Source organism: Enoplosus armatus, chromosome 18, assembly GCF_043641665.1.
Source record: "Enoplosus armatus isolate fEnoArm2 chromosome 18, fEnoArm2.hap1, whole genome shotgun sequence".
Taxonomy (NCBI): domain Eukaryota; kingdom Metazoa; phylum Chordata; class Actinopteri; order Centrarchiformes; family Enoplosidae; genus Enoplosus; species Enoplosus armatus.
This window is the reverse complement of record NC_092197.1, coordinates 11,313,845-11,455,196: the sequence shown is the minus strand read 5'-3', so window position 1 is coordinate 11,455,196 and position 141,352 is coordinate 11,313,845. Positions and strand designations below refer to the sequence as shown.

The following is a 141,352-nucleotide window of genomic DNA, read 5'->3' as shown; positions in this document are numbered from 1 at the left end:
TAGCTAATTAAAAACCATTAGACAAACCTGAGATTAAAAGTGCGTATGCAGCGATACGTCTAACAACAGATCAAGACAAATTTGCACTCATATATACAGTAACCCTGAGAGTGCTTTGCTTTGAATCCTACAAACATACTTCATTTATGGGCTTACATTGCATGGCATAGCAATTCATATCCACTAGGTGGTGCAATAAGTTAGTTTTTTGTAAAGGAGGCACGTCATGGCTGCAACAAACCCTTTATACAAGCACAGGTACAAACAGTCCTCTTCATCACATTAGAAGACTCTTTATCTGTTCTTCTGTCTTCAGCTGTCTTCAGCTCTGCAAGACAGAGGAATGTTAATAAACTATTAACAGAAATCAGCACAGATCAAGTAAAAGTTTAATGCTCCATCACAATGATAATAACCTCAGTTTATGTTCATCTTGACAATGTTGTTGGAGAGGGTGAGCTCCGATGAATCAAAGTTGGCCGAGTGTTGAGCCACTGCCTCATGGGGCATCTGAAAGAGTTCAGGAGTGGCATGAATGTCACGAGAAACAGGTGCAGGTGTATGTGTGGGCGAGGGAGAGGGGACTGACCAGGACTGGAGGAGCCATGAAGAGGTAATTGAAGGGGTAGTGCAGCAGGTTGATGCAGGTGGAGGAGTAGAGATCTGCATAACGCATCAGCTGACTGGCAAACAGCGTCTGTCTGGAGCCGCTGCGCAGCAGGCTGCCCATCTGGCCGTAGGACATGTCCATCCTGTAGGTCAGCACCTGCAAACACAAACAACAACCACGTCAGCAAAAAAGTGAAATACATCATGAAAAACAACTGCTTGGCTTAATAGCAGACATCCTGTTTTTCTGGCCTTAAAAAGAAAACCAAAGAATCCTGCACACTGTCCATCACTTCAGCTCACTTTATAATAATAATAATAATAATAATAATACTTTATAATACATGAACAGTGTGCAGGATTAGTTGGTTTTCTTTTCAAGTCAAGAGTTTTTGATCCTACACACTTGTAACTAAGACTGAGTACAAATTTGGCATCATACCAACAACTTCCTAGCAGGAAACAAATGTCTCATTATTATTTATGTATTGTTAATGATCTAATTTATTGCTATAAACAAAGTTCTCATTGCACTCACTTCTAATGACAGTGAAGCTGTGTGATAAACTCCTGGGGGGTCTAAATGTTTCCAGCAACAAGAAAGAAAAACAGCTTAAAAACCTCCAATTTAGTCAAAAACAGCAACCTCTTTAGCAAGTGGTGCATTCCCTGAACCCGACTGTGTACAATTACCTGAAAAAAGTGAATGAAGTTGTGTTTTAAATGTGCAGCTCACCTTCATTCTCGTCTGAATGGTGGTGATATCGGGACACTCTTGACTGCCGCTGTCCAGGTGCCTTCAGATGACAAACGCAGAAAACAATTAATGTAACTGCGTTCTTGTAAAAGTGAATGATGAAATGCTGTTGTCATGGCAACAATGTTATGACTGATAAATGTAAATGTAAAGACTTTGATAAATGTCAGTTGTTGCATCTTAAAAGATCAACAAACCTTTCATTGATTTTTTTAATATTCCAACAATTATTCTAGAATTCATTAGTTAGTTAAACTTATTTGTTAATCATTAATACATGATACACATGATGGTTTGTTAGCAGTATGCATTTTTATATGCACTACAACAGATATTGATTTACAAATCATGAATTACTAAAAGTATACTTGACAGATTAGCTCAACCTTTATTAATAATGTTATAGAGCAATAGACAATTCATCCTTGAGGTATAAATGATAAATCATAGATTATAATGTATTCCTCAATTCCACATGAACTCATGATTAATACATCATAAAGCGTTAATTATGCAACAAAACTAAACAAAACAAAAATGACACAAACTCACTTGTAAAGCTCAGCTAAGAAGATGTCGAGACGTTTCAGCTCCTCAAACAGATCTGCAAAACAAAAACATGAAGTCATCAAGATTTTGAAAACCACCAAAATGATCACAATAATTATAAAACAGCCTGGTGTTGTCGATCACAATAATTACAAAACAGCCTGGTGTTGTCTCCTTCTTCTTACTTTTCTTCTCCTCCCACACTTGCAGCTCCTTGGTGAGCTCCGGTACTACCAGGAAAGTCTTCCAGCCCTGACGTTTCTTAGATTTGAGGATGTCACCAAAGATGTGGTCGCCAACGTAAAGGATGTCCTTCCCTTTGACATCCAGCAGATCGCAGACGACGTCCGAAGAGCCTGCAAGCAGACGTTTATTTAAAATATTACATAAACTAACATGGATGAGGGATTAAATTATAACAATGTGCAAATGCATCCACATCACAAGCACACATAAAAACACATTAATATGGAAGCAAAGAAAGGCCGTAATAATTACAATTTATAAGCAACTGAAAAGTTAATTGTGAAATGTAACCACTACTGAATAATTGATACTGAACCACTGAATCTTTGGTTTGAATTCCACTTTCCATTTCCATTTCCAGAAGGTAATTTAAAATTTTGCACTTTAAACAACAAAAGCATTTTCGTTTTAGGGTTCACAAATTTAGACTGAAAAAAATTATAATAATTTAAGTTGCTCACATTTATTTGGTCATTTTGTAATCTAAAAATTCAGGACAAACAAATCAATACCTTGGAAACTCTAATCTTATATTTGAATTTATGAACCTGAAAACAAAAAATAATTTAATAACAATTAATTATATTTTGAAATAGAAATATAAAAGAAATAAAAAAGAAATAAAATATCAAAACAATGTTAAAGTGCTTTACAAAGGAAAAACTAAATTAAAATAAATCTGCACAACAATTAAATAAAACCGAGCAAATAAAAGTACAGTGAATTAAATAGAATAAAATGCCCAAAATACAATAAAATAAGAAAATAAAGTAAAACCTTGGGCTAATATTAATAAAAGCATTCAGTAAGTATTCAGTTGCTTAAAGTCAAATTATTAAGGATGTAATTTGTTGCTTCCATACATACAGATTTATTTCTCTATCCTTGTGAGGATTTGTTTTGTCTGATTATATTTCCTCATCCATAAACTTAATTTACAGCTCCAAATATTCACCCACATTACAACCAAACCATAATAATAAGCCTGCAGGAGTCAAATCCCTGTTGTTGCACGGTTGTCTGTACAGAAACCCACTGACCCAAAATTGGACATCAATAATCAATCAATAATAACCTGGTGTGTAAAAAACTGCACTAAGGTAAATATTCTCCTTTTCCACTCTGTGTTGGATTTACACAGTTTAAACTCTTAAAGTGTACACAGACACAGCAGAAAGAGGAATCCTTCTCCTCTTGGCTTAATCAGAGTAAAAGTGATGATGAATGTCACGGCTTCTACATCTCTAACATCCTTGACTGATAAATTAAAAACACATGAATGAATCTCACCTCCGGAGTAAACAGTTCCATGTTGGAGGTCGCCTGTGTAAGTCCCGATCCGAAGCTTTCCTGTGTCCTGTGTCCAAAACACAACAAATCACTGAAACCTGTTGCCGTTCAAACATTAACATGTAAATCTTCAGCGTGAGAGACCTTTTCATACCGTGTCCACTTGTCTCAGCACTGTACCCTCTGCGAAGAACAGCGGCTTCCTGGTGTCCACGACGACCAGGTCGAAGAAGGAGCGCCAGGACTGTTTCGGACTTCCAGACTAGAATGAAAATAAATATAAATAATTTCAATTAAATGGATATAATGAAGAATATTCAAACAGAATTGTCTTACCTTAGCATTACTTTCAAGCAGGTATTTCATAATGGCCTTGATGAAGAAGGAGAAAAAACAAGTTCATTGGTCACTTTGAAGCTCTCCACTTTGTTTTCATATAATTTGTTGTCGAGTGTTTAGTCGAGCTAGATGCTCACCTCAGTGTAGCTGTAGTCGCTGTTGGTGGCGAGGAAGACCTTGGCCACCACTTTGATCCTGGTCAAGAGTACGGGGAGATTTGGCTGTAAAGAACACAACTCATTTGTTTAATATTTCAACTGTTCACTTGTCAAAAAGCTAAAAGACATTTTGGTGCATAATATGTAAGTTTTTCTCACATCTTTGACAACGTATTTCTCCAAATTCTTGATGGTTCGCTCCTTCAGGATTCCCTACACAGACAGTGTCACAGTCACTATACAGTAGAGACAAAGCGCGATGTCGCATGCCAACAATGGGACACAACTCTATATCTTTTAATCTTGTTAATTCACCGTATCGTGAATGAAGTCCATCGCGTCTCGAACATCCTGGAACATGCTTCTGTAGGACATGAACAAGTCGCCGTGCTGGTAACCTTTCAGGAGGCTGGAGGAAATGTAACAGCAGAGAAAGAGTGGTGAAGTTTGACAAATAACTCACTGGTTAATTTATAATAGTTCATGGCGGTGACGTGGTGAGGAACAGTCAAACGTCCACTCACTTTGTGTATCTGGTGCATCTGGTGAAGAAGTCCACAAGGCAGGTGTAGAGATAAGTCTCTGCAGGGAGCATGGAAACACAGTCAACACGTTTAAGTTGCTGATTTCATATATAAACTTGTATACTTTGCTTTTTTAAATTAGTTTTAAATTCAGAGAAATTAAATATTGTTAATATAACTGTCAAATTCAACACATTTAATGACTCTAAAGGTAAATTTTATACCTGAAAGATTGAAGAGAGTGTTGAGAATGTAGAAACGGTCGGTGTCGTCTCTTTGAATGAACTTGTTGGGGTAGTAGTTGTGAATGTCTTCCCTGTGGAGCACAAACACAACACAGGTCAATATCACAGATGCACAAACACAACCTAATGACACCAAGATGCGAACGAATGTGCATGAATTTACATTTCAGGGCTGTAAAAAGAAGTCTGAGTAAAATCTTGTGATAATCTATTTGCAAGCAAAACCACACTGAGCGTGCTCAGCTCAGCTGACCGTCATGCTGCAGTCATTATTGGCTGCTTGTGTTTCATTAAACAACTATTAAAAATGCAGAAACATCTCCCCTTTTGCTTTTGGATTCAAGTTTCACCTGCATGTTAAACTTCATGTTCAAAATCAAAACTGAGTATATTTAAGTATGAGTATCATTTACTCATATAAAAGTAAAAAAATGTAAAAGTAAAGTAAAATGTTACTTTAAAAAAAAGTGTTTTTTTCGATAATTAAATAAGTTGTATTCTTATCTGTCTCTAAATGTATCTGTCTCTCTTCCTTCTTCCCTCTTGTCTGACCTTACCTGAGCTCACAGGTAGAGATGTCCATCATAAAACAGAATATGTGGCAACACTTGTGTACTGTGTTCTGTGGAGACTTTGACTTTACCCTTTGAGGAAGCAGAAGCCGTGACTGCAGATTAAAATATTCCCATTTGAGTCCACCTTCAGGAGGTTCCCGTATGTGGTGTCGATCACTAAACCGCTGAGGGTGGAAAGCAAAAAGAAAAGTAGTTTATCAAGACATGAACTGAGAATTGAAGCAGATATAAAGTTTATTTCAGGGCTGCAACTAGTGAATTTAATTATTTTAATCCTTTGATCTATGAAATGTCAGAAATAGTCCCTCACAATTTCCTGAAGCCCAGGGTGATGTCATCCAATTTTCATGGAATCGGAAATGTTTGGCAATTATTTAACAATTCAGAAATTATCAAAATAGTTGGTGAACGACTAATCAATTAATTGACTTGTTTCAGCTGTAGTTTATCTTATTTTATACAAACATTTGTAATCTAATTGTGAACCAATTTTTTTATTTGTTTTTTCCTTGTTTTTATTTTGATTTAACTGTTTGTTGCTGAATGTGTCTATAGACCTCAACTGAAAACAAGATTGTTCATTTCAAGTTTTTAGATCAAATAGTTGTATTTGGGGAAAAGTCCATATAATATAATAACGTATGTCTTTCCCAAGTTGTGCTCCCCAGGCAGGAGAGAAAAAGAAAATTGAAAATCTAAAAGCACTAAACCTGTAGAAATGTCTTTTTTTGTCTTTGCTTGAACTGAAGACATTATTATGTTGTTATCATTGTTGCATGAATCCTCAGTTACAGAGGCTACAGAGTTAAAACACACCGTGTGGGGAAGCTGGGGTCGTATGTGTAGCGCAGAAGCTCATGAGGGTATCCAACAGACACCATCCTGTCTCTTATCAGCTCAAAGCCCAGGCTCTCGTAGTCCGGAGACTTATAAACTACAAAACAAACACACACAGCAAAACCATTAACATACAGCCAGTACAAAAGTCTGCAGCTGACATCACATTTATTCAAACAAAGGTCCTTCTGCAGCTGCGGCGCCTTTACGTACTTGCCATGGTGTAGTCCATGTCGAAGCCATAGCATTTGATGTTTTCCAGAGTCAGACTTCTGTTGACGAACACCCTGTGATCAAACACAACAACACAGCTGAAACCTGCAGACACATGACCAGGAAAAGATGTTTGACCACAAGACCTCAGAGATGGCGCTGGGTTCATTGCACAATCCATGACTGCGTGAGGTTTCTTGAGGGTCAGTATGTTGCGGTGCACGCTCAGGTCTTTGTTTATCAGCTTGTTTGCAACAATTCTACCCAGAGGTTCATGTAGCCCTGAGGGGAAGAAGTAACAAGGTTGCTTTTCTGTGACATTATGTATCCTTGTGGTTGCTTTAATGGCTCTTTTCCATCACAGGAACTTTTTTAGAAATTGAGGAACTTCATCACTTTGTTGTAGCTTCAGCTCCTGGGCCCTGCAGCAGGGGTGGAGCTGGGTGGAGGGTAGCGATGTTATCATTACCCTCAACTATCTCCGCCACTGTTTCACATGGCTGCCAATTAACAACAGAGTATGTTTTAAAAAGAAGGATCCATGATGTGTTTCTAACAGACTGCTCAGCGGTGTAACTGTACATGGTCTCCTGTGTCACTTGCTACCAGATGCTCCTCTTTATCAGTGACAGAGAGGCCCATCTGCAGCCCCCCCCCCCCCCCCCCCCCCCCAACAGTTCATACTTACAGAGTTGCTCTAAATAATTTACCTGCACGCTCTTGTTTTGTAAGTGTGTTGCTGCTGAGCATTGAGGATCGTTCTCCTGAGATCAATCCAGCAAAAACTAAACTAAAAAGCTGGCAGGAGGGAGCTGAGTGTTTCTGATGCAGGAGGAGTGGCTACTGGTTTCACTATCCGCTGATTAAAATATTGAGTGACAGGATGCAACGCTTCAGAGGATAGAGGCAGGTTGTCAGAAAGCATTCGTGATTTGTGGAAAATGGCCGGTGTAGACGATTATTTTAAATTGTAATAGGCTAATTATTACATCACTGAAAAGAATGACTTGCTAATAATGAAATAAACACTGATACTGGAACTTCTCCTGACCTGGTGACCAATCAAACACAGAAATTACTTAAAGGATGAACTTTCTTTTTTTTTGTAGGAATAAAAGTACAAAACGTCAAAACTCGTATCTCAGTGTTGAGCATGTAAAGTCCCACTAAGTTCAGAGGATATCTGAAGCACTAGTGCTGCTGTTAACTTCAGAATATGTCTGTGTATATCTGTGTATGAATCAAATGGACTCACTTTTGGTCAAAGCCTCTCTTCGCCCTGGGCACACCAGAGGAGATGCTGGGATCTGTGTCCATCGAGTCCCCTGTCGGCGCAGCTGCAAACTCTAGAAGCCTGTTGAAGCCAATGAACTCCTTATATTCACGTGCAACTGTTCTGCGGTCTGCTACTCAGCACATTTTTTGCTGTTAGTCATCGGAGAGACATTTAAATGACCAAATTTACCCAAATTCTGTAGGCGTGTAGTGTTTTTGCTCTATTCCGTGCGCAGGCTGAAACTCCTCCCTGCGCCTGTTTGCCTGTTGGTGATGTAAACGGCTGCGGGACACGCGCATCCAGCCTCTCCTCTTTTGCGTTTGTCACACATTCGTCCTGCAAGACATTTGGCTTTCAGCGTGGAGATTGTGTTATCAGAGGCGCACACATGTGCCGGGCCTGCACGCCTGCGTAATTTGTAGGAGTTTCCCGATGACTGCTGGTCCCGCTGTGACTCGAGCAGCCAAAACTACATTCATCAAAAGCCAAACATTTCACCTGCTACAAGCTGCACTGCAGTACGGACATGTTGTCTGCAACGTGTACTTAAAGTATCAAAAGTTAAACTTATAAATTGTCTCATGAAAAACACCTGCAGTGTAGAAACACGTGTGAAGCAGAGTGAAACCAAAAAGTCGAAGATCTCGTGCAGGTTGCATGGAGGAAACGCTTTGTTATGTGATTTATGTGAGATTGAAGACTATTTCATGTTGTATTGCTCATTGTGTGATTATTTAAAGGCTTCACTTTCTACACAATGATGTACGACTGCTTCTTGTTGGATGATAAAAAACTTGAGTTGTGTTTTAGGAGGGAAACCTTTTCCGTGACAGATTTTATTCATAAAGCTTTGGAGAGGACACAGTTCTTTGTTTGCCATGTGATGTTTTATGTAAGAAGTTCTGACAAGTTTCACCGCTGCAACAGAATATTTGGTGTCTTATATTGCAAGTTCTTGTCGGCTGGGACTTGTATTTGCATGATACAAGAAATTACATTACTAACCAACTACATTACATGCAGTATTACATAGACAAAACACACATTTCTTGTAGATAAACACACACACACACACACACACACACACACACACACACACACACACACGAGGCCATTTGTCCTGCGAGTTGATGCAGCTGGACACTGGATGTTCTGATGCCTATCTGTTTAGCCAGAGGTTAAACATGCAGACCCCACTGATAACCTCAAGGACCAAACCTTGTTTTAGGCTACAAGGGAAAAGAGAAACCCAATAATAAGAGTTCACCACTGAAATTAGAACACACAAAAATCAATGTCAGTGAAAACAAACTAAGATTTGTTTGTAGGAGGAAAAACACAAGACAAGTCATAAAAGACAATAAATCTACTTTTATTGATGTCATGGTACTGTGCTGTTCGACACATCATAGACCTTAGTGAATGTAATCAGAATTTGGTCTCGCATGTTTTGAGTGTCCGTACAGTGGATCTTTTCGTCTGCAAAACTCCAGATTTGCAGTGCATCCTCTGAAACTCTGCAGCAATCTCCAGCGGCGTCCGATTCTTGGTCTCGGGGACGTTGAACCTCACATATAGCCCACAGCTGGCGCAGAAGAACAGGAATATGAGAAAACAAAGGTAGTCCAGATTCTCCTGGAAAGGAAGCATTTTGGAGGACATTTGTAAGTCGGCGTGAGTGATGCCTGAATTATCTGAGCCAAATTGTACCAAGATAGTAATATGCTTACCACTAAGATGGGGAAGAGCATCCCCAGCACAAACAGGCCTGCCCAGTTGAAAGTGCAGGCGATGGTGTATCCAGCTGATTTCAATGACTGAGTTAATATTTCCCCTGGAAGAGGAGCCGTGGCTCCAGCTGAGGTTCAAGAACAAAGGACGGGTTGCAGCGATGGAATGTAAATAAGTACATTTACTGTTACTTACTCGAGGACGCAGGACTTTAACTTGTACTGAGTATTTTCACTGTTTTATGAAAGTAAAGGATCGGAGTACTTCTTCCACCACTGAAGGATTGTTTACACTGCAGTAAAATGTAATTACCGTTAATTCAAACGGGAATACTGAAATTGAAATCCCTGATAAACAGCTAAGATCTGGAGTGCTAAACGTACCTGGTCCACTGGCAAAAAAGAAGATGAAGATGAAAATGAGGACCATGCTGCAGTATGGCATCCAGGAGACGTGACCCTGAGGGAAATAAAAAGAGCTGTTGGGTTGCTTTGTCATGTTTTTAAGCATCAGAATATGCAGAAATATTCTCCAAACTGTGACTGGTTTTGTGGTGACTCACTTGAAGGTAGAGAGTGACGGTGAGGAGGATCAGTGTTGCAGACATTCCTATGTATCCTCTTACCAACAGGACTTTTTTGCCTGTATTCTCAATAATCATGAACTGCAACATCAAAACGCAATTTTCAGCAGAAAACCACAGGGGGAGCTCTAGTTATACATTAGGACAGGCATCACAGATCATATGAGAGAACATTTTGAGACTGTGAGAGAAGGAGGAAGGTTTTTCTCCATAATTGTTTTCCTAAATCATAAAAAGTAGTAATAGAAAAAAACAAACATCTAGGATGGTAAATGGCTATAAAACAGATATAAAACATGATGGGATATTAATGAAAAAGGGACTTACACAAGCTACAGAGGTGGACAACTCACACAGCCCTGTTCCCAAGGCGGCATAACGTAACTGGTGTTCTTGGATTCCTGCCGCACGAAACACATCAAAAGAATAAAAGTACACCTGGAGAGAAGTATTTGAATAAGAACCAGATTACACATCTATTTGTAAAGCCCCCAAAGTAAAAGAAGCAGTACAGTGAGGGTTTGTTATTTCACTCTCTTTTTACTTTTTGAAAGTAGACGTGCCCATTTTTGTTTGCGGTATGATTTAAATGTCTGATGTGCTTTGATATGGAAAATCTCTTGAGCTTAGTATTCCATTTGTTTTGGTTTGACTGTTATCAAATGTCACTGATCGAAACTCATCACATACACATAGGAGGAGCAATTCAGGTCTTCGTCAGGACTCAAAGTTTTCCTGATGAAGACTGAGAAGTTGAAAGGTTGTTTTTGTTTTCAGGCTTTGTTTGTCTTATGAAAAGAGTGACTGAAGTTTGCTTTTTAGTACATGTTTGAAGATTATAACCTCTTTTCCTTAAAGCTCACCAGCATTTTTTTTTCTTGAGTGCATCCCAAGACTTTCACCTCAAAAGAATAGTTTGACATTTTTGGAAATGGGCTTATTTGCTTTCTGGCGGAGAGTTAGGTGAGAAGATTGATACCACTCTCATACCTGTACTGTAAATATGAAGTTACAGCTTAGCTTCGCACAAAGATTAGAAACATGGGAAAACAGCTAGCAGGGCTCTGTCCAAAGGTAATAATATCAGCTTACCAGCACCTCTAAAGCTCAATAACTAACTAATATGTTCATCTTGTTTGTTTAATCTGTACACAAACCAAAAAAAGGACAACTCGCTATGTGTCTTGGCTGGGACCAGTAACTTCTTGGAGTCTCTGCTGGTTGCCGGGCAACTGCTCAGAGCCAAGAAACAGTCCAGCACATGACCCTCAGTAAAATGGCATATAGTCCATTTTAGATTTTGTTTTTTGTTCATTAGTGAGCTTTAAAGGTGCTGATAGGCAGTTTTTGTCACGTTGAGGTAGAGCCAGGCTAGCCGTTTCCCCTTGTTTCCAGTCTTTGTGCTAAGCTGACCTGCTCCTGGCCGTAGCCTCATATTCAGCAGAATCAATAAGTCAATTTCCTAAAATGTCAACCTTCCTGTAGAATCTTTTTGGGCTTATCCATTTGACTTTACAAATGTAAATACTGTAATAGAAGCATTTACATCTACAGCCTCAACATTCACATTCAGTCCCTTCATGTAAATTCTCTCACAACTTTCTATCTACAGTTCTGTCCAGTTAAACCCTGCTAACATATTAGCACATCAGACTGATAGCCTCAATATTTCTCAACAAATAAATAGTCAATAGTCCTCATTTTTGGGACATACAGGCCTAATGCTGATCATTAACCCTGCACACTATATTACCTAAAAACAGGTGAAATGTCAGAGTATGCAAAGGAATGTACTGCATCCCAGAGTGCAGTTAACATTTGATTACTCTTGTGCAAAAGAGTGTTCAGTGTTTCACATATCACTCACGGCGTTGATGCCACAGAGCTGCAGGGTGGTGAAGGTAACGATGATGGTGAGGAGCTGCCAGCGGACTGTTTGGTTCTTAATCAGCTCCATCACCGAGTGGCTGCGGACGCTCTGCAAGGCAGCTTTCTCCTCCAACATCTCCTCCACCTCCCTGCTGTAGTCCTGGTTGCCCCATAGCCTCCTTAAAGCTAGGGGAGTGTGGTAAAGCAGCAGATTAAAGTGGTGAGAACACCACAGACCATTAAAACAAACTTGTAAAAAAGGATTTATTTGTAGAAAGGCTTTCACACACCTTTCTCACAGGCCTGGCGGTCTCCTCTGTCCAGCAGCAGGAAGCGGGGAGACTCTGGCAGGAAGGGCAGGATGGAGAGCTGGAGTATCGCAGTGAAACCATTGAAACCAAGCAGCCAAGGCCACCTCTCCTGAGTCCCAAGTAACTCACTGCAAGGGTAACATCATTTTCAACATCATGCAACAATGGAGCAATCACAGTGCAATGTAAAGGCATGCATGCAAACACTACCTGGAAAAGTGTTTTCTCTTGTTTAAAAAGGGACCCATGTTGTTAACGTTTATTGCATCTTATTTTTTGCAGTTTCAGCCATCATTCCTGTCAATAACATTGACATTGTAATCACCAAATTAATTGCAGAGACTGTTGTCAGGTCTTAGCAGTTACTTTGGTGATTACAATGTTATCATTTTAATCATAACTAATTAAAATGATGGCCAAAATCATTGAAAGAATTGGATCTCCAAAGTCAATTTTGAGGAATAAATACTGATTTCCTCTATGACACTTTGCAGTGATTCTCATATAAACTTGGCTTGTTCCTACATAAGTGTGGTTTTTTTATATGAAGAAATTTGGGCAATTATTTACAGAGTTAGAGTTAGAGTTTTCAGAAAATGCACTGTATCACAATATACATCACATACAGTCTCATGATACAGTATATATCGATATTTTATATATTTAAGGTTTTGTCCATATTGACCCCCCACCCTACGGAGAGGAAACCATGGACCACATGTGACCTGTCATTTGAACCTTCACCCGACTCTCCACAGTATCGATGACGCCGGCCACCTCACCTGATCCCCAGCAGCTGACCACAGAACTTCCCCAAGGAGATGAAGGTAGCGATTGTCACACCCACCATCCCTCGCAGCCTCTTGGGGGCGCATTCAACAAGGTACATGGTGTGAGCTACAAGACTGACTCCTGGAGGCGTACACAAGGGAATCATACATTTTCAGAAGAGTCGATAATGATCAATAACTGGGTGACAAATGACCTAGGGAACTTAAATATAATAGCGACAGGTATAAATAGAAATCGATTGCCTGTAGCCAAGAGTGATGGAGCCGCCATCTATGAAGAAATTAAAGAAAAAAGAGATGTAATGGCTTTCCTCATACTGTAGGTTCACCTGAATTGATGCCATAGAGAAGTCGTCCCACCATAATCATCTCAAAGGACATGGCCGTTTGGCTCAGGAGCATCAACACAGCTCCAATTATAGCCACAAAATTGTTTAACAAAAGGCATTTCTTTCTGTGGGACAGAGAGACAGAGACTTCTGTGTTAAAGCCCAAAGCCATCTTTTAAAAAACAGGAAACAAAAGCTGAAAGTTTAATTTTGTTTGTCTTTGATGGTGATGGTGCTGCATTAATTGAAGTTGTGCGTCTTTTCTGCTCATGTACACTGTACCTGCCATATTTTGAGATCAGTGGAGCAACCCCCAGCGAGCCCAGTAACCCCCCGATGCAGAAGATGGACACAGTGAAGGACCAGATGAGAGAAACCTGCCACTGCACCAAGGAGACACTGTATCTCTGCAGACATGTTCTGTTCACCAGCTCCTTTATAAACTGCAAATGTAGAGTTAGTCTCATTTTCATTTTAGTTATGCCAGCATGATGTAAGCTTTATCATGTTTTCCTTTAATAGAAGTACCGTACAGTTGTCTTTATAGCTGATGTGGAAAAATAAACTTGTATATGACTAAATTTCTAGACATTGTACCATGATTTTTTGTAGTTCTACTTACAGCAGATGGAGAAGTCATCACAGATACACTGAATCCATACTGAAATGTCCCACCAATGCCAGAGACAAAAATGGCAGCAATCACAACAGGACAGTCTAGCTGCAGAAATTGAGCATGTGAACAGTTAAAATGACAAATGTAAGTACATTTTGTTTCATATCAAACATGTTAGATCATTAAATTCTACTTTTCCCTTAATACATTTCCCAAAGCTTATGTTTGTCAGCGTCTGTGTTGAATTATTTATGTTGCTTCTGCAAGCTACAGCAATCACTCATCACTCAGAGCATTTAATGAAATGTAGTATTTGGGTTATTTTTCCAAACCTTCATTCTTAAAGAAAAGAAATGTGAGGTGGACACACAAAATTATTTTGAATATTACCTACCAGCAGTGTTAAGTACTGTAGCATAGCTGGAGTCTGGTCGTTGTCATGTCTGGTCTGCTTTCAAATCATTCACACGTTAAACTGGTGCGGTCGGAGACATATCTCTGCACTGAAATGATTAACTTTCTATTGAGGCCAAAGAGAAAATGTAACGGAAGGCAACTACCGTATTTGGCTAAGTGTGTGTGTGCGTGTGCGTGTGCGTGTGTGTGTGTGTGTGTGCGTGTGCGTGTGCGTGTGTGTGTGTGCAGGTAGATGAGCTGTGTGTATTTGTGTTTGCTGAAGGATTTTGCCCAATGATGATGAAAGACTTTGGACAGACAACTAAAAAAAAAGGTATTCATTGTCTTGCAATCTATTTAAAACCATGGGAAACTTACACTGAGTAACAAAAGACACAGATTGTAAACTTGGCCTGAAACCCAGAACCTTTAAGTATCTGCATTGAAATATTTTAGGTTACAGGGATTCTTAAAAAGTCATCACAAATTTAAAAGAAATCTCCCTTAAAATGAAACAGCCTTTGACTTGTTAACATTTGGTTTACAGTCCAGAGTCAGAAAATGACATCACATTAAGATATTGTTGTCATTTCATGGAGCCTCACAACAGACAGGAGTTGATACACAAAAAAGAGTTAAACGAGAAGATCAATAACCCTCTCGTCTATACGGTGAATATGAAGCCACAGCTAGCAGTCAGTTAGCTTACCTTAGCATTACCTTAGCAAGACTGGAAACAGGGTATGGTGTAAAAATAACTTGTTGGGGGGTTATGTGTCGGACGATTTGTTGGTTGAACACAGACTGTCTGAAGTCTTGACCTCAACATGAGGTTGCCAGGCAACCTGCCGAGACTCCAGGAAGTTACTGTGACTAACCAAGAAATAGGCCGAGAACACCGTGTGATTTTTACACTTTGCTTTGAGTTCGTATTAAACAAAGAAGATAACCTGTTAATTGATTAGCATCAGGGACACTGTTTTTTTTTAACCTTTGGACAGAGCCAGGCTAGCCGTTTCCCACCCACTTTGTGCTAAGCTAAGCTAAGCTAAGCTAACCAACTGCTGGCAGTCAGAGTGGTATCAAGCTTCTCATCTAATTCTCTGCAAGAAAGTGAATAAGTGTATTTCTCAAAACTATTCCTTTAAGATGAATTCCTCTGATAACCCTGCACATCACTGGCTGGAAACCATCAGAGGATTAGTCCTTACACCAAAATGATGCAATCAGGTGTGTCCTCTCATCTGAGGCTTGTGATAGCTGAATAGCAAAACCTGATGAAGCCTACACAGAACTAAGAACAGAAACCTCCTACGGTATCACTCTGTGTCAGGCAGACTATCCTGCCAGATGTCACACAGCTGACCTCCAGGAAGGAGCTGATGACGGCTGTCCTGCATCGTCTGTGGGAGGTGGCAGCTTCGGATGACAACACACTCCAGACAGACCACTGAGAGACTGAAACCTCTAAAAAGCTGCCAGGAGGACTGTTTTCTTGAGATGAGAGGCTCTATTTACAGCTTGACACAAGAAGCGATGGCTGACACTGCGTGAAAACAGAGGCATTGTAAGCCATTGTGATATCTCATCTGTATCAATTTATACACAAAAGTAACCCATACTCAAATGAAAACGCATCAGTGATTACTCATTAGTCCAATGAGTTTGTACAGTGACACATCCAGGGACTGAAACAGATATGACAATAATAAATTGATTTGACAATGATAAAAGGTAAATACAACACTACAATCACATAGTCCTGACATACAATTAAAACTATTAAGGATAAAAAACGAGGGTAAGAAGACGGATCATCAAGTCAGGCCAGACATGCTAAACATGCTGGTCCCTAAAGCCATGATGCTAGAACAAGTATGTTTTATACATTTTAAATTATCCTTACACATTTTAATTGCAAGGAGTCAAACAATTAAGTTATCGCATTACTGTAAATATTAACTGTAAATACATCAGCCTGTAAATACTCAATGCTCCCACAAAATGCTCCCACTTCCTTTCAATTCTGTGTACAACAAGCTGTAGGTTATAAAACACTCCCTTTCATAATTAATGATTTTTGTTAAGGAGTCAACACTGTTAAGAATCACAGGAAGAACCGTTGTGTATTGTCTTTTACTTTGGAAACATACAAATGTGTTCTAAGTCAATTAAACTCTTGACTGACTGTGTAAACTATGTGCTAAGTGCTACCTTGGTTGAACTCCCAAAGGCGTCTGATAAGACACATGAAAGACATCCTGGTGAACGAGCTAAAAACTGCCTCCCTGTTCCTTCAGAGCCACAGCGAGAGAAACAACAGAGAAGGAAGAGAAGAAATTAGGGCACTGAGATATATACAGATGCGCTTCATTGTGTTTGAGGAGGGAAAAGCGAGACCAGATACTGATTATAAATGGGAACTGGGGGATATGCTGCACCTGACAAAAGGCAGGCCGGGAGAAGGATGACTGGTTTTATAGCCACTGAGAACAGAGAGAGGAAATGGAAAAAGCCTGAAATTGGATCACAAAAGTGCCAAGCTAAATCCTCAGTTGTGAAATTGTAACAACATATAAAAACCTCAACCACCACATCCTAGTTTTTTTTTAACAAAAACAGTCTCTAGATGAGGTAGATAATGCAGGACAAAATTACAACAACGTACACAAAGCCCAGATGTTCAAATCAGCAAACATCGCCAAGTTTAGTGTTGGATAGAAGTTATTTTGAGCAGCTGGGAGTCTATTTGTCAGATCACCCACTGTGAGCAAAACACAGAGATGTGTCCGCTCTTCTTTTTAAAGCTAACCAGTGACTGCAGCTCCAGTGTGTGGAGGACTCACTGGTCTAAGAACTGTGACGATCACGGACACTGTCACAGCCTCACTTGGTCTGGTATGACCAGTATCTGATGGTGGCTAATGTTTCTTGAAGTTAGCAAACACTATTGCAGTGTAACTGACATTACTGAGTCATTTACTGTACAGGCTGTACTCTACCTGTGCTGCTGTTACACATTTACTATGTACCGTTTTTTTAATAGTGGTGGGGATACTCGCACCAAGCTGAGGTAGACCCTGTCTTGTTTTAATCTCTGTGGCGAGCCTCTGAGCTTAATGGATGTGCGATATTAATCACTGGAGTTCACATTTATTGAAGTCAGCCTGCTAAACTGTTTCATTCTTCCTGGAGACAGACAAGACAAATACTAAATGTCACTTCAGCATTTTCATGGGAGCTGCTATTCATTTTTCCATTACAATTATCAAAATGGCATCTACTCTTATCCAAGCACATAGTGTCTGCAAACTTTTTATCCACGGCAGTGACTATATTCATATGAACACAGCCTAATAAAAATGTAGAGAAAGTTAACAGCTTGGAAAAGTGTAACTTTCACCTTTTTGTCATATCAAGCCATGTTTGATATTTCAACATGTGATGAAATTGCTTGTATTATTTGTTTTTGTCTTTCATTGAAAAAGAGTACTCAGTCAAGTATGACAAAGTTCTGCATGAAAAAAAACAAAGTTGTTGCTGTGACTAATCAGTGAAACATATTATCAATGAAGCTTGACAAAAAACATCATCCCTCGGTCACTCTCAGAGTCTCTTACATTGACTGTTTGCCATGAGGGGGCAGCAGCACAGCTGATATTCTCAGCATGCGTCTCAAAAACAAACACTATGTATCTGAGTCTGGCCTCTGTCTTTTTTTAGGCCGTCAGAAAAACACTTGGCAACAGAAACAGATACTCAAGGAGTCGTGCCAAACTTGTAAGGTCCTCCCAAGTAGACAGAGAGTCATGGCAACGCTTGATCACAATGAATAATGAATGGCTCACAGGTTCACTTTACAAGGAGCTTTTCAGGTTCAGATATACACTCACTATATTCTCATTATCAGAGTGTGAACCGCAGTCAGGGCAGGGTGACGTATACCAACTGATGCTTTTACAACTTCTCTACCTCTGCTGAATATTTCCAGAAACAGTGAGAGTTTTATCAAAAGATAAACGAAAGCCACACAAACACAGCAACTCTTGATATCTTCAACTCTTTCATTATGACCAGCATGGCAATCAGACTCCAGAAATGCTGTTTTTAACTCTTATACAGAGGATGACTCCTCAAGCACCACCATGGAGTTACTATTTGTAGTTTTGAGTGGAATATTTCAACTATTTAATGTGTTGCTATGAAATTTGGAACAGAGATTCATGTTCCTCTCATGATGAATTGTAATTGGTTCGTACCATCATCATATCAACATTTCAACTTGTCCAATACTTTGTATTGATGACCAAATACCTGCAAAGCTAATGATATTCCCTTCAGCCTCAGATGTACTGAAAGATGTGGTTGATGTCTGACTTTGGTCTGATAAACCCTCATCAGTGTAGCCGTCCTAAAAGCAGCAAGCTAATACACAGTACCTGAGCAATGCTGTCTAACTATATAATTTGTATTTATACAAAATGACAAAGACTGTCAGACGCACACACACACACAACTCAAGATTAAACATGCTGGACTTGTCAAATTTGTCCTCAAAGCGCCAGTCACGATGGATGAATTTTCTAATCTCCAGTGGCAGGAAACAGACTGGTACAGCTGAAAACAAAGCAAGTTTAATAAAAGAATTTCACAAGTATTGATATTAATAATAACGTTCAGATATGTCAAATGTGTAACAAGTCAATCTTGTCAGCGTGACACCAGTCAGAAAACCCACTTCCTCACTTTGTTTGATGCATTCATCTTCAGTCGGGCCACAGTTATCTGGCCATAAAACACACTTGTGTATGAAGTAACAAGACAGACCAATTAGGATGAATTCGTGCCCTTGTATTCAGGTTTGTTGTCCATTCTCCATATTGCAAATGACACATTTGCAAACAAACCAGCACAGCAGCAGTATATCACTTTGCTCATGGAACTTGAAACCTGAGAGTCAAAATCCCATGTTGTATATATCGTGCCATCATGCCCTTGAGTGTGGCACTTAAAACCAGATTGCCAGTAAATCTCCAACTCAACACAAATGGCTCTTCTGTCAGGTGTGACGCACCTTAAAGCCCTCTGGATTCAGGTATCAGAGACATAAGGGGAGGAATTGGAGTGAAAACAGGTGCAGAATGCTGCCGGCGGGCAAGTTTCTCACTCAAGTCAGGTATCCAGTGTCCTTATGACTCAAAGATAAATAAATCATGTTCAATTAATTTCCAGCACAATGGAGGCGGGTGACATTGGATTTTTGGTGAAACGCAGGGGAAAGGATGGATCTCAAAATGCAACTTAAAATTACACTTATTAAACTTTGGTCTTTTTTTTATGCAACTCTTTTTGTGTATGTGTGTGTGTGTGTGTGTGTTTTCTTTTCCATTGCTATGCTTGCTGCCTTGTCTATTTATTTAATTAAATATTTCCAGGGTGAATTTATTTTACCTCTGTGATGCTTCCATTTGAGTAATCTGTCCTTCATTTGTCTTTTTATGTCTTGATTGTGAAGCAGATTGTGGTTTTTTCTTTGAAAACTCCAGGAAAAATAAAGCAGTTGATTTAACGTAAACACACACTGACATGAAAATGTAATGTTGATGATGTAAACAGTGTCCAGAGTGAGGAGACTTTTAATAAAGACTGCACCCACCTCAAAGAGAAGCAAACGCTCTGCACAAACTCTACTAGTTCTACCACTACAACACATATTAAAGGCAGGTTCACTTCTAATTTAAGTAATCGTAGTTTTATACATACTTTTGAACATACTTTGTAGGCTATACATTATTTGGAATAATGTAGGATACAAAAATAAAGTGACATTAGATTTGTGGATGGTTTGGAGTACAGAGAGAGTTAAGACACCAGACAGTGTTTGTAGTTTTTCTCTATTTCTAACACAGTTAACATATAAACATTTCAACTAATGATAGGACAGTCTTTTGTTGTTAGACCGAACACACTTGCTACCCTGTCGCACAGTTTGTTTGCTTATTTGAGTGCACATGTTTTAACATTCTGTCATTAGCTGTTATATTTGCTTAAATTAATTTATGTTGTACCTCTTTTACGGATTCTCGGTGAGTCTTGCCTTGTCCAAAACATGGGGCACCATTTAAAATGGCCTCTTATACTGAGACAGCAGGAAATGGAAGATGTCAACTGGGTGTGCCAGGGAGCTGGGGGGGGGGGGGGGGGGTATTTAGGATCCATGTTAGATCTAACTATTTTGGGACTTTGGGAAGTTTTGTTGTTTTTGTTTGACAGTGAGATTAGTTTGTAAATACGGATTTTATTTCAGCCTTTTATTGTTTTAAGATTAATTTGTAATATAGAGTTAATTTTTTATTCATGCCCCCCTGTGTGGCTGTGTGGGCTATCCTCTGTCTATATAAACCTTTCCTTCATCCCGTTTGTTTGGTCAGTTCTGTTTATTGCAGTCTTAAGTTGCTGGTTGTTTGAATTGAATCAATTTAAATGGCCCTAGTTTTTGCTAATTATTCTCTGTAATCTTCTTTTTTGTATTCAATCATATCATAATTCCAGTTGAAGTTTTAGATAAATTACTAGTTTTGCTTTTCAACACCTGGCGTCCTTGAGCCTTACTGCTTGGTCCGTGACAGTCAAACTAAAATTAGTAGTTTGTATGAGTTTATATTGTAGCATCACAGGGTAGGCGTGAAGGAAAACTCCCAGCACCGGGACAACAGACTCAATGGATGTAAGTCTCATTTCATGTGTGCTCCCACATTGTTATTGGTGTTTTATGTTGTTTTCCATCGTTGATACTTAATTAGTTAAGAGTTAAGATCTAATGCGGTTACATCATGATGTTGTGTGCGTGATTAGTGACATTTTCTCTAATAGAGGTGCAAAAGTTAGGCTGATACAGAATCAGTAACATCTATCAAGTACAGCTGAACAGTTGCTAGTGGTAAGAAACTAGCCAGGACACTGAACTTTAACACAGTCTTACTTTACAGGCCAGAATTGACAAAGCATGGCAATGTTACAATACAATACAGTACCTTTATACTTTATGTGGTCACATCTAGAATAAGGAAATGGTCGATTACAATTTATGTAGTTTGGCCGACAATGGTAAAATGGTCCTAGACTTTTTAAAAATGTGTTTCAGATCGTAGATTAATTTAACTTGACAATTTTTGTTGGAATCATTAATTCAATTTTTTAAAGTTGAGTAAAGATTAAGTGTAGTTGGAGCTGCAAGGACGCCTGTAAAATAATTAGTATATCCTCAGACAACTCACAGTTGGGACCACTTGATATCACTCTACATAATCATAATGAGCACTATAGGCTCCATTTGAATCTGAAAGCAGAATAAAACAGTATTCAATTATTTTTGAAAGTAGTTATGCAAACAGAGTTATATTTGCATAAATACTGAGGTGGATGACCACTTGACTACTAAAGTTTATTTACAGGCTTTGCCTTTTGTTATCACCATTTTGATCTATAGAACCTTGAAAGTCGACTGCTGTGTTGTCTGACAACAGCAGTCAAGATGGTGTCTTAATTTGAGGTCAAACTCTAGAAAGGTCAGAAAGGTCTACACCTAAACAAAGATAAGAATCTGTCAAGTCTTGAGATCACATAAGTCAACTGACAGATTTTTATAAAGACAAACGCTAATTGATGCTTTATTCCTCGTGATCAACTTGTATCGCATCAGAGTTGCTTCCAGGCACACTTCCAAATGGATCAAAAAGATAACAACGATTCAACTCTATTGGCAGTAATAAACAATAAAGCCATTGCTTAAAGCCCAAACATGATGATAAAAGAACAGCTGTAGAGTTACATCATTCATTACAACAACTGTGATGGTTTTAAAATGCTGTAAACACACACAAATGGAGAAATGAAGTGCATTTAGACAAGGCACACCTGTAATTTGTTGCAGACGTTTACTGACATTTACAGCCATCTCATTACATCACATGTTCTTCAGACATAAAGTCCTGGTGATCATTTAGGGGTCCAGAGATCACCTTTAAGTCCTGTTGACTAAACATTAAAACCACATGCATTGTCATCTGTGGAGTCATCTGAGGCTTTCAAGTTATTAAAAAGAAGTCCTGAAGCAAAATCAAATATCTGCTCATAACAATAACATAACAAAACAAAACCAATTCATCACCTCATCATCACGGGAATTTAAGGGCAATCAATGTTCTTCCAACAAAGTTTCTTGTAATAATAAATGTACAGGAACTGGTCACAGTAACATTGGTGCAAAGACATATTCATAACCTTCAGAGCTGCATGCATCTGAGGCACAGGTGCAAGACTGCAAAGGGATGGAGCAACCCATGGACTATATATAAGACTATTAAAAGAGTATCACACGCTATAGCTGTGTAGATTCAAACAGGGGAGATATAGCTGTGACTAAAAAAGTTGCACTAAATGAGATGTTGTAAAATTATTTGTTAGTTTAGATTGCCTATATTTGGATTATTATTATTGTGTTGTGTTAAGTGTGATGTTCCTGCTCCCAGTATACATGAATGTGCAGACTCTGTAGGAAAATACAGGTGGTAACAAAAACAAATGTATGTCTCTGAAGTGCTTTTTATAGAGGAGACTCACAGTAACACGGTGGGTAAAGAAGGGCCACAACTCTCAGGAAGAAGCTATTGAGGTCGAGGGTGTTCTTGATGCTCTTGGTGTGATGGGCCAGTACCTTCACCTAAAGGAAACTGGGGGAAATGTCTGCTGAGCATCTGACTTTCTGTTTCTGTCAACCTAAGTCGGCTGCTCACTTTCCTCCTCGCCTCACTCACATTTTTTTCCTACCAACTTGTCAGGATGATCAAAACACAGTCCAGTGGGTAAACACATGGAGTTGGGGAAGTAAAGTGGTGCTGACTCTGTAATTGTGCGAGGCAGCATTATGTTTCCCTTTCAAGGTACATCAGAAGGAGAACAGGAGAGAGCTGCACAAAGCAGGAAACGGCTGTTCACTCCATAACTCTGAACTTTTTATTCATGAACCTAACAACTGACGGCTCAGTACACTTGGCCTTCTGCAGGATAAAAACCACACTTGATCTGAATGACATTTGTAGACTTTAGTATCAAAATATTTTTGTATTTCATCTCAGCAATTCTCCATGTTATACATATGTTTATACGTTTACATTTAATTGTATGATGGATTTGGGTTTATAATCTTGATTGTGATGCATTATTGAATTCTACAATAGACTTAGCACAGTATATTTAAATGCATATTGATTTTTAATTCCTAGAACGGCTAATGTTAGAGGCCTCTCTCCACCTATTTACACTTTGTCTACAGTATATATTTCATCTGGATGAACTGAGGTTTCATCCTAAAAAGGGCAAAATGTAACAAAATGTCTATTTGTAGATTCATTATTAAATTCTCCCATCTGCCTTTTGTGAAAAAGCACCTCACTAGATTATGTTTCTCTTCACTTCACAGTCATTTCCACCACTAGGGGGAGCAATAACCAGTTCAAGAGGCAATAACACAGAACATGAATGAATAATATGTGTATGACTAATATGAATGCACTTCTTCTAATTATAGTGCCTCGATCATAAATCTCTAACTGAATGATTAACCGGCCTTTAGGACTCTCGTGGGGCTCCATGAGCAACTATGCAGGCTCATCACAGATCCATCTGAGCTGGACCATAGTGTGTATAGATGATTATATAATTCTATTTTATGTTCTCCTTTTTAATACATTGCTCCTGTGTTCCACTGTATATCATTGTTCTTCAGTATCCTGTATTGTGTTTTTACATGTAATCAAGCATCTCTTTAAAATGAGATCTCAATCCCAATGGGACTTAAATAAAGGTAACATGAGAAACTTTAAAACATTTAATTAAGCCTAAGCAGTAGCAGTAATAATAGTTATTAATAGGATATTTAATAAATAAGGTTAGCTATAGATCATAAAACAAAATTCATAACTGTTGGGGGTAAAACTGGTGAGGTAGTGATTAGGAGGCTTCTGATTAAATCACTGGCAAAACCACAGGGCAGGGGGAAACTCAATAGATAAATAAGAGAAAATACAGACTACACGTGTGGGATGTATGCTTACAGGTAACACCGTGCATAAAGACAACCATTCAGATTAAATGAACCACTCTCCCACGTGCTTTCCTCTGACACGGATAGGTTACCGTGTCCACCCTGCTGCTGATATGTGGCTTGAATTCATGCAGACTGTCTTCATTCACTGAAATACACACACAGACACACACACACACACACACACACACACACACACACACACACACACACACAGAGGGAAAAAAACACTTCCGCCTCGAGAAGGTGGGAGGTGTCACGTGGTATGTGCCCCCAGCCAATCAGGAGTAAGTGCGCATTGCGATCCTGTGCAGAAGGATTGTTTTATTAAAGGGTTGGTTGTGATCAATGAGCGAGTGGAGCTGTCCACGGTGCTGAAAGTTACTTCATGATGGACTGACTTTCAGCACCACGGGCAGCTCCTCTTTCATAGTCCCTGTTCAAAAACAACACATATGAGCATTTATACAGAATATAACACTCCATTTATACATTTTAAACGGGTCCTTTCCAACTTTACGAGTGTTTAGATTCATTATTGTTGTTTGCTGGTTCTATAGATGATGTTCAGATGGTGTATACATATAGAGACAACTTTATGACTCCAATGCAACTGAAGCAAGGAAAGCTCGGACTAAAATCCCACTACAAATACAAAAACATAACTTCGATATAGCCTAGCAACCCTACGACTAAATTTGTTGCTGCTGCAAAGCCAGGACGTGTGGATGATTGGGTTTCAGCCTTTGGTTTATGCCTCCACGGCTGCTCAATCTCGGGCAGTTGGCTGTATTTCCTCGGGGTGATATAACTCTTCTACTCCATTAATAACGCAGCCACCAGCGGTCACATCAATCTGTGGCTGCAGACACGAGCCCTGGCCATATAGGTGCCACAGGCCCGCACGGTCACATGGTCAGCGGCCAATGAGCTGAATGGAACCAGCACCGTGTAAATCAGCCGTGACAGCGAGCTACGTGTGTTTCCTATGAAGTCAATAAATGGGAAATCGGCCGGGAATTTATGAATAGGTCTGGCCGATGGGTGCGCAAAAGCTAAATTACACCTCTGAGAATGGTGGTATTTCAAAATGCAAGTGTTCATGAAGTGACATTTAAAACCAGTAAAATGCTTTCATTTATACTTTTAAAAACATCCTCTTTAACTCTCTCTTTGGTGCACTTTCAGGAGGAAGTTCAGTATCTTTGTTAACAGCTCAGTTCTTTGTAAAGGTGTAAAGGTGCAGTTAGATATAAAAAAAAAGAAAGAAAAGCAATAATTCTGTTTCTTCTTCTGTTGATCCTGATGAAACAAGGGTGGGCTTCACATCCCATGGTTGCAACCTGTTCATGACGTCGAGCCAGTTGTTTTGGTCCCCTCTGCCCAATCGGAGGCTCCGCTCACATTCTACCGGAGCCGAAATGGATCTATTCATGCAGCGGCTCTGTCCTCCCGTAAGTACCATAACGCCCTTCGTCGGGTGCTCTGTGGTACCCGGCTGCTGCTTTAAACGGCAGCACTGACATGGAAACCCCATTGCAGCTGCAGAACGATTTCTTTCCAGAGCAGCAGTTCCAGCACTGTAAGTACCAGCACTACTGCGGGCGGGAGGATCGGCTCGGCAAGCAGCACGACCAATGCTGCACCTGCAATAACTGCACCTGTGATGCGAGAAAAAGCCTCGTCTTTCGCGGGACGTCGCCGACCACTGTGGGAACTTTAAGGACACCTTCGGAAACGTCTTCGAGGCAAGGTTGCCAGTACAGCGTCTGCGAGTTCACACCCTCTAGTCATGGTAGTTCAACCAGGCATCATCATCCTCACCATCAGCAGCAGCATTGCCGCGATCGGCAGCGGGGCAGCCTGGGCAGTAGCCACAAAGACAGTAACTCCTACAATGAAATAGCCATGAGCAGCTGCAGATACAACGGCGGCGTAATGCGGCCGCTGAGCAACTTGAGCTCGTCCCGCAGAAACATACACGAGTTTGATTCCGAGTCCCAGCCTTTGCAGCCCATCTCAGCCGCAGATGCGTCGGACACTTTAGTATCCAAGCCGGAGAATAATTCCACCACCCTGATGCCTTACGCATCGGGAGACGGAGGGGGAGGCTGCGGCCACAGCGGCGGCAAATCGGGTAAAAAGAAGAACCAGAACATTGGGGAAAAGCTCGGGCACAGGAGGGCCTTGTTTGAGAAAAGGAAGCGGCTCAGCGACTATGCTTTAATCTTTGGGATGTTTGGGATCGTTGTTATGGTTATAGAGACTGAACTCTCATGGGGAGCCTATGGAAAGGTGCGTATTTTCTCAAAGCCCGAGTTAATTTAGTGGCAGGTGACTGGCGGAGCAAGCCCCTCTAGATTAAATAACAAACTTATTCCAAAAGAGTTATAGAAAAGCAGCCACTTTAAATAACAGGCAACAGAAGTCTGCGCTCACTGCAAAGTGTCCCCTGTAGTCACATTGTCACATGCAGGCCAAAAGGCCCGCTGCTGTCCAGCCATGAAGGGGAACCCCAATATTACAGAAAGATGCCACATGTCAGCATTTGTTGCTCCTTAAGAAGCTGAATTATTACTTACATGTATTTTTCCAGATTTCGGTCAACAGCTGGTTTAGTGAGGATGTTTTTGTGTCATCATGTTGTGTCTTGTTTGGCTTTAGTGTTGTTGCTCTTTTCCAGGAGTCCCTGTATTCATTAGCTCTAAAATGCCTGATAAGCCTTTCTACAATCATTCTCCTGGGGCTGATTATCATATACCATGCAAGAGAGATACAGGTAATGTTGAAACACCTTTCTTATTCTTTAACTGTTGATGTTGAAGGGTCAGCAGTCTGCTGTAACGCTGAATGTCTCATCACATTTAGTAAATGTTATCATTTCTTCACACCTGTACTTTGTAGGATGCCACAGATATGTTTGGTCAATAAGTTTTGCAGAAAATATGTTTTTATTGGCTTAAAATCTACTAAAGCAAATAATGTTTTGTGAAAGCAAATTAAGTGTTAACTTTCAGTTTCTCTGCAGCATGGGACAGTGTAATTACTCAGTGAGATTATATATCCAACATGAACATTTTGTTAACAACTTTTATTTTCATTTTCTTCATTCCAAAGTCAAAGACTGTAGTAGACTGATCATCATCTGTTGAAGCTACATTACCAGTTCATTACACATTTTGATAAGATTTAGGAACTCCTGACAGGGCTCAGTGGGTGAGTATAGATTGTCGGCCTCCCCTGAGAGGTTCCAACACTCGGACAGTTTTATGACCTTGCCTCGGAGCATTGTTGCATTACTTACAGTTCTTCCTGCGCTTCAGCACTTGTGTCTTTGTTGAGCAGCCACAAAATTAACGGTGCCACCGTCCTGCAGGGTGGACGCATGTTGCCAGAAAGCTTTCATGTATCAGATAGTTTCTTTTCTTCTTTTTTTAAATTAAATCTACCTAAAAGGAACACTTCACTTGAAAGGAAACGCAGCTCAAGCATTTTCTCAAATCTTGAATGACACCATGTTTAATCAAGTTAATGGATTTTCTTACTTTTTAACAACATGGTGATTTCTTTTACAATGCCTTTAGCTAAATTGCATGAGCTGATCCAGCTGTTTTGCTCTTATTCAAGATGTAGAATAGGTTTTAGTAAAACAGACAAACATTACATTTAGACGAAACATTAGGTTCTTGTCTTTGGCATTAAAAGTTGCATTAGCTGCAGTATATTCATCTGGTATATTTAGTACTTACAAGTCCCAGGGGAGTATCAGTCATTGAAATAGCCCAACAGTAAAATGTGTCGCCCCCTTCAGATGTCTCATTGTAAACCTTTCTTTATGAGGGGTGATAGAAATGCACAGACATCATTACCATATTTCAATGTATAACAGAGGTGTTTTCATTTCCCCTGCAGACAGTTCCCAGTAGCTGTTTATAAATTAGAGAGCACACTGTAAGTTTGCATGAGAGTATCACATTCATTCTTTCCCTCCCTCGGCCTCCGCATCTCTTACTCTAATCCTGTGTAAATTATTTAATTCATAAACTGAGCTTTTTCACCTCCTTGCTCGTGCAAACTCTCCTTGATGCTAAATAATGTAAAGATTTAGTTGCAACCAATGTGTTGCAAAGTTGCATTTCTTCATCACAGCAGGTTTCCGTTTAGTGAGTTTTATAACAGATTGTGGTGGTCGTGCCTCAGCTGGACGTTTATGGTCCCTGTTCACAATAAACCAGCTAAATGCTTAAGCACTGAATTGTGCTACATACTTCCTGTTTCTCATATATTCTTACTGTCATGATACAGCGCCACATCTGTATTGATAAATATGGTGATGATAGCAGTTTTTAAAAGCTTGACTACTTTGTTTTACACAATAAAAGCTATATTCAGTAGAGGCAAGCTGAATTTTTCATTTTAGCTCTAAAATGAGCTTTTATTTCCTTTCCTTTAATTGTCAGTAGCTGCACATTTACCCCACATGAAGGCTGTTTCAAACCTCTTTGATCCAGACTGCTCTGACAGCCACGTCAATATCCAAAACATTTTTCACCCTAGATCGCTCTCTCTTCATGATAAAGACATTTCCTCTTTTTGCTGACCTAGAAAACTTTATTAAGGCAATTGTTTGCCTCAGAGTTGATTACTGCAATGCACTTTTCACTACATCTCCCCTCTCCACAATGATTTATATACAATTTATTCAAACGTAGAAGCCTGAACACTTAAATGAATCAGAAAACATCATCACGTCACTGCAGTCTTACTCACTCCCTACTGCTTCTCTCTAAATGTGCAAGTTAATTATAAGGTCTGTCTTCTAATTCATCAAGTCCCGTTTGGAACAAACTATCACCCAGTTCCTGGAAACTGACTCTATCTTACTATTTAAATCAGTTCATAGTGTTTATACTTCAACTTCCACCACACCAGCTGCTCCTTCGCTTCCCTGCCTGAGGGGCTTTTGTGCCTGTTGTTGCTAGTCTGTCATTACTTGGTTCCTGTAGACTGACATATGTGCCAGCACACACACACACACACACACACACACACACACACACACTCATACACACACACACGCAGACAAATTAATTCTAAATCTATCTTGCTAATGACACACACATGCACACACAGCGGCTCTGGATGTGTGTGTTTCCTCTTTCCCTTTCTTTGTGCTTCTGTCATTTGTATCTGATAAAGATGTGTTTTTGACTTCTATGTGTTAAATTTAAAAGACAGACTGATTGTTTCAGCTCTGTTGTTTATTAGACCCCCCAAACTTTGCGCAGCCTCAGACATTAAACAACTATTTCCATAGACTGTACTCCAATGACCAGTAAATTGACTTTGACATGTAAAATGTCATTTTAAATCATAGCTTTCTGACATTAAATTCACAATTTCAAAACACGAACCTACTAACTAATTGACTCCATATGTAGTCTTAACACCTGGGTGTAACATTGCATTAAATACAACACTCTTTGCTGTTGTGTTATTCGGTGTAGTGTAATGTCTGGTTCGTGACCCCCACATGGCTCTACATGAGCCTAAAGTGTTTGTCGAGTGCTATATCTAAAGGGCTCTTTTCCTTTTGGGAAATTTAGCTCCTGGAGTGAAATAGATTATGCATGCACATCATGTGTACTCACAGATGCCTGTCAGATGTGGAGGCATAAGTCAGGATGATGAAATATTTCCCCACCACTTCGAGCGCCTTAGAACTGATTTACTTGTCAAACTCGGTAAAGCCTGTGCCCTCTCACTTTTATTGGGTATAACAACAGGAAGTGTTTCTCCTCAGAGTGACTGAAACCTCAAAAGGTCGGGTCGGACAGGATAGATGTTGGACACCAGCTGTCATTTGAATTGTTTAGGCATACATCTGCTGTGCTGCAATGGCAGTGACGGGTGACCTACTGAGCCAAGTGCATTAACAGGGAGAGACAGTGTGTCCATGTAATGCTAAATGTCCTCAGATTTGTCCCGGCGTCTACAATTAGGAGGAGTAATATTAACATTTAATCCTCCTTTGTACACACGCATGTGGCTCAGTATTTTTTTCACTTCTCCTTGAAGTGTTATCAGCCTGATTCAGTCCCAATGATGTCTTTTGTTGACAGCTGGCGATCCGCCCGAGGAGTTTTTAGACTTTTGAGTTCAGCTGAGTTTGCTGCGTTGGCAAGCAGCGACTTACAGTACAGTACGAGTGGAAATGGAGAGGTTAGAGTCTGTAGCTGCTTCATGACTTTGATTTGTCATTGTCAAAGTCTGATATGTGTCTGGGAGCATCTTCCTGCTCTCACTGCTAAGATGGTTGATGAGTTCGCCTTATTCCCAAACAGACAGAAACTGACATTTTGAAAGTTTTCTTCTTCTTCTTCTTCTTCTTCTCACATCAAAGGCTCCCTGCCGAGGGGCATTTGTGTTAAGGCCATTGGTATGTCGTTGTACCTTGTGATGACAGCTCTGCTGAGTTTTCTTAAACTAATGCAAAATGCTTTGGGGGCTGTTCTGTCTTTGATGTGTACTTTTGAGATAAAAGTCAGCGCTGATGTTTCACAGTCACACAGTATTACATTTTACAATCTGCAGAAAAGATAAAATAACAACACATCGCCCAAACTGTGCCAGCGAATCCTGCCAAAGTCAGACTTGGCCGTGCTTGTCAGACCGCCCCTGGGTGGTGTGTATGTGTCAGAGATATGGTGTAACTGCAGGAGCCGCACTGCATTTCTCACAGTGAAATCTGTCCTCTACCTGAGACTCCAGACCGGAGTCAGATAACCACCACTGGCTGGTGACCTCAGTGTTTTCACTGAACATACAGGTTTTCAAGGCCAGAGACACTCAGTCTCCTAAAGAGTTGGGAATCCTCAAAATTATTTATTGATGGCGTTTACTAAATTGTGCTTGGCATGTGATGTTAAGCATGCAGATAATTTTAGATTGCAGCAGCAGCAACACTTTAAAGAAAGAAGGATTTATACTTACTTATACTGCTTTTTACTTTGGCTCAGAGAGGCTTTACTTTGCTTGAATAGAAGAATGTATATGCAAATGTGAGACTTAATTTCTAAAACAAAAGCAAAGTCAATCTGCAACAGCTTCAGATTTACTCAGCAAAGTGGCCTCTTAGTGGCTCACTTTGATATCATAAATAAAGTATTGCATTAATGCCTAGTTGGGCTGAACCTCTCAACCTAATTCACTAATGAGATTGAGCGATTTCATTCTCAGTGACAAGATATATGTTCCCATCTCCACATTACACAGATTAAATATTGAGCTGGACTCCATTAGTTATATTGAGTGTGGTGAAACCAGTAACCAACCCAGCTAGCATCGCAGGTGAGCTCCTCTGAGACTGCACAGCTGAGACGCAAGACGCAATGACCTCAGGACACATTCTGTTGTATTGTCTCTCAACCTGACATGAGTAAAAACGTTCCTGTGATGAGCGAGGGGCATGCACACGTAGTGATTAAACTGCATTTTGTATCCATCAGAAAACAAGCTGAATGTCTGAGAGAAGCCAGTAACGGCTGGATTTGTTCAGCGTATCGGCTGATTGTTCTCTGAGATCTGTTGTACAGTGCAGGGGCTTAGTGTGTGTGCTGATTTATTGTCACTTGGAGAATATCACGTTTTGGAAAGAATGATGTTAGAATTAGATTTAGATTAAGGTTAGGATGCACACATACACATGTGTGTACATATGTACAGATACAAACATGTAGGTGTGTGTCCACATAATAAAATAGGAGTTATAGGGGCCAGATAACATAAACAACTCATAAAAAAAGACTTAGAGAGTCAGCTCACCCAAATTAGGAAAACAAAAACATACTGTGTTTCCTCGTTCCTCGTTTTTTTATTAAAGTATCTGGATATGCAGACAGTTTTGATTTGGAGTTATCCATCTCTGTCTCGGTTAGGTGGGTTTTCCAGAGTATGAGGGACATTGTTTCTGGAAAGACATGCTATTGTTGAGTTTTTAACGATGCTATCGACATGGCTCTATGGATGGCAATGTCAGTCTGTTGGTCAGTCGGCCCTCATTTCCATGAAACTTTGACATTCATGGTCTCCAGAGGATCTGACTTTTCCTCTAGCTTCACCATTTTGATCATTGTAATGATCCCTTAACTTTTCATCTAGCGCCGTCAAAATCTTAATTGGTTCAACACTTTGGTTCATGACCCAATACCTGCAAAATGAATGACTTTCCCATCAGCCTCAGCTGTACTTGTACTGTTTAGTGCTAACTATCAAATGTTAGCATGCTAATGCGCTAAATTAAGATGGTAAACATGAAAAATATTGTACCTGCTGAACATCAGCATGTTAGCATTGTCATTGTAAGTATGTTAACATGTTGATGCCTGAGCACATTTGTAATTTGGGAGAACTGAACCTTTAAGTAACTAAGTGAGATTGACGTTGTTGCTTTAAACACATATCATAGTGCTGATTGCAGTCTTCTAAGATGCTTTCCGCCTTTGTAGACCTGTTTTTAACTGTGAGTTAAGGTTACTTCCAATTTAAAACCCTTTTACTTGCTGTGTTTAAATAATTTGTCAGCCTCTTGTAACTAATTTAAAAGTGTCCCGTCTCATCAACTGCCAGACTCTCTTCCTCTGTCTCATATTTGGACATATTTTGACATGGTTTTTTCCACTGCAGATGTAGTTTCCTCCACCTCTCATGGAGTCATAACTGTTGGTTGTGCTGCTAGCATGGAATATTTGATGCTCTGAGGTAAAGGGCCCTTGAGTATTGTATTTCAGGTCATCCATTACCATAATTGCTTTTACCCACCAAGTAGGCTTTCCTTATGCAACCTGCGTTTAAATGTTTAATTGCATTGTTTTGAGGTAACAAACTTTGTAACTGCTTTTGACAGGATGGCGTTTGTTCTTTAAAATGTAAAATAAAACGCTGCTTGTGCTGTGTGCAAACAATAGATATAGCTGCTTTCAGAGCCCTAATTCTGTAAGTAAGAAACCGTAGCAGAGTGGAGTCACAGCTTGTGTTTCCATGTCTACATTACACTCACTTGGAAAGCCGAACAAGGCGAGCTGTGGTTAGAGTTACACACTTCTTTGACAGATGTCCGTTTGTTAAAAGAGCTCAGTGTCACTCATTTGATATGAACAACTGCCTCTGAAAATTTAATTCATGGGTTTTCTGTGTTTGGGGGAAACTTTGATTGTAGCTTTTAAATAAATATAAACGAGGCTTTGTGGGACAGCTGTACCGTGTGTTCAGGGACGTGTTAGTTGTAGCTTGTTCTGTTTTTGTTGTAATGTGCCAGCATGTTGACAGCAGCTGATATTTCTTGTACAGTTGCTGTTGGACATATAATTGGCTCGGAAGTTATAATAAGCGTGCAGTGTTGTGGGTTCAGTGTAGTTTTGCGTGTTAAAGTGAAGCAAGCGGCTTCGGTGTCAGAGTGCCTTCGAAGCTGTCAAGCTGCAGTATGTGGAGCATTCATGTATGTCTGTGAGAAAAGTGGCAGTGCACAGTGTTATTGATTTTTTTTCTTTGTCCTTGAGTTGAACATGTTGAATAGGGGCTTTTTCTTTTCGACGTGTGAAATATGACTGTTTCAGCAATCCAATTTTATGTAACATATCACTGCTGAATTTACAATCCAGGTCAGTGATCCCATTAGCCCTCCTGGATCGGGACACTTTTTTACTTCTATAACGACAAATTCCAAATTAAACTAAATGGAGACTAGTTGGCGGGATGCCGAGTCGTGATGTGGGCCTCCAGTGTGTGTTGAGTTTGATGTACATTTTATTTCTCATAGAATTAAAACTGCAGTTTTGACTGATAAATCATTATATAGTATCAGTATATTTCAGACTTAAACAGCTAAGGGACTGTACGGAAATGATTGGGGTGGGGAGAGGCGGTTATTGTAATAACCTCCCCAAGGTTATTGATGTTTAGTTTGGACCCTCCCTTTGACGTGGAGACAATTACACCCACCCCCCTAATGTCTCAACTGAACTGATTTCAAATGTTAATGGAACAATAGTTTTTACAGAGCCTGGATTGCACATTGCACAGGAGTAAAATTAGCAATAGCCAATATTATCATAAACATAACAAATGGCACATTTTGTTAACCAAGCATTCCAGCTGCTGTCTATGTTTGAACCAAGAGCTACTAAATTATTACCACTGTTACTGAATAAGTGAACGGGGGACAGCCGGCAGCTCAGTGGCTGCTGAGGAGCAGCAGCATCGTCATATTTTCACTTCACCCATTAAACAAGTTGGGTTGTGCTGAAAATGCATTATACTATAGATTAACCTTATTTAACCAATCAAAGTTCTGTTATAATGCAGAATGAAGTGAAGGCAACCGTTGGCTTGTTAAAAAATGGCACGCTCTTTACAGAGATTATGTTTAATCCCTAATAAAGATCTACATCTGCTGTGAAACCTGACGAAATGACCCCACTAGAAACTGTAAAATAAAGCCCTGATACAGAGACATGATTGTTGTCCTGAAAAAAGCAAAGCATACATTTATACACACATGTCATGTTTTTAACTCAACTTTTTTGATGTATGTATTCAATCTTTTTTTAGAAGTAAATCCTGCAAAAGATGAAATGAAATACAAATCTGGGCCATGAAAGAATTAACGGCCCTCCCTTGCTGTCCCAAACATAATCTTTTTTGTACAGTCCCTAAACTTAAAATATATATTAAATTCTTGCCAGCAGGTATCAGTCACTGAAAATCCAAACTGCACACTTTAAACATTAAAGATGAGCTGAGCTGAAAGATGAACTGACCTGTGCACAATTCTGTTCTCAGAGATGCTAAACTGTAAGCAAAAACATGGTACTGCATGTGCATCTTTTCATTTTGAATCCTGAGAAGTCATTGGACATTGCATAATTCATTACTAGGCATATTAAGGAGGTTTTCCCTACAAAATGTAATCATGTGCAGTTTTTCTTTTCTTTCTTTTAGAGGGGCTTCTGCTCTCGTGGCAAAAACAGCCGCCAGGAAACCTCGCTTGTATTTGCTGACAGCATCATTTTGTGAAATATCTCCTGCTGGTTGTGACGGCCTGTACACAGGCAGAGGACCTTGAGGTGATTGAGTGGAAAGAGCAGCAGCAGCTGTGGAGGAATATCAGCGTGGTGTGTGAAAAAGAGGAATCATTTGACAAATGTAGGGGAAGCTAATACTGTTTGATAGTTTTATATTTGCTGGTGTGTAGGTTGAGGATTAAATACTGAGAGGAGTAAGATTAAGATAGTGTATCTACGACTGTAAGCATGATCAGGGATCACTGTGAACGAGGTGGTGATGGCGGTCATGGGCTCAGCCGTTAGTTCAGGGTGAATACACTGAGCAGTGAATCTTCTGACCGAAGATAGCTGTAGATTGGATTGAAAGTGATGAAGAGGAGGGAGGGAGAGAAGAGGGAGCAGCAGCAGCAGCAGCAGAGGTGACCATGTGAGGAAGCTGCTGAATATGACAGAGGACAGGGTGGAGAAGAGTGATGAGGGGTGCTGAAATCCGCCCACACTGAAGTCTCCGGTGGAACGGCCTACCTTCTGGTCGGGGTGACCAGGCGACCAGAACCTAATGCTAATGTGGAGGCGGCAGATGCTCTCATCAGTACAAGGCTTTGAAGATGAAAATGCTTACTTCATGCTGCTAATGTAACACTTATTTTTTATTTTTTATTCAAGGAGTTTGAAAGCTGTGTGAGAAACAGAGTAGGGGAACATTTGAGGCAGAATTCAGTCCTGGAGTATAGTGGAGACACACAAACAGACTGTTTGGCCTTTCTTACTACAAATATTTGCCATTTATTGTAGAATTTAAATACCTGGACCCAAGGTGATGTCTTCAAATGTGTTGTTTTGTTAAACCAAAAGTCAAATACCCAAAGATATTCAGTTAACAGTCATACATATAACAAAGAAAACCAGAGAATGTTTGGCATTTTTTCAGTATTTTTGCTGGAGAAATTACGTAAACGATCAATTACATAGTCGATTATTTTTCTGCCGATCGAATCATCAATGAATTCATTTCAGCTCTAACTCTGAGTTACTTTCTACCTTCCAGACAGCCATTGTATTCCATCCATTTCACTTTAATATGAAGATTAAACTTGAGAACACTTGAAGCTAGAAAAATAATATATGATAATAACAATAATTCATCAGAGGGATTTTCTTACAATACAGAACAAATGGCGACCTCCAAGGCGGTTCAAAACACATGAAAACATATAAAACACCATGGTTTTCTTTGGAAAAGGCTGGATATTTCAAGGTTTCAACCTTCATCAGATACCCTTGTTACATATCTGAGGGCCATTTTTGGCTTTGAAAGAGTGTAGCGTCCTCTCCTTACCTTATCAGTTATTTATTATTTTCTTGGGCTGCACCTCCTTTTATTTTTTTATTCTCTTGAAAATGGTCTAAAATAATGTATATATATATGTGTGTATATATATATATATCTTAAATGGGGGAAAAAACTGCTAGGGTATTAATATATGTGACTCAAAACTGTGATTTAATGACTCGAGGCTATTTGTGATTTATTGTTTAATGGGGTTTAATGATTTCCTGTAGCTTTCTGTGTCACCATGATGAAAATGTTGAATGTTTTTACCCTCCATCCGCCTCACCGTGCCCTTTCCTTGCAGTTATTTATGGTGGACAACGCAGCTGATGACTGGAGGATAGCCATGACATATGAGCGCATCTTCTTCATCTGCCTGGAGATCCTGGTGTGTGCCATCCACCCCATCCCAGGGAACTACACCTTCACCTGGACGGCACGCCTGGCCTACTCCTACGTGCCATCCAAGACGGATGCGGACGTGGACATCATCCTGTCCATCCCCATGTTCCTGCGGCTGTACCTCATCGCTCGTGTCATGCTGCTGCACAGCAAGCTCTTCACGGACGCCTCGTCCCGCAGCATCGGGGCACTCAACAAGATTAACTTTAACACACGCTTTGTGATGAAGACCCTCATGACCATCTGTCCCGGCACCGTGCTGCTGGTCTTCACCATCTCGCTGTGGATCATCGCTGCATGGACTGTGAGAGCTTGCGAGAGGTGCCTGGATCAGTTTCTCACGCTATGCTGCACTGCTCAGCATGAAACATAGATAAGGCATAAAAATAGATAATGTACACACGTCTTAGCTTACTCTGTCTGAGTATCAAGATAGAAAGATTTACAAGAAAAAATTATAACCCTGCAGGAAACATTTAATTTTATGTACAGTACTACATTGGATTTTCCTCTCTTTTTAAAATGAGAATTTGTTATAAGCTGGAGTGCATCAGTTTCCTCAGGTGCATGAAGGTCAGTCAACCATGTATTATTTATTACAGGTACCATGACAACCAGGACATAACCAGCAACTTTCTAGGAGCCATGTGGTTGATCTCAATCACGTTTCTTACCATTGGATATGGGGATATGGTCCCAAACACATACTGTGGAAAAGGAGTCTGCCTCCTGACTGGCATTATGGTGAGAAAAGCAGCCTGAGTGCTCCAGTTTTTGTTTTGTTTTTTTAACCAGTCAACATTTCTGAAAGTGTTGAAAGACAGAAAATAACTAATATGCTGCTAATATTTCATGACTGGAAAAAATAGCTGACAGTTGTATATCTGTGCCTGTCCATTCTTGTTATTTCACAGGGCGCTGGCTGCACTGCCTTGGTGGTGGCTGTGGTGGCAAAGAAACTCGAGTTAACCAAAGCTGAAAAACATGTCCACAATTTTATGATGGATACCCAGCTAACAAAAAGAGTAAGTGAAAGCTCCGCCTTTTGACATCATGGATATTTCACCTTTTCTGCGTTCCTGATCAAATGTCTCCTCTTCTTTTATTTATTTATTTATCTATTTATTTTGGCACTTTAGGTGAAAAACACAGCTGCGAATGTTCTCAGGGAGACGTGGCTCATCTACAAGAACACCAAACTGGTGAGGAAGATGGACCACGCCAGAGTCAGGAAGCACCAGAGGAAATTTCTCCAAGCCATTCACCAGTAGGTACCCCGCTCTTAACCCTGACCCCGACTATCATGTTCGTCTAATACTTTTTATTCAGCAGTGTATTCGCTTGATTTACCGATGCGACCTCGACCTGAAATCTGAATTGTTTGACACCTGTAGCAAAAAAATGTGCTCATGTTATTGATGGATTCATGACTATGTTTCTCCTGACTTGACTAACTTTAAATTTGCAGATGTGATCATGAGTTGGCCTGTTGAATCTTCATCATAGAGAGCAGTAACATATGCAAGGGGACTAAATGTATGTCAGTACTATTCACTGATACACTAGAGGTTCTTGTAATCCATTTATATTGAAAACAGAGTAAGATTTGTCAGTTTGAAAGTTGCATGTTTCATCTGTGTAAAATGGCTTTTTCTCTGAATGAGAATTTCAGCAGCCTCAATTTTACAGAAGTATTCCTGAACCAAAAAAATAATAATTTTACCTTGAAATATTCTCGAGTTACAGAATTCACAGCGGTATGATATTGATCTCTCCGCCTGTCTCTCACCTTTTGCTGTCAGGTTGACTCTTGTGTGTCTCTTTCACTGTGAGTCAGCTTGCATGCTGACCTCGGGGCTGACACATCTGGATTTCTACTTTTTCTAGCGGCTGGTCAGACACTTACCTGTCAGCTAGTCTTTTAGCGGGTCCCCGAGGAGCCCCGAAGTGCTATCTAACTCCAGAACAGTATCGATTTTAGCCTCACCTCGCTCTTGTTTTTCTCCAACCTACAGTGCTTACAAGCACATCCAGTCTGTGGCTTCTTTCAATAACTGGCAATCAGCTCAGCGCTTTATTAAAATAAGTCGCTAGATGTACAATGATTGTGTTATTATGTAGCTTTATGCTCAAGTGAAATGTCCCCTTTTTGTATGTTTGTTTGCTTTCTGTGGTTTTATGTATGTAAATGGGTCTTTGTGGTCTCCTGTGTGCAACTTTGATTTGCTCATGAATCTTTTGTTTTAGAGGCATTAGGATGTCTATTTGCAAGGTAGAGAAACACACAAACTGTCTGCTGCTGCTGCAACCCGCATCCAGATTTGTGCCGGTTAATAGCATTTCGTCATGGTTGCTTTGTTCGAGTCATTATGTCCTTGCTGTCGTATTCAGGCAATTTGCAGCGGTGGTGACAACGTCTCATGTCCACCTCCTGTTTCTTTAGGGACAGCCTAATAATGGAAGTCCCTAGGAGCTAAAGCTAAATCTATAAAGAACCAGATTCGGTGGGAAAAAGTCACGTCCAGCTCTGTGTGCAAGGACAACTACTCAGCATGGCGTCAACATCCTCCCGTCACACCTTTATCTTATAAAGAATCTGTTTTCTTCAGGAGATAGTGTGGTCACAGGCCTTATCTTGCAGAGCTTTGCCTGTAGCCTGTGTGCAGGGTGTGAAACACAAACTCTAGACTAAGATGAATGTAGGAAGGGAAGTGGCCTGACAGCGAGCAGATCCCTCAAGTGGAGAGTTGGAAAAGGCCTACAGCCATCCTTGACCTGTCACAGGGGCGAAAGTAAACATCAAATCAGATATCATTGTGCCTGTTTCCTCTGGTCAAAGCTGCAACACAGTGTGAAAAACTTCTCTCAGAAGTCCTCATCAGTCACTTTAAAGGATGTGAGGCGTCAACAGTTGTTAAATGGAGCCATAGACGCTTTGAGGTGCTGCCTGTGTTGGTGGATGTTTACTGAAGTTTACAGGACGTTTGTTTTGATTTACTGTGTTTCTGATAACCAGGACTAGTGTGGAGAAGAAGAAGAAGAAGAAAAGGGATTAGACTTAGAGAGCAAGAAGAGCTGCAGCTACCAGAGACAGAGAGAGATAACACACAGGAGGAAATAAGTCGAGAATAAATTGTTGCTGCTGTTCGGAGGTGAGGTGGCAGTGTAGTGATGAGGGTTACAGCAGCCAGACTTGAGCAAACAGATTTTGCCATCTGAATATGTTTATCTGATGTTGTAATAATTCATTTGTCTACTTCATGTTTCCTTTTTTTCCTGTTTGTGTCGACACAATGCAATAGAGCTCGAAAGTAAGTCTTCGCCTCACACGTAGATACAGACCTGTTGTGTGCATGCTAACGAGAGCTTGTCCTTGAACCCAATAATGTGACTAAAAAATTACACTCCCTCATTTGATAAGTGAAATTCATGCCACAAAAAAGAAATGTTGTAGTTGAATTGCTCCACATGACACAAGTATAATGTCGCCAGATTATTTCATTTAAACTGCTACAAAGGTTTTTTTATTAGATGTCTGTTCAACTGAGTAGCATGTCAATTTGATAAAATACACATTAGTCTCACTCCTTTCATTCAATCTTCAACATTTTGTGATGCAAATAAACAGTTTTAAACAACCAACACAAACACCTTTTTACGTCTTATTGAGCAGACATATGCTGCACATTGTAAACACGCCCACAAATGCATATTAAGTGAATTTCAATTATCGGTGATGGAGGGTGTTTTTCTTTCCATTTCTGCATGGATGTGATGAGAATTTGATCTTTAATCAGAAAGCCACTGATTAAACTCCAGTCAACTGTGCTTTCACGTACCGAAGGATGACGACTAGAGCTCTACAGGAGACAGACCTGCAGTAGCACAAGTATATAATTTATAATATCCCTCAAGTCTTGTTATACAACTTAGCAGTCATGCTCATACAGATCAGGGCTCAGGGTCATCTTTCGGCGTGTGGAACCATTGTTAAGCCTGTTACTACATTTGCAGCCACATTTCCTCCATTTCTCTGTTGGATGACACAGTAGCAGAGACGCTGGTCTGGTGTTATCATGGCTGGCAAACAGCATAATAACACAGGCACACGGCTGTTATGCATCTCTGCACTAAGAAGAATTAGCAGAGTTAGCGGTGGACACACTCCTGAGGTCATTTGGATGGTACATTTTATCACACTGCAGGCACAGTGTTGCACGCATGCAACCGAATGTCTTACAGTATGTTTTAGGCCATAACAGCTGTTAAGCCAAGTGTCTCAGTACAGTCAGACCATCCCCTCTGGGAACGCTGTCCCTTTCCATCCACAAGGTTGAAGTGGGAATCATAGTCAGGAACAGGACAGTGAGTGCTTGTTAGCCTCAGAGATCAGTGGATTGGAGAAACAGGAGAGTGACCTGAGAGGAAGGTCAGGGTAAAGCCTCCAAGCAATCCCGTTTGAGCCTGAGAGGCTGCAACTGTGACCGACAGCGTGAAGCTGTCAGCAGGGACAGAAAGGAAGAAAAAAAATAATAAAACGACTGCAGAGTGTTCACCCTGTCCATTACACTGAAGAAAAATTTGCATTTATTTCCACAATGAGGTAAACGGAGGTCATGAAAAAAGAAAGCAAGTCAGGGGGGTGAAAAATATGGCGCAGCACTAACAGAGATTGCCTTAACTGATTTAGTGGCCTATTGAAAAGCTTAGCATAGCCGTTTTCCCCTGACGAATAGCAAGCAGATTTAGAGTGCCCATTCAAAAGGAGAACTGCCGATGAGGAGTGATTGACTGAGGGAAAGAGACACATTGAATATAAAAGACAGGGCAAGTGGGCTTCATCGTCCTGACCTCGAGCGGCTCTGTGCTTCGACCCTATCTGACAGCTATTGGTCATCCAACTGTGAAATGTACAATTTTAACAGGTCTTACATCAACTGCAAAGTCATGTAACATTGAATATCTGTTCTCTTTCATCATTTTAGATGCCTTCTCTTTTTCTTTCATCTAAACACTTGAATATTAAGAGTGCTGTTTTGCAGTAGTGTTCTCTACTTGTCTTCAGAGTCTGCTCTGTATGAAGCATTTCGGTCCTCAGTTGTCAGGACATCTTGCCTTGCCTGTAGTTTCCTTTAGTGACTCGTGTGGCACCCTCTGTTGGTCTAACCTGTCATCTCCGCTCCACATCTGCCTGTCCTCAGGAAACAGAGAAATGATCCTGCATTGCATGAGAATGGGGTGTATCTCAGCTAATTAGCAGACTCCCCAAGGGCCCCTTAAATCCCCTCTCAATCTTCATTACTGTTTGCCTTCGATTCACACACAACCTAATGATCACCTCACACTCAAACTGCATTCACATCTCAGTTAGTTTTTTATTTTGTTTATTATTTTATCAAAATCTGAAATGTTGGCAAACTTGCCATTATGATGTTATTCTGTGTACTCTGCCCAGTTTAATTTAGCATGCGTGGGTGATTCAGGGAAAAAAAACGACTCTTTAATATCTTGAAACCACATGTGGTCGACACTCTACAATACTGCACAGTTGCTGTTTTTGAGCCCCCCGAGAGGACGAGTAAAAAGGCTTTAGAAGCCTAATTAAACAGGAGATGTGAATTATTTAAGCATGTTGTATGGAGTAGGTGAGGTCTTTTTTTGCAGACTTCAAAAGTAGGATTTTTGGTTGATAAAAGTAATAGATCATTTTCTGTTCATGATGCACAATTAACAGGACTCCTTTCAAAAAGACCTGAGAATTGAGAAAAAAAGATTTTTCTCAATTCTGATGCCACAGTTTTTCTAATGTTTATATTGGAAAGTTTCAGTATGTGCAGATAGCTGCTTTCAAAAGGTTAAATTTTATTCTCAGTGTTTGATGTCTGTGGCTTTTGACTGACTAAATAATTCATAAACTTTAACAGAGAAAAGTTGGTTTCGCCAGAAGGAGAACTTTAAAGATACAACAATGGGCCCTTTTTTTTGGTGTTTTATAATCTGACAAGTCAAGTGTCTGTCAAGTAGCTGCAGGACTTGATAAATGATGTTTACACTTCCAAGGTGCTCTGATACTGTATGAGTCCTCCTCATTCCTTTTAGTGTGGTCGTTATGTATTGGTTGAGCAGGACGTAGACCTGGTCTCATTCTCCTCAGTGGCAGCTCCCCCCTCCTCTGTGGTCTCCTCTCCACTTGCATGCGGCTCAACCGAACAGACTGACCCCCTGCATTTCCTACACACATCCTGTGCATGTCCTAGGAGTGTCCTCCGTGTGTATGCCTTGTGTGTGCACAAATTTAATGATACAAGTCTGATAGCGTTAATTTACTGGGTTCTGAATGGTCTTGTGTTCAGATTGAGAAGTGTTAAAATGGAGCAACGCAAGCTGAATGACCAAGCAAACTCACTAGTGGACCTTGCTAAGGTAAGCTAGACTAACAGTCTACTGCTGCATTGTACATTAGGACAGACAACTCTCCTGATACGTTTCTTTCCTTTGTGTGATTGAATTCAATGCATGCTAGTTCACTCGCTGAATTAGTTGTGTCTTCTGATATAACCAAAGTCTACAGGTGTCAAATAAACAGACAGGCTGTTCACAAGGTGATTAAAAACAAATCTGTATGATGATTCTGGTTGTCTGCACTCACCTGAGATTCTGATCTTTTGGGTTTTGGAAATAATGACTTCATTTTATTTCACAGTGTAAACTACTATCCCCGGGACATGTTCTCCTGAATGAGAGTAACAAGAAACCCCCTTTGTGTGTGTGTGTGTGTGTGTGTGTGTGTGTGTGTGTGTGTGTGTGTGTGTGTGTGTGTGTGTGTGTGTGCCGTTTTTTCACTTTATGTTTTCTCTGATGTTTGTCTCCAGATGCACTAAACAGAAGTTGACAAACCTTAGGGAAAGACCAGGCAGCGCGCCAGCCTGACACAGCAGAAACAGTAACCTGGGAAGGGAGACACACTGTGATCTGATGATTCAGCCAGAAGTAAAGGCAGAGAGAGAGAGAGAGAGAGAGAGAGAGAGAGAGAGAGAGAGAGAGAGAGAGAGAGAGAGAGCTTTGACATTCAAAAGTACACCACAGTCTAACTGGATTCAGGCCAGCATGTCATGAGAGGTATTAGTTAATATTGCCCAATCCTCTCGTGCTGTAAAATGCCTGCGAGAGTTGGGATGTGACATTGGGTAAGGTGGCTTATGGCCAGCGCCACTCAGCTGGATGTGTAATTCCTTGTTGTAAGAGTCTGTTGCCATAAGAGGGCACTGCAGCGTCAGTCCCTTCATGCTCCCAGTGGAAAGATGGAGCTAAATAGAGCTGAACATATCATTGGCAGCTGCATCGCCACTGCAGTGCAATGTGAAATTCCTCAGATCACAATGTATCCCCTTAACTCATTATCTCTTCCTCCCGTCTAATGTAGGATGTGTTTTTTTCATTTAATGTGACTTAAGTGATGCAATGTGTGGGTGAGTGTTGTTTCTTACCGCAGCCTTTCCTTCACTTTGCCACTCAGGCTGAATTACATGTCCTCAAATTGCAAAAATTGGTCACTCAAGCTGCTATTTGAAACAATCTCCGCCACTCTCCTCTCTCTTCTTCTCTCATCCTCTTGTCCAGAAATGGGTTGATAGAGTCAATTTGTGGTTTTATTGTACAGTTGAAGTGGATCTATAATAATAACCATATATATTCTTGCTCCAACAGTTTCATCTCCTATTTGTGATATTTGTTCCCTCATGGTTTACGAGGCCTTTTTGCTTGGTCTCTAGCATTTGCCATCACAATTTAATGTGTTCTTGTTGCATTTCATGATTTACGGATGAGGCCCAGACTTGGGTTAGTTCAGTAAACATGCAGGCCTGTGCCTGGATGCAATTCATTTCTTAGTCAGAGGAAAAATGAAATGTGTAATCAGATAATATGTCCATACATTTAAGCATTTGGTTATCATTACATGGACTGTTTAAATGCTAAATTGCATTTCTAATCCAAAGAAATCAAGGATTAGATGAGTGTTTATGTAAGTAACACAACACAGTGAAACCCTTGTCTCCACTAACTGTCAGGTTGAGTCAGTGCTACTTCAGTTCTCACTGATTCACATAAACAACCTATCCCATTATTCCCGCCTCAGATCAGAAGAGGACAAGGTAAGTGATGGATGACATTGCCTCTAGGCTGCCAGGGATTATTAGTCCCCCGCTAAATAATACCACAGAAACCGCCCTCCAGCAGCATCACTCCCACACCTCACCCGAAATGTGACATGGACTTCTTAGCGTGTTGTTGATTACTTTTGAAGACTGAACCTTGGGAGTTAAAAAACCAGCAGCTAGTAAACTTTTTTAGAGGTCTGTGAACAGACAGTTGATGCATCAGAAGAGCAGAAAGCATCATGTAAAGTCAGCTGACACCTTTCCTGTCTCCTCAAGGTCACAAGCAAATGTACTCTGGTCTGCATGGAAGCATGAACTCTCATAAACTGGTCATATAAAATATACCCTTCTCAGCCAGTCTTTAACAGAAAGACCTGGCCTTTTTTTTATGTGGAATTTACTTTCCTGCTTTTCAACCTCTGCTGCCACAAGACTGGAGGACAATGGGACAGTCGCTGGAGAACTGCAGCCTACAAAATGGATAACATAGACAGCACCATAATAAAAGCATTTACTTTGACTTGATTTCATGTTGATAACTGATATTTTCTTTGCCTTACTAATCAGCTATCCCATGTAGCATTTTGTGTTACATGCTGAGATTAAATGATAGGGTTCACATCTTTTCAACTGTGTCTTAAAACAATACCCACATGCCAATATGTGCATTGAAGGAGTTTATGTTTGCTGTTCTCCTGTTCATAGTGGCCACAAAGAGATCCCCTCCTATAGCAATTTCATTGTAAGCGATGGGGGACAAAATCCACAGTCCTCGTTCAGTGGGAAAAATGCAATGCATTTCAAAGTTCAGGCAAAGCTAATATGCGGCTTTAGCAGTCTGAGCCTGTCACATCAAGTGGGTATCTTCCAAAGTCCCAGTCTTTTTAGTGCAAAATCCCCTCTTTACGTTACTGTCCATTGAAGAACAAAAAAGGGAACTAAAAAGACTGTAACTTTGGAAGATATCCATTTGATTTATCTAAGTCAAACAGACCACACTTTAAAAATGCATTTTATACAGAATGAGGACTTCAGATTTTTTTCTCCCATCAGTAACATTGAAATTGTTTCAGAAAGGGATCTCTTTGCCGCCAATATAGACAGAAAGAACAACTGCAATGACAATTAATGCTTTCAATGTACATATGAGCATGTAGGAATTGTTTTCAGACAGACTTGAAAAAATGTGAACCCATCCTTTTATTGTTTTTGTGTCAGAACAGTTGGTAATGGCTGCTCTGTTACTTTAAAGTCAGTTTTCAGTCTGAACAGAATGTGTTGAGAAAGTAAATCTCTTAATGCGAAGCTCACAGCCTCTTCTATTTCCTCTCCTCTCCTTTTCAGATTGAACTCAGAGAACTTTCAATTGTACATTTATTGAAGCACTGAAGAAGCCTGTGTTTTTATCTGTAATCTTGTGTGTTGATAATGGACACATACAGCATTGTCCATCAAAAATTTGGAAAACGATCATGTTAAGTGTGTTTCCTCTCCCCTGTTCCAGACTCAGAACATCATGTATGACATGATATCGGACTTGAATGAGAGAGGAGAGGACATGGAGAAGAGGATCGCCCTGCTGGAGACAAAGCTGGAGACTCTACTGAGTAACTTGCAGGCTCTGCCGGGACTCATCAGCCAGGTCATCAGCCAGCAGCACAGGGACTTCCTGGAGGTGCAGCTCCAGCCTTATGACAAACACAGCCCTGAGCGCTCACAGTCAGTGTCCCGACGGAGGTCGTCCTCCACAGCACCGCCCACCTCCTCCGAGAGCAGCTAGAGTCCAAGGGGAATGCCTCCACTGAAGACTTTTGCCATCATATGGCCAAGTTGCATTTATCGTAAAGCCTTATGGTTTCAATAAGTATTATCCAAATTCTGATGACAGAATCCAAGATACTGGGGACAATGCATTTTAATGGATAACTTCATGCTGTTATTTGTTTTTTATTACCTCAAAAGATGTTGTTATCCTTGCTCTGGTGACATGACCACAAATAACGGCGCTTCCCTCAGTAAAAACTAAAAGGCCTATCGATGGGGCTGTGATAAGAGCTCTACTCCATCTCTATGCAGAGATCGCCAGTTTTAGGTGGCAAGGTTACCATGTGTGAAACTATTGCACTAAAATAGTGCTTCTCACAGACTTTGTGCTTCTGCTGGCTTGATTCAGTTGCCGTGTTCCTCAAAGAAAACTGAGAAACCACTGAGAAATTAGTCAGGGAGCATGACAGTGATATTGAGGAAAAGTGCTGTGTTTGATGGACTGGAGTGAACTGACACCAGAAGGCAGATGAAAATCGCTCCTACACACTGTCACTCAGAGATAACTTAAAAAGCTTGAAATGAGGAAAAAAAGCATATATCTTTTAGGTTAGAAACAGCATCAACTATAGCGGTTTTCTTTTGCAGAGTGCCCCTGTAGAATGACTATTTTTGGGGCGACGTTGCAAATAATTTAATCCTCTAGTCAAAATGAATGCATCAAGATCTGTACTTGCACTTACTTTTTAATCAATGCACTTCAAATGCTGACTGACGTATGATATAAAGATGCGTTGCTCATTAAAAGAAGAACATTTGAGATGTTTGGGCATGGGTTTATTATTGTCAATTCTCAAGTTGTGGCTAGTGTTGATGAATCAAGTCAAAGCCCTTTTTTCTGTTGTCCACAAAGAAGCATTAACTCAGACCTGTCGAGGTCTACAGAAAAGTATCGAGTGGTCACAAACTCAGTAATTACCCCTTGTCTTGCTGTGTCTCACCTCCTGTCCTCCCTTCCTGTGCTATTTATGCTTGCTGTCACCCCAGCTGGGCAACAACAAAATGTTGAACAACAACTCGCTGAAACCGTATCTACCTTTTAAAAAGAAAATGCCTATTTTTATATATTTTGATGAGGACAAGCACACCTCCTACAACTAAACAAACAACAATGGGGATGTTTGAAGTGACAGATTCAGCATATCTAGCACATGGTTTAATATCTTGGACTGGAGTTAAGGTACATGAAGTCTATTATAGACTATTTAAAAATTGCATTATTCTTCAGATTGCATTTATTTTTTACAGCAAATGCTTTAGATGACACTGTTGGCTGTGCTGGGAGAGCAATACTCAAGAGCAGAACTGGTAAATCTACCTAAAGTGGCTGGCATTTATTAGGTTTTTAGATTGAGTTTTAATGTCAGAAATGGAATTAAGATATTTAAATTTGATTGAAATATCCTCCTTGGACTTTCATACAGTCTATCTCCATATTAACTGTGTGGAAAAACTCTGTTGTAGCCAATATACCCTCTAGACATTAATATTCACCATATGGACATAGTTGTTAATGCAACCTTTTCAAGGTTCACAGAGCATAGCATGGGTCAGAGGAGATCTGGTCAAATCAGCAGCACTGATCTTGTTCAACCACCCCACCCACGAACCAATAAGTCAATCAGATGGTCAACAAAATGACAGATGTTCAGTCCACAAACTTCAGCAACATAGAAACCAATGAGAGATTATACTGTATGCGACTTAAACAATAAACAATTAAACAATAAAAACATACAATTTGACCGTCCTGCGTCCTTTTTTATTGTGTGAGATTTATATTAAATATAACAAGTTAAAATGTGTGTTAGTGTGTGCCCCTGCATAAACAAGATGATTACACTGACTTTTAACTATAAGTTGTGATCCAAATCACTTTTCAATTTAATTTGAATTGGTGTGGCAGCCTTTCTTGATTTCTTTGTTGCTAGTTTTAACTACTTTATAAACAGGTAGGTACAATAGTTTAGTTCAGCGGTTCCCAACCTAGGATTCAGGCCCATCCAGAGGATCACAACATAAATCTGGGGGGTGGTAAGATGATTAATAGGAAAGTTGAAAATACAAAGTTCTTGGGCATCGAACAGTTAAGTTCAAACCATCAGAAAGGTTTAGAGGGAATATGTTTCTTTGGTGCAACTAACAACAACTCAAAGACATCTGAAACCTGTGATAAGGGGTACAAGCCAAAAAGGATGAGAGTAACTGGTTTAATATTTAGCAACACATTTAATTCTATAAGCATATCATGTTTTTATGTAAAAATCGTCATTTGAAAAGTAACTTGTGAAAAGTAGGAGTAATAGTACAATATTTGTCTCTGAAATGTGGTGTAGAAATAAAAGGTAGCATAAAGGGGAAATATTCAAGTAAAGCAAAAGTACCTAAAAATGTACTTGAGTGCAGTACTTAAGTAAATATACTTTGTTACTTTCCACCACTGACCCCTCATCGATATAAAAGGAGGGGGCAAAATATTTAACACACCTCACCTTTATTTAGCTACATTTATTCATTTGGCTGACATACTTTTCCAAAGTGACGTACAAATAACCTCTCAGCTTAATGCAATACAAGTCAACCGTGTCCGCTTCCTAGATTAAGCATGTATTACCAACTCTAATTATGTAAATTGTTATCTTTAGGCAGTGTTTCGCTCATTCTTTATCATTTCTGTCCTGTCAGTCAACGCACCGGACACACTGCCCAACAACACTTTGTACTCGCGAGATTTTCCGCGAACCAACGCACAGCGGCACTTGCGTGGTGTGGACTAGCTAGTGTGCTTGCTAATCAACATCTAACTTTGCCAACTTCCATGTAAAATCTTTTTCAGGTTCTTTCGGTAACGTTGATTGTACACGGGAATCTCCGTCACCATGAGTATACTCGCCAAAATAGCAGAGATTGAAAATGAGGTAAGGTATAAGTGGACAGCTGGCTAACCCAATGAATCAGGCACGTTGTAACGTAGCTGGCTAACTGCTATTTGTTAGCAAGTATTAGCCTAGCTTCCACAGCTGGGCCTCGTAGTACAGTATGATATGTCTTGACAGATTACTGTGTATTGATAAAGTTCGTTGTAGCGTTGCTTTACGTGTCAATTCGGCTTGTAAATGTGTTTTGAATCAAATATTAGAATTTAGCGGATGTTGCCATGCCTTAGCTCAGTAACTCTTAGCATAACTTAGATGTGGTTAATGCTGACTCCAGATTCGGACTGATTGGCTGGCAATCAAATAAGCTACCGCGTACAGGTTTGTTGTTGTATTAAATCCCGCATCCACATCAGAGTAGGTTTCCCGTTACCCACAAAACATCCAAACTTTGTCCTAAATTAGCGCAATATGAAAGACACCGTTTTCGACGTGTCAGTGTGTCCTCCCCATAATTTGGGCTGCAAATTTGGGCTTCTGTGTTACAGAATCGGACTTAGAAACAATATTGCAATACTGTCTTATGGTGATTATTGTAGGCATTTGAAAATAACCCTGAACAACAACTTTTGTGCAGAGGCAGGGCTTAATTTGAGATAGAGCTAGGGTGTTTAGTGTTATAGTTTTCAGCAGAAATGCAATAAGAAACATGACCATAACTGTGGTCCTTCAGAGTTAACAATAATATTTTTATTGCAAAACATTCACAATGACCAAATTTAATTTAGCCATAGAATCTATAAAGGATACACCATGTTTCCATTCTTTATACCCACTTATCCTGATTCAAAATAGTGAAGGACTCAAAGCCTATCCCAGCATGCAATGAGCAGCAGGCAGACAAACACCCCAGACAAGCTGTCAGTGTGTTGCAGAGCACAAGCTATTGTTTTTCTCTCATTGTGTAATTTTAATTCTACCTGACAGTCTTGGATACTGCTTACTGAATCCTCACACTGGTGTTGTTACTGTTATTTGCAGATGGCCAGGACGCAGAGGAACAAGGCCACAGCTCACCACTTGGGTCTGCTCAAAGCACGTCTTGCCAAACTGAGGAGGGAACTTATCACACCAAAGGGAGGCAGCGGAGGTGCAACAGGGGAAGGTAAGATCACGGTTTTTGAATACTTAGTGCAATTTCTACTCTTATCTAGGTTTTTATTACAAACATGCCTTAAAGCCGTTTCTGTCATTTAAAGTATTTGGCTGAATTTTTCTTATTCTTTTTTGTCTTTTAGGATTTGATGTTGCAAAAACTGGTGATGCTCGCATTGGCTTTGTTGGTTTTCCTTCAGTGGGAAAGTCTACACTGCTGAGTAACCTTGCAGGTGTGTACTCTGAGGTTGCCGCCTACGAGTTCACCACTCTTACAACGGTACCTGGAGTCATTCGCTACAAAGGTGCCAAAATTCAGGTACAATCATTTTTTATTTGTGCAGTGTCTGCAAAAGTGTGGTGTGCTTTGAGTGGGTTGCTTATTTTACTTTCTTGTGTGTTCCTTCCAAGCTCCTGGATCTCCCAGGAATCATTGAGGGGGCCAAGGATGGCAAGGGCAGAGGCAGACAGGTCATCGCAGGTAAAGATGTGATTAGTGAGGTTTCTGAAACTGGTTTTCATTGACAAAATGAAATAGTAAAACAAGATGATACATTTAGTTCTTTCCCTATTGATGTTAATGCAGAAGTGGAGCGCTTTTCCAGTCGTTCCATTTAATGAGACACTTTTCATTTTTGTCACTTCTAATGGCAGCAAAGAAGCTAAATAAAACGTTGAATAAGTAAGAGTGGAAGGTGATGTTTAGAGGCCAAATTCATTTCCACCACTACATTTGACCATGTTGGGGGCAAAAAACAAACATACCTGCTTTTTAGTTAATTCTTTAGCAAACAATATACACTGACAAACACATGGTTGGATTTAGACATTTTGTATGCTTAAATGCTGGCTGGAAAAAGTAAAACAGATACATACTGTATCCACTACATTCATCCACTCTGCTCTAACAAATGTCTGCTTCTCCCTCATCCCTCTCCCTCTAGTGGCTCGAACTTGCAACCTAATCCTGATAGTGCTCGATGTGTTGAAGCCTCTCGGCCATAAGAAGCTGATAGAACACGAGCTGGAGGGCTTTGGCATCCGACTTAACAAGCAGCCACCCAACATCGGCTTCAAGAAGAAGGACAAAGGAGGCATCAACTTCACAGCTACAGTAAGTCTCACCCAGAAAGACAGTAATTTAAGACAGAAATGCAATTTTCAGCTCTAAATGAGTTCCTCAAAAGAGCAATGTATTGCTGAAAAGAGTATTTTGTTGGTTTTAGTGGCGGTAAGTGTGTGACAGTGATATAAATGCGATTATCATAACGAGAACCATCACTCTATAAATTGTTGGGCTATTAAAGGGTGTCAATTATAACAGGATTTTAGTTGTCAGGGATATCTGTAGTTGATTGTCAGTCCATTTTGATGAGGGGCTTTTTTTCTGGCATCTCATTAGTTTAAACAAACATGTAGTAGCCTTTTAATAGCCATGTGTGTTTATAAAGAAGTTATTTAAAGGACTGAACTGATCTGTAGCATCAAATGCAGAAAACACATTTTGAAACACGTTTCAATGCTGCTCTCTGGTGGACAAGCATACAATTACACTTAACTTATTTGCTCCCACACATTTACTCTCTTGTCCTGCAAAATCTCAGCATTTATTTTGAATTAAGTAAAAACCATAATTACCAATTGCTAATTTCATTTTACTGATGGATTTTCATTCTACTGACCTGGAAGCATGATTTAAATGTGAAAATGATCCATGAATGCAGCTGATGTTTTAATATGCATCAAGTATTTCTGTGTTCATCGTCTCACTGTCTTGTGTTGATTGACATCATGCCCGTCCTCCCCTCTCTCTCTCTTTAGTGTGCACAAAGTGAGCTGGATTCTGATACCGTTAAGAGTATCTTGGCAGAGTACAAGATCCACAACGCCGACATCACTCTGCGCAGTGACTCCACAGCTGATGACCTCATTGATGTGGTGGAGGGAAATCGGTAAGCTGCTGAAGTGCCAGAATGGGCCTTCCTTAGTCATTCCCAGTGGGTGTGGCCTGTTGAAATCTTCAATCCCATTTCAGTTCTCACTACACCAATGCAGATGAATTTGAAAATGCTGTTTATGTGTCATACGAGGTTCCAGCCACACATGCATTTTCAGACCACTTAGCATTTTTTTTCATACATGTGCATAATGCATGTTGTAGTTAAGCAATGTCGTCTCTTACTGACGAACCTATGAGATTACTATTCCTCAGTGTGTAATTAAATATAAAACGTTAAAATCTCAGATATGGATAATGTGGGGTGGGGCATGTGTAGTGCACTGTGTTGTATATTGGAAAAGGACCTCATTTCCCAGGACTGTCTGCAGCATTTTATTGCAAAGCACCAGACATGGCAGCAGCATAATTTCCCTGCAATCGTAGAGAAGCAAAGCATTCAAATGCTCTCTGTGCCTTCTCAGGGAAAAGACCGGAACAAAAAGAGAGAGCAGGCAATAAATAAAATTCTTTATTATATATTAATAACCAAAATATATTCTTTCTGTAAAATATTGCAACCAAAAATAGCCATGCATAAACCCAACTACCTGCAATTGTTTAGAAACAAAGCATTCACACGTCTTGACCAAGTTATCTTCCAATTAACAGATTTACGTCTGAAAACCTCCAAATCTCCAAAATGACAAAAATATCAGAACATTCACTTTACACTTTCAAGTAACTTAGCGTCACAGATACAGCAAAAATACTGAAATTAAAAGTGTGTAGAACATGCGTACCTTTCCAGGAGGGAAGAGTCAGGAAAGAAAAGAGTAATTTATAATACCCTGTTCATAATTTAATGCAACGACATGCATACTAATACACATGCATTAGAAACTACCTTGCTGAAATAAATGTTTGTTTTAACGCTGCCTTCCATATCTGTTTTAATATGCAAGGAAAAATCAAGCATGTAGTTTAACAGAGGCTACCAGTATGCTGTTAAAGATTGAAGGCAGCTTGTGTTTGAATTCACTTCAGACTGCTCTACATTGCTGTTTGCTGATTATGCAGTAAATACAGCAGCCACTCACAGTCTCTTGTCACAACAGGGTCTACATCCCATGCATTTATGTGCTCAACAAAATTGATCAGATCTCCATCGAGGAGCTTGACATCATCTACAAGGTGCCCCACTGTGTACCCATCTCGGCCCACCACCGCTGGAACTTCGATGACTTGCTGGAGAAGATGTGGGACTACCTAAAGCTTGTGCGCATGTAAGAGCATTCAACATTGTTCATACAGTCGCCGATGAATGGAGGCGAAAGATATTTGGGGATTTAAATGGTGCAGAACAAGGAATGTGTGTAAATTGTACTGGAGAATTTGACTCCTGTGTTCATTTGCAGCTACACTAAACCCAAAGGCCAGCTTCCTGATTACACATCGCCCGTTGTGCTCCCTGACGAACGAACTGCAGTGGAGGATTTCTGCTTGAAGATTCACAAAAGCCTCCTCAAAGAATTGAAGTAGTGAGTATTGTAGACTTGGCTTGGGAATTTTGTCAGATTTAATCATGTGTGCAATCTTGAACACTACTCCCTACAGAAGTGTTTTTTCCCCTCCAGCCTTTTCTTGTTGTTATTTCATTATGTTTTAATCCAAACAGGTGGTATTGGGTTATTCAGTACATCAGAATTGTAAATTCTCTTAAATAGGAAGTGCCTATTGCCCACACACATTGTCTGAGAAAGCAAATCTTTGTTAAAATGTAAAGGGAGGAATTGTTATTTAGTTTTGATCATACTTGTTTTATAAACATGTTTAAATATATATTTATATAACTGTAATCTCATTTGTAGTTCTTATAGACAGAATATTGCAAATAGAAACAGAAACACGCATAGAAACATTTTCTGGCATTAAGAATTTCTATTCACTTGCATGGTAAGAATCATTTAGATCTTCAACAATAATATCATTTATCTGCTTTATTTCACACTCCAGTTAATCTATTACCACTTTCCTCAAGGATGATGAGGTTTCTCACTAAAAGGCATTGATAGTTACCTTACACCAGAATGACAAGTGGTCATCAAATGGTTTAAAACAACACAGTCGCTTTAGCCATTGCCCTCTTTATGGTATAAGATCATATCTTTATGCCAGATAAGCATTCATTTGAGAGTCTGGATTAGGATTTGAGATGATGTGTCGCACCACCATCTCCAAATGTGAGAGCTAAGAACATCAATCAGTCGATATGTTAATGCTGCTGAGCATTACCCGTCCTCCAGGGAATGAATGGGTCAAACAGTGACACGCACGATTAGAAAGCCTTTGTAACTAAAGGACGCCATTTTACCCTGTAGGTTATTTTATAGTGCAGAGAACCATTGTTGCTGTGGCAAAGAAAGAATATTAGTGAATATTAGAAATTATTTCCTGGGGTGTTATACCGTATGTTGAGCTCTTCCATCCTTTTTTGTGTCTTTCTATAAGATAGTGTAAAATTAAACATGCATCCCGTTTACTGCCTTTAAGTAATCATTCATGTTTTTTACCTCTTTTTCTTTCAGTGCACTTGTGTGGGGATCTTCTGTGAAACACAACCCTCAAAAGGTGGGCAAGGACCACGTGTTGGAGGATGAAGACGTTATCCAGCTGGTGAAAAAGTAAAAGGTGTCGGAGTGTTCTGTACAGTTGCTCACTAAATCACCAAACATATCCATTAGAGCCTCTGTGTCGTCTGGTTCCCAGTATTTTTGCTCTAATTTAAAAACAAAAATGACATGAATGTAAGTGTCACATTTGAAAGAACCTACAGTACTTAACACCATGAATAGTTCATATTGAATATTGGTTAAGGTTTGCATTAAAATCTGAAAATTCTGTACAATAAAAACATTAAGGAATCTCGCTGTTTTTTCTTTTTATCCAGCTTCAACATATTTATTTCATCCTTCCACATGAATGTTAGTATGTGGGTATCAAGTGTAACCAGGCACACTTTTCTTCTCTGTTTAAATCAAGACGATATAATGTGCTACATGTGGTCCGTCACAGAAACGATGCATCATTGAATCCTGTGCTCCATTACAGTTACATGGTCTTCCTCAGAAACACACCGGCACCAAGCAACAGCGTTACTGCGACCATTTCAGTCTGGCTCAGAGAAGAAAAAGTCTCATTTGAAAGCCCTGTCCAGCTAAGTGATTTATGAGACATTGATGATGAAGGCAGTTAGTCAGGCTGGTGGACCACCCCCTCTCTCTGGTAGGGACGACCACTCAGGTTAATCAGTTCATTCACTCAGATGCAGTCTGGGGACACCGTACGCCAGCTGTTCACAACTAACAAGACTCCACAGAGCAAAATAAAGAGCATTTCATCAGAGCTGGGAGCACTTCTGGAAGCTTGTATTATCTAATGTCGATATGTTGCAACCTGCATGAAGTGTAGCGGCCATTTTGTGTCTAAGCACCAGGTACTAGCCAGTTATTGCAGTGGATGGCGCCAGTGCATAAGTGCATGGACTATGGGATGATAGACTGGAAATTTGAAGAAAATCCAAACAATAAAGATACATGCAATTCAGCTTTCCCAAAGGTATATGAGCGTGTTTCATAGCATGTTTAATATGATGCAAATATATGGTCCTTGGCCCTTATTTGAGCTTCATCTGGTTAAATAAACCGACCCTTTACATTTCTAATTAATATTGTACATAAAATGTATTAAACAGGAAAGGGTAGGTATGTAAAGATATACAGAATCACTTCGGGCTGATACAAAATGTCCAGTATACACAACAGTAACTTTTAACAATCTTGCTTATCAGCATTTACCAAAAACAAATGTGAAATACAATATGTAAAGAAAAGGAAATGAAAAATCTCAATATTTGATCCCCAATGACATGAATCCACTCTCTGTGGTCAAGGAGAAAAACTCCTTTGCAAGACCACAAAAATAATCTTTTTCCGCTCATATATCAGAAGCCATTTAATTGTCAGAAGTGCCATCAATATTGTCCATTAATTATCTGTTGCACTGTGTATTCTGCACAATGTTAGTCTGGGATGTTAAGGATCTGGACATGCAACAGGATTCAAATGAATGGATATATAGAAAGCCAATGTGCAAGAGAGCAACATGCTAACAACACTTACTACAACACCATGATGGTCAATGAGGATGCAATCGAGTGTATTTGATGTTATAGACTACAGTTCTTACTGAGAGAATGGCCACTTTTTAGGAAAAGCTGCAGTGGTTGAGGGTATTGCCTGCCTGTCCCGCAGCAGCAGGATCAACCCTCCTCAGTCACCACCCCTTCCCCACCCCCCTTTTACCCTGTAAATTATAGCAGCACTTTAGCTAATGAAAGAGTTGAAGACCGGGCACTAATAAAAGCCATTAAGTGAATAAAGCACTTCCCCCTCTAACAAAATTAAAGAATCTACCCATTTGGAGAGGGAGGACTCTGTATTAATATTTATGAAATGCGGAACCGGCGGCCCCCCCAAACTCCCCAGCCCACGTCCAATCCCAGCCTGACCAAGTCCTCCTTGCCAGTGCACCTATCCCAAGAGAACATCACCAACCCCTCCTAGCTGGAAGGAGGGGCAGGAGATGGGGACTTGAAGGGTGCTGAGGACGCAGTCAGGACAGTCTGCCTCCAGTTGAGCAAGCAGGAAGACCCCAAGACACAGCTCAGAGCACCCAATCTTTGCCTTCATCGCCCTTCAACTGGCTGCAACTAACATCGGCTTTGGGGCCAGAGGATGGAAAGGTGGGTTTCTTAGAAAGAAGATGTGTAGAAGTGACTTTCCAAAGACAGCAGCTGGAGGTAAAGTACAAAAAGTAAGTTATGAGTAAGTCTCATATTTGTAGTGTTGCATTGATAATTTGTTGGGTTGGTCACTGTGACCTTTAGTCTGAAGAATATTTTTGATGTTTTGTGTTTTTTTGCTTTAAATCAGATACTTTAAGTGATTAAAGGGTAAGAAACATTTTAACATTTAGTCAAATTTCGAGCTAGATTTGAACTGCAACTCCTGAAAGATATTGATTGTGGTGATCCATGTCCATTTTTGAAGCAAGAAAGAAACAAGGTAAGGACGCATAATTATGTATCACAATCATCTATGCATTAAAAAAAAAAACATCACACCATCCCATCAGCCACACTGCACCCCCTTTGAAACATCCTCATTGTTCTGAAAAACAGAGGTCTGTTTCACCGCCACCGCCCACCATTTTCACCCAAAGTACTCCCATTTTCATGCCATTTGGTCACAACAAATGCAGGGTTTCTCTTTGGTGCATAAATATGCATTACGGTGTAATTTCATCTCACAAAGTGGTTCAGTTGCCAGAACTCTAAGTTGATTATCGCACCCTGCCTTCTCATTTTAGTAAGATGTCCCAGGGGAGCCACAAGAGACACAAGAGAAGGTAACAAGATTGTCAAACCTTTTGGAGAAACAGCTCTCTTAGCTTGATGGTATCATGACTCTTGACATTGCACTCAGAGACCGTTAACATAGTTAGGACTGAAATGTCTGAAGGGGTTGTGTCTTTACTCTGAGAAGACAGCAAATTTCCTCAGAAGGACAACCGAAATAGAGCAATAACTATCGGTCCATTGGTATCAGTGGCCACCAAGACTTATTTTCTTGTCAATTACTTGTAAAATTTCAGAGAGTGGACTCTATGAGATGCTGCGGTTCCTAACAAGATCACTGACGAATTACCCAAACTCTGTTTCCATTGATCAGTTGAAGAACACCCAACAGACTGATGGAGAACTAACTTCATTAAGCCACCATTCCTAAGGCCTGTTGTAAATCTTTTCTTGAAAATGTTTTGTATTTGAATGTATGTATGATAAAGTAGTGACAGAATTTTTAGATTTTTTTGTCAGTCGTGTCTGGTAGAGTCGGGCGCGAAGGACGGGAGGGTGGGGTTTGACGCAGTTAGTGCGCAGGAAGGGTGTAGCCCTTTTTTCCGCAGTGAGTGTGACCTATGACTAATCATTTTTTTTTATTCTGCAAATGTTCTAAACTGCAACTGCGTTACAGTTATTTTCTTATTATTATGTAAACCAATGGTGCAAAGTGTTTTTTTTTCTTTTTTAACAATCTGTCCATGAGCCTGGATCCCCTCCCTCACACCTTTGGACTTTTTCGGCTCTTGGACTGCAGATACAAATCAAGCTGTTGGATTGTCCTTCAATTGCAAGAAAATACTTTGACGATAATGTATGTCTTTTAGGAGTTTTGATAGTTAACCACACTCACCAAGGGTGAGTTGGCTGACGAAAGCAAAAAGATATATTCTGTTTTACTGATTCACTCCGTTTACTTCCGTTTACATTTAAACCAAGTGACACAGCTTTCAAGTCCCTTGGACCCCTTATGTTGAGCTGGATCCCCTGTGATCTGTGTTGGGATTTTTTGCCCAGGACCCCATTGTGCTTGATCTAACCATGCAGTGTGTCTTCTGTCCATGGTTGTGCCAAGCACCTTGGAGGCTTGTGAGCGCTGTCTGCCGTCTGTTCTGAACTCCAAAGCAATTCAAAAAAACTCAGATTTCCATTTTCAAGTTAGCGATGTACTTTTTTAACATTTAGAAATATAAATGAAATGATCACTAAAACTGATGGTTAATGGCAATAAAACTGAAATATGTGGGGGATATTAAGTACAAAAGGACCCATAATCATGAGGTAATTTAAATTAATATACAATTGTTTCATCACTTTCAGGTTCTAATTTTGTTTTTATTCATATTCATGTTGTTTTACCATATAATGTATTCTAGGATGTAAGACTGTGACCAATAAATTTAATCTAAACATCCTGTGTGTTTTATTGGCTACAACATTTTTAATGTTGAATGAAGGGCAAAAATGGATAAAAAAAGAGAGAGTTTGGCTCAAAGGGTTTTATAGCATTCACGTAGATGAAACAGTCATTTTCTACAAGCTGGTTGGTGTCAATGGCAGATTTATGGAAACGATCAATTACTGTAAGTGCTCAGTGACGTTTAACTATGGCTAATAATTTCAGCCAATGGAGGTCATATATTAAAACAATGCCCGCTCTAAGACTGAGACTGCAGCCACATCATTGAAGATCAGATGTTGTCCCATAAGTGAAATCACAACTAGTGCATTTAGCCAATACATTTTAAACAATTAAACCAGACTCCTTTCTTTATCACTCTTATTTTAATTAATTCAGTCTTGGCCAACACTTCATGTGCTGCAGGTATTACATGATAATGAACACTATAAAATATAGGCTTTTGGGTTGTCAGAATGACCTTCACAGTGATGAAGTAAACCAAGAGCCTTGTCTTATGTTGTCTTGTTATGAGTAAATCCTGGAGAACTATTTATTCATATTTGTCATATCCAACATGTTCCCAGAAAAATACACCCTCCTTTGTTTGGTAATGGGCATATTGGCAGCAGTACGTGCCACAGTTAAAATGATAGATATTGTCATTGCTGGTTATACCTTTATTTTATGGGATTGCACTCTCACAGTGAATGAGGTGATGTAATTTCTAAATTGCAGCTGCTGTCAGCTATATTTATTATTTCAAATGCATTTAGTTTAAAAAATCACTTTATTATTTACACCAGTTTTTCCTGCTGTCACATGTGAAAGTGTCTTCTGTGAAAAAGCCTATTGGAGATTCTCTTGTGAGGCTGAGAGGGTGTCGTGAAATGGAAATCAAAAAGACCACAGCAACCAGAATTAGAGACGCACACAATTTCAGTTTACCGTTTCTGTCAGGTAAGCACAGCAACAGCACAGCAGCACCTTTCGAGGAATAATCAGATCGGAGTGGACATTCACTTACTTGCAAAAAAAATGTTGTGAAATAATTCTATATCTAAATAAGTCTAATTAAATGTTATTCTGATGCAAACACAGTTTAAGCTAAAATGCTAGATTATAACAACAATTTAACAACACACTCCAAGTCCCAAATCCATATTACAAACTAGTTTGTAATTGACAACCGAGGTCACACATATTGTATAATTTCCTGTGGTAAAAATGGTAAAGTATGTTGATATTTTTGTGTACTAACTGCTTGAACAGTGCACCATGAAGATTAGTATGTATTACATACTGTATAGAGTCAGTAGTCCGGCTTTGGGACTCAGCTACAGTAGAGTTTGTCTTCTTTCAAGCTGTTCAGTTGAGCAGACGGTGCTTTCAGTGAACTGTGGAGCCTGCCACTGACCTTATACCCAGACAGGGAATATAGGGTTTACAGATTATCCCATTAGACTGGCTGACGATAGCTGCTTTGCACAAAAACAATGCCCTTTTTCTCTACACAGACAAGGTCAAAACCAAGAATGCTCTGCAATCAACAGCTGAACACAGTAATATGCACATAGAGATCTGTTTATTTGATCTGATTAGTCGCTCTTCCATTTCAATCATTCTTAAAATTACAGGGTAACAAGTGCATCAGCTGATATCCACACAATAATTTTTTCTGTTCCTAAAGTAATTCACATGTGGTAGCTAATCACAACAGACGTTATACAGCCCGCAGAAAGGAAAAACAAAAACTGTATGTGACAACTCTTTTAGACTACTGCAGGTGGCACGCAAATGACAGAGCATTAAATCTGATCATTAGCAAATGTTGCATAATGTTTTGTTTGACCACACAAGATAAATGTCAAAAACAAGCATTTAATTTCCTTCCTCACACTGCCAATCTTTCTCATATTAAACAGCAGGAAACACACCACTACTGAATAGAATTATACACATTTTTGACACTGGGGATATATATTAACACTCATTACCCTCACATGTGGGAAACCCATCACAAAAGTGCATCCCACTGTACTGGTTTAACTTGTTACTGCAGTTGATTCATTCTGACGTACCACCTATAACAAATGACATTAAATTTTAGTACAAGATGAGATGTTTTTAAACACGAATGGATTTCAAGATATTTGCGCCAGGTTGTCAGGCTGTAAACAGTGTACTTTATTAGGCGATGTTTTATTCCAAAGCATGTGGTGCTCTTTGTACATTCATAACACCCCCTGCAGACAGTTATTTAAAAAAGCAACAAGGATGATTTGGAAGGATGAATTCTATAGAGTTTCAGTAGGACCAACATTAATAACATAAAAAAAAGAATCACAATGCAGAAGAAACATGTTACAGAGTTTGTTGTACTCATAAGAAAAAGGGATTTCCAGTATTGGGCAATGGTTTTATGAATGTACAAGATCTACAGTAACACACAGAAAACACCAACACCCATAACTCCAATAGTGAAAACTTTAGTGATGTCTGCTACAACTGTTGTGAACATCAGGAAATAGGACAACTTTAAACTCATATGAAATGTAAATGGATTGTGATGTGGCACAAGTGCTCTACGTTTCTCTAAAATGGGCATTGGTTTAATAAAATGTGTCTTTGTAGGGTTGCCTTGCTAGTAAAACTTAACTGAAGTGCATCAGTACCATTGTATCTGAGGATTTATGTGGTTGTTATAAGACACTATGCCCCCAAAGCTGAAGGACTGGTTTATCTTCAGAAGGCTGTTTTGTCAACGCTGGCAGTTTCAAACAAACACGGTGAGATGGACAGCGTGAAACTTCAACTGTGCTAACAGCGAAACAATGCATCACTAAAAACCAAAGAGAAGCCCTAGAGTTTTCATTTTCAATTCTGTGGACACACTTTTTAATCATCATTTTTTTGTTTTTTTTATCCATCCATCGTCCAGTCACGTGACGATCAATCACTCATGCTGTAAGCAAACAGGAAACCATTTGCTTTAAATCCATGAAATGAAGAAACATGTTAGAAAATGTTCCCCGCAGAGGCCTCAATTCTTCATCTGTCAGTGCAGAAATCTTGGCTTTAGTTTTATGATTCAGTGATAATGTCGACCACAAGCCAGTCATAGTTACCGTTCTATGTCCAATACTGTACAACCATTTCCACATCTCATCACATCACACCACAGACATTAATACAGTGGCGCTCTGAACAGCCTTTGAAGTCAAGCCGTGTCAAGCAATGGTAGACAAGACATAGAACGATAAAACGGGAGAAACAGTGCTTTGGCAAAAGCATTTCTACAATTAGGAATTTTGGCTCAATCTTATCAACGGTTCTACGACATACATAATTACCAAAGGAGGCAAAAAATGCCACATGGCATTACCTGGCAGAGCAAAAACGGTGCCAATGCCAGCAGTCTGGATGAAGATTTCCATGGCAACATTTTCTCCAAAAAGCAGTAATGCTGTCACCAATACAGTCCACTGTTCTTGTGACATCTCATCTACAGCCAATATAACCATGTCTATGGGTGGACATAATGTATATTTGTAGTGTAGGTTGACACTTCCATTTGCAGTTCACGCAGTGTCCCCAAGAAGCAGTGGCTGGAGGGTTTGATTCGGGTTCAAGTGTTTGTGACAACACACTAATAAAACCCCTGGTCTATAAAATATCCATCTCAAGCGTAGATCTGTCCAGGACCACCTGTGTGCGGCTTTTCTCCACTGAGGCGCTCCTGGCTTGGCTGGCGGTTGGTGTCACTGGATTTAATGACACCTGCGTAGTCGTGGATCCCCACTTCCAAGTTCTTGGCCCTCAATGCAGCAGTATGCAACTTCTCCAGAAACTCAGGCATACCTGCCAGGTGCAAAGGGAGAGCGTCCTTATTATCAGGGTAGAATACACACACACACACACACACACACACACACACACACAGTCTGAATGCAACAGCAAGCAAAAATGCCAATGCTTTGCAGGTTCCATCTTCTCGTGTGAAGATTTGCTGCTTAATGTGATTGTAAATTGAATATCTTTAGATTTTGGACTATTGGTTGGACAAAAAAAGCAATTAATCGTTCATGAAATATGATTATGGAAATAATCATTACATGCACAACCAGTGAAAAGAGCTCACCACTTGACACCATCCAATTCACACAGTAACGGGGAAACACAGTCTGAGGGTTGTCACTGTAGGTCAGCAGGTAATCGAATCCATTCTGTAAAAGGAAAAAACAAAGTCAAACTCAGTGGCTACAAAACACAGGACCCTGGATGCAAGTTAAATTAATCTGTGTAGCAAAAAAAAACATTCATCACACACCTCATCAAAGGACTTGTGAGGACGGATGACCATCTTTGACTGGTACGAATGAACTCTCACAAAGTCCTGAGTCTCTGGGACTCTGGGGTGCTGCACGGCTCTATGCAACGGAGTTACAAATACACAAGATAGAAAGACACAGACACAAGTTACTCATTTAGTAGTGTATAAAAACTAAAGCATATTTGACTCCAGAAACACATTATTTTCTAAGTCCTACCTGGATACCAAGATCATCAGGTTGTTGTCTATGTCAACATCATATCGGCGCACATACACGTAGTCCCTCGAGTACATGGGATACTGTGAGGAGAGATTGAACAAGATTAAATAACAGCTGAGTATCAACTAAAAACTGATGAATACACTGTAATGTGGCTAGTAGTTGCTCTTGACCAAATGATAACCCAAGGTCAATCATAGTTTGCTCATACAAAAGAAGAAAAAGTGCCCCGTGTATATACATTATGTAAAACAAATAGCCTCCTCCCTTTAGGCATAATAGCAATCAACAGAAACTCACTGGAAAGTGTGTAGCCCAGTGTACAACTTCAGAGCCTGTGCTGACATCTCTGTCCACCACCTCAAGCTTGATAACCAGAGAATCCCACTTCTTCCTGTACTCTGTATCCAACTGGGGGAAAGGAGAAAGCACAAGTCAAGGGTAAGGTGCTTAATATAGCACATAGAGTGAGTGTTACAGTTGCTTTTGTGCTGCACACATGCAGCGCAAACACGTTGATTGTGCAAGAGCAGCTGGGTAATGGAAAAACAAGCTGCCAAAAACATACCATGAAATAAACATGTGAAAGTCTCACTGCTATGAATATTAAATCTTCAACCAAATTACTACCAATGCCACTTGGATCCACACAATTCTCTTTCAGTAATACAACGATTTCCCAAGGTGTATAAGTCAGACTTCCAAGAGTGAGGAGACCCAAAACCCTGATAAGGAATTAAGAGTACAGCTCTCTCCTCCGTCCTCATGTTTTCTTAGTGTAAGGCAGTACCTCATTAAAAAAAGTTATCCGTTTCACTTCATTTCTTCATTAATTGAGACTGTAGCACATCCTAGTAGCACATTAGGAGATTTGAAAAATCTGTACCTGTACATTGAAGAACTGTCTTGGGGTGACATCGTTGTAGGAGCCCAAGACTGCAAGTAAAACATAAATAAAAAGGGTGCTGACAAGTCATACCAATATCAAAAAGTAACCCAGACAAGTTGAAAGTGCACTTTATCTGCATTTCAGAAACCTGATTACACATGTGTGATTGTGGGTTGGCTGACCTCTGTATTCATAAAGGTGACTATTGGGTATAGGGCGCTTCCACACTCTGAAGTCCTTCTTCTCCATCACGACTTCCCAGCCAGCTTCCAGGTGGCCGGCCACTGTCCCTGAAGCTGTATTTAGACATTTTACAGTCTCCAGTGCCTGTAGCTCAAGTCCACACCTTCAAAAAGGAAGCAAATAACAGGACAGGTTGTTCAGCATACTGTCCAGTTGATATTGAAGATCAGACTCTCTTCAATATGAAATGCTTCATTGTACATACAGATGGGTGACAAATTGAAGGAAAAACTAGTGTTTTAGTTAGGTGTTGAGCTTCCATAACGGTCTCTGTAACTCTTGTGTGATCAACGGCCTTCTCCAAAGTATATTCTCTCATTTGGTGTTTTGATGATGGTACTGTACTGATGGGCTGTCTAACATGTTGGTCCAAAATCTCCTGTAGGTGTTCAACTGGGTTGGGAACTGGTGAATGTCAAGGCCATAGCATATAATTCACACCATTTTCATACTCAAACCATTCAGTGATCCCCTCGTGCCTCTATTTCTTATGTGTCTCCACTCATTCATATGTGCATTTAAAGAAAGACTTCAAACCTGCGAATTTCCTCATCTTGAATCTTCTCACTCTCCCACATGAAGACACCAACCAGGGCCGCGACAAGTCTCCCAGTCGGGGCGTGCTTGTTCTGAAACCTGCGCCATATGTTCCCAACAAGGGTCCACCTGGTCCGCTCGGAGTACAGGTTAGAGTAAAGCTCGCCGATCTGACAGGCACGCCGGAGCCTCTGTCCGGTCACAAAGCCGCAGTGGTCCGCAAATATGGAGAGCAAGCCCTTCCTCTTTTGGCCAGATCCCGCAGCCTCACTGGCACCGACACTTGCCCTCTGGAGCCAGGACAAGAGCAGGCCCATACCCCTGCCCAGCCATGGGACCCTCTCAAGCTTCCCTCTGCCCTCCTCGACAGTCCGCCTGAACGACCTGCTGCTCTGAAGCCTCATTGTATTTACACCGATCTCGCAGATCGGACGACGGGGAACAGAGTGAAACATGACAGCTGTGACCGTGACAAGTTCCCAAAGACAAAATAAATTTCGCAGGCAAAGCTAATGGTCTCCGGAGATGCACCATGCATTACCTTTAAACAGACGATAATATGGACTTTTGGCAAGCAAAAGTCATAATTTTATTCTGGTTGTAACGTTAACTTTAACGCTAGTTATCGAGCTGTCTACGAGCACGCGACATGTAACGTTAGCATTACGTTAGCTAACGTTATCCCTGTTAACTGCCCACTAGTGCGACACGGAAAAACTAACGTTACACCACAACAGCGCCGCTCTTATTTCTAAATTGAAGCTCTTATAACTGCACTACAAATTACGTCGCCTACTGTAACTTCAACACAATTGTCTACCTGTGCATCTTTGATGGAGACAACCTCATGTTTTTCAAACTCCTGCAGTGCATTTGACCTCCTCTTCCTACTGTCTCTCACACGCCCACTCGGAAACCCCGCCTTACAAATTGTTAAGCGAGTGTTCATTGGACGTTTGTTATTTTTGGGCAAATTTGATTGGGTCTAGTGGGAGCCTGTCTTAAATTTAGCAGCTCGAGCGCCAGCATGTGCGCCAGTCCTGCTTTACGCCACCACCAAAGCTCAAGTTTCTTAGCTGAACTGGAATCAGATTTTGTATCCCAGCTGCTCAGGTTAGGTTCTGGTTTTAGAGGAGAAGGTATATTTAAAGCCTCATCCAGGATCAGTGTCCACTGAAAGCTGAACTCATACTAGAGAGAGGAAGTTAGAGTCGCCCTCCTGTGGTGCCGTTGAAAGCCAAAGTCACCGGTATTAAGTAATGACTCCTCACGTGTATTTGACTTGAAAAATATCTGTTAGAGCTTGCTTAATTTCAAAAGACAGCAGTTTCACTTTTGTGATAACAACCTAGATAGATAGACCTATTTTATTGGCTGAAATTATGTATATGTGTGCTATTGACTAAAAACAATTCTTTGTAGTTTGTTTTTGCAGTGACCTTGTTACCGTTTCAAAAAGCATTTGACCCAAACACTTCCTCAATGTGAAAATTAGTGAAAGTATTTCAAGGGAAATATAGTTGGTTGAATTGCATCACATACTATATTAATGTAATTGCAGGGTGTGACCGGTAATGCAGTGTTATCATAATACATTAGACAGTGTTTTGTCTGTCATACAAAAAGATATAGGCAGAAAAATAAATCTTATTTATCAAAATGTTATTAGAGTAATATACGCTAGATGGCGCTGTCTAACCATGCAGAGTATAAGAAATGTGGCCATAGATCAGTCTAGAATCCTGCACATCTGATACAAGCTGAGTTCTTAAATAAAATGTACAAATCAAATAACACAAACCAAGTTTAAAAAATAGTTACATCAGAGAATTGAGCTCAATGGTTTTGATCAGCAGTGGTACCGTATGTACTGCACATCAAAAAGGCTCTATGGTATCATTAGGCTCCCCAGGAATCAATGGAAGCACCAGTCAATGTATCGCATTTCACTTTGTCCAACCCTGTCATTCAATCATTCATTCAATTATCTTGTGCAGCCTAACATGTCAAAACCCTTAATAAACAAAGTATGCCAGATGTAATGAAATAACCCAAATATTGATTTATAATCAATATAATATACTATTATTATATCATTATTTTTGACAAAAGTACCATTTTATTGCTTAAGTGGGTGTACTTAGGGGAAATACCTAATTTAACTGTACAGGCCCTGTGTTAGCTCAATTGATGACATTTTATTTGAAGTCATGTGTGCCTTGCTCATGAAAGCTGTGAATGATTTTAGTATCATAAGACCACGAGACAAGATGTTTTTAAAGAACCTCCTGCCTACGCAGCATGTACCTCTATCTAAGTTTACTTATCTCTACAGCAACCAAATCCATCATAATCATTAGTTTTCTGACTGCACTTGGGAGTTATAGTTAGAATATTTGCATACAGGATGTAGGCTATATTGCAAAATGGAAAATGGTTATATCCCATCAGGTGTCCTTTCTGTGAATCTGACAATTGAACATTGAACATAAAATTAAAAATGAAGCAGCCTGTGATTTTGTTTATATTTTGTTGTATATATTTTCTGGCATCTAATCATTTATTCAGTCGAGGTCACTGTTCTGTAACTGACCTCTGGTTACTAGCAAGGGAGTAAAACAGGGAGTATATCTTTTGAAGTTACTAAGGGAGTTCTGGAAATTGCGAGAGTAAAACTCGGTTTTGAAACAGTCGTAATCGCCACTCCTTCCTTTGTGAAATGCTGCCTTCAGGTGCTAAAACAAGAATCGTAACTACAAGCGATCACAGCCGACCCTATACGTTGCCCAATAGATGGTGGAAGAGGGAAATTTCCATGATCCTCAAGAGAAGTGACGTCAAGTAGAGAGAGACAATGGACAATGGAGCTCGTAGTAAAATAATAATTATATGTGCTGTTATTACAGCATTATCCCATGTAATTACATTTCCTACTGTGGTGTGGTTTAATGAATTCTAACTGTTTACCTCAAGCAAATACAAAACATTTTGTTTTGGCTAAACAATTGTCAAGCCAAACATAGCACTTTTGGCATTCAGCATATCACGTCTCTCTTGAACATAATAAAAGAACAGTCACCAAAGTAAACGACTTTTGTTAGAGGGTGAATGTTGTTATCATTTCCGGTCGGATGCACTTGAATGAATAACAAGTCTTCCATAATGCAGTTAACATCACCACCACCGGGTGTTTTCCTGCACAGTTTTGACGTGACATTGTTTCCCTTAGTTAGGAAAGCAGTGGTTACTATGGATAATTATGGTTTGTGTCTGTATGTGTCTACAACGTTATGTTTTTGAAATGTGGTCACATGACAATTTAGGTAGTATGTAATGATAAAAGCATTAGCCGTATTATATAGTAATATGTAGTAAAATGTACTCAAAGTATCAAAAGTCAAAAACTCATTATGCAGAAAAAATATGGTTGTCAGTGTTATATAATCTAATCTAATCTAATCTAAAGTACTTTAGAAGCTCACCATAGGTTTTTTATATAATAACTTGATCTGCAAAGTAACTAGTAACTACAGCTATTGAATAAATGTAGAGCAGTAGAAAGTACAATATTTCCCTCTTAAATGTAGTGGAGTAGAAGTATAAAGCAGTATAAAATGGAATTACTTAAGTAGTTAAGTACCTCAAAATTGTACACTGCTTGAGTAAATGTACTTAATAATATTCCACCACTGTGTTGTGTGTATGCAGGTATGTGACATACCGTAATGTGTGTACACGTATTGAATATACGAGTGTCCCAATACTGCAGAAATTGATAGAAAGTGTAAACGTCATTTTAGTAATGGCAGTGGATTTCAAACAGATTTTTATGTGGTGTTTGTGGCTACATACTGTATATGAAGGGATATAGAGAAGAGAAAAGTAAGGTTGCATAAGAAGACTTCGCAGCGAAGTGGGATATTCTGACAAGCGCTACACCCATCCACTGAGCGCATCATGAGTTTAAAAAAAAGGGTCTTGCTGACAGCTGGGCGGTGCTTCCTGAAGGGTGTACCCAATAAAAAAAAAGAAAACCCCTGTTCCGTTCACCGGCATGATAGTCCTACACATGCGGCTGCGAGGGTTTCATTCAAACTGAGACGTATCTGGATTCGAAAAGACGGATTTATTTCACACCGAATGAGATAGTCGTAAATAGCTTTTTTGACGCAGTCACTCTATTTTTAACGCAAGACAGCTTTTTTTACGGGATATTGTTCATTATCAGAGTCATTTTTTTCAGTGTCCCGCGCGCGCGCGATCGTATGCCTGGGCGCGCACGCTAATTAGCTTACTGGCTAGCAAGCACTATTCTTCACAAGACTGAAAACTGCAACGTGTGGTAAGTTTTATCATTTAGACTCTCTATCAGAATAAAGAGCTCACTGTGGTCTATTCACTGAACACCGCAACTAAAATTAACATCACCATTTGATGTTAACGTAAAGCTAATGCTAACGTTAGCCGGACCATTGTGCTACGTAAGTTATTCAACACTAACGCAAATGATTTGAGTGATCGGTTTGCCAACTTAAGGTAAGTTGATATAAGCCCCATTGAAAGACACTGGATAGTACGTGATACGCAAAGATGGAGACTTTACGTGATGGCTGTTGATTGTGAGTTTCCGTTAACATTTAATGTTGGGCTTGTGTAACGTTCGAATCGAAACAAGGTGAACGGCGCAATGAAAACTGTCCTTTACGTTAATGTTAAGCTAACCAAGCTAGCAGTATTGACCATCTGTCCAGCACACACTGGGCAGGTCATTAAAATTGGTTCGAAACACACGACGGTGACTGCCCACCCGGTCAGCCGGAGGTATCGCCTGTGTTCGAGTTAACGCTACGTCTGGGTGCGTCCCCTTTTACGAAAAAAAAAAAACACGTCAGACAAGGTTGAAGCTGAGGATAATAGCACAGTAGCTGTTATAGCGGCTGTAACGTCAAATTAAAGACTTAACGTCAAGTCTAGACCGGTCGAGCTGTTTCTGTTCAACAGTCGCGTGGACCAGTATGAACAGACTGCTCTCGTGGTCAGGGCTGTGTTCAATGAATGGATGACGACACGTGCGCACGTAAGAAAGAATTATAATGCCTCCTATAGATAAGGCACCGTTTATCTCGTGACGGCCCTTATGGTCAGCAATACTAAACAAAAACGACAGTAAACCAGAAAATAAGGAACTGTCTGGGTTAAAATAGAGGACGTTTGTTAATATAAGCTCCGACCCTTCCTGCGACATTTACCAAAAATGGCTTCCTATTGGGTTTTCAGAAAAGGCAGCTAACGTTACTAGGGGTGCTCCTTCCGGTCCAAGCGTTTACTACTGTTTTTTTCCACGCCTCTTAAGTTGTTTTATCTTATACAGTCTGTGAAGAAGCTGTTTTCCCCGTCTAAAATCTTACCTGACCTCCGTGCATTTCCTTCGTGTTGTCAGTGTTTTTTCTGTCTGATTTTATGTGACTATGGATTGAGGAGAAATTGTTAGTAAAGCAGCCCTTTTATGTCTGTTGTCTTTTTCAGGATGTACCCCTGCTCATCTGCAGTTACACTCGCACAATGGCTGTCTGTTCACTCTGCTTGATAGCTCAGCACCAAAGGAAAATCAACAGATCTAGTACAATTACAGGATAGCAATAAGCCCACACTATACCTCTGTTTACCTTAATTGTTTTCTGGTCTGTGCCAGATAAACGCATTAAAAGTTTGCACTGCTAAATCTCAGAAATCCTGTTAAGACAGGTGGACCTTTAGATAATTTATTTATTTTACAACATACCTCTTTATTTTACTAGCTGCTGTTTAGCAATAGCATTATATAAATAGCTATTTTGAGGCATTCATTCCCTTTAAGATTGTGAAGCAATTCTTTTATAGTCTACAATCATGGTTTCAACAACTGCGACTGCAATAATACTGGCCAGCACAGTAGGGCTGGCGACCCATACCGCTCTGACAGAGTATATGTGGCTGCTGATTGTCGGCTTCATCATCGCCTTCATCTTAGCCTTTTCCGTGGGTGCCAATGATGTTGCCAACTCGTTTGGCACAGCCGTGGGCTCTGGTGTGGTCACCTTGCGACAGGCATGCATTCTGGCCACAGTCTTTGAGACTCTGGGCTCTGTGCTCCTTGGGGCCAAAGTGAGCGAAACCATCCGCAAGGGTATCATCGACGTGAACATGTACAATGGCTCTGAGCACGTGTTGATGGCTGGATCCATCAGTGCCATGTTTGGTGAGTATCGGCAGCTCATCTTGTACGTAATTAAACCAGTGGTCATTGAACCCTGTGAACAGAGCTTGGTGGCACATAGGGCTTGAAGTAAAATATATTGATGTCAAATTAGCACCTGGGAATAGGGCTGTAACTAATTGTGTAAATTATTGAATCATTTTCATATAGTTTGTCATTCTAGGGATTTTAAAGAATTAATACGAAATGGTAAAAGGTTTTTAACTTTTTCCAGTTTCTACTGTGTTTTGCCTTGAGACTTTTAAGGCTGCTGGGAGTCCTCTAATGTATTAACGTGTCCTTTTTTTGCCAATTTTAAAAGTTGTCTGAAAACAATTGTGGAAAAGCTGAGATGAGGTCAGTCTAATGTGATCAATTTATTTATTCTCATTAGGATCTGCTGTGTGGCAGCTGGCAGCCTCTTTCCTTAAGCTCCCCATCTCTGGAACACACTGCATTGTTGGTGCTACTATCGGCTTTTCGCTGGTTGCCAGAGGCCAGCAGGGAGTCAAGTGGTTAGAACTCCTTCGTATTGGTAAGTCAGACACTCTTAATCAGCTGACCTAGAAATGTTCTCAGTGTTTGGTTGAATTGCATCACATACTATATTAATGTAATTGCAGGGTGTGACCGGTAATGCAGTGTTATCATAATACATTAGACAGTGTTTTGTCTGTGTTGAGAACCGTCAATATCTAGGTCAACAATCCATTGTTTTTATGAATTACCTTTTCAGGTTCAGAGCTAAATTCACAACACAAACAGATTGCAGTGTATTTGATATAAGAATCAGTAGTGATACCAATAGTCACTAATATTTTGGAAGATTGGAGTGGGCTGTCCAGATGGGGGAAGACAAGACATTTGACAAGCTCTTGAGGCAGTTGGAGAAGGCAGTTTTACTCACAGCTTTACAGGAATATACAGTAGCAGAACTGATTTCACAAGTTGTTTCTCACATTTGTTGCATCAGATGGTAGATTTCAGGTCTATGCTTCTGTACAGAAATTCTAAACCTGATGTAAACTAGACTGTTTGCCCTTTTCAGAAAAAAACTTTTTGTGGCAAAAAAAGGTCATAATAAGAACCCTTATTGATTGAACGGCTGTATGAAGTGTAAAATGATCAACCTTGCCCGTTGATGGGACAGCTATGTTACCAACATTTTATCAGGGGAATAGCCTGACATGTCACGATTATTTCCCAACAGGAATTGCATTTCCTAGAAAAAAAACAGTAGTGCATTTCTAAGAAGAAAATTACCATTTTCAAGGAAGAATAGAAAGACAGAATTGTCCAATATTATATTTCTACTAAATTGCAATTGCTCATATTTCTTATAATTTACAGTTGGTTCCTGGTTCCTGAGTCCCCTTTTGTCCGGAATAATGTCAGCCATTGTTTTCTACTTTGTGCGTGTGTTCATCTTACACAAGGTAAGCCAGCTGTCATCAAATTGACGATAGTTTAGGTCAGTTTCAACACTGTACTAGTCCATGCTCAAAATGAAATTGAGGAAATGTTTGTTACACAGTAAGAATAAAGCTACTGTTATCTGAAGCAGTTCCTTATTCGCATCCAACAGCAAGGTTCAATTTACTACCATGCCCTTGTTATGCCAACTGTAACCTGACAGCAAAATAGGGCAATTCTGTTCATACAGTGGAATTTCTATTTCTAACTTGGTGCTCTGTGTTGTTCTTGTAGAAAGACCCTGTGCCTAATGGATTGAGGGCCCTGCCTGTCTTTTACGCCATAACTATGGGAATCAACCTGTTCTCCATCATGTTCACTGGAGCTCCGAGTGAGTATCATTGTTTGAGTCATTCTGCTCTGCATGCCTGCCCACAGCCACAGCTTAAAATAAACTGCTCCCTCAGACAGCCGGATGCCCACACTTATTCCAGACTGAACCAGACTGTGTTTACCATTTTCACAGAAGCTGTGTTTATTTTAACATGTTTTTTGGGGCTCTCTTGCTTGTGGTTCTATGTGGGTCATAGCTGGAATGAAGTTTTAGAGCGGAGCACAACAGGGAGATGGAAATAAGATTTCACTTAACTCTTGACGTCACTGGCTGTACCCTTCAGACATGAAGGAGGAAAAGAGAAGTAAAGATGGTGTTGGAAATGGTCATAGTTGTCCACTGCCACTAGTTGTATTGCTGCTCAGAATTTGTATAGTAATGCTCTGAATACTTGTTGGTTTTTCGTCTTCCAGAATCTCTTCATTAAATGAGCAACTTTTGCTCCTTTTTGTTTTCTTCTCTCTACAGGGCCTAACAGTTCAAGATGTTAGCTGGCCTGGGCCATTAAATGGCCGCCACAGGCCAGAGTTTGACCAGATATGATGCGCTGATGTGTGCATGCACATCAGCAGCACACTCAGAGAGGAGATCACTTGCAGTTCCAGCATAGCCCGTAACGCGGCTTAGGCGTGCACATTCTGTTCAGTTGTGTGAAGTCCCTCACACCTCAACATGAGGTCCTGTATTTGGGTACCTCACATAAAAAAGGTGCGAGATTGCATTTCAAACACCTTTTATAAACCCACTGCATCTTCTGTGAAGTTGGGTGTAGATTTAAGTTGGGATTTAGAATTTCATTTTGTTTTTATATGCACATGGACATCATAGCATCCATATATTCTATATACTGTAGCAAATTCTCACCCCACACACACACACAGGCTCATTGTTAAAGCCTCAAGACCGCAGTGGAGCCAGTTTAACATGGGGGTAATCATAGATTCCTGCATGATCAATTTCCCATAATAAGACAAAGCATGAATCGCAGCTAATTCAGTGTGCATCGTTTCATGAGATTTAAAAAGGTGTTTTTATTCTCAAAATCGGACGTCCCCTGTTTTATTTCAGGCCCAGTTTTGGATAGTGTACTAATACACTGGCACACAGGACAACAACAGCTCATTATTGCTGATATATGCACTCTAATGCAGCAGTGGTATCTGCAGGCAACAGTACAGTATGTTTAGTTTTCTGTGATAGGACTCAGGATCTAGATCATGGAAATGCTATCATAGTGGTGCGATTGGACACCAGGCATGCCACAGCACATTCCAATACTCAATATATACACCAGTGCCAAAGACCTCAAGTCAGCATGTGCATGCAATGCGGGCCAAAGAATTTGAGGGTCAGATGTCGATCCTTTACAGATGAAACTTCATGTGTCTTGGGTTCTTCACACCTTATAAACTCTGCTGTCACAGTAAAATAGTACAAATGTTAATCACCTGATTATGAAGACTTGCTTTCTAGCTAGCTTTCTAATTCTGTATAAAATCTCTGTCAACCCTTCAAGACATCTGAGATACAAGGAGCTGTTCCCTACACCTGCTGAATTTACCCTGAATTTATGTTGCATGCCTTCAGAGAAAAGTCACGAATGGTGTTTGAAACATACTCTTACAAAAAAAACCCATCCTGTTTAGACCTGCGTATCAAAGTGCTGAGTGTCATAGTGACAGTACATTTTGACCCCCTCGCACCAGCCTCAATTGATGGACTTCAATGCGTTTAGCTGGATACGAATTTTCTGCCTGGGTTACCCTTTGAAAAACAAACACCCGGTGGCATTGGTTGCTCTGGGGACACCAAACAATCAGTAACATGAAACTGATCTCAGTGTACATGACAAAATCTTAATTTTCTTGTGTTAGGGGTTGCTAGGCTGCTATTGTCATGGATAGATACTTATTGTGAGGAGTGAAGATTGGGCTTACAGATCCCTTCAGTGCTGATGCTAAATGCAGCTGTCACTTAATCCTAATACTCTTGGTAAGTGCTACACTGGGTTCTAGACAAAAGTGAGGACAAATGACCAAAGGTTCCTTGCCGAGCGAGTCATAAACGGCCACTTTAACTGTCACTGTTCTAATTGAGGATGGTGGCAAGATGCACATATATATATATATATATATATATATATAGTAGTGGGAAAAAAACAACAAACCATGTTGTTGTGTAATGTAGGCCATGGGATACAGAGGTTCCAGGGAGGGGTGTGGAACGCAGCCGTGGTTAAATTCAATTTCCTGTGCAGTCCTATTCATCCCACTGCATGTCTGTGGTATAAACTCACCCCTTTGTGTGGGAGTGTTTATCAGACCGCTAGACCTAGGCTTGTTTTTAAATCCTCTCTTTTATATTCATAAGAAGTTGCCTACAAACCAGTCACTGTGACAAAGAGTCATGTGAATGCTGTCAGGCCCTTTTGTCATTCTCGGGGTCCCTTTTTGTTTTGTTGAATTCCCTGGAGTGTTACTGTGCACTAATGTCGAGCTGAGTCACACCTGTCTCTGGATGTCTCGCAACATGTGAGTCGATGTACTCCAGTGAAAGACGGGAGCCTCAGCTGTTACAGAGCCTCTTTCTGGTTTTTCCTCTTATGCCTCTCCAGTCCTGAAGGGAGTGAGCTTCCATTGCGTAACCAAGTAAACATCAGTTAGGTGCTCTGCAGTCTCATGCTGCAGCGTGACTCAGTGGAGAGAGTGCACTGTGGACTCTGCCCTTAAATGAACACGGCGACCGAGACACTTATCGCTTAGCCTTGGCCCTCATTTCCTTTTTGTTTATCTTAAACTTCCCAAACAGTCCCAAGCTAGTGGAAGTGTTTTGTTTTTTTGTTTTTTTTAATTATGCATGGCCAACGTCACCACCAGAGTTGGTGGTGTTGGAATTTTCAGCAGCTCTTGTTTTTGTTTTCTCCCAACCACACTACTGATTTGCATTCTCCTCTGTATGATAAAGATGACTGCTTCCCCAGGGAAATTTAAATAGTTGCTTTCTGCCAGCATGTACTGCATTATATCAACCTCTGCTGCACCAGCTTTGCTGCAGTCTTGGCAAGAGGGTGCCCTTATTGCTACAGCAAACAGCTCCAGCAAATGACTCCCCCTTTCTTCTCCTTTTTCTTCTTAAGTAATGTCGCCTTTTAAGGGACTCATTGTCTATGTGCAGTGTTAGAAGGGCACTTTCAGGTCATGGTGATATTTTTGCTCTTTCACCTTTTTTATGTGTTGCATAACTGTTCACATCTTGTGGGGTACACATGCTTTCCATATTTAACTAGGATGTGGCACAACGAGGCAATGCAGACATGCTTGTAATGGTAGCTAGAGCTAAAATATGATGGGCATGGTCAGATGTCATTGAAGTTGTTGCTATTTTCATATAGTTAATTTTTATTCATTGGTGCCATTAATGCTTGAAATAAGAATATATGAATAAGTAGTAAATATAAATATATAAGTTCCTCCTCATATGACTTCATGTTGACCTATGAAACAACATAAGATGGTTTTCACAAAACTGCTCAGTTTTACGTTTGGTATTTCAGTCAACTTTCTGTTAAGAAGGGTAGCACCTGCTGCCTTGTTTTTTTTAAAACTGCCTTTCTCTATTTGCCTTTGTGTGTCTGATTCTGTCCGTGGCACCTGGCGGTCCTTCAGTGCTGGGATTTGACAAAATCCCTTGGTGGGGCACCCTGCTCATCTCGTTGGGCTTCTCTCTGCTGACCGCCATTGTGGTCTGGTTTATTGTCTGCCCTCGCCTCAAGAAGAAGATTGCACGTAAGTCACATTTATGTTTTTGATTTTTGGCAACCTGATGACTCAAGTTTCTGAATCCCTGTCACCAGTTTCTGCTGAGCACTGATATGATGGTTTCCTCACTTGAGCCATTGGACAAGCGAGGGATTTAGCATTGTACATGTAACCTCAACCTATTCACACTGTGGGCTCATATTAATCCAGCAAATGGAGCCCAGGGATATTTTGTAATAATGGAGTCGCTCCAATGAAAATCATCTGAAAGTATTGTCACCAGTTTTTGTTCTGTAATCCTGGATTAAATAAAAATCCAAGAGCCACTGGCATTTACACACCAATAGTGTGGCTTTGGTGTTGAAGGGGAACAACATTCATTTTAACCTTCATGACTGTATTGTATTTCCCTCTATTGTTAACAATACAGTGCTTTTGTATTCAGTGGTCCCTTATAACCGACATAAGTCTTGCCTTCTTTGTTACTGCATGAACAATCTATTGGGTCAGATTACAGAAAAACTACATCTGCACTACTTTAGGCATAGGCCCACAAATGCACTTTACCATTAGTTTTCAATAGAACCATTTTACAAATCGTATAAATTCAAAACTTGACATATAATTTTATACTTGTTTTATCTACTTGCAGCAATGTTGATAAACCTGTTTATTGTCAGATACAGATTTGTTTGGAGTAATATTGACCTTACCCGTCAAGTATTGTCTCTTACAGTGAAAGAGAAACGGCAGGTCTATCTGACCAAGCATGATCTGTCTAGATCAGCCACCATCCAGTAGACAGGCAGCCTAATTGGGTCATAGTGATCCAATAATTGGTCTTTACCTGCTTGACTAAAATAAGCCTAGGCTGACTTAAGGTGACATGGCATTTGCAATGCTTGTGTGGGGAGAAGGCTGAGGGTTACTGACTGCTTCAGCTCCGACTTTGACCAGTTTGGATGATGCAATGTGGCCAACTGGTCAGAATACCCTTTGGATTATCGCATAGAAAATATTGGCACTATGTATCTGATTCACTTTAAAACCACAAACAAGTGTCATGTGAGTCACAGGCTGTGTTGAGTCTTATCGTCTTTCATAAGTTAAGCTGCTAGCGGTAGTGTAAATATGTTCCTTGTAAGGTAATAATCCATTTATCTGTTCCCGTGAACACAGGGGCTCGCTTTGAACACAGGTAACGTTGCATTTATAGGACAAAGGTTTTTTTGACTGGTTATGCAATTCTTACAACTCCCTGCCGCCTAGGTTGAAAGGAAACACATGTGCTGTGGTAGTATTTCTCTGCTGTACTGTGTATATGTTTGGACACAACCCAAGCAATATCTCACACCAGCTCCTCCCCTACTAGGAGATATCAAGTCTTCCAGCCCCTCTGAGAGCCCCCTGATGGAGAAGAGGGAGCTGAGAGAGGCCCACTGTCCAATCCTGAAACAGACTGCCAAGGAGACGTCTACGCCTACCACTCCAGCTGTCGATCAAAGCACCTCTGCACAGCTCCAGGCTGCGCCTGAAGAGCGCCGGGTGGCGTTTGACATTGGAGATTCTGACGATGTTGACAATAATAAGGAACGCAAGGTGGCGTTTGACATTGGAGATTCTGATGACACAGACTACAGCATAGCAAATGGTGGTAAGTATGCCAAGAAACAACATTGTTGGTACATTTATATGTAATTAATCTGCTACATATGTAATCATGAAAGAACGCACATTAAGTTGCTTAAACTTAAGACTTACAAGTTTTCACACTTTGTTTTAACCCCTTTCTACAGCTCCCAAACAGGTTGAATCAAACAATCAGGTCCAGGTCAACAACCAGCAAGTCCAGCACAGCAATGGCTCCACAAATGCCCCCAATCAGGTCCAGCTGAACAACCACGCTCAGTTCAACAACAGGTCAGCACAGATTCCAAGTAACGGTTACAGCCAATACCACACGGTCCACAAGGACTCTGGCCTCTACAAAGATCTACTGCATAAGCTCCACCTGGCCAAGGTTGGTGACTGCATGGGCGAGGGGGGTGACCGACCTATCCGGCGCAACAACAGCTACACCTCCTACACCATGGCCATCATCGGCATGCACGGAGACTTCAAGCACAAAGAAGGGGAATTCCGTGCCAGCGAGGATGGCGACAAAGGCCCAGGGTCAGGTGGTCAGGAAAGGAAGCGTGTGCGTATGGACAGTTACACTAGCTACTGCAATGCTGTGGCAGAGCACACAACTCCTGAAGCTCTGGGAGAGGGCGATGTGACACTAGAAATGGGGAAGGAGGATGCAGGTAGCAGCCAAAGCTCTCTCGATGATGATGGGCTTGAAGCAGACAAGCCAGAAGTCTCAACTCTCTTCCAGTTCCTCCAAATTCTCACTGCCTGCTTTGGATCTTTTGCCCATGGTGGAAACGATGTTAGGTATGCAGATTCCTTCACGAAGGTCATGGTAATGTCAGTCATCAGGCTGATACATGACACTTTGGTTTCTCTGGCATGTTGTTGGTGACATTTTTACTTCTCACAGTTCAACTCAGAATCTTTGGCTACTGTTGAAATAACCTCAACCTTTCCCCTGCAGTAATGCCATTGGACCGTTGGTAGCTCTGTGGCTGGTTTACACAACCAGTAGTGTGACGTCAACAGAGCCCACTCCCATTTGGTTGCTGCTGTACGGTGGCGTTGGCATCTGCGCTGGACTCTGGGTGTGGGGTCGCAGAGTGATCCAGACTATGGGCAAGGACCTTACCCCCATCACCCCCTCAAGGTATATACTTCCCAGACAGTGCAGAACCTGTTTCTCCTTAGCCATAAAACCACATCCTCCTCCGACATTACAAGTCTTTGAATTTAGAGAGCCTGCTCAGACACATCCACCTGAGAGACATGAGTGTTGTTGTTTTTTTCCCCTGCAGTGGTTTCAGCATTGAACTGGCCTCAGCCCTGACTGTCGTGGTAGCCTCTAACATTGGCCTGCCTGTGTCTACCACCCACTGCAAGGTAAGCTGGTCAAACACTGTGGTCTGGTAGCTAGACTGAGACGTGGGAATAAACTATTTAGTGTGAGGGAGGCTACAGTAAACAGGAACCCTGTCTGGTACATGGTCCAAATGTGGAGCAACTTTCTCCTCAAAATGTTACATTTTAGGTATGACAATTTTAAAGATGGGATTTATCTGACAACTGCTGTGTTTCCAGGTGGGCTCTGTGGTTGCAGTAGGATGGCTGCGCTCAAGGAAGGCCGTAGACTGGCGTCTGTTCAGAAACATCTTCATGGCGTGGTTCGTGACAGTGCCCATCTCTGGCCTGATCAGTGCCGCCATCATGGCCATCTTCATCTATGGCATCCTGTGAGCATTCGGCTGCACCCCAAGCAGGGGAGGAGAAAGAAATCGCTCCAGTGCGCACCAGAAGAAAAGGAGTAAAGTTGGAAGGCCAAAATATATCGCTTACCTCAAGCCAACAACTTTGGAAGAAAAAGGAAAAAAAATAGAAATGTTTGAAAGGACTTGTGATATGGGCCTGTGGTTCTTGGCTACATCATTTTCAACCTAGAATTTGCTGTTTGTTCCAGTTGGGCCACATTACTTCCAGTGGGAAGTTTGCATTTCTTTGTTCTGACTTGCTTTTTCATATCTCATCATTCTGTAAAGAGTTAATCTAAAAGCATCAACTGACTTTTTTTTTCTTCTTCTAATACTCAATCTTCCATTTTTTACTTTGCAATTATGTATATACAACCATGCTCTGTTTTAATTTTGTTTTACACATTAGAAAGAAATGAACAATTAAAATGCAGTATTAGCCTTTTTCAAATGTAACTCATGTCATAACACATGCTGGAAGTAACGTAGACGCAAAAGGTGTATTTTTAGTTGAAAAACGAGGTTATTGGTGTGTATGTGCGTGTTTTTCCCCCAATTCCAAATATTCTTAATGAATTCATTTGCATTTGGCTTCCTTGTATCCCCTGAACTGCGACATTTTCTCCTCTCAGTTGACTGTAAACTGACTGTAAATTCAGAGATGATGTTTTCTACCACACTACAAAATGATTGCAGTTATGTCTTTATGACACAATTATCTGAATCATTTGCTATGGTAGAAGCACTAATTGTACACACTGGATGACCATCTGCAGAATGATATGAAATACTGTATCGGTAGTGTAAAAAATCAGCACACTTCTGGCAGGAAATGACAAAGCCCTAATAGTTTTAAGTCAATGGATTATCTGTGATCCAATTTCTTTCATCTGAATCTCCTGAGGCTCTACATTCTTGATCAGTGCAGAAAGAACTGCCTGAAATAACTTGGTTACTTGAATTTGAGAAATGTAACAGCAAAATATCAACTGATGCAAAAACATATTCTCAAAGAAGACCTTAAGTCTCCTGTTAAAACTTGATTTTATCATCCTTGATGGTTAAATGCTTTAGGTGTGCTTCAGCCTTGTTTTTCTAGTTCACCTGGTATCCACCACTTACCAGTATGGTGTTTCTGTGGAACTTGCTCTAGCTTTCCTCTTTCTCCCTCGCGCTGAGAGGATGAATCAGGTTGTAAATCAGGAAGAAACAGGAACCTAAAACTGGACGTTAACTAACGGGATGGTTTGGTGTTGAGCTGATCTGGTCTTTTGTTTGAATGAGGGCGGCCATAAGTCGCACTGGGCTGCAGTACTTAATGCATTTCAGACCTATAGATGCTGTAGTTGCCTTAATTGTTTTATTTAGGTACCAAAGAAAGTTTTTGTTTTGTTTAGTTTTTTTTAATGCACATCAACATACTCTAGTCCACACTCGTGGTAAAAAAATAAAATTAAAATAAAAATGGGAAAATACTGGTGTTGAACTTGTTTTTGTTACTAATTTTAGATATAGGAAAGCCTATAATCACAATCAAAGCATTGCAACTTTATACCCTAAAATCCCTGTTCTTGTGGTAAAATAATGCCACATTATCTGAGTAGAAGTCCCAAACAGCAGAAGTATTTTGTCGTATAATGTGACAAAAGAAGACACGCAGGTTGTACAGGTGGAATCGTTCCCGTTTTATTGACAGTAAGCTCGGTGCAGGTCGGCACCGGGTGATGAGAAAGTGTTGGGACCCACGTGCTGCTGTGCTCTCTCACTCCAGTACATCTGTGAGCAGTGGACAGACAGAGAAGATTCCTTTACGCCAGCTTTACATTGCAAACACACCACAATTCAGTAGTTTTCCAGGGCTCTCAAAGTGAGTATATGAATCACATCTAGTTTTATGACTCACTCCTCCTGCGCAGGTAGTGATGAATGACTGCACCAGTGTGTGATTTCACTGCTGTAAAACACAAAGCGTGGTCTATACTGTCCCAAAAGGCTTAGGTTGCTTTTTCCTCTTTTCACACCAGTGCATGAAGGCTTTCCTTCTCACAAAATGGACTCTTAACTACAGAGAATCATGAAGACAACCTTATCACTGCATCAGTGGATCAATTTTAAAACAATCCTTTCAGCATCTTTTAGGGCAGGGACAGTGCATCCTTGGTCCTAAAATAACTAGAAGCAGATCTATAAATCAAGCACAATAAGCACCTGGGGACAGACGTCTCAGGGTGCCCTGGATTCTTGTCCTAGATTTACTCGCACACAAGGAGGACTGTGTTGCAATAAACAACTACAGGATCTTATTTTTAAGGTCAAGCAGTAAACAGGTTTTTGTCATCTCTCTCTTGTTTTGACTGTTTGGATTCACGAAAGAGGAAAGCAGTTTGAGTTTTTACAAGCAGCCGAGTTGTAAATTTGTAATTGCTCTTGAGGTATTTTACTGTTTACTTGATGCTGAACCTATAAAAGTTTTCAACACTGTTTAAATCTAGCTGGCTCCGACTGGCTCTGACTGGCTCTGTTTTTTCACTATCCGGTTCATTACATAACCTACAATTTAACTTTCGCAGTGTTGCTCAAAACAGTTCACCACAACTTGCCTCAGCAGGTACAATGAGTCCTCCTCAAAATGTTAATCACTATCTCTGAACTGGCTATCTGGATAATACTAGTAAACAGATACGGATACATTCAGCCTCACATGTGGTTCTCGTTCGTACTAAGAATCCCATACATATGGAATATGTAGCTGGTTGGAGAGATAGTCTCTTCACTCAGAGAACAACGGTTATGTAAATGTAAACTACAGATCAAATCATTGCTGATGTATGTGTGCAGCATTTAGAAGTTTTCACCTTGCTCCTTGGTTGAATCCTGACTGACTTCATCTGCAGAGGAGACATGAGAAAAATGGGGAGTTACAGCAAGTAGTTATAGTGTGGTATGGTGAGTTTTCGGTGGCCATTTTCTTACCAGAACTGCCCATTTTCTTACCAGAACTGCTCACAGTCTCTGTCACCACCTCATGGTGCTCTGGGAAGACATTAAAATGTACTTTGAGTTTAAACAAAAAAAACAACTAGCTTTTAAATCCCATTTGGTCAAACTTGTGTACTTTCTATCAGTATAGTTCCACTCTAAATGTTCTTTTAAAAATTATATAATTGAATTCTGTTTGAAAAGAAAAAAGGTGCCTTTGTGTAGATTTGCAACACTTACCCCGCCTCTGTCTCCCTGTCATAAAAAAAAGACAGAAGTTGTCATTTATAGAATGACAGAAGCTGAAGTTACAGCTTTAATGTGCTGAAATAAATGTCCCAAACTCACCGTCTGCTTCCTCAGAGGACTCAGACTGTGATTCTGTGGTTAACAGGGGAGAGAAATCAGTCACAAGATGATGTGATATTTTACATCTTAGTGTAGATCCAGTTCTGTTCAGACACCAATGCTAAACTGTCCTTTATTGCCATCTACAGGCTGATATTTGAACAATAAAACCTCTCTCACCCTCATGAGCTGCTGCGTCAGAGTTCCCACCTCCCTCTGCTGGAGGAGGATTTCACAGTTACATAATGTTTGAATCTCAGGTAAAGAGAGATCACGTGTTGTCTGTTAAAGCCGGCGGGATGTTTTCACACACCTGTGTTGTCATCCTCAGCTTCGACGTGCTCCTCCACTGCTGGGAACATTTCAACAGGTGATTCTGACACCATCAATATGTGTCCAGGTATCCATCATGTGATTAAATACAACTTACCAGATCCATCTTGAACAGCCTCTGTATGTAAAAGATTTGAAAGATTGCATCACCAACTGCACCCAAATCAGCTTTTATTAGTTTTGAATGAGGTCAAAGGTAATTCCTCTTACCAAGGTAGCGGGCGTCCTCATTCTGTTCCTCTGTAACTTGACAGAAAAGGGTAAAAACTTGTTTTACATACTGTTCTGAACACAATGGATGAAAGGTATATTTGCTCAAGAAGTCGCCTCATTTTGGTTTACAGGTCGTCGCCCTGGACTTTGGTCTCTCTTACCATTCATCTGAGCTGCCTCTGTCTTTTGCGCGGCCTCAAACTCCATCTGATCTGAGGAGACAGAGTGATGATATGATGCAAAACAAGAAAATAATATGTAATAAAGAAAGTGAAGAAATGTAGTGTTACAGGTAAATAGATGAATGAACTCAGAAACAAAACAACAAAATAAATGAATGAGGAAAACTGTTGGGTAGGTGGCTTTGACAAATGATCACTGTCCTGTGTGTAAAACAATTGAAAAGGCTGCCACTTGAGGAGCCAGATGAATTAATACACACAAATGAACATAAAACATAATAAAATACATAAAACATTCAACATCAGTAAGTCAGCTGGTTCTCAATTGGACCAATGCATTGTACCTATTTTCTGCAGTTCAGTTAGCCCATCTGCATGAAAAAAACAAGACATTTTGGTTGAATTACATCAGTTTTGAGGCATGCAAGTATCATCACCCTTATACTATTATTAGTATTGTTGATAAATGTATCACGACAATAATTCCTCACCGTGCTGAACGACTACTTCCTCTTTCTCTGCAGATTCCAGAGATGCTGAGAGAGCTAGAAGTCATGACAAGTACATCAGTCAGGCTTCAAATAAATACAGAGCTGAAAATCTAATGTAGTTTATCTGTAAACAAGCATGAATGGGTTTTTCTGTAGAGGCACAGTCAAGGCAAGGCAACTTTATTCATATGGCACATTTCATACACAGAAGCAGCTCACGGTGCTTTACATAAAGACATCTAAAAGGACAGAGGAATAAACAACCATTAAAAGGTTTAAAAAGACAGATAAAAGGCAAAGAAAAGTGCAATTTCAAGCACAGTAAGTGCAAGTCTAACAGAGAAAGCAGTTTCAATTAAAAGTACTAGTGAACATAAAAGTCTTTATCCTGCTTTTAAAAGTAGTTACAGTTGATCTTACAGTCAAAATCTGAGATCTTCTGGTAGTTTGTTCCAACAGTGGACAGCATAATAACTAAATGCAGCTTCACCGTGTTCATACACATTATCAAGCAAATGTACATAAAAACAAACGACCAAAAAAATGCATCCCAAGATTTTGACCTGCCAGCCTCCATTAGTGTGAATTATAGTCATATTCTAATTCCTTTAAAAATCATAAACATAACTATTCTTCTTACCAGAGTGAAACGCTGCCACAGCGAGGAAAACAAATAGTGGCACTAGAAATCTCATCTTGGCTGCTGGTCTTGTTGTGGAAGATTTTGGGGTGTTGTTGTCAGTTTCCAGCCTCTTATATCTTCCGTCACATCACATGCTTTGCATGGACAGGCGGCTCTGGTACCATTGTCCCTCCCTACCTGAGAGGACAGCTGGGTGGCACATCAGCACACAGACGTATCCTTATTCAGGCCGTCAATGCCACCCATTGTTGGCTCTTCAGTCACACGGGCCTTTATTTGGGATGTTACTGTGTCTGTTTGATTTAAAAAAACAAAACGGGAGTCCTGGCATCTGAGCTGAAAACAATGTTCACTTCCTTTTAAGAGTGGAAACGGTGATTTCACCGCACATCCTTGGCTTATGAATGATGGGTCACAATGTCACCCAGTGAGACAATTCCTCAATTAATCATTCAGATCAAAGAGAGAACGTCAACAGCTGCAGCTATTCCACTCGTCTCATGATGATAATGTGAAATTATAATGGATTTTAAAAGAAAGAATACAAGTTGGGTAAGAGATTCCACACTAGAATCAACAATTTTCACCATCAATTTCATCTTCATCTACAAAGCAAGTTTGTTTTGTTTGTAGAAACTGAGATTTGGAGTAAAATGTCAAATAAGAGCACAAAGCAGACAAGGTCTCATCACTTTATTGTGATCGTAAACACATACAATACAAAACATACAGTGTAGTGGGTTCGGAAATCAAGTTTAGTTAGTTTAGATTTGTACTTAAAAGCCTCATTTTATTTGTGCAGAAGAAGCCAGTCTAAATATTCTTTTTTCTGTCAATGAGACTGCACTACTAATATTTATGCTAGTCTGTCTTGACATATATATACTCACAACCAGAAAACTTCTCTCAAAAACCTAGAAAAATACACCTCTAAAAGTGCTTAAGAAACAATTAGCAAACTACAAAATCTGATAAATCACAGGTCCAGAAAACAGATTTTCCTCCATATGTTACAACAAAATGCATATTTTCAGTTTGGTCCTGGTGACCTGACTCTGATGGCAAATATCACTTCATTAAAAATGACATAGGAAGACCCGAAGGACAAAAGATTTCTAAAATTATAGGGAGACTTATCATTTTATAAAGATGTAAGCCAATTACTGATATCTTTAAGGCACAATCATAGTTTTAAAAAGCTGAATTCATTGATCCGTTACATTGTCAGTGCAATTAGACTGTCCAATTATAGTCTTATTAATATTATCAGTATGATTAAATAGTAAGAAAAAACATGGACTTTTTGTTTGGACCGATTTACAAAGAGTCACTAACAACATATACAGTAGTCTGCTGAGGAGGTAGAGAGACTGAGAAATCATCGGAAGACAGAAATAATAAAAGACATCTTTATATCAGCGAGCACCATGTAAAATTAGGCTAAAGGGTAAAGATGGTTGGTTTAAGTGGCACCAACAAACTGTTCTCCTAGATGTTCATTGTACCGCGTTCGTAACAGCAGCAATGCACATAAAACAAAATCTAAAAATACATTTGTTCAAGACGTTCATGTAGACAGAGGAACACTTAATGTGTGTCTACCCTGCAGTGCAGCATGCTTCACAGTGATTACAGAATTCAGCACAGTGCAATGTTGAACCACCTTTTAGTGGGATTTGTGCTGCTGTTGCTGGTGAATGATGAACTGTGGCTACTGTTGGGCTGATTAAAGGATAATGTCGGTTGCTCTTTTTTTCCCTGTATTTTTGGTCAACTTTCCTATTGGTAATAATAACATTGTTCTCAAGTTAACGGCTGAGATCTGAGAAAACAGAGACGTCGCTGAAATAGAAGTGAGAGGGGACAGGAGTAAACACGAGTAGTCAAACAGTCAGACGGGTTTTAAACAAACCCTCGGGTTAACATCCGTCACTTTACAGAACGACTTCCTGGTTTAACTATATCCAAATAAAGTGGTCTGGATAATCGGGTTTACCTGTCTGATTGTTTGACTGCTCGTGTTTATTGCTGTGTTCACAGATATTAGCAATTACTTTGGTGAGTAAAAGATAGTAATGATGGCCAAAATGATGACAAAAGGATCCAAGTTGTAATAAACTGGAATCGTCCTTTGAGTTTTAAGAGGTCAGAGCACCCCAGATACCTGAACAAGAGTTGGGATTTGCCCTGACAGGAGTGTTATTATTACAATGCAGCAGGTGTGTGGGTTTATATGTACTTGATTGATAGTATTTCATTGCTTTTGTCTCTCATCTCAAGTGGTTCTCCTCTCTCTTCATAGTTCCCCTCTTAGTCGGGTGTGCAGGTCCTCCTGGTCGATCTTGCTGACCTGTCCATGCCAGCGGTGGTGTGCCAGCAGAGCCACGTTCCTTGCAGCGATGGCGCTCATCTCCATGGCACTAGCCGCCCACTCCACAGCGTTGAGGTAGTACAGCCGGTTGTGCAGGATGAAGGGAGGGGTCCTGCGGTGCGGCGGGCGGTAAGAGGGATAAGCCAGCCACCGAGCCTCAGACACCGAATCCGAGGAGAGGAACATGCGCTGCAGCTGCTCCTGAGACAGCGGCTGAGGGGAGAACACCTTCCAGACTTTGGTCTGGCTGGCAGGCGGTCGCTTGTAACCCTGAGGGATGTGCACAGGGTCAATAGAGCTCAGGCTGTTGATGACAGAGTCCTTCGAGTCTGTGGTGAGGACGTCGGACACGGTGAACTCCGAGGCTGGCTCTGTGGTCCCGAGGTAGGACATGTTCAGCAGGCCGTGGACCAGAGTGGAGACAGTCTGGTGGTAACGTCCGGGGTAGTGAGACGGGATCGGAGGGGAAAAGCCTGAGAAGGTGATGTCAGACTTCCCCTGGTGAAGTGGTGTTGCTATCACCACTATGTCATACAGAGAGTGTGCTGAGCCTGACTCCCCCACATAATTAACCTCATAGAAACTGGCAGTGGTGCCTGAAAATGAGAGACAGGGGGAGGTGAGATGAAATGTTTGACATTTGTGTGAACATACACGTAACAGAAAAAGACCAGTTCTGTACCGAATGAAGGAATGTGAAAAGTACCTGTCTTGGAGGGTCGAACCTTGACTGAAACGGAGGTCACTCTGGCAGGGATGAGGTCACTTTTGCTGTGGTACAACAGTCCTGAGCACACTCTCTTATTGCCTCCATCCACCGCCCACAGGCCTGAGTCTGCTCCTGCTAATGACACTGCCCCTAGAAGACCAGACATACTTTAAATCTCCCACAAAAACCTCGTATTATTAGACATGTGATGAACCAATCCAAACTCTTACATTGTAAAACGTACCCACAAAGCCATTGATGCGGACACTTTGGCCATAGTTGACACGAGTGATGGGTGCAACGACATCGTTGAGGAAGATCTGGGAAAAACCTTCGCCCATCATCGTTTCCTCCAGGGTCTGATTCACCAGGGTGAGAAAATTATCGCCGCCCATGGCATGCAGGAGCCTCTCCACGCTGGAGAATGAGTAACTATACTGCTGATACTGGTAGATCCTGCGAAATACAAAGGATTTACATGATCATTAGGACACCAACCGGAGCAATCGACAGCAATCTCATGCTAAAAGAATGAAATTTAGTAGCAACGACAACTGCTTTTCCTCCTCACCTCATAAATTTGTCCAGAACACTCTCCACCCACATCTGCATCCGAAGGAAGTTGAACCCGTATCGCCAGAGCATGCGAAAGAAATTTACTATAAACCAGTCGCTCTCTTCAAACGTGAGCTCCTTTCCATCAAAGATTGCCATTTTAGAGGGGAGATCTTTCCTCGGAGGAATACCTGGAACAAACAGGAAACATAAGCCGGTTTAAAATATACTGAACTACATACTAATTATGGTTTCAATTTGAGTCCATTTAATTTAAGATACGTTGATTTTTACCTAATTTTTCAATGAAGTGCTTCATGTGCAGGTTCAGAGGATGAATCACCGAGCCTCCCGTCTCATAGTCATAGTCTCCGATCTTCACTGTTGCCAGTCGCCCGCCAACAGTGCCAGGTTCAAACACGTCGATCTTCACCCCGGCTCCAAACTCCTGCCTCAGGTAATATGCTGCCGCTGTGCCACCGATGCCTGCGCCGACCACAGCTTCAAAGGAGCAATGACAACAGAGTAAACCAACTTTGCAACAGGCTCAGCTGGTTTACTGCATGTGTTTACGAGTGTGTCCAATTCACACTTCTCTTTTCCTACCAGGAGTGGAATATGAATATTTTCATGCCTGTACCTTTATTTGATTAATAAGACTGGTTATAGTGTAGGTTCATATATACATTCATAGGATGAACATCTTCCCCCAATTTTATGTTTGATTATTTTTATTTGACACCAGCAACTTTACTTTTTGAGATACTTTACACATACATACATTACACACTTTATCATCTTAAGCTGCCCTTTGTTCAACTTCAATACTACAGCTGCAACTGAAAAAATATTCAGCTTTTTTTTTAGTCTGAACGACAGTCGAAAACCCTAAAGATATTCAATTTTCAATAATAAGGCACTACAGCGTCACCAGTTTAAGTATTAAGGCTATTTTATTGCAAATGCCATCTTCCCGCTGAACTCACATACTGCCGCCAGATATCTATTATATACTATATATATATATATATATATATATATATACTATCTAATTTGCTCAAATATAAGATTATGCAATTTATGATGTCCGATAATCAATTTGGTACGTTTTATGCACTTATAGTATGTTGTTTTCTTTAACTTGCCTGCTTTTGTTAATGCACTTGTGTTCTGGGTGAGATCACAGTGAGGTCTCCCCCACAGAAATATTTAATGAACCCTTTCCTGGGGAGGATAATGCTCGTCAATCCTCCAGTGAAGCAGAGGATGGAAGCACCAGAACAAATAGAGGAGGTATTTGCAGAAAGGAGGACTCATGTGTACATGGACCCTGTCCTGGGACGGTCTTACCTATCTTTTTGGGCTGGTCTTGCCGCTCTGGGGCTGAGGCTAGACTTCTTCTCCCAGTGTGCCAAAGCCCCAGGAACAGCAGCGCTCTCAGTGACAGGGTTCGTGGATTCATTGTGGGCATCTAGGTTAGTACTCTGCACTGCGGAGCATCTGTACAGGAGGAGTACACATGAATTCAGGTCAGGTCAAAGGTTCACTACACGCACAGCGTTTCACACTCACGCAAAGAATACCAAAGGAAATTTTAACTTATTATACAGCCGAGGCCAACGCTATCATGTGTGTCTAATATTTAAAACTTCATAAAGAGAAAGCGTTCAGTGGTACAGTGAACGGTGTGAACTCACTATGTCAAAAGTCACTACAGGAGGGCGGCTGTGGATCCAGAAGTAGCCGTTAACAGAGTTATCGTCACCGTTACACGTCAAGATAACGTTGAAGCTCGGTAAAACTTCCCCGTGATCCCTTCCACAGACAACCAAACTTACCAGAGGTGACAATAACTAACTAAACTTGCTTAACGGTTGAGTCATGTCGGGGCACCCTGAACGTCTCTTAATGTTGAGACACACTTCCGGGCACGCTTACATCCGAGTTTCACAATAAAAGCATTATAATGTTAGTTTGAGGGACAACTGAGATTAATGTGGGCAATTTGTCTCCGGATAGACTTTAGTGGAAAGCTGAGCAAATGCTTCTCTAAATCTCTTACGCACATTCACCGATGACAAATTACAAGCATTTACTAATTCCTTGTAAACCTGCAAAAAAATGGATTTTATTTTGTCTGAAAAGATGACAAGCCAAGGAAATCTTTAGCTCTAAAAGCCTTTTATTTTGAAAGGTAAATTGATCTGTGCAGTTAGCATGCATTTTACACGCAGAAGGGCTATTGAGAAAAGTTTCGATAACGATGCAAAAATAATAATAACCGCATTTTCGTTATATGTTCAATCTACTGGGAGTTCATTTTGAAACCTGACCACACAAAACGGAAGAGGATTTTTTATGCGGAAGTAAAGCGGAAGTGGCGTAATCGTCTTCTCATTGTGAACCATGCTTGAATGGAGGTGACCTTAGTTATTATAAAATTTTAAAGTAAAGCAACGTGTGTTTTGCCGTAGACACCGCAGCTACACCGCGTCAGTCCGGCTTTAGAGGCTCAACTGGTCTTGAATATTAGTGAAGACTTCTCGGAGTGAGCAGCACGAACAGAGATGGCAGAGGCACATCAGGCACGCATGCAGAATGTGGTGGAAGAAATGGTCCAAAGCCTGGAGAGGGACCATATCCGTAAAATGCAGGTATGCGTCTTATCTGCGGAGAAACGAGCTGTTTGTTTCTAATCAGTCTGATATCCAGCACATGACTTATCTGTGTGTTCTTGCTGCAGAGTCGCATGTTCAGCTGCAGTGCACAGTGCTGTGATCGCCCCTCAGACTCCATGTCTCAGGTGCATCAGTGTATCGACAGGTGTCACACTCCTCTGGCCAGAGCTCAAGGACTGGTCACCTCAGAGCTGGAGAAGTTTCAGGTGAGACATGATATCCACTTTCACCACTGTGCGACCTCTGCCTCCCTGTCAACATTTGAGCTTCCTTTCAGTGACAAGGTTGTATTTCAGTGTGGCATTTATAATAATAGAGGTGGTATAATCATCTTAATCAAACCTGCCACAGACGCTGGCTGGTTTAACCCACTTGGGGTCCTTTTTAAACAGATTTATATAGGAATATGCACCATGATGGTACAATAAAATATTAAATAATGGAAAAAACAACTTTTTTTCTAAACCGTGTTTTTGCTCCTCTTTGCCCCCCTCAGGACCGTCTGACCAGATGCACGATGCACTGCAACGATAAAGCGAAGGATCTCTTTGACTCCGGCGCTAAAGAGCCAGCTGTTAAATCACTGATGGAAAGCTGTGTGGGCAGTTGTGTGGACGACCATGTTAACCTGATCCCGAGCATGACCCGACGACTCAAGGAGAATTTGGACTCTATACAGCAGTGAGGAGCGGGACTGGTGGCTGTAGTCCGTCCTGGAGACAGCCTGAGCTCATCACACACAGCACTAGGCCAGTTTGATCAGTAACAACTGAAGAATAAGAGGGCTGGAACACCATGAAAGGGAGAGGAGAGTGAAGTTCAAAATGGATCATCATATGATGACAAGTTTTAGAGTCTGTGACTCTGAATGTTGGTGTTGTGGAGATTTAAAACTGCTCACTGTGAGATTTGTTATTGTACTGTGTGTGTAATCTACAAACAGTAACCTCCCTGGAGACTGGGAGCTGACGACGAGGAAGAAATCCAGCGATGCATCTGGTGTCATTGTGCGTGAACGAGATGGCAGCTCAAAGATGCTTTGAAGAGACCTGCTAAGATCATGATTCACACGTGAATCTATTCAAACTAAGTTTTGAATGTCCTTAATCATTCTCAGCTGTATTTAATTTCTGAAGTTTCTCTCCAGTATGAGCTCTCTCAAACCTCGTTCTTTTTGTCATTTTATTGTTGTTGAGTTGACCTGTAATTGTCTGACCTTTCATGGTGAGATATGTTCATATATCTGGATTAAAAGTATTGTAGATGTACCTGTTTTTTGGACTGCACTACTTTCATAATATCAACACTATAAGCTCTGCTTGCAACTATTGAGACAAGGTAAAGACAAATGCTAGTGATGCTTTTTGTTACATATTTTAATGACTGCAAAAGGATACTCTCAATTATATACAAATAATGGTACAAGAAAGGCAACACTGCGGTGGCAGTCTGAGTAACAGCAGGAGAACGTCGTACATGAACAAATACAGGACTCAGTAAATATATTGTAGACTTGACGTAAATCCCACAATCCATTTCATTGGTCCAAATCTTAATGTATTGCCTTTGTTCATTCAGAAAGTTTATGCAACCAATCTGGTGAATTGAAAAATAATTCACGTATACAATAATGACAAACCACCCTTTGAGGAGAATGAGATCTGCACAGGGAGTCAATAAAGAACAAGATGTCAGTAACATATTATAGCAAGCCTGAGAATAACAGTCAGGAGAAGGTTAATATAGTTTAAAGATATCCATAATATTAAGGGAACCGTGGCATAGTAACAATGAAAAAAAAAACAGTTAAGACAACTGTTAACAGGATTGACTGGGATGTTAAACAACTATGTGTGATAAAGACAGAACTCTTGTTTTAGGTGCTTTGTATCTCATAACTGTAGATGAACAAGTGACAGATGAAGAGGCTAGAGCCTTGATATAAGCATCCTCAAACATTTGAGCAACATTTAATAAGGGAAATAACTGCTTAATTATATTCAAACTCTATTGCAGAGACCAGAACAGACTGTAGAAGAGCTGACTGACAGAAAATAGAGAGGGGGGGTCTCTCTGTGCTTCTTACATAATTAGTTTACAGCTTCTGGGAACCCTGTCTTAATGCTTAATTGTCAGCCTGTCTGTGGATGACAATAAAGGCGTAGCCATTACAGGATTAGTCATCACAACAAAGTGATAATTATGAGCTGCGAGAGTAGGCCGAGTGCTTCCAGTAATTTCATGTGGGATTCTCCAGAACATGATCACTAACATTAATAGAATAAAACTGATGGACAGCTCTGTCAAATATATTAGTGTTAGTGCGTCCCCAATGAATGTCACAAAGAGAAAACAGGCTTCAGCAGAGAGGAAAGGAGATGATGAGGGTGAGCACCAAAGGCCACCATATTCTATTCAAATTCTGGAGTAAAAATATTTTTTGGCAGAAGGCTATCAATATTTAGATTAACTTCTGCAACATCTACAGAAATACATGAATAACTGTGCAGCTGTAGTAAAGACCTACGTTGGAAAAAGAGATCATGTAATAGCACCACAGCCCACGTGAATGGGCAGTTTTATTGGCTGTCGAGAATAATATACATTATCTTCTTTTGCAAAAATAAATCCATACAAATACAAATGAAGTAAAAAATAAATAGATGCCAAACAAAAACACCTTTAACTTTGTACTTAATGACAGTTACAGTTGCAGCTGCAGCTATAAAGGTGACGAGTCATACTCAATAGGCCGAGTACATGTCCGCTGAAAATCCCGACATTGACTGGTTTACAAAACAGCATGAGGTAACATCAGATTTCCAAAATTGCCAAACAAATGGTGACCTAATTAATAGTACAAAAGTGTACAACAACATAACTGCAAAAGGTACTTAATGTGGTGATGGGAGCAGTCTAAGTATATATTTATAAATGTGTCAAACAGGGACATGCTGCACTGCAAAAGAGAAGCAGTGGACTCCAGTAACCAGATTCTGTGTAACACCAGTAAGTGCAGCTGGTAAACACAGCAGGAAGTATCAAAATCTGAAGTGTATCAACATTTCTGAGAGTTTCAACATGCTGTGAACATCAGAAAATATGTGACAATGATTAGACATCCAACAGTAAACATGACGAAAGATTATTGGGTTAACTCTGGACTTTTGACCTCACAATGCGGGTTCACTTAGAGGTATGTAACATCAGCATGGTTACTTGGGCTTTGCTAGTTTACTTGTTTCACTTGAATGTGATATTTTTGTTCATATTGGGTTTTATAAATTGAATTTTGCATGACATGTTATTTTACAAAATCCAAGGAAGGAAGGAAAGCAGCTTAAACGGAGTATAGGTGGTATGAGGCAGCAGGTATGACGTTGAATCTATCAGATGATAATGAAACAGCAGCAGGTGGTAGAGACGCTGTGTGACTTTAAGTCAGTCTTTTTAGGGCTTTTAAGTGTTGGCACAGATTGTATAGTACCTTTTCCATTTGGATTCAGCCATAACGAGTCATGTGGAATATGTGTTTTTTAGTCTGTTGGTATATGTTGGTATTTTGTTTTCTTGCTGCACGGAAACATAGATTCAAGTCAGGTCACAAACGACAGGTGCCATTTTGTGTGCCGATAAGAAATGGAGTGGAAAACATGTCCACCCGGCTCAAAACGGCACTGTGCTGGTTGAATATTCGAGCGCACCCATCAGTGGAGCGAAGGGCCACACCTCTGACCACACCCCACAGTCACTTCACATGTGGTCAGAACGAGCAACAGACTTGAAACTTCCCATACAAGTCAGTAAAGTTCCAGTTTCACCCTCTGGTGCTGTTCCCTCATGATGTTCCCATATTCCAGGGTGATGATGCCCCCATACACACCGATAAACCAATTCGAGTGGTTTCATTAACATAAGTGTAAAGTCAAACCCTTCCATGGTCTTCACAATCACCAGGTCTAAACATCATGTAGCCACTATTTAAAGTTCTGAGGTGAGCGGTCCAAAGCTTATTGCCACTACAAAGACTTGGAGGTTTTCCATCTTGAGAAATGGTCCAACATCCCAGTGCAGACGGTTCATGGTAGAGGTCCAAGGTTTGAAGCTGCTCTGAAGCAAAGGGTGGCCTAATCCCTCCTGGCCACTGTAATGTACACGTGGCTAACTCTGAATGTGCCAAAACACTGAATACATAGATACAAAACATTTTCCCTAAACACTTCACTGAGTTTCGTAGCATGCAGATGGTATGTCCAATGTCAAAGTGATGTCAAATGTAGCGGTGGATTGTACATACGAACAAGTGTCAGCGTCTCAGCGTTACCAGAGGAACAGTGGCAGTTAATGGCTGCTGAACGGGCATCAAGACACACTGCGAGTAGTGCTCTCTTGTTCTGAGGAATCTGGACGGTGGTCCGAATGAGGTGACGTATACAGGAAGTTACAGCACACGTAGAGGGGGAATGATAACAACCGGCTGTCCAGGTTCATCACCACATACTCCTGAGTCATTGAACGGAAAAGAGGAATATTAAGTCAAGAACAGCCTTTTATATAAGGTAATGACAATCGAGTCATCTACATCTACAGGTGAACAGCGCTCACTGACCTGGTCTTTCTCAAGGGTGAGAAGCTGGTAACCCGTTGAGCGACTGCAGACCAGCTTTCCACGGCTATCAAAGGAGGCGAGACGCAACCTGAACAAATAAAAATGGTAAAAAGTAGATTAAAGACTTTCCAAAATTAAAGCTGCATATACATACTCACATGCCGGTAAGGTAAATATGAAGCTACTACCAGCAGCTGGCTAACATAGCTTAGCATAATAACTGGAAATAGAGGGAAACAGCTAGCTTGGCTCTGTCGAAGAAATCGAATAAATGTCTTTCCCTAAATGTCGAACGATCCCTTTAAACAAACATCAAACACCCATACAACAAAGCTCAGTTGTACAAATCTGGCTGTGGTCTAAAATGGATAACACATTCCTATTGCAATTTCAGTAAATTAAGATTAGAATGCTATATATAAATTGTTAATAATTAGAGTACTATTTACAGTCAATTGATTACTGCTTAATTATTAAAGAACTCCACTACATGTCCCCAATTTTCTACCATTTTATTGATTAAAATAAAATGATAGAAAATATTTGTTTTGTTTTCTTTGAGACTCTTCCAACACATTTTTCTCCAGATTGTACCTGTAATTTTTATTGTTTACAAAATTATCCATCTTAGTTTGCTTATTCTAAAGTCCATGATATAGACACATCTGTGTCAAGGTTGGCCACACTACAGACCTGTATGCCAGATGCCTTCGTGGTTGCAGACTCACAGCGCCCCCACATGGCTGACTCAGAGTATTTCTTTTGAAGACTATGAAACGGTTCGTGTAGGTCACCAGCAGGTCAAAACCAAAGTTGAAGCCTGTCCACCGCCAGCAGTACTGAGGAGAGGAAAATATTATTTTTTCTGTAAAAATTAAACAAAATACATAAAAGTTATCATAGTAAAGCTTGTCTGACTCACGTCTCCATCTTTAGTCAGTTTCCTGCCACACCGCATGCTGCTCAGCTCGAACTCCTCTTTGTTAGCTTCATGGGGCCTAATGACAGAGAGGTGCCTTTGTCATCCCAGCAGCATGAAAGTCATATTCTGTACATACAGTTCATGTGGTCATATCAAACAGTCCATTGACATTACAACTGTTCAGTCTCAGGTTCTCACCCGTTATCATTGTCAAATTCTGTCCGGAGCATCGCAAACCACTGGTTTTTGTACACAGACGTTAACCAATCTGGAATAAGCATGGATAGAAAATATTGACTGTGGAACATACCATTCTTTATTCCTAGAGATGTAAACGTTAGGATGAACGATGGTAACGCTGCTTTACAATTTGTTTTTTAAGTAAAGTCTAATTCTTTATACCACTCACAATAAAACGAGACAACTCAATAAACTGAATTAAGCAACAGAATATCAGTCTTCATAACTGGGCTTATTTGTCTTACAAAAAAAAAAAATCAGTCAAGTAATGTTAAAGCCCTTGAAAACTTAAAATAAAATAAAAAAATTAAATCAAATTATTTAGCTCTGTTACTAGATAGTGAAATTAAAGATGAAAAAAAGATTTTTCCAGAGCATAGAAGAAGCACATTCATGATAAAACTATGTCAGGCAGAACCACATCTTACCAGGGGGCAAAATGTTGTCTCTCTCCAGGATGCGTGCAGATGCCAGATCGTTGATGATGTACTGCAGACGCACGTATTTGAACACTGAACAAAAAGGCGCGCCCTCCTCTGTGTTCAAGAAGGGCTCTTTCTCACACAGGTCTGTAGACCAAAGACAATTGGAAGTCAAACATCTGTGTGTTGCTACCAACAAACAAAATTGCTTATGAAGAGAACCGTTTCATAAATGTGGCCTTGCTGTACCTGTCCTACGTTTGCAAAGCCAGGCATCAGCGTCAGCCAGAAGCTGCTTGATTGGGCCGTCCCACGACGGATTGAGCTGCAGAAACATCCACTGCAGAGAGGGAGAAGTGGAAAGAGAGCTCTTAGAAACATGCCTGATGGTACAGTGAGCGCATCTGGGAGTTTTAAGGTATATAATTTTTCCATGTACCTTTTTCAGAGCAGTGTATACATCCATCTCCACCTGCATGACAAACAGGTCCGAGGACTGGATGAGCTGGTCCATCACCTCTGCCCTGTAAAAGCAGAACGAATTGAGACAATTTGAATTAAGCAGCACATTGAATCATTGTGCATGCTGACATAAAATTTAATTTGATACCTTAATTATCAAAAAAGTTAAAATGATATCTCAAGAGAGGATATAAGCTAGAAGATGAAGAAAAAGGAATTGAGAGCTGAGCACACATACCCAAGTTCTTTCATCAGGTCAACATTTTGGTGGGTCATCAGGTTGTTCAGAAGCCACTCAAGACACCTGCAGAAAGAGATTCACAAAACACAGGCAGTGTGAAGTACACAGCATAAAAGACTGATTTACCCATTAATTACTGTGATTTGAAATAATGAAAATGAATTCAAATCTGACTTTTTCATGACTGAATCCAAGCCATAGATACTGGCACAAGCGTAGTAGCCACACACGGTCTTTGCACTGATGTTTTCCTTCATGGTCTCTCCACACTGCTGGATCAAGCCATCCTGTTGACGACAACAAACCATGAGACTTGATTAGGTTTTGTATCATATGACTGCAGAGCTAATAATCAAGATGGTAATTGTACATTTGAGACAATAGCAACATTCAGTGTACTGACCAGCTGTAGCATACAAGCAGCAGCGAGAATACTGACGACTCTGCTAGGCTTGATCAGGACATCATCCCGGTACAGGGATCCAAATACAACTTGTAGAGCTACACACACACACACACAAAAAAACAGTAAAGTTCTGTCAGTAAAACACATGAACAAACAAACACAGTCGGTTTCTGCTTTCTGTGACTGAGGTCCTCTCACCTTCAGTGTCGATGTTCTGGTCGGGGATCTCCAAGTTGATTTCCATCATGTTGGACTCCTTCCAAGAGCCGCTGAACATGCTGGAGAAATATCCTGACTGCAGAATGCAAGAAGAAAGGAGGGAAAAGAGAAGAAGAAAGAGTGATAGACAATGATAACCCACATAAAAGACTGCATCCGTGACTGTCTTTGTATTTATGTTTTACCTGGCACAGGTACACTTTGTGGAGGTTCCAATCCTGTCCCAGAGCACAGATGCGAATGTCACTGTTTTCCCCATTCAGGAACAAAGTCTGATAAATGTATCGTGATGTGCTTTTCAATTTCTTCCTGCTCACATTTGGGAAACACAAACAAACAACAGAGAAGAAGCAAAAATTGTATGTATAACAAATGTAAGACAAAATATTGACGACTTAAAGATATTTGACACCAAACTGATGATTGTTTTTTACTGGACTTGCCTGCGAGGTGTATCTAATATGGCATCGTCCTCCTCTTGTTCACTGTCACAGTCACACTGGGCATTTCGCTTTCTCTTCTTACACTCACATCCATGCTTGCGGCTGGGACTTGTGCCCTCTGCAGCCTCCTCTGGTCCTTGAGAGGGGGACTGGAACCTGCTGCCCAGACTTCCCATGTCTACGCTTTCAAAGAGACATAACACAAACAAAAGAATCGTGAGGAATAACAGGTCAGCTGTCCCATTAAATGATTGTTTAGTCTATAAAATGTCAGAAAATACACAAAAAATTCCCAGCGCAATTTCTCAAAAGCAGCAAATTAACAAATTTGGGAAGCTGGAACCATTTTGAAAATACCACTAATCACCTCCAAAATGCAAGCACACCACAAACAGGTTATAGGTATTTGATTAAAAAAAAAGTTGTTTCTCTTGTTTCTCGAAATAACCATAACATTCAGCTATAAAGAATTATCTAGTTAAATGTAATGCAAATGACATTAGAACAAATTTGCTAGTTAATGTGGGGCTGTTATAATGTAAGAAAGGAAAGACATTGGCCCAAAAGGCCTAGAGATTCGCATGGACTTGTATTTTTGAGTTTGAGTGCATAATAAAACAAACCCTAGCTACACTAGTCCATAACAGAGCCTGATGGTAGGGCTCCCTCCTTCAGCATATGCAAACCAGGCGTGCAGTCGGTTTAACAAAAACAACGACTGAGCTAACCTACCTGATGATTAGCACCGGACAAGGTGAGGGAGAGGTGTCAGGTTAAGTTGGACGGTAAACACCGGCTGATTATCTCAGGTCAGACAGTCTGTCAGACGTTGACGAGCCAGTTGACGAGCTAACCTCAGAGCTAGCTTAGCTGCCGAATTCACAAACGAAAACAATAACAGCGTTGCTTCTGACAACCTGCTACTCCACACAAGCCTCCAGGGCGCAAAACCTTCTTAAGTTCCAGTTACATTTTTTCCTAAATTAAAGCAAATGTAACGCCAGAGACAGGAGATGATGTGTTACTGCCTTGAAAAACTGTGGCTGCTTTTGTTGTTCTTCTTCTCTATTAGTAGCGTCTTTACGTCACAAGTGGCTGCTCTGCTCAACGGCGCCGCCTACTGTGAGACGGACAAATTACAAAAACCTGGAAAACTTCAGTCAGATCTCAAATGTGTTTGTTTGCATTGTATGTCTAATTTGGTTTAATTTAATAACTGCATCCATACTTTAGATTCGCAATAAGCCCTTATAATAGATCTTTATCGTCCCATAAAATAAAGAAGCATGTAAACTGGATGACCAATCCTACACATCAGGCCTGAGCTGAACCCTGCTGACCAGTCTGTCTGAGTCCAAAGGGCACTGCCAAATCAACAGTGTTTAGTCTTCTATGTTAACTTGGATGCTTTTACCAAATGCAGACTTTAAGACTGCACTGAAACTTGTGGGAGGAAAGTGATATTTTAAATAATTGATGTCCAATTTATGGCTAACTTTAAAATATGTTTAAGTCAGCATGCTCAATATCATGTCAAAAAAGTGTCAACTTTCTGTTGGGTGAATTCAAAAGGTAAAAACAACAAAAACAGCTTTCATTGTATGTTTTTATTATACATTACGCAAATTACCAAATTGCTGTCTTTATACTAATGAATACAATACAACATGCTTCCTAGTGATGTTGAAAGGTTTTATTTGGGTTATCTGCGTGAGACAGACAGAGTCAATGTATCCAAGGAAACTAAGGTCTTTCTTGTTTTGTCAATTCAGACCACTTCAAAACCTCTCACACTCTTTCCCACTCACATGTGAATACCTCACTGAATGGTGGCTAAGCTCACCCCTGAGTTGGATAAAGTGTTTAGTCTACAACCATCTGCAAGGGCCAAAACATACCACCAGTTTGTACAGACAATTGAGATTCAACAGAGGTGGTTACCTTCCAAACACTAAAAGAAATAACTTTACTCCTCCTGCCACTGTGAAAGAAGGGGATACTTAAACCTGGAAAGGACTCTGTACTGTTAATCACCTTTAAAAAAATCTACTCAATAAAGACAGGGTCACCCTTTACTCCCCGAAGAGTTAACATCAAAAACTCTGACATTGCCTGCTGTCTTATAATGTGACCGTCTACTTCCTAAAATCCTGAGAGTAAATACATCACGGCATTATCTTTACTCCAAAGTCTCTGTGTCAATAAACAAAATGCTGGCAAACAGATATGAGTATACAACACATGACTGCCTTCCAGTGGTATCCCGTGGTACTCTGCTTATGTGCACCAGCAAGAGGTTTTATATGCTGGTTTACTCTTTGTTATGTTGTGTGCCTCTTGTGGTTAAGATTCATCATTAAATAATATCACAAATAATCTCTCTTGACATGTTTGAGTTCCATAGTTAATATGAACTAAAATAAACTGTTTGCACTAATCATAGATGGCTGATCATTGTCAAAACACTACTCTGCACTTTTTCTTTTTATTCTAAAACACATAGATGTTGAATGATTACATATTTTTCCATTTACATATTTACTATTTCTATTTTCAGGGGAAAGGAAGATAAAAATTGAGGAAAACATGTGGCACAAAATATGTTACTGTGACCTGTTTTTTAATGTATATATAGCAATATATTTTTTCATATTTTGATGGTTTTATTTCACTTGTTTGTTTTACTTTATTTATGTGCTGTTGATTTTCTATTACTGCTGCTTGGACTATTAATATAATGGTATATGCAGATGCTAAAACCTTGATGTTGATGCAAGGTAAACATATTTGGGGTTTCTTCTAAAACAAAAGGAACCGTAAGGAATCCACCGGCGGCAGGATATGACGTAAGGGATGCTCCCTTAGGGGGCGTGTTCATTGGAGGAATCAGCCAATAAACGACAAGCACCTCTTTCACAACATTCCAATCCCTCCCAAACCATCCTCCTCCTCTCCCTCCTCTCCCTGCCCTGACTAGCCTGTGTGTACAGAGCAGTGACACGTAAGTTTGTCCGTTACGTGAACGTGACCAGGCGGGACACCTCCACCTGGGGCAGGGAGAGCAGAGAGAGGACTTTTCTGAGCCCTTGTCCCCAAATAAAATCCGTTTTGTTCTCAACATTTTGCAGCATGGAGGCGAGAGACGCCACTGCAGGTGAGGTTGTTGTTAGCAGTGATAGTCAGTGTGGCGGTGTGTTGTTGTTTAGTCAATGTAATAACCACTTACAACAACATTTAACCAAGGCTAAGCTCTTAACTAAACCATCAGCCGTGTTTGATGTGTAAATAAGAGCTGAATGTGGATTTTCATGTTTTCTAAATAAAGCACTATAAGTTCGTTGATATCGTGTTTAGTACTAAATATCTTGCTCTCAGTCAAAACAACATACCACATTGTATCACGTTTATGGTCCTGTTCTAGCTGCTCTTGTGGGCAGTGGTGGAGAGGAACAAACTGCAAAGAAAGATGCAGCTCCTAAAAAAGATCAACCACAGACCAAAAGCAAGATGGAGACGATCTTTGGGTTCAGGAAGGAGGACCTGACCTCCTGGAGTAGCCTGGTGGCCCTCCTGAACCGTCCCACTGACCCTGCATCCTTGGGTATTTTTCGCTGCTTGTTTGGTGAGTTAAGAAGCTGTTTGCTCAGACTTTCTACTAGCTAATAAAACACAAATCTGTGTGCACTAACAACTTCATCGTGTTTCTTTTAATGCAGGTTTGCTGATGGCTATTGACGTCACACAGGAACGTGGTCTCAGTCACCTGGACTATAAGTACTTGGATGGTGCTCCTGTGTGCCGCTTTCCCCTCTTCAATTTCTTACAGCCACTGCCACTGGATTGGATGTATCTGGTGTATGTGGTGATGTTCCTCGGTGGGTCACACTCCTTTTTATTTTAATGTTCGAGGCTAATGTCCAAATGATTACAGGTTGAAAGGCTCACACCTGTTTACTGAGGCTTGAGAAGGAAAGCCCCCCCCCCCTTCTTTTTGAGTCTAAGCGGATGCATTCATTTTATAGGAGACCGTCTCCGTGGGGTGGCTGTCTACGGACTCCAGACCTGCAATTTTCCACTTTTATTTTCCCCTTAGTGTCGTTGAACAATGACAATCAAAGTAAATCAATACTGATAAAAACAACATTAGGGCTACAAACCTTTAGATAGATATAGATAGATGCTTTATTGTCATTGCATGTTAACACATCAGCCTGGGTACAAATCCATGTTCTCAACACTTCCAGTATTAGGCAACATGTGTTTGTCCTGAACATTCACCTTTGTTTTCACACCAGAGAGAAATTTCAAAGCCGCTTAGTTTTTTTGATCGATGTTTCACATCACTGACATTTGCAACGTTAAAACCATCTATTAAAATACTGTATTATTTTTTTGTTTTGTTGATGTTAAGTACTCCATTTGTATATGATATTTGTCATGCACAACTTTGAACTTAGATTATTTACATACAACAACATACATTATAATGCATGAAAGAAGTGGCAATAATCATCTCAGACAAAATAAACAAATGTATGTATGTTCATATCCAGAGTATATAATTGTACATGTTACAAAAAAAATATTGTTACTGATTCTTTATTTTGTGGCAAGTTAATTTAATAATAATAATAATAATGTTGTATATGTTTTTTAGAGATTTTTATAACTGTCTTGATTTTGCCCACATTTCCCCCAAAGTGTGGGCACTTGCAAGACACAGAATGATCAAAGTTGAAGCAGCAGAGGCTGCTATATCCTGTCTAGTCCCTAATATGGGTCAAACTCCAAAACGCCTACATTTCCCATAATGCAACCCTATAGCATATTTTGGTTAGACCCTTGCTGTCTGGTAAACACCCACATCTGTCCAACTCCACACCTTCAGTTTGTAACAGAGGCCTTCTGTTTAAAATTTGTACTCTCCAAGCCCAAGAAGAGACATTATGTAGCTGTTTTCACCAGCCATGATTAATAATACTAATTTACAGTTACAACGACTGTTATTATTATTAACTGAAGTTGTGTGTTTATGTTTGAAGGTGCCTTGGGCATCATGCTAGGCTGTTTCTACCGTCTCTCCTGCCTCATGTTCATCTCGACGTACTGGTACATCTTCTTTCTGGACAAAACGGCCTGGAACAATCACTCGTACCTCTACGGCCTCATCGGGTTTCAGCTCACACTCATGGATGGCAACAGATATTGGTGAGATGACGTCTACTGGTCTGTCTGTGGGTTTGCTCATGCATTTCAGCCCCGTCTATATGTGTGAGGAAGACCTTTTAATGCCTGTGTCTGTAGGTCAATCGATGGATTGCGGAGGCCTTCTATAAGAAATGCTCATGTGCCTCTGTGGAATTACACTTTGTTGAGGACACAGGTCTGTGACCTTTAACAGCTGATACTGTATATTTTTCAACTTTTCATGAATATGGCTTGGGTACAGGTGATCTCATGATGTCAATGTTTTTTGTTCCTCAAAGATATTTATTGTATACTTCATCGCTGGAGTCAAAAAGTTGGATGCTGATTGGGTGGAGGGATACTCGATGTCATACTTGGCACACCATTGGCTGTTTGATCCTTTCAAGTAGGTTATCATTTGGCAGCTCAGTTTGAAGATCTTTTAGTCACTGTTGTATGTCAGTGCTCCCTCTCTGATGTTGCTGTACCACACGTTATTTTTCAGAGTGATCCTTCCTGTGGAGTTAGTGAACCAGCTGGTGGTTCACGGAGGCGGTCTTATTTTGGATCTGACTGCCGGCTACCTGCTGTTTTTTGATGTCACACGACCTTATGGGTTTTTCTTTGTCTCTTACTTCCACTGTATGAACTCTCAGCTCTTCAGCATTGGTGAGTCTTCTTTCTTGTTTGTTTCTTGTTGCCATGAATGCTTTTAATTTGTGGGGTATCATTTTACCTTCATCTTACTGAGAATCCTCCACAGGGATGTTTTCCTACACAATGCTGGCCACCAGTCCTCTCTTCTGCTACCCCGACTGGCCAAGAAGATTCTTCGCCCGTTTCCCAGCATTCCTCAGGGCAGTCCTGCCACTCACCTCCCTGGACCTGCAGCCCAGTACTTCCTGTGTTTACAACGAGATCCATAGCGCCAGCACAGAGCGCCAGGAGACCCCGCCTGCCGCCAAAACTTCCAAACTGAGACTTAAGCACAAGCTACGAGCCATTTTTACTATTCTCTACATAATGGAACAGTTCTTCCTGCCTTACTCCCACTTCATCACACAGGTATATCCGCCTATTGTGTCTTTTTCAACATTGAAGACCTGAAAAAACTTTTATAGTTGACTCCAAAGAAACAATTAGTAAATTGTCACATAATGTTCTTCCGGCACTGAGAAATTCTCTTTAATAAGATTGTACTTTTAAATCCTCTCTGGGTCACCAGAGTGATAGTTGCTCAATCAGAGTCAACAGCCATTGGCTCACCGCAAACAACAGCTCAGACTGGTGTTGTCAGCAGGAGGGTGAAAGCCCTAAAGACGTACATAATCATCATCCAGTCTCCGATGTGAACACTTTGTGTTTTTTTTGTTGCTTCTTAATTCATTTTAAGTCTTCATTTATATACAGATTTAATAAAAACTGGCGAAAGGGTTAGAAATCTTTTACAGTGTGATTTTTATTAGCGTGGAATTATCCTAATATTCAGTTTTTATGCAGGGGTACAACAACTGGACCAATGGCTTGTATGGCTACTCGTGGGACATGATGGTTCACTCCCGCAGCCATCAGCATGTTAAGATCACCTACACAGACGGAAAAACTGGAGAAATTGGATATCTGAACCCAGGGGTGAGTTATGAGGAAAACACTGTCAGACACAGAGTATCTGAGCACACTATTACACTATTATTTATTAGTATGTATGTACAATATTCACATTGTTAAGCATGGAAGGTAAATTTGGCCCATCAGTCATGTTATGATTAAACACCTTTACTGTTAGATAGCAAATGAAAACTAGCAACTTTTGTCACGTGCTGAAGAAAACTTACTACTTACTTTTGTCTTATTGGAAAAAAAATCATTTGAGATAAAAATAAGAAATGTTGACAGAAAAGTTTTAAATGACTTGCAGGCTATCACATTTTTACTCATCATGGTTCTCGGTATTAATACCACTTTCTGACTTGACATTCGAGATTGCGGTTTTCTCTTAATTTCAGTTTAGCCGACTATTAATAAAGTAATAATTATCCTGTCCTGTGTACTGAAGGTGTTCACGCAAAGCCGCCGCTGGAAGGACCACGGAGACATGCTGAAGCAGTATGCCATGTGCCTCAATCAGTTCCTGCCCCGCTATAATATCTCTGATCCTAAAATCTACTTTGACATCTGGGTGTCCATCAACGAACGCTTCCAGCAAAGGTGAGAGAGCTTTTTCTCGAAAAAAAGATGCGATAAATGTAATTACTTCAGATTTATCAAATGAATAATGTTATTAAAAAAAAGTGTGTGTTTTTAAAATTTGCTCTGGACTTTCCTCTAAGGATCTTTGACCCCCGTGTGGACGTCGTGAAGGCTGATTGGTCGCCTTTCCAACCAAACCCATGGCTGATGCCTCTGCTGGTGGACCTCTCGCCTTGGAGGACCAAGTTCCAGGAGATTGAAGGGACCTTGGACAATCAGACTGAGATCGTCTTTATCGCGGATTTCCCAGGTTACAAACTTCTCCTTGTCCTATCTTTCATTTAGATGGAAAAGTATAGTTCCGTTTGTAGTCTGTTGTTTTGTTTACCCTTATTGATTCTTGGTGCTAACGGACAGTATGTTACCTTTTTAGGTCTCCACTTAGAAAACTTTGTAAGTGAAGATCTGGGCAACACGAGCATCCATGTACTGCAGGGCAACGTGAACGTTGAGGTAGTGGAGGAGAAAAAGAACTACACTCTTCAGCCTGGTGAGAAGATAAAGGTACAGAAACACACTGTCACCACCTTTATCATTATACTGTTTAACCTGGACGCACTCAAACATTTACAATAATGTGTGTGTGTGTGTGTGTGTGTGTGTGTGTGTGTGTGTGTGTGTGTGTGTGTGTGTGTGTGTGTGTGTGTGTGTGTGTGTGTGTGTGTGTGTGTGTGTGTGTGTGTGTGTGTGGAGGTACCTGCTGGGGCTTACCATAAGGTGTACACTGTGTCTGAAGACCCGTCTTGCTACATGTACATCTACGTCAACACCACAGAGGCGGCGCTACAGGAGAACTTCACCAAGCTGTTTGAGCTCCAGGAGCGCGTTCGCAACGGGACAGGTAAAGACGTGTTCACACCATAAAAGGTAGCACTTAATAGTGGAATATTTTAAAAAATTAGGCTCGATGCAAACATGATAAAGCAAATATGTAGTAAAGGTGGCGGAATCAGCTATTTATTTATCTAAACTATATAAAAATAACATCAAAGATCACAATGTTAAACAGCTCTGCCCCTGTGAGAAAGCTCTCTCCCTTTTCATCCAAATGCAAAGAAAGTATTGCTCAAGAGCACAAATCCATCAGATGCTGACTGGATCGTCTCATCCCACAGAAACCGAGCCCCTCCCTCCTGAGCTGCAGCCTCTCATCACTGCTGATGAAGGGTCGGAGGTCAACGCCACCGACCCGATTGTGCAGCTGTTCCTGAAGAGGCAGCGCCGCATGAAGGAGGTGAAGAAACGCAGGGAGGCTGGCGTGCTGGAGCGACTGGAGCGCTTTGCAGTGAAAAAGTACTATACGATACGGAGGGGGTGAGTGTCAGTAACATGTCGGGTTTGGTCGTATTCACAGAGAAAGTGTACAACCAAAAATGAATCTGTGAATGCACTGCATCTCATTAACTCCTTCTCTTTTAGGTTCTTGATGACGGCCATTGCTTTGAGAAACCTGGCGGTGGGTCTCCCTCCTCTCGAGCAGCTGACAAGAGAAGTTTCCTTCGCCAACATGAAAGAGCCTCAGGCGTACGCCAACCAGGACGAACGGCTGAAAGATGAAGTCGGTCATGGAGAACTTTAAAGCTGCCGTTGGGGACCAAAGACACTCTGTTGACTTGCCTGCAGGTGCTGGATCACAGATTGTGTGTGTTGTTACTACTGGACTGTTACTGGGACAGAAAGCTGCCCAGAAATCAAAGGATTTTTAATTTTCTATGCTTCTGAAATATTCAGCATTTCAGATTATTTCCAGTCAGTGTTTTGTTAAAGCGTTTGTTTATGAATCTGAGTTTATCCAGAAAAAAAACAGATACTGTATGTTAGCAGATGTGCACTGCTTTGCCGTGCAAGATTACATTTCCTGTTTGTTCAATTTTTGCTTAAGAATTTTATAATTGCAATTATGGCTGGGTGACATAGAAATAGCAAGACATTGATGACATATTGACAATTAATTAAAAGGCTCTGTGACAGATGAAGTCAGCATTATATGATCAGCTGGACGATCAGATTTTAAACACGCTAAACAATTAAACTTTAATGCTTCTTTGTTTTGAAACGAGCATGTTACTGAATGGTTTTGAGTTTTTAAAGGGACAGATTCTGGCGAACATACTGACATGAACGGGATCAGGTTGGTTGATAACTCTCCTCCTCCTGTTGGTACATTTTCACTTTATTGCCCAGCTATAATTTCAATAATTCTGGCCAAATCATACCAACCACATATACAAAATATAAAGTGGGATATGTGGACGTTTACTCTGTTTTCAGGGAACATACTTCTTTGAGCTTTTATGTTAACCCTACAATGTGAGAAGAACTGACAGAAACACAAAACTAGTGTCAGCTTGTCAATCGACGGCCTTTTCTAGTCACTTTTCTAATAAAGAGCTTATGGTGTCAATAAATTTGATGTTATTTTAATTAAAAATCAACTTCTGACAAACAAGGTCTGTGGAAATAATGAATTTTATTGGTGTCAGTATTTTTACATATCGCCCATTAGAGTGCTACAGTTGAATTCCAGTGTTCACTGTAGGTTGACATTATGGCACATAAATGACACTTTGCACAAACAGAACAACGTTACACAATATAAATACATATAAATCTACAGGATGGATCTCTAGGAAATTATTTACTTTGTTAAAACATTAAATCATTATCTGTTTAGTTGAGGTTAATTGCTCAGGATTCATTTAATTCACTATAAATATGTAGTTGTCACTGTGCTGTAGTGGAGGTCCAGTCACATAAGAAGTGTTGTGTCATCAATTACTGCCCAAGAAGTGACATGCAACATAAAGTTTCACAAAAGTAATATTGAGTGTTCACAACAGGAGATGGTTTGTTCTTTCACAGACATTCGTTCGCAAGGAACAATATAAAGACAGTTTGTGTTTTATTTCATATTGCACAGTGTTTTACTGGTTGTAAAGTCTTTTAAATCACCATCTCTCGTTTTGTAAGTGCTCCTCAAAACAAAACAAACTTTGCATCCCTTTAAATGATGGCTGACTGTGCCTCTAATCACTGGCCTTCTACATTATGTGTAGATGTAACATGATTGGTGTTAGTGTTAGGTTAGGAAGAAGGCTGCGAGGAACAAAAGAGAGGATATCCCCGGTTCTGCTGCATCGATTTTGATACATTTTACTATTTATCTTGAGTCTAATGTTATAAGAGTGCAATGCTAAATCGGCTTTAGTGTTGCAGTCTTTTAATTGCTCTGTCAACAGGTCTTTCCTCAGTCACAGGTTGTGCCACATATTTCTGTTGGTTGTGGTTACATTTCCAAATGGCTTTGTGCCCAAAACCTCATCACCTGACCAAACCGCCCACAGAGCTCACTATCACCGCTGTAAACTGACAGTACTCCTTAACAAACATCTGATGCTCAATAAAAGAGGTCCACATCACTGCCACATGCTACTTATAAAGCTCAAATCATTTCCATCCCAACATGTGGCACATATCTGTCATCTCCACCAGAATGCAGCCTCGAAAATTGTTCCACGCCGCCCGTCCCACACCACTCTCCCTCGGATCGGCTCAATTTGGCAGCTCAGAACAAATTTGAAAACCGCAGTGCCGGTGCTACAAAGGGAGAGGCACCTCCCTGTTTGCAGGCCATGATCCAGCTCCACACTGCAGCCCTGGGCTTTGTCCTTACAGGCCTCCTCTGTGTCTGGCAAACTAACCTTCAGTCCAGCAGACATCAGCATTTCCTTTCTGGTTCCCTAGTGTTGGAAGTGCCATTCACAAACGTCTGGTATTAAAAAAAAAAAAAAGCACTTCAGGTCTCGACTACTTAGATCTGCCCCTTATTTCTATGTCCACTTGATCCATTTATTTGACTCATTACTTTCTTAAGAAGGAAGGAAAATATAACTTCATTCATTATGGTGTATTATGCTCTATAATTTCTGAAAATAATCTTCTATAATTAATTCTTAATTTATTATTCTCTATTTTTACTATAATGGCTCAAAACGTCTACATTAACCTGCCACAATGTTTTACATATAGTTACATTTTATAGCTGTTTTATAAGTTGTGTTTTAAGTTGTTTGATGAACAACTGATGGTAACGGTGCACAAGTTACTGGGCATAAGGTCAACGGATGACTGAAAATGTAGTGCCAGTGATTTATTGAGAGGTTAGGCATCCTTTTTTTTTTTTATGTATGTAAGTGAGGCTCAGTGTATCTTAACATGTTACGTCCTTCCTGATGCACACCTAAAATAGGTGTGAAAATGTGGAGCATCTGTTTGCAGCGACAGGTTCGGCTCTGCAGCTCTACCTTGGTTGGAGATCCGGGTAGAAAACCCCGTGTACCACACCTTCAATCACAACGTTTGAAAATGTATCTGAAAGTAAAGAAGGAAAGAAAGTTTTTTTTAATTAAAAAGGTAAGACAAATAATAAGTTCAAGCCTGCTTTTTGCTGAAAAAGAGAATGATTAAATACAGAACAAAATGGGATATTATGATATTACGCGTAAGTCGCCTGAACTCACCGTGTGCAGATGGCAGCAGGTAGGGGTCTCTCAGAAACAGCAAGACTGGCTGATGTGAAAGTTTACTGAGAAGAGTCCAAAAAGTCAGAAGGTTTGTGAGCGGCTACATGCTGCATATATATTAACATGATGAAGAAACATATGTGCTGTCACTGACATACAGGGTGAAGTTCAAGTGAAGAGCAAATAGTGACTCAAGTCTGAACTGGTTCAAAGTGGTGCAAATCAGAGAATCTGACCTGTAGTTTCATCCAATAGTTTTTTTAAATATTCATGTTAAAACAAAACGACTCACCTTGATTCCTCTGATTCTGTATCGAACGACCTTAAGAGAGGAAAAATAAAAGTTAAGCCACATAGCCTTCCAGTAGCCTGGAAACAAACTCTCCCACAAATTAAAAAAAGGCCACAGATTGTTTTTTTTTATTTCATAGAAAAGCTGCAGTTTCAACTCACCCACAGCTTTCTGTTTTTGGCACTGAAGGAAAATGGCGGATGTTCAGGAAATCCAAGAATATCTTTGGAAGAACCCCATTTTCCATAATTATAGTCTGACAAAACAGACAAAACAAAAGCAAATTGCAATGTGCACTGAAGCAGCGGTACACAACTCAAGCGACCTGCGTGACCTTCCTCTGCTGAAGTTTGAATCTGTTTAGACGTCCTACATCTGTACTGCACTTTCTATGTTTACTTTGGGTTAGACACAATTTGTATTTGGTAAAAGCAGAAATGTTTGGAGTGAAGGTGTGTCAGAGTACCTGCAGGTAGAGCTCCAGACCATGCCTCCTCTGCTCCAGCACTTTGGGAACCCAGTTTCTGACATGTTTTGAAGGGATCTCAGGTGGCTTTATGCTTTTCTTTAGCTGGAGGGATTAAAATACATCATCAGCTGTTATCAGATCAGGTAAGAGGAAAAACAAGAGTCTACAGCCATGTTAGAAGCTCTGTGAAGCTGTACTAACATCCTACTGTAGCATGTTAGCATGCTAACTTTTGCTAATTAGCATGACACACAAATACAGCTGAGACTGAAGGGAATGCCATTATTTTTGTCATTAATTTGGTCACAAACCAAAGTATCAGACAAATTAAAACTTTGACCTACTGTCACACAAACTCCTGTGTTAATCCACTGAGTAGATGTGGACTATTGAGCAGGACAGGAAGAGGAACTCCTCTCTAAAGCTACAACCTCAAACGAACGAAGTATGGTGAACGTGGTTAACCACCATGGAGCACATTCATTATGTATTTGCTGCTGAGATTTCCTGTGCATGCCTACACACCTCTGAATTTTGCAATGTTATGTTTTCAATGTTCCCATTTCTTTCATCTGTCTTGTTATGCTTTGTGAAGCACACTGTATTGCATCTTGTTGTATGAAATGTGTTAGATAAAGAAAGATTTATTCATTTATTTAAACAATTAGGACTGCACCCAATGACCCAATGTTTTAATTACCAATGAATCTATGCATTGTTTGTTTGATGACCCAATGAATTGTTTAAAGTCTCAGTCACTAAAGATGGAAGCCTATAAAGCCCATAAGGTCTTCCAATTGTCTTATTAGACAGAATAACAGACAAAAAGCCCAAATGGATTCAGTTGACAATGATGTGAGAAAAGCTTGCACTGAAGAAGTTGGAACCTACAAGTGTTTGGCATTTTCATTTGATAAATTACTTAAAATGATGAATGATTATAAAGATTTTTGTGTAAAAAAAAAAAATCACACAATTTTCACTTATTAAAGGCTAAGGCTTTCAACACTAAATTTGAGGACTTTGTTAATACTCAACACCAATAAATGATCATAAACTGCAGGGATGCTCTAAATCTCACCATTTTATGCAAAGCGTGGAATTCACTGTAGCGTTTCTCAACAGAATGCTGTCTGCCGTTCATCAGCACATCGATTTTAAAGACCTGAAAGAAAGGAAAAAGTTAGTACTACTCTTGTGAAATTCTGTTGTTGAGTCAGTTGAGAGGATCATGATTTATCACTAGATCCCACCAACAACAGATGTCCCCACCCAGTGCACCCAGTCAGCATGTGATGGCCTGACCAGCTGACTGCAGAGCTGTCAGTTACAGTCTATGTCAGCTAGTTACCAACAGGAAGCACCTGGCTGCTGCAGTAGAAGCAAAATGTGATCTGTTGGAGTTAACATCCCTAAACAGACTTCCCTCACTCAGCAGGATTCTTCCGTAAAAAGCTGATACTGTATACACAGTGTTGTTCATGTCAGCATTACGAGAAACAGGAAATCCACTGTTAAATGAGGGTAGTGTTGTTAATGCAGTTCTGGACTGGTAACATAAACACATACTGCATCTCCCAAAGAGAGCTGAAAAGTAAGAATTAATACCCATCAGTGGGTCGCAAGATAAATCTCATGGCTCACAAGATGATTAGAAGGACGTAGAAGGAAAAATTATATTTATTTTTCTGACTTTTCTCTAATTTGTTGCTTTTTTTCTTGTAAAATACTGGATAGTATTAGGGGCGCTTAAAATGACTTACTCTGAGGATGACATGACCAAACCACAATGAATACAGTTTCTTTGTCAATGTCATTATAAAACTTCAGTGTTTCCACTATCGGTTAAAGTCATTCAGTCCTGGCAGGCTGCCCACTCATTTTGGGAAATACGTTTAATCGCTTTCTTGGCAACATTTAGATGATGCTTTATAGCTTTGCATGAAGACTGGAAACAGGGGGAAACAGCTAGCCTGAGTCCCAGGAGGAAAATAAGTGTATTTCCCAAAATACCAAACTATTCCTTTAAAATCTGAGAAAAAGAAGATCATTATCAGCAGATATCCTGAGTGGAAACTCAGGCATTGGTACTAATTAATGACAGAAAGTCTGCGTTGAAGTCTGGATGCATGGAGTTTGAAAGAAATGGGAGTTTAGGGTATAATCAAAAGGCTATTGAATGCATTGTGGGAAATGTAGGATCCAGTGTATACAGTGTATGTTCCAGTGTATACAATGAATTGATGACACAAATCTTTATTTAAACCAGTCTGTCTTCATATCAGACAGCTGGGGCGGGGGGGGGGGGGGGGGGGGGGTCCCCCTGATCTGGTGGACTGGGTGTGTTGGTTAGGTGGACTGGGTGTGTTGGTTAACATGTCCAGTGGCTCTCATTAGACACAAACGAGACGCTAAATTAAAACCCTGGGTTAACTTTGTCTCTGTATTGCCCCAAATCAGGATTTTGCTCTTTAGATTCTTTGATTAGTTGACACTGAAATGTTTACAATGTGTAAAAATAAAAGGAGACTTCAGGGCTGATTAGCAGCCGTCAACCAAACAGAGAAAAACATTACATTAACAGTGACTTTGACGCTGTTTGATCCGCGATGTTAAACGGTTTATTATTTCAAGGGTACAGAAATAACATCTGAGTTGAAATGAAAAGCTGATGACAGCAGCAGAGCAGACGACAGAAACACACACACACACACACATATACACACACAGAGGTTATTATTGAGCAGCTTACCGTGTATCCTTTCTCGATCGAGTTGTTTTCTGAACGAAACGACGGGATCGACACTCTGACAGGATGCATTTTGACTTGAAAAACGCGCAGTTGAGTAGACAATAATTGACCCTGTAGCGCACACACACATTCACACACACATATATACACACACACTGCTGGTGGTTTACTCCAGTTTCTCCGGCAGCCAGATAAAAATCACTGAATTCAAACGACATGCGCAAAGTCTCAGTGGCGCCCCCTGTCGGAGCGGAGGACACTGCACATGACCAGGTTTGATTCTATGGTTCATTTTAATATTGTGCAACACAGAAATAATGGAGCCCCAAAGTGTCACATTTTAAATAACTAAATAAATCAGTAATTATGAAATATATTATCATATGAATACATTGTGTGGAATTTATATGATCCAATCAATTGTGAAATAGTAAAACATGTATTAAATCTCCACTTATTATTAGTAATAATAGTAAAATATTTCTTCATAATTATTATTTTCATAGTAAAATAATTTTGTTGGAGTTAATTATTATTTCATTACAAAAGTTTGTTTTATTTCATAATGTAACATTTCATGACAGTGTTGTTGTCGCCAGTCAACACCCCCTCATCTTTCAGCCAATCACATGCCCTCTGCCAATCTTAAAGCTGCTGTTATCAATATTTTTATGTTAACAATAAATCACATGATGTCTTGTGTGATTAAGGGGACGGACAAAGTTAGTGACTAGCTTGTAAAGATAGTGGAGCATTTAGCAGCTAAAGGCTCCAGATGTTTCCCTCAGGAGTTGGTTGAGACCAAAAACAAAGCTAAAAGGAGGGTGAATAAGAGGTAGTGCTAGTTAGCCACCTAGGTAGCAAGCATGTGCAGCCTCATCAAAAGCTAAATAATTCTCACTTCATAGAGATTATTCTGAACCCCTTGCTGATCTTTATTATTAAATTATCGATGGTTAACTTTTTAGTACACTACGTTGATGGTTTCATAAATTAGCAAAATGTACTTAAGTAGTGCCAAAAGCCAGTTAATAAATTTGTCTATTAATTGTCTAGGTTATTTATTAAAGGGGCACTCCACCAGTTTTAGACATCAAGAAAAGTTTACTAGTCATGGTAAGTTCTACTCAGCTTGTGAAAACAGTTATATGTTTTCTGTGGATCTGGAGAGGCTAAAGACTGACCCTGATATATGTCATCAGGGTTATCTCAGACTTGAAACACTGAGCTCAGAAAGCCAGAGTTACAGAACTGGAGGTGGGGAGTTTGAAAGACATGTGTTTACCAGACAGGGAGGATCTAATGAAAGATGCTGCCAAGTTGCTGCTTCAATTTTGACCATTTCTGTTTTTGTTTTTTAAATCTGTCACTCACAAGTCCAACAACTTGTGAATTATGTGAATTAAATAGTAAATCACTGAAGTACTTCTGTACTGTATGTGTACAGAAGTAATATAAAAATGCATTTTCTGGTTTCAACTTCTCAAATGTGAGTCTTTGCTCCTTTTTCTCTGTTTCATATTTGTATAAATATATATACGTATATATTGGTTTGATGTTACCTTGGCCTCTGGGAACTTGTGATAGGCATTTTCTGACATTTTATCGACTAAACAATGAACGGATTCATCCAAAAATTATCATAATCTATAAAGAAAATAATGATCAGCTTGATGCCCTACTTTTAACCTTTTGTATTCATTTTACATGGTGTGTGTGTGTGTGTGTGTAGAAAAGACAATAAGACATAGAAAAAGGTCAGAAACAAAAGCAAGACAGAAGGGAAGTCACTTCAAACTGAGCATTCTAAAAAAGTGATACAATATCACAACGTTTTATTCAACTAAGTTTCACCAAAAGTTTTGGAGTAAAGAGAGTTTCTTCCGTTGCTTATAAATATAACAAATACATTTTTCTGCTGGTTCATTTTAAAGTTGTGATATAATCGATATTGACTTAAAATTGAGGGCAAGCTGGTTTAGGTTTGTACTTCGCTATTCTAAGCTTCTAAATTTCATGGATTTTATTCTTTATCTATCTTACAAGTGGTATGAAACGCAAGCATACAGTACAATGCAATAGAAGTAAGAAATGAAAAATATCCCAAAGAAAAGATGAAATGAGAATATATTTATCGATGAGGAGGGAAAAAAAATGGTTTCCCCACAAGAAAAGAAGAATGAAACCCTATCTGTTTCTAAATTGGGAGTATTTTAAATTATAAAATGTATGTCTAACAATTAAAAATTTATTTCATGATGTTTTATATGTTTTCATATGCAGTCCTCTTCATTGCCATTTACAGAACATGCTGTGAATGTCATCTCTTAATACCTGAAAAAAGAAAGAAAAAGAAAAGAATGAAAACACAATGAAGATTAACGGAGGACAAGAAAAATATCAAATAAATATGATGCTACTTACGGTGACATGTGACAACCTGACACGTAGGCGTAGTTGCCAGTGTAGCGAACATCACAGCGCACAATGTTGTTGCTGTAGTCTGATTCTGGGACCTGGTAGTACGGATTTACACTGACCTGTGGAGAACAACAATATATATACGTGTATATATATATATATAAAAACACACAGACTGCAACAAAGATAAATAAACGGCAGAGACTCTAATCAAATGTTCATGACTGCGATGTGATTCCACACAAGTGTAACTCTTTTAAAGGGGTTTAGTGTCTCAGGAGGAAGCCGAATGTCATCTGGTATTTCTGACAAACCTTGAGGACATAGTTTCCAGGTTTCACATCTGTGATGTCAATCCACTGGCAGTCGATGTCTGCATTGTAGGTGTCATAACATCCTGGGCTCAGGCCCTGCACGTTGGACAGCATCCATATAAAACATTATATAAACAAACAAACAAACAAACATCTTATTAAAGAACATAAGGCCCTTTTACATGTAGAACAGTAACTGTAACTTTAACAGAGACTTTAGTGTTTTATTACAGTATAATGTCTAATGGTAAGAATAAAAAGCTGATAATAAAACGAACAATAATTATAACTGATGTCAACAAAAAGAGAAAAACAAGACAGAGAAATAGAAACAGGATGGGGGAAAAAAAGTCATGTGCTAAACAACTGATCACAGACGTTCAGGCAGGTGGGATCATCTCACAGGAGAAACAGGAAATTATTAAATCACCACTGGCTCATGCAAAAAGGAAATACTAAAGTTGTTCTCTAAAGGACGGCTGCCTCAGTAAAAGAGCTCTTGTTTTTCTTAGCTTCATTCTCCTTTTTAAAAATGTATGAACCGAAATCCTGCAACCAGGTCATTCGGTGAAAAATAAGTCATTATCCTCCATTTTGGTCTGAACATTTGTGCGCCCAAATGAAACTGAATCATTACAGTATACTTATATGTGTATCAATAAATTAGCCTCTTGCCTTTTTGGTCATTATAGTCATTAAAAAAAAATGCAGGCCAGACTATGCAGCTGTAACCGTGAAAATATGGTGTCTCCACTGATGTGTATGTTAAAGGGATAAGGCCTGCAGCAACTGATTTCTTTGGCTAATCAGATGTTACAGTGTTTGTACTTGTGTTTATTTACAGCAGCAGCTAGTTGGTTGATTCAGAATTACTTTGACATTGTTGCTGCTAAATTTGGTAGCAGTTGTTTGCTTGCTTAAACCTGCATAAACTGAAAAAAACAACATTTCAACTTCTGCAGTCATCTTTTCAGCAGGTATCTGTGAGACCTGGGTATGTGCGGTGCAGGCAAACCGCCTGTAGTAGCCGTAGTCACAGGAAGTGTCCTCCAGGCAGAAGCTGGCCTTGTGGCCCTCGGCCACCGAATGCTGAGTGGTGGCATCCAGCAGGTCGTAGTGGCTGAACTCGTCCATGCTGTGGTAGTGCCTGTGGACCAGCAGCAGTAACAGTGTTCAACAGCATCTTTAATCTAAAGCGTGACTTCCACATCAATCTGGGACTTAAACAACCAGGCAGTGTTTGTCATGTTGAGACCCACTACAGAGTGTTCTTGTTCCAGAGCCACATTTGCATAATTGCTTTCCCACTGTTGGCTGCAAGTCACTGTGACTGAAAACATCACAGGTGTTTATTTAATTTATCATGTACATTTAGAGCTACAGTGAATCTGAATCTGCTTTCACTCTTATTATCGTAAAGACAGAGTTTGTTTAATGAGACAGAAGCAGTCTGGATTTTAACATCAGTTGACTTTCAAAACACTGACTGAAAATCTATACAGTCTACATCAACAGTTCACTAGGTCTCTGCCAAATGTGCTCCATTTTGGGGATTAGCACAGTGGACTGGTTGTTTCACAAAATAACTATGGACTGAGGTCGTTTCTGTGGAATCAAGGAAGACCAGGCGCTTTTCCATAAGCTCAATAAAGGGACAAAAATACCAGCTGTTTCCCTTTTTGGCTCATTATCCTCATCCCACAACTTTATTTTACAATGTCTGGCTTTTAGATTGTAAATAAACTGAATTCAAAGGTCATATGAAGTTCAGTCACATAACTTTTTGAAAGCCCAAAGCGACACTGTACATGCTGACACTGTAAAAATAGAATAAAAGATAAAAATAAAACTCATGTTAAGGTGTCAGTCCTGATATCAAAGTCTCTGCAAAGCAATAAAACAGCCAACAAAAACTATACAACAGCCAAAAGTAACACAACTGTGGTTCAACAGGGGGTGCCATACCACAACTACAGACTGGAAAAGACAAAGAGTGTCGTGACAAATAGCATCTCTTGGAAACAATTGGTTGCTTACATTTGTAGCTGGTGAACAAAATACGCAGAGTTACAATGTATGAAGAAAATAAAAGATGTGACTTCAGAGTGGGATAGTCCAGATCTGGTTTATGTATTCATGCATGAAATCTTCATGTAAATGACTTTAATTGATGCCAGCCTGTTGGCCAGCGAGAACAAATGATGCAAGAGAGGAGTCTCGGAGGCTCCTTCTCTGTGTGACGGTGAGGTGGTTAAGCAGTGACATGACATTATACTCACTGGTGACAGCTGTGCCACTCCCAGGAGTAACGTGGCCTGCTGGGGAGGAAGTCTGCCGTCCCCTGGTTCTTGACTCTCTGAGGAAACCTCAGCAGCATGCGGGTGTCATAGTCTCTGACACTGGATCTGTAGGCTGAGCTGCAGGCGCAAACCAAAGGAAGAACATTAGTTTGCAGAAGGAAAAGAAAAAAAAACACAGGTCATATATGGACACGATTACATCACAAAGATTGTTTTTCCTGCTACATCCCCTCCTCTGAGTGGAGCAGATTTTTAGTGTCTGAGTGAAGGCTGCCGATGTATAAATGGTGGGTGGAAAAATAATTTGGAGGCACGTGGTTGTTTGGGTTAGTTTTTGATAATGTGTTTACCATTTGGGCTTTCTCTCCTCAGGCAACTATGATTAAAGTTTACAGAAATCCACCACTCCACCCCTCTCCACCATCAGTGGCAGGATTCGGTTAAATTTACCTCATGGTTCCACTGGGCAGCCCTCACCCACAAACACTTTAGGTGGTTGTTATGGCTCAAAGCTCTCTGAATCACACTCAGACTTGGATGCAAACCCTGTTTTTTTTTTTTTTTCTTTCTCCATGTGGATAAGTCCTGACAGCAGTCTACCTTGACAAACAGTTTTCCTCAGCTGCACATCTCAGGTTGTACATTGGGACTCTCTGGGCATAAGCAGAGGCTTGAATTGAGTACGCGTCAGGTACGAGATCAGGCAGCCCTAAAGCAACAAAACAGCATTATAGTAGTGATAACAGCTGAATATGACAATAAACATACTACATACAGGTACATAAAACATAAAACCAATCAGTAAAAGCAAATTGATGAATTGACATGAATCACTGAATGAATATTTTTCACATACAAATAAACACTTTACAGATAATGGACACACTAACTGAATCATTGATTGGCATTTTAGCGTCATAAACACCAGTTTATGGGTCATTTCTATCTCATCAATGACTTGCATGTTGTCTTGAGAACACGTTCCCCACTCTTACCGTACTGATGATACCTTGTGCCATATCCGGGTCTTGATCTCGGCCTCGGTCTCTCGTAAACGTCATAGTGATTGTAATATGGATTATCACTGTCGGTGGACTTGTAGGGGTCGTAGGGATCGTCGCCCACCATCATGTCTTCTCTCCTGGGCAGAGGCGGACTGACGGTTTCCTGGGTCTCATTGCTGCTCCTCTGCGTCCCCGCGCGCTCAGCGGGGCGGTCACGGGGATGCTGGCGGTGCTCGTGCCCTCTCACGAGCCTTTGGAGCGGAGGCGGGAGACCTCCGGGGCTGCGCGGATTGGACGCCGGCTGGGGAGGCTGCTGCTGCTGCTGCTGCTGGGTCACCGGCTGGCTCGAGGTGTCCGGATGTCTCACGTCCGCATCACGGATGATGGTGACAGGTCGCGCCTGCACTTGCTCCTGAGGTGCGCCCCTCCGCCTCGGTGGCTGATACTCGGAGCCCTGGCTTAAAATGCTAAAAATCTTGCCGTTGTGTGACCACTGTAGCGTCTGCCGGAGAGCCGCTCTTTGGTTATCTCCCTGTTGTGTCGCCGGGTCCCTCTGAGACTGGGCAGCTTGCAGGATGAAAACAAAAAAGTAAATGCACGCATACGCGTAAAGTGGCGTGCCAAGTATGCGTAATCCCATTATGAACTCAGTTGAAGGAGATTTTATGTGACAAAGCGAATATTTCAGATGAGCCGGGTTTGCCACTTGTCTTTGACTTAAATATCCTTCATCTCCATTTGAAGGATTTTCAATAAGCAGAGAAGAAAAGCGAAGTAAAAAAGTATCCGTGTGAACTCATATCGCTCCGCTCCTGCAGCCTGCAGATGCGCCCAGTGAGATGATGGTGAGGAGGAGGAGTTCAGCATTTGTAGTTTCTGAATCTGTTACACAAGTCTGGTGCTGCTGCTCATATAACCGCTGGATGGATACGTGATGTCTGATCATGTCCAGCCAAGTGTGTTTGATAACTGCTCAGTCTGGCCCTTTGTGAGTCAGTGACAAGCAGCGACACTGATCTTCTTCATCAAAGAGCAGATGCAGTTTGAGTCATAACAGTTAAATAGAAAATACAGACACAAAAACAGATGCAGACTTTCTTGTGAAATCCATCCTACAGCAGGTATGATAGCATACGAACAATGTGAACCAATTCCTACAAACTACTGTATATTCCCTTCATTTTTTCTTTCTCTGGCAGATCAACAAAATGTCATGATAAATAGCTGACTGTTGGATGAACTCCCAACCAAATTGCAACACACTCTGCCAGAAGTGTCTACACTCCACTTTCTCTTAGGAGGATCTCAGAAACCTAAACATGACTGTTTGATGGCCCTGCAACATTTTCAGTATTTTCTGAGAAACCATCTCCCCACAAAACCCCCCTCCACCTCAGCCGCGCCTCAGTCCTGTCTGCGTTGGAGCTTTGCTGACAACGTGAAAGCCTCATCACGTGCATCTCACAGTAATCTTCTATAAGGTCATAATTAGTCTATTCTGAGCAATAAACAAGATGAAGCTGTGGTGATACTTGATATCTGCATTACTGCGTCTGGTGGCAAACAGCTGACCCCCACTGATAAATCTAAGTCATTTGCTGCAGCCCAGTCAAATCGCCGCCCTGCTGTTAACACCAGAGGCATAATGCATAGCTTGGGAAACTTAATCCAGGGTTTTCATTTTACTCTGTCTAGCAAACCAGGAAATTCTTTCAAGCATCTATGCAATTGACCGTAGGATGTCTGCTGCTAAACCACAGCAAATGGTCTCAAAGTTGTTGTTTTGTTTTTGTTTTTTTACAGTTTCTTAAATCACGAGAGCTATTAAAGCAAAAAAATGGATTGTATGAGAATAGTTTTTCCAACATGTACAACCAGAGATTGAACATGAGCTGTTGTGTATCTTTTAAGTCTACAAGCGACAAGTAATATGCTGTAAGTCTTGATTCAAAATGGAGCTAAAGAGATATGAAAAATAAAATGAAACAGACATGAATACACGTCAGCTTTATATGACAGATGCAGGACCTGATAAAATAAAGATCCCCTGTGACCTAATAACAGATCAATTACAGTGTCCCGTGCCCTGACACTAGGGGGCAGATAACTGCAATTCATTCAGGAGGGCTGCATTTTCTTATCAGCACCTGATAAGAAGTGGGGGATTATGGTCTCGCCTTAGACAAACTCTACAAACTCTTATTTCTTCAGTCTATGAATAAACTGTCCAGAATCACATACTGGAAAATTACAAATAGCGTATTTTCAAAAGTAAATCTTTATTTATCCAGAGTTGAGAGCAATGCTTTCTTTTTCAGGAATGTCGTGTTCACACTCACACCTGGAGCCTGCCCAGTACTATAATAGTCACTAAACAGCAACACTGGAGCAGCTGGGGGTTCAGGGCCTTGCTCAGGGGCCACTCAGTGGTTTAATGAGGGAGGGACAAACTCTGGTTTTTCACTTTTGCTGTGAAAATGTATCCTGCCAGTCCTACAATTGAACTAGCAATCGTCCTGCTTCGCTAACGTTTAGTTTGACATTTTGGGAAATCTGCTTATTCGCTTTCTGGCGGAGAGTTAGCTGAGAAGATTGATACCACACTGTTAGCTTAGCACAAAGACTGAAAATGGGGAAACAGCTAGGCTGGCTCTGTCCAACAACCATCGTTTTTACACTTTGGATTAAACAACAAGATATGACATAATTGGTGAGCATTGGAGAAACAGCTTTTGTCACCTCTAGACAGAGTCAGGGTAGCTGTTTCCTGGTTTCCAGTCTTTTTGCTAAGCTAAGCTAAACGGCAGCGAAAGTGCGCATCGTTAACCTCATTTGAACTATAATCCTGTCTCTCTCCTCTCTTTTCCTTCAAACGTGGTCGGACGACACAGAAAGTTATATATTACATTATTGATGCATTGAATGTCATCACAATGTTGCAGCTGGTAAAGGTGGGGCTAATTTGAATTACTTTGTACACTGATTGGTACCTTAATCTATAATAATAACATTTTTTTATATATATATTTTGTATTGATAATCTAAATCTCATCCATGAGGTCTAACAAAAGTATTGAATGCATTTCCTTCCTCATAAAACATTTGCAGATTTTTTCAATTTAAGTTGTCTTCTTCCTCTCTGCCTTTATTGGCCGTATTGCTGCATTTCTTGGCACGTTACTGCCACCTATAGATCAGTGGAGAAGTGTGAAACCATTGGCAGGAATGTGTACCGTGTCACCCGCTTGCTCGAGTGAGTACATGTTTGTCGTTATGTACGAGAACAAACAAAGCAGGACCCCACTCATACAAACAACGCTCCATAATGCTGCTAGAGGTCAAAAACTCCACAGGACACCTTTAACCTTGATTGTTGTATACTTAGTTATGAATATTTATGTTATAGAGAAGTTTTAAGGAGCTTTAAAAACACAGTGTGATGGTGATTTATATATTAACATTTATGATTCAAGTGAGAATATTCTGCCCCAATCTCAGAACCCATTGGCTATCGTCTGACTACGATTTAGCCTCTGGGGGCAAAGGCCAGTGTAGCCATCCATTATCTGGATATCCGGGCCAAGACTTCCTCTTCCGTGCGCCAGTCATTGTTCACAGCCTGATTAGCAAACTCGGAAACCCATCGGCTATCATCTGACGACGATTTGAATGCAGATACATTTTAAAAAGGCTAATATAAAGCGAAACGATGTAGCTAAATCGTTGATTGCATTTCGGCCATTGCGTTCTGCCTCTTCTGCTCTTCACACAGACTGTTTACCTGCATGAAACCAAAGCCCACTCAAATGTGATTGGTCAGTACTACTCGGACTACAAACAGACTATAAAGTGTTTATAGAGATTCATTCTGCCCAAACAGTAGCTGAGAAAAAGAACCAAGGCAGACTAAAAATACTTTATAGTCTGAGAATGGGTTCTATTTAATGGTAGAGTACACTGATTAAATCATGCTGTAAATTACAGTTACAGTTGTATTGTTCTTGGATAGCGGAGGGCACACATCATCTCACAGTCACGTGAGGTCACATTTCAGCTTGTGTAAGCTGTGAGGGCCAATCAGAGCCAAGTGCAGTTATCTGAGCTCCTGAAAATGAATCCTCCCTGCACACGTATTTGAGCTGTTCGAGAGTTAAAGATAAGTGGGAAATGTTTGATGCAGAAACACGAGGATGCCAGTGGCTCACTAATAAAATGATAACTGATAAAACTAGAAGATGCATTGTGGAATCAGGACTTGGTTTCACAATAATCAGTCTCTTCTGAAAAGGCGTGAATAAAAGACTTTCGACTCATACAGAAATCTTTCCAAACTGAATCACAGCAACGAATCTGGCTGCTCTTTTGTAAATGTTTCCTGTTTTGTCTTTGGAAGTGCCCTTTAGCCGTTTTATTTTCATCCAACTGTGTAGGATTTGTTTCCAGTATGAAAAAAGCTGTGGACACAGTTTTTTTTAACCAATATGTGATTGTGTTTTTGCTTTAAGGATGACTAACATAGACTCCTGTGATTCTGCATACCGGCAGTTCCTCCAGAGAGTGAAAACTATGTGCGTTGGGTTGCCTCCTTTCTCTTCCCTGGAACACTGGATGGACAGCCAGCTGTACTGGGTCGCTGATGTTTTTTTGCTCATAATTCATTGAACTTTCTGCATGCAGAGTCCTTTTTCTCTCCAGCGAGGGCAGCACAGTGTTCCCTCGCACAGCTCAGAAACACATCTGTAAGGAATTAGCCGAGTTCTTTTGTCCACGTTGCTGGAATTCACCACCATTCCTGATTTTTTGGGCACTCGATTTGAGCTGAAAGAATTTGAATAAATCCACATCTGAGTTGCAGAATAAGGAGGGAAAATAGTGACAAGGCTTCCTGCACAAGACCTGTCATTGAGCAAAGAGAGGGAAAAAAGGATCTCCATCCTTTCATGATGCTAAATTTACCATAAAACCAGCACCAAATATTCAGTGCCATCACTGAGTCAACATCTGGCACACATTTGCCACTTCGCTCGAGACATGAAGCCTATATTTAAGCATTTTTGGCAGCCGCTGTCTAGATTAAAGGCAGATATAGATGTTTTATTAAATATGCTTTTATGAGCATCTCATCCATCACTGCTATGACATAAAACTGACATCGCTGCAACTTTCGTGGCTTCGTTTTCTCAAATGAATCCTTAAAAACCTGCTAAAAATGCAGCTTAAGATGTATCCCCCCATTTGCCTTTAATTATTCATTTTCATGTCATCATTATGATCTCATCACAGTGAAACCGGACCACACACATCTCTCAAAACATCCATGGCAAGGCCTACTTCCTCTAATCTATTCCCAAGAGTCTTCTATCACATCCCTCTACTTAAACCCCTACAACTTCTATCCTATAACATCCCTGCTTCTGTTAATCTCCTTTTACAGCTTTTTACTCTTTCATTTCCTTCTACTAGTAGATTTTTCCCTCCACCCCTTTGCAAAACTCAGCCTATTCAAATAAGCTCAGGTTCAGCTCAGCTCAAAACTCTACGACAGAAACAGACAATTCAAATATTTTCTACTCTTTCATAAATACTGGGTTTCCATTACTCTTGGAGCACTAAGTTAAGGCTTGCACCGCACACACACACACACACACACACACACACACACACACATACACACACACAGTCTGGTGGACTACGTGGCACTCTGCACATGCACTATAGACTCTGCAACCAGGAGGAGGAGCACTTTATCAAGACACAACCCAGAGAACTTTACATTGTGCGATGATTCATGCAGATGTCTGATTTTCTTTTTCGCTCCCTGCATCTCTTCTCATCCCACAACCACAGAGATGCCGGGAGAAATTCTAGTTAATCCAACGATAAAGAGATTTGTTTGTGATGTTGTATTAATCATTTTCAGCAGTGATTTGTATTTGCCAAGGCAATAATAGAATAAACTGTAGGGGTAACTAAAGACATAAATCACACTACAAGTCAAGTGTTGTTTGGTGGAAACCTTGAAACTCCACTTTTAAAATGTCAAAGTTGCCATGTGAAATTATGTGATTTTCATTCAAATTCAAACCTGTAATAACCACTTGGTGGCAGCGGAAACAAGCTGTGAACACACTAACAAATTATCACCATTCAAAGGAATAGTTTTGGGAAATATGCGCATTGGCTTTCTGGTGGAGATTTAGATGAGAAGGTCAAAAAGCACTTTTCCTATGTATCCGTTAAACATGGACCTATAGCCAGCAGCCAGTTAGCTTAGCTTAGCACAAAGACTGGAAGCAGGGGGAAACAACTAGCCTGGCTCTGTTAGAAGGTTAAAAATCCATCTTCCAGCACCTCTTAACTCACTAATTAACATGTATCATCTCAGAAATAGTCCAGCACATAACACCCTGTAAAAACGGCTCACAGGTTATTAGTGAGGTTTTTGTTTAGTAGTGAGCTTTAGAGGTGCTGGTAGGCAGATTGTGTTACTATTGGAGACAGACATGAGAGTGGTATCAATCATCTCATCTGACTCTCTGCCAGAAAGCAAACAAGCGTGTTTCCCGAAATGTTGAACATTTTCTTTAAAGACACAAGCTCAGTGTTTAACACTGTCACCTCTCAGTGAGAAGGTCTCAGGCCTGAACCTTCCTGTATAAAATCTGTTCACCTCCAGTTTCTCTGGACGCTCCAGTTTGCTTTCGCAGTGTGAACACGTGCAGCCCAGGTGGACTGGAGATTATACAATAAGCTAACCACAGGTGTAAATGTTAGTGTGTTAGTTTGTCTATCCTTCCCTCATATTCAGGTCATAGTGGGTGGGTTTCAGCCTCTAGTGACCTTTAACATGAAACTTTAACATGGTTAAAATGGTCAAGACAATAAATGAAGGAAGTAATTGTTGTTAACAAGTAAACTGGGCTGCTTTTCTCCACTATAAAATTTGATGTTTTGAAGATGTAGGTGAGTATGTAAGTTTCTCACCCAACAACAGAAATAGACTGAATAAAAACGTTTATATTTTGCCAAATTGTGTCTTGATGCAGTTTGAAACTTACAACTTTTGTTTAGATAGAGGAAGGTTGTGTGGTGGTTAACAGTTAACTACAGATATGGAAATAGGGCAACTGTGACTTTGATGGACATAGAATTTTTTCAGATGCAGTGCTTTCAAGGCTGAGTTGTCAGAACGAAGTGGTTATTTCACTACATGAATCATACATTTATTTTGTTTTAAAAAAGAACGATGGCTCCATCTACAGGAGGCATTCAGTACATTAAAAAGATTTTTACTTTGTTGTTCCATATAGATTACTGATGGCAGTATTAAAATAAACTAACTGAGCTGTTTTGTTAAGTTTAATGTTATTTTTGTTTAATATTCTGTGATTTTAAGTATCTAAGCTTTATCTACTTTTTACAGTTTTGGTGCAAAGCGACAATATGGCATCCTCACATGAGGTAATTAATTGAAAATGTAGAGAAGAGCACCAGTGGCAACACACACGGATTGTAGTTGAGATAATTACAGATAACGCCAGGCTCATGTATTGTTATTTAAATTGATCATCATCACTGCAGTACAGGATGTTTTAGACAAACATGCAATTTCTATATTTTAAAATAAATTTAATAGCGCTTTCAGACACTAAATAACACTTAACTGTAAATTACAATTTGGATAGTCTCCTCTCTCTTTTTGTGATTCACATAAATAAGAACACATGTACACAACATTTGCTGCAGCTCAGCTTCTTTAGTTCATTTATTGAATGCAAAATACAACAGATACGAAAGTTACAGTCAAACAAGCCTCACAGACAAAGCAAAACACACAGCATTTTCAAGGCATGTTTCAAATTCATCAGTGCATAAAATATCCATGATAATACTCCCATGAATCCCACCATCAAAGCTGGCTACTGACACATCTTTGGTCCAATAGATTGCATGCTGTAACAGAGTTGAACAAATGTGCTGCAATCATATTTCATTAGGTTGGAAATTTGTTCATTTTTCATAAAGAATGTGTAATGTGTACAGTTGTATGGTGTGCCCCAGCCTGGTACATTGGCCCAAAAGAAAAATAAGTAAATTATCAATAATAGATATTTGATATATGACCTGATTAATGCAAAGTTCAGTGAAGAGAGGGTGAGTAATAACAACAGATCCTAAAGCAGACAGACCACTGGTCTATCAGACGGTGGCAGTTCAGTCTGGAGAAGAAGCGTTTGTGTCACACAGTGAAGAGCAGGTGTCCCGAGAAGAAGCTTTTGGTGCTCAGGCCGGTGGTCCCGTCGCTGGTCTCCAGCCACACTTTGTCTCCCGTCTCCATCCGGATCACCGTGTCCCCTGATGACAAGAGGCGACCTCCCTGATAAACCTTGAAACTACGCAGCACCAGCTCGTTGTTACACCACAGGTCCACACTTCCTGCACCGATGAAGGATGTGCAGAGGAAGCTGAACTGATAGAGACCAGGGATGGCGCATGTAAACAGGCCCGTCTTAGTGCTGTAAAGGTTCTGTTCGTTGTAGATGACCTGACGGAAACGGAGGATTCTCTCTGAGGATGGGTTGTACTCGCCCAGGTGGACGGAGAAGGCAGACTGTGGCTGTGAGGCACTGATGTTGAGTGCTGGTGGTCCAGGAGGGCCTCTTGGGCCAGGGGGTCCTAATGGACCTGTCAGAGAAACAAAAGTATAGACTACTTCAAAATGCTGTAAAAAAGACAGCATACTGAAAGCTTGACATTATCCACATTGTCAGCTTAGAATCCACTTTGAATAGAAATAGATTTCTGATCTGCTGCTATGTTATGAATTATCTAGATGTGGAAAGAAACGTAAAACTTGTACTCAATTAGTGTACTCAAGTACAGTTTTGAGATATTTGTATTTGTATTTCCTTTTTCGACTACTTTATACTTATACTCCACTACATTTTTGATGGAAATATTGTACTTTTTATTGTACCATATAGTTACTAGTTATAGAAAATAATCTGCCCGTGCAGTCGAAATATTTCAAACTGATTTTAATGTAAATCAGCTTGTTTCAAGAATTTTCCAAAACCGCCTTTTTCAAACTCCCACTCGCACATGCATCAGTAATAAGAATCCTATATAACTTACGTAACTTTTAGAAGACGCTCAGCACTATATTCATTGTACAAAAGGCTGAACAGACAGATAACTGAAAAGACTACCTCGTTGTCCTCGCTGACCTCGTTGTCCTCGCTGACCTCGAGGTCCTCGCGGCCCAGCGGGTCCAACTGATCCACATTCTGTACATGAAGAAGATGTGGAAGTTAAACTTAATTAGCCTTCAAAATGTGCTTTTATTAGTAAAGCATGAATGGTTTCTTTCGGAGTGAGGACCACCTTCACCAAGATGACAAAAAGTTAAGAACATCAGGTGTTAAATGTTTTGAATGTGCACTTTTTAAGAAGGTGTAGCTTCATTGTGTTCACTTGTTAGTGCTTAAAACCGACCTCTGCTCCCCTGACTTGACAGCTAGCACCCGGGCCTGCAAGATCAAACACCACATATGAAGAACGATTTTCAAGTTAGTAGAGAAGAAATAAACACACCAGGTTAAACTCAGAACGAAAAATACAGTGGATGACAAATGATAGTGAATTCAGTGCTGAGAGTCTCCCCCAAGGTCAAAAAGTTTGGTCCAGTAGTGTTTCACCTGTGCAGGGTCTCTCCCTCCAGGCTGACAGGTTCAGGCTTGGGATGCTTCTGCAGGGCATGCGCCGGTTCCTGTTTGAGGGGATGTTGAAGGGGTCCCTGGTGACAGACGTGATGCCAGTGTTGTCGCAGATGATCCTGGATATGGTGGCACTGGACAGAGCGGCTCTCTGACGCGGGGTGAAGACGCCCCGATTCTCGTACCACAACCTGATCATTTCAAACAAGAGGGGCGTGGAAAGAGATTAGTGTCAACGGAGACTGTATTTGAGATTGTGTTATCAGTCTGCAGCTGGCATTTGGTATAAATTAATGAAAATAATTTACTACGTCAGACAAAAAAAACTTGCTCGCTGGTTTCCTGCTTGGATAAATGAAGAATCTAGCAGCTACTGTACAAATAAAGTCTCCATGCCGCCGTGTGTGTCTAAATCTGAATATAACAATGCATTCAAAGCAAAAGCATGTTTTCAGTGTAATGCTCATGAGCAAGTAAATTGCGTAATTTAAATCCATTTTGTGTTGAATTTGAGAATATATGACTTTTGCATCCCCCAGTGGTGATATCGAAAAAGATTAAGGCCAAAAAAAGACCATTACAACACCCCCCATCTCTCCCCCCTGCAGCCCCCACAGATTCAAACAACTGAGATGACTGCACCTATTTTCATTACATTTTTCTAGAAACAAAAACATATTATGCCTTCAGAATCCCACACCTACATTATAAATACACATTACTGTATGTGTCCACACACGTGCTGACCTGTCACCCTGGCGGGTCCTCTGGAACTGTGCTGCGATGAGGCAGGCGAACAGAGGCCCCACACGGCCGCCCCTTACGAACGGCTCTGCCACGCCTCCCATCCAGACGTCGATGTTGTCGGGCGTACCGTAGAGCTGCAGCAGCCTGCGGGCCAGGTTGTTGTTGCCCAGGACCTGCCCGAGCTGTGCCTGGTTCCTGGGCTGAGACAGGCCGCAGAACCTGCGCCAGGCATTATAGCCTAGAGGAGTAAACAACAAGAAAGCAGAGAGTAGATGAGGACAATTTAAAAAAAGAGAAAACATTAGAAGGAAAATTAAAAAGGCTGAGAATCAACGTGAGAGATGTACCAGGCAAGCCGTGGTCACGTCCTCTCTGCATGTTGAGAGAGCCCAGGTCCAAAGCCAGTTCCATCACAAACTTGAACAACCTCTCCCTCAGAGCATCCACCATCATGTGGTCCTGGGTGTTCAGTTTAGCGGGACGGTCGATCAAACCACGGATCAGAGGGTCAATGCCACCTGGAGAGGTAAAATAAAAATTAGGGTGAGAGTTACATCAAGACGAGTGACTGATAAGTTACTAGACTTCTCTCTGTACGGCTCACCCTCAAAGACGATTCTCCACGGGGTGAAGAAGGCCTTGAACAAGGGGACACTGGGGAACCGAGGGCTCTCCCTGAAGTTTTCATCCAGTCGGGATAAGACTGGCTGGATGGCCAAGTGGGCGAAGCGGTAAGCTGCTGTTGCAAAGACGTTAGAGACGCTGGGGTCGACGTTGGGATTGTAGCCGGGGTAACGGCCAAGCTGCCTACGCATCGCGTCGTTACCCACAATGTGTGGCAGATAGTCCCTGAACACAAACAGCTGAGAGAGATGGGGAGATCTATTTTGAGTGAAAGACAGTGTAGGACACCTGCTTTGGAGATGTAAATATAGGATTACCAATGCGGACTGAGTCTCAGGGTTAGATACCTGTGTGTAAGCACCCATGATCTTGCGGGCCTCTTGGTAGAGGGTCTCACTGTCCCACTGCGGGTTTAGTCTCCTCAGTTGACGAGCCAGGCGGTTATGCTCACGCATGAACAGCGTGTGAATGGATGTCAGAGCTATGTTCTCGTCCACACGTTCATCACCTTACAGACAAAATGAACACATCAAATAGTTGATCAGAGGTGATCATTTCCTCTTCAGGGTGAGTTGTAAATAACGGTTGATGAACTATGTATTAATACTTTATACCACAGTAATAAGACATTAATAAGAACAGCATTTGAGTTGCTAAATGTTCTCTAGCAAACTTGCTTTCTCTTATTAATTAGCTTAGTTAATATACTTTGAACGCAAATGATAGTAAATCATCAATAAAGGGTCATGATGTTCTTAACACACTTAATACTATTAACTCCTCTACTTAGCAGTTACAAGAACAAAATAGGTTGTAAATAGAATACAAATATTGAATAAATGGTTTATAGCACATTATAATGTAGCTGTTATAATTATACAACAATTATAGCTTACTACTAACTCATATGAAGACATATTTGATATTATTACAACTGTGTTATATCATATTCTTATTCTTCCTGTCTAAACACCAGCATCCACCACCTTAATATGAGTTGTTGACAGACACATAACAAATAAAAATGTCCTTATAGCTGTTTACAGCTACATCACAGTGTGTTATGAACCATTTATTGAGTGTTTATATATTTCTTATAAATATTAAACAGAGAGGTTTAAAATAAAGTGTTACCAGATAATTTACACAGACATCAGGTTTTCACAACCTGGCAACCCCAAATTCTTATTTCTACCCCTATGGCTTATTACTGATCTATAAAGCATTAATAAATTAATTAACCAGTTATGAAGCTATTAATTCCAGCTGACTTGTAAGATGACTAACCTGCAATGAAACAGGGAACCTCTATGGCGTTCGAGTCGTTGGTGATTCTTCTGCGGGTGGCACACATGTTCATCGTCATATTCTTGGAGGGCAGAAGCTCGCGCCCGTTGTCTCTGAACTTTTCATTCACGCGCAGCAGGCCGCAATCATTAGCGAGGTTGCGAAGCTTCAGGGCAAGCTTCTCCTCAGAGCCGTACACCTGGCTGAGATCCAGGAAGGCTGTCAGGGCGTTGATCTGCTCTCTCTTGTTGGGCTCTCCGCCGAAGTTGTAGGCCGAGAATCCCGTTCCGCAAACGGGGGCGGATCTGAATGCAGGGATGCAGGTGTCTGGGCGGGAGGGCAAGCGGGGGTCGCCGGGGGGAATCTGTTTGTAAGGAATAAAGGTCAAAGGTTATGGAGAGAAACTTTTAGTGAAAACAACATCTCGGTGTTTGGGTTGGAGCTTTGGCACCGACCGGGATGGGGATGCATGGCTCAGCATTTTCACAGCTCTTATCACAGTCCAACCCGTTGCTGAAGGAGCGGATGCTGGGGGAGAAGGGCGTGAAGGTGAGGTCGTGGTCATTCCACTGTCCAAACAAGGTCACCAGGTGAGTGAATTCTGTGTCGTTGATCACGCCTGCGTCCGTCGTGCTTAGGATGTTGTTGGACACCTGTCGCACCTGGAGTGGAGGAGAATTGTATAGTTTTCATTTGAAATCAGCACTTACGTACATGAATCAAAGCGTCTGGGATTTCAAGGTCGTACCAGTGGGAGCAAGACGTTGTTTATTGTTCGGTTTCTGTTGCCTTTCGGTTCGGAGATGCCGTCGTCATATTCGGCTGGTAGCCAGCGGGTGAAGGGGGTGTTGGAGGCTCCGAGGCGAGGGTTGTTTCTAAGAGCAAACAAGAGACATCCACGTTTGGAAATGCTGCTTGAGAAATCCCAGAGAAGTGTACACATCTTCTGCGGCGTGTGGCCTAAGATGTTGAGGTGTATTTCACAGGCATTTCCTCTGAATGTAAGCACCACTCAAGCTCACTGCCATTAATTCAACACAGATTGCTTTTTGGAAAGATACCATACAATTGCTTTTTCCTACATATATGTGGGGCAGTTGATGATGCAGAAAAAGTTAAAATGTGTTTTGTTTTGATTTTTGAGAAGAAGTCAAAATACAGAAACAAAATTGTTACTTAAATTAAAACCTTGAATGTTTCTCTTACAGGTTGTTGCAGACGCTGGTGATTGTGCGATACTTGTCAAGGTTCTGTGTGGTGCGGCATGATGGACGGCTGATTCGAGCTGCACATCCAGTTATAGCGGAAAGAGTTTCCAGGTCCTCTTCAGAGAGCAAATCTGAAAAAAGAGGAAAGACACATTTCATGGAGTCACAATGTGTGCACGTGTCTGTCAACTTTGTATGTCTAGTCCTTAATTACAGCTTTGAAGTGCTCCACTATGCCCACATTACGAAACAGTAAGCCTCAGGCCTTCAACCGAGACCAGGAAAAGTTGTCACGAAAACAATGTGAGCACTGTGGGTGTCTGAATGTGTTGTCTTTGTTTGGGTGCTGCATGTCTGACCTGTTGCATTGAGTGAGCGTTTGTGCACACGATGCACCCTCTCTTGCAGCAGACGGATGGTTTGCGCCATGTAGTCTGCAGATCTCACAGCTGAGCGGGTGTCACCGCGGGGCTGCTTCAGGAGACGAAGAGTATCGTGAGGACTCACCACCTCCTTGCGGACTCGTCTCAGACTCCTGGAGGAGGCGAAGAAGTCACACAATCCAACAATTAAGTCCAAATTGTTGTTTGGAGGTTCTGTAACGTTTTCTTGTAACTACTGAGCAACAGAGTTACTGTAATGAATGGCTTGCATGACGAAGACATAGCTTTTCAGCGAATATTTGTACTGAATTAATTTGAAAGATAATCTATTAGTTTGTGAAATAACCCATAAGATAAACTCACTCTTCTCTGGAGTACTTGTACGCGTCATCCACGATTTTCTTTGCCTCCTCAAAGCAGCTTTGAAGGAGAGGGCTGCCGAGATATTCTCCTGCAAAGAAACAACACACTCATCAAATTGTTCACCACTTGTGACAAGATAGATTTTAAACTTGACCGGTGATGTAACACAGACAAATTCAGGTGTAAGTCACAGTGTGAAGGATGCAGCCTACCTGCTGATTTGGAGTGAACGGGCACCAGGCAGACACCCAGCACAAGGAGGACAGAGAAAAGCATCTCTATAACAAATAAACAAAAGTCAGCACCATGTAACATATAAAAAATCTAAGGATCCAAACAAACAAAAACCAAATCTTGTTACCTGTATCTGTGAAGACACCCGTAACGATTTCAGAGGCTCTTGCAGATGTGGAGTTAGCGGTGTTGTGTCAAACATCGTCACCTTCTTTATATCCAGTGCCCTGAGGCCTCGCCCCCCCGGGGTTGTCCAGGTGAAGCTACAGTAAAGAGCAGTTCCTTCTTCCTCCTCTGTCTCTGTGCTGAAGGAAATCCTTTATTCTTATCAGTTATTGTTTCGGGCCAGCTGATAGGATTGACGTTCTTTAGACATTTAGAATTTAGAAAACCATATAATAAGCAGCATAGCAAGCGCTACTAGTGGTGGCAATGATAGTGGTCGTCATGGTAACAGTGACATATGTCATATCATCAGTATTTGTAGTTTAGTTTAGTAGTGTAGGCTATTTAGTATTTTACGATGAAGCTATTTGAACAAACAAATTTCAAATTCATTAGAATTTTAATATCGACGTGTTTAAGCAGCATTTCAGACAAATTTTAGAAATAATTTTGTCCACTTTTCAACATTCGTCTTCAAGGCTGATCTATGTGTAAATCATACACACAGTCCTTTTTCAAGACATTATCTCACATAACTGGATCCAGTCAGCCTGATTGTTGTACGTTGTTGGGGTATTTTACTTTACAGCTGCCAGTAGAGAGATGACTGGACAGTTTGTCTTTTTTTCACAGGTTTACTGATGTTGCCATGTTCTGGCTGATGGCCTACAGTTTAACCACACACAAACGGATAAACTTGAGAAAGTCTTTGAAAAGAGGAACTAATTCGAACTTCTTTCTAATAATGAGGAATAAAAAACTGCTGCAAACCTTTTTGGGAGGTTTATGTTAGGAGTTCAAACCAGTGATTAAGTTAATGTGTTAGCCACAGAGCAACACAGGTAAATAAGTAATAGGTTGTATTTATGAGACATGGTTGTGCAATGAGGAAAAGGAAAGACAGATGTACGGTCAAACATAAGTTTACCTTGAAACTGTATGTATGTGTGTGTGTGTAGGTGGGGAGCCTTGTGGCTTCTGAATGTACAATGGCATTGTCATAGTTGTCACGCAAAATTGTCACTGATAACAAAACAAGGAACAAGAGGTTTGAGAAAAGGACATCAGCTCCTGAAAAGCTAATTGTCACCGATAAAATAAATAAGATGCTTGAGAGAGTATTACATTATCTGTATCTTCATGTACTATTTCAGCCCAAAACACACTAGAAGACCTTAAAAATCCTAAATAAAAAATTGTTTGACGTTGGATTTAATTATGACTCCTCAAAATGCTTGTTGTGAATTAGGAGATGAGAGATTTGAATCCTTGATAAGTCATCCCTCTGACAAGTCACCAAAATCCCTTTCAAGCAAGTGTGGTGTGAAAATTATTTAAATCTAAAGACAAAAAAGGATTTTTTTTGCTATCAAAAATATTTTGTTTTATAACGTTTTGACCTGCACGATCTTGACCTCGCAAATTTCACAGTGTGGACAACCTCTCCTGCTGTTTTTGTTCTGTACCTGGACGTGCACACTATGCCCCCTCTTTGCTTTTAGATTATTTAAAGACACATTTTAACCAGCATGGGTTCATCCACTACAGTAGACAATGTTGAAAAGTTGAGGAATAGATTGCACGTCATAACACTTATATTTCTATTAAAATGCAATATGTGCTTGTTTTAAAGGATGCATCCTTATGTTTAAGCAAGGTGCCGAAAGCTGTACAAAAAGTTTCGACAGGTTCTGCATCAGGACATTTGAAATGAAAAAATATCTTAAAATCACTCAAATCAATCAATTTGATTTACAAATCCGTGCCCACAGATTTGCAATCGATGCGCAACCAAGCGGAAACGTGCTCGTAAAATGCTTTTAGCAAGATTATAGTTTTTATTTTTAGAAAGAGCTTGACAAACTAACATTATTAGGAGTCCGATTTTTTTATTTCAGTCCACCATCCTCTTAGTATTTCTATAATTTCTTCTTGATGAACGCTCCACTTCACTAAAAGACTGTCTCCACCTGGTTTCAAATCGCGGAACTCCCGTGCGCACGGTTTACAGATCCTGGGGTCACAATTTTGTAATCTGTGCTCATGTATTTGTAAACCGTGCACAGATTGCAAAACCTTGACGCCAGGAGGCCTCTGTAGAGTTCACTGTTTGTATGCTTGTTAACAAAGTAAGGGGACACTTCTTTGTCAGCACATCATTGTTTGCAGCATCCATTCATGTCCAGTTCTCTCTTTGAAGGAAGTCAAAAAAGCAGAAATTAACAGCAATGGCTGTTGTTAGTCAACCTCAGGGTTTAGCAAGAAACTATATTTCTCCAGTTGGTTGGTTACTGGGCTGCGTTGTTTGTTTGTGTGTATTTGACAGGAGTGTGTGGTTGGGAAACTGCTTTTACAATCAAGCAATGATTCTAAATTCAAAAGAATAAGAACCTCATATTTGATAATAGATTCAATTGAGGAACACCAGGTTTTGTAGGCCCCAACGATGCCTCAGTTCTCTTGGTGATTAGCGTAATTCCCCATAGTCCAGGAAACAGAGTTATTTTGGACAATGCATGAGTCATTTATGCCATTTATGATAACAATAACTTACTATACAAAGTTGTACAATGCAGACCTCACCACCACTATGAACATAATAAGGAAGCTGGTACTGGAGACAATAAAGTCAAGACGTCAGACTGATTACACTGAAAGGAGTTTCCAACATGCAGGAAATCTCCTATTACTCATAAGATTGTCATCTGTCTCATGCAAATGTTTAAACCACTTGAACCCCATTTTATGAATGCATATAAAAAGCTAGAAAACAAGTGCTGGAGCTTATGTCTTCGGACCGGTGTCACACTGTCTCCCCCCGGCTAGCAGTGACTTGATCTTTGGCTGCGATCCATCCTGGACATGGCAGCATAGTGCTAGTACTACTACTAAACTGAAGAGCAGCATCACACAATTTACATTTGACTTCTTTGCCTTTCTGGAGGAAATGGTCCCACACCAAGCTTCCAATTTTTTAATTCAGGCTGCTAGCTAGCGAAGCCGTTAGCAGAGTATGTATGTAAATTAACATATAGGCCGTTAACCGTTGACATCCCTAGTCTCCAGCCATGCCTAAAATGGATGTTAGCAAATAAGGTTTTTCAGAAGTGTTTCAGTTTCACTATAAGAATACATGCACTTTCTTTTAGGATTGGCAACTCAGGTTTAACATCTGGCATGTTTACAGAAGCATTAACCTTTTTATTAAATAAACAGCATTCAGTGGATTTTGGACTCCATGGACTTTGAGTGTAAGATCAACGACTGTGTTATTTTAGTTTTGTAATGTCTTGCTAAACCAACAGTTTGAGGAACACAAGGTCACATCATGTAGGCTACATTTCTTTTTTCACACAGACAAAACTCTAATCTGGAGACACACTGTATGTACAGCATTCACGCTCTAAAATGCCTCATTAAATTACAAATGTTTCACACTGATCAGGCCTGATCTTCAATAGTAGAGGTAAAAGAAAATAGCTTTGGTATTTGTGTGCATATTTAACTAAGCTATTAATTTATTAAGCAACCAATGATCATGAATTGCATAAATTGGATTGTTGCAACAATAATAGTGCTGTACAAATAGTATTACTGGACATAAAACAGATGTTTGTACTTAGACATTTATAGCCCAGTGAGACAGTGTACTTGTACAGCTTCGCATATAATACAAAGTCACTTTGCAAGTATAATAATGCCAACACCAGATGTAGTTTGAGTGGGCTGTGTTTGGAGTGGTGGTGGTGGCCTTTTCTACTGTACTACTTCCATGCTTTTCATTATTTCTACACGTTTTTGGTCTTTAAAAATAAGGACTATTATTACTAAAGCTTTGATACATGTGCCTGAAATTATGGGAAATACTTTATTACTCATGGCCTCCACCCTACAGTATATTACTCCGTGACAAAGCAGCTGCTTCAGTAAGTTTGTCCACATGTCTTAAAACTGAAACTGAACTTTATTTGCAAATGGTTTTTGGTGAGGTTACCGTTTCACCTCTGGCACTTTCAACATCTGGACGTGTGCTTTCCAACATGGATTCAAACATCACAGACACAGGAGTTTGGTTGAATCTCAGAAATATGTGCCGATTATGTAGATGAACACATGTAGTATAAGATTAGATTGATACAGCAGTGTTTCAATTTTGAATGTTTGGTTCATACTTTGTGGTGATCATCTGTGCTGTTTCACACTGAGCTGAGGACAACAAAAAGACCTTAGCATCTCCTTGTTGTAGGTGAATTACATTTGGCACAAGAACAGCCCATAGTCCACCTGG

The 141,352-nt window shown here is 40.4% G+C and overlaps 12 protein-coding genes across 17 annotated transcripts in view; 5 read left to right on the top strand and 7 right to left on the bottom strand.

The window, feature by feature from the left end:
* Positions 1-7,910, bottom strand: part of nt5c2l1 (5'-nucleotidase, cytosolic II, like 1) — a 7,944-nt gene extending 34 nt beyond the window's left edge. The window contains exons 1-19 of the mRNA XM_070924229.1: positions 7,808-7,910; positions 7,598-7,696; positions 6,343-6,416; positions 6,109-6,226; positions 5,361-5,456; positions 4,697-4,788; positions 4,473-4,530; positions 4,264-4,357; positions 4,108-4,161; positions 3,928-4,011; positions 3,788-3,823; positions 3,606-3,713; positions 3,452-3,518; positions 2,101-2,271; positions 1,919-1,970; positions 1,346-1,406; positions 590-766; positions 417-510; positions 1-328 (exon numbers count right to left, since the gene is read on the bottom strand). The exon at positions 1-328 is cut by the window's left edge and continues 34 nt beyond it. Of these exons, the coding sequence (XP_070780330.1) occupies positions 418-510; positions 590-766; positions 1,346-1,406; positions 1,919-1,970; positions 2,101-2,271; positions 3,452-3,518; positions 3,606-3,713; positions 3,788-3,823; positions 3,928-4,011; positions 4,108-4,161; positions 4,264-4,357; positions 4,473-4,530; positions 4,697-4,788; positions 5,361-5,456; positions 6,109-6,226; positions 6,343-6,416; positions 7,598-7,659 (1,497 nt within the window). The 5' untranslated portion in view covers positions 7,660-7,696; positions 7,808-7,910 and the 3' untranslated portion in view covers positions 1-328; position 417. The remainder of the gene's footprint in view (positions 329-416; positions 511-589; positions 767-1,345; positions 1,407-1,918; positions 1,971-2,100; positions 2,272-3,451; positions 3,519-3,605; positions 3,714-3,787; positions 3,824-3,927; positions 4,012-4,107; positions 4,162-4,263; positions 4,358-4,472; positions 4,531-4,696; positions 4,789-5,360; positions 5,457-6,108; positions 6,227-6,342; positions 6,417-7,597; positions 7,697-7,807) is intronic.
* A 17,963-nt stretch (positions 7,911-25,873) lies between these two features.
* Positions 25,874-47,086, top strand: kcnn2 (potassium calcium-activated channel subfamily N member 2). The gene is made up of 9 exons (XM_070924601.1): positions 25,874-26,644; positions 27,033-27,128; positions 37,050-37,468; positions 37,750-37,891; positions 38,062-38,172; positions 38,287-38,414; positions 40,450-40,458; positions 43,501-43,570; positions 46,811-47,086. The coding sequence occupies exons 1-9, from the start codon at positions 25,874-25,876 to the stop codon at positions 47,084-47,086; spliced, it is 2,022 nt and encodes a 673-aa protein (XP_070780702.1).
* A 2,804-nt stretch (positions 47,087-49,890) lies between these two features.
* On the top strand, positions 49,891-56,013 carry drg1 (developmentally regulated GTP binding protein 1). The gene is made up of 9 exons (XM_070924533.1): positions 49,891-50,048; positions 51,048-51,171; positions 51,305-51,480; positions 51,573-51,642; positions 52,106-52,275; positions 52,983-53,113; positions 54,216-54,383; positions 54,516-54,638; positions 55,686-56,013. Exons 1-9 carry the CDS (start codon positions 50,010-50,012, stop codon positions 55,783-55,785), a joined length of 1,101 nt encoding a protein of 366 aa, XP_070780634.1. The 5' UTR covers positions 49,891-50,009; the 3' UTR covers positions 55,786-56,013.
* A 6,094-nt stretch (positions 56,014-62,107) lies between these two features.
* Positions 62,108-66,745, bottom strand: stard7 (StAR related lipid transfer domain containing 7). Its single transcript, XM_070924576.1, has 8 exons — positions 66,180-66,745; positions 65,582-65,745; positions 65,397-65,446; positions 64,811-64,921; positions 64,508-64,590; positions 64,288-64,387; positions 64,099-64,183; positions 62,108-63,818 (listed from the first exon to the last, which is right to left on the bottom strand). The coding sequence occupies exons 1-8, from the start codon at positions 66,632-66,634 to the stop codon at positions 63,640-63,642; spliced, it is 1,227 nt and encodes a 408-aa protein (XP_070780677.1). The 5' UTR covers positions 66,635-66,745; the 3' UTR covers positions 62,108-63,639.
* Positions 66,746-72,068: 5,323 nt separating this feature from the next.
* slc20a1b (solute carrier family 20 member 1b) lies at positions 72,069-82,828 on the top strand. 5 transcript variants are annotated; one of them, XM_070924738.1, is made up of 11 exons: positions 72,069-72,417; positions 72,809-72,949; positions 73,765-73,850; positions 74,122-74,218; positions 77,887-78,006; positions 79,352-79,630; positions 79,805-79,810; positions 79,905-80,415; positions 80,576-80,761; positions 80,910-80,994; positions 81,193-82,828. In XM_070924738.1, exons 1-11 carry the CDS (start codon positions 72,069-72,071, stop codon positions 81,346-81,348), a joined length of 2,016 nt encoding a protein of 671 aa, XP_070780839.1. In that variant the 3' UTR covers positions 81,349-82,828. The 5 variants fall into 5 exon arrangements, with proteins under 5 accessions (XP_070780839.1, XP_070780837.1, XP_070780838.1 ...); XM_070924736.1 differs by lacking the exon at positions 79,805-79,810 and having other exon boundaries at positions 79,352-79,578; positions 79,832-80,415; XM_070924737.1 differs by lacking the exon at positions 79,805-79,810 and having other exon boundaries at positions 79,352-79,623; positions 79,889-80,415.
* A 4,398-nt stretch (positions 82,829-87,226) lies between these two features.
* Positions 87,227-91,669, bottom strand: pcyox1 (prenylcysteine oxidase 1). 2 transcript variants are annotated; one of them, XM_070924829.1, is made up of 6 exons: positions 91,534-91,669; positions 90,478-90,684; positions 90,200-90,374; positions 89,873-90,084; positions 89,602-89,778; positions 87,227-89,515 (listed from the first exon to the last, which is right to left on the bottom strand). In XM_070924829.1, the coding sequence occupies exons 1-6, from the start codon at positions 91,652-91,654 to the stop codon at positions 88,845-88,847; spliced, it is 1,563 nt and encodes a 520-aa protein (XP_070780930.1). In that variant the 5' UTR covers positions 91,655-91,669; the 3' UTR covers positions 87,227-88,844. The 2 variants fall into 2 exon arrangements, with proteins under 2 accessions (XP_070780930.1, XP_070780931.1); XM_070924830.1 differs by having other exon boundaries at positions 89,626-89,778.
* A 938-nt stretch (positions 91,670-92,607) lies between these two features.
* fam136a (family with sequence similarity 136 member A) lies at positions 92,608-94,049 on the top strand. Its single transcript, XM_070924984.1, has 3 exons — positions 92,608-92,837; positions 92,927-93,067; positions 93,358-94,049. Exons 1-3 carry the CDS (start codon positions 92,751-92,753, stop codon positions 93,544-93,546), a joined length of 417 nt encoding a protein of 138 aa, XP_070781085.1. The 5' UTR covers positions 92,608-92,750; the 3' UTR covers positions 93,547-94,049.
* A 3,174-nt stretch (positions 94,050-97,223) lies between these two features.
* gmcl1 (germ cell-less, spermatogenesis associated) lies at positions 97,224-101,698 on the bottom strand. The gene is made up of 15 exons (XM_070925017.1): positions 101,558-101,698; positions 100,822-101,008; positions 100,568-100,687; positions 100,362-100,458; positions 100,161-100,258; positions 99,932-100,044; positions 99,755-99,820; positions 99,494-99,578; positions 99,304-99,394; positions 99,061-99,201; positions 98,591-98,660; positions 98,393-98,468; positions 98,164-98,309; positions 97,471-97,558; positions 97,224-97,364 (listed from the first exon to the last, which is right to left on the bottom strand). The coding sequence occupies exons 2-15, from the start codon at positions 100,999-101,001 to the stop codon at positions 97,224-97,226; spliced, it is 1,512 nt and encodes a 503-aa protein (XP_070781118.1). The 5' UTR covers positions 101,002-101,008; positions 101,558-101,698.
* A 2,207-nt stretch (positions 101,699-103,905) lies between these two features.
* Positions 103,906-110,705, top strand: ggcx (gamma-glutamyl carboxylase). The gene is made up of 15 exons (XM_070924454.1): positions 103,906-103,979; positions 104,247-104,447; positions 104,542-104,700; positions 105,868-106,033; positions 106,130-106,208; positions 106,312-106,418; positions 106,518-106,681; positions 106,776-107,077; positions 107,513-107,644; positions 108,069-108,220; positions 108,343-108,512; positions 108,636-108,766; positions 108,956-109,103; positions 109,378-109,576; positions 109,682-110,705. Exons 1-15 carry the CDS (start codon positions 103,955-103,957, stop codon positions 109,839-109,841), a joined length of 2,295 nt encoding a protein of 764 aa, XP_070780555.1. The 5' UTR covers positions 103,906-103,954; the 3' UTR covers positions 109,842-110,705.
* Positions 110,706-112,532: 1,827 nt separating this feature from the next.
* On the bottom strand, positions 112,533-116,431 carry snx24 (sorting nexin 24). Its single transcript, XM_070925157.1, has 7 exons — positions 116,299-116,431; positions 114,628-114,711; positions 113,544-113,648; positions 113,239-113,333; positions 113,078-113,107; positions 112,783-112,847; positions 112,533-112,633 (listed from the first exon to the last, which is right to left on the bottom strand). Exons 1-7 carry the CDS (start codon positions 116,365-116,367, stop codon positions 112,563-112,565), a joined length of 519 nt encoding a protein of 172 aa, XP_070781258.1. The 5' UTR covers positions 116,368-116,431; the 3' UTR covers positions 112,533-112,562.
* A 2,287-nt stretch (positions 116,432-118,718) lies between these two features.
* On the bottom strand, positions 118,719-122,977 carry loxa (lysyl oxidase a). The gene is made up of 6 exons (XM_070924579.1): positions 122,329-122,977; positions 121,934-122,042; positions 121,313-121,450; positions 120,024-120,180; positions 119,034-119,129; positions 118,719-118,838 (listed from the first exon to the last, which is right to left on the bottom strand). The coding sequence occupies exons 1-6, from the start codon at positions 122,975-122,977 to the stop codon at positions 118,719-118,721; spliced, it is 1,269 nt and encodes a 422-aa protein (XP_070780680.1).
* A 7,905-nt stretch (positions 122,978-130,882) lies between these two features.
* On the bottom strand, positions 130,883-137,101 carry mpx (myeloid-specific peroxidase). The gene is given in 17 exon segments (XM_070924141.1): positions 130,883-131,022; positions 131,547-131,624; positions 131,833-131,867; positions 132,036-132,244; positions 132,801-133,038; positions 133,148-133,318; positions 133,405-133,663; positions 133,772-133,932; positions 134,712-135,075; positions 135,167-135,373; positions 135,460-135,586; positions 135,918-136,050; positions 136,279-136,454; positions 136,666-136,753; positions 136,878-136,943; positions 137,027-137,068; positions 137,071-137,101. Coding segments are annotated over 17 exon segments (2,394 nt in total). The 3' UTR covers positions 130,883-131,013.
* Positions 137,102-141,352: the final 4,251 nt, after the last annotated feature.

Excerpts from the sequence above, each read along its gene's own strand:
- fam136a (XM_070924984.1), top strand. The coding sequence starts at position 92,751 with ATGGCAGAGGCACATCAGGCACGCATGCAGAATGTGGTGGAAGAAATG. Across the intron at positions 92,838-92,926 it reads ACCATATCCGTAAAATGCAG|AGTCGCATGTTCAGCTGCAG; the intron begins GTATGCGTCTTA and ends TTCTTGCTGCAG. Across the intron at positions 93,068-93,357 it reads CAGAGCTGGAGAAGTTTCAG|GACCGTCTGACCAGATGCAC; the intron begins GTGAGACATGAT and ends TGCCCCCCTCAG.
- gmcl1 (XM_070925017.1), bottom strand. The coding sequence starts at position 101,001 with ATGGGAAGTCTGGGCAGCAGGTTCCAGTCCCCCTCTCAAGGACCAGAG. Across the intron at positions 98,661-99,060 it reads AGACAACATTTTGCCCCCTG|ATTGGTTAACGTCTGTGTAC; the intron begins GTAAGATGTGGT and ends TGCTTATTCCAG. Across the intron at positions 97,559-98,163 it reads CGAAGGCATCTGGCATACAG|GTTGCGTCTCGCCTCCTTTG; the intron begins GTCTGTAGTGTG and ends TTATTTGTTCAG.
- slc20a1b (XM_070924734.1), top strand. The coding sequence starts at position 72,069 with ATGGTTTCAACAACTGCGACTGCAATAATACTGGCCAGCACAGTAGGG. Across the intron at positions 74,219-77,886 it reads CATGTTCACTGGAGCTCCGA|TGCTGGGATTTGACAAAATC; the intron begins GTGAGTATCATT and ends GCGGTCCTTCAG. Across the intron at positions 79,634-79,775 it reads CTACAGCATAGCAAATGGTG|CTCCCAAACAGGTTGAATCA; the intron begins GTAAGTATGCCA and ends CCCTTTCTACAG.
- snx24 (XM_070925157.1), bottom strand. The coding sequence starts at position 116,367 with ATGCATCCTGTCAGAGTGTCGATCCCGTCGTTTCGTTCAGAAAACAAC. Across the intron at positions 114,712-116,298 it reads CGATCGAGAAAGGATACACG|GTCTTTAAAATCGATGTGCT; the intron begins GTAAGCTGCTCA and ends CCTTTCTTTCAG. Across the intron at positions 113,649-114,627 it reads TCCACGCTTTGCATAAAATG|CTAAAGAAAAGCATAAAGCC; the intron begins GTGAGATTTAGA and ends TAATCCCTCCAG.
- drg1 (XM_070924533.1), top strand. The coding sequence starts at position 50,010 with ATGAGTATACTCGCCAAAATAGCAGAGATTGAAAATGAG. Across the intron at positions 51,172-51,304 it reads CGGAGGTGCAACAGGGGAAG|GATTTGATGTTGCAAAAACT; the intron begins GTAAGATCACGG and ends TTTGTCTTTTAG. Across the intron at positions 54,639-55,685 it reads CTCCTCAAAGAATTGAAGTA|TGCACTTGTGTGGGGATCTT; the intron begins GTGAGTATTGTA and ends TTTTTCTTTCAG.
- ggcx (XM_070924454.1), top strand. The coding sequence starts at position 103,955 with ATGGAGGCGAGAGACGCCACTGCAG. Across the intron at positions 106,419-106,517 it reads TGGCTGTTTGATCCTTTCAA|AGTGATCCTTCCTGTGGAGT; the intron begins GTAGGTTATCAT and ends GTTATTTTTCAG. Across the intron at positions 109,104-109,377 it reads GCGCGTTCGCAACGGGACAG|AAACCGAGCCCCTCCCTCCT; the intron begins GTAAAGACGTGT and ends CTCATCCCACAG.
- stard7 (XM_070924576.1), bottom strand. The coding sequence starts at position 66,634 with ATGTTTCACTCTGTTCCCCGTCGTCCGATCTGCGAGATCGGTGTAAAT. Across the intron at positions 65,746-66,179 it reads CAAGATGAGGAAATTCGCAG|GTGTGGACTTGAGCTACAGG; the intron begins GTTTGAAGTCTT and ends TCCTTTTTGAAG. Across the intron at positions 64,388-64,507 it reads CTGATGATCTTGGTATCCAG|AGCCGTGCAGCACCCCAGAG; the intron begins GTAGGACTTAGA and ends TCCGTTGCATAG.
- pcyox1 (XM_070924829.1), bottom strand. The coding sequence starts at position 91,654 with ATGCCCACAATGAATCCACGAACCCTGTCACTGAGAGCGCTGCTGTTC. Across the intron at positions 89,779-89,872 it reads CCGCATCAATGGCTTTGTGG|GGGCAGTGTCATTAGCAGGA; the intron begins GTACGTTTTACA and ends CTGGTCTTCTAG. Across the intron at positions 89,516-89,601 it reads TTTTCACATTCCTTCATTCG|GCACCACTGCCAGTTTCTAT; the intron begins GTACAGAACTGG and ends TCTCATTTTCAG.
- loxa (XM_070924579.1), bottom strand. The coding sequence starts at position 122,977 with ATGGGATTACGCATACTTGGCACGCCACTTTACGCGTATGCGTGCATT. Across the intron at positions 122,043-122,328 it reads CACAAGGTATCATCAGTACG|GGCTGCCTGATCTCGTACCT; the intron begins GTAAGAGTGGGG and ends TTGTTGCTTTAG. Across the intron at positions 121,451-121,933 it reads GAGGAAAACTGTTTGTCAAG|CTCAGCCTACAGATCCAGTG; the intron begins GTAGACTGCTGT and ends TTGCGCCTGCAG.
- kcnn2 (XM_070924601.1), top strand. The coding sequence starts at position 25,874 with ATGGAAACCCCATTGCAGCTGCAGAACGATTTCTTTCCAGAGCAGCAG. Across the intron at positions 37,469-37,749 it reads ACTGTGAGAGCTTGCGAGAG|GTACCATGACAACCAGGACA; the intron begins GTGCCTGGATCA and ends TATTTATTACAG. Across the intron at positions 43,571-46,810 it reads CACTAGTGGACCTTGCTAAG|ACTCAGAACATCATGTATGA; the intron begins GTAAGCTAGACT and ends CCCCTGTTCCAG.